The sequence below is a fragment of the Rutidosis leptorrhynchoides genome, chromosome 6, assembly GCF_046630445.1.
Source record: "Rutidosis leptorrhynchoides isolate AG116_Rl617_1_P2 chromosome 6, CSIRO_AGI_Rlap_v1, whole genome shotgun sequence".
Taxonomy (NCBI): domain Eukaryota; kingdom Viridiplantae; phylum Streptophyta; class Magnoliopsida; order Asterales; family Asteraceae; genus Rutidosis; species Rutidosis leptorrhynchoides.
In genome coordinates this window covers 166,772,007-166,916,185 of record NC_092338.1, presented here as the reverse complement: position 1 = coordinate 166,916,185, position 144,179 = coordinate 166,772,007, and positions in this window count along the sequence as shown.

Sequence of the window (144,179 nt, the reverse complement as noted above, 5' to 3'; positions counted from 1 at the left end):
GCTTAATAATAATCTTGATGAACTCAATGACTCGAATGCAACGTCTTTCAAAATATGCCATGAATGACTCCAAGTAATATCCTTAAAATGAGCTAATGCACAGCGGAAGATTTCTTTAATACCTGAGAATAAACATGCTTTAAAGTGTCAACCAAAAGGTTGGTGAGTTCATAGGTTTATCATAACAATCATTTCAATATATTAATAGACCACAAGATTTCCATTTATAAATATATGTACACTCGCAAGTGTATAAAAGTATTCTATAAGTTGTAGGCACCCGGTAACAAGCCTTAATGTTCATGTTTTACCCTCTGAAGTACAACAGATCAGGTGTGTTTAAAATAACCTCGAAGTACTAAAGCATCCCATAGTCAGGATGGGGTTTGTCAGGCCCAATAGATCTATCTTTAGGATTAGCGCCTACCGTACATAGACAAGTAGTTTAATGTTACCAAGCTAAGGGTATATTTCTGGTTTAAACCCACGTAGAATTAGTTTTAATACTTGTGTCTATTTCGTAAAACATTTATAAAACAGCGCATGTATTCTCAGCCCAAAAAAATATATTGCAAAAGCAATTAAAAAGGGAGCAAATGAAACTCACAATACTGTATTTCGTAGTAAAAATACATATAACATCATTTAACAAGTGCAAGGTTGGCCTCGGATTCACGAACGTATCAATATTGAGATTCAATATTGCAGGAAAGTACGTAGACGCAACAGAGATGATAAACACTAGATTGACCTCACGAGCATACCCATGAACCATACCCATCACCTCCATAGCTATAACCCATAATTTCCTTAGCTTCGACTCATTCAAAAAAACTATTTTGAAATCACTCGGACAGCACTCCGTCGTAATATTTTATGTATACTAATAATATCTTGAAATAATACAGAGCAAATATATATATATATATATATATATATATATATATATATATATATATATATATATATATATATATATATATATATATATATATATATATATATATATATATATATATCGATTGAGAGAGTTTAGAGAAATATATTTTCAAGTTTCTATGAAATAATGAAACCTATTGAATTCTATTTATAATAGATTTTTGAATTATTAAAGTGAATTATTAAAGTATGAATTATTAAAGTGAATTATTAAAGTATGAATTATTAAAGTGAATTATTAAAGTAAGAATTATTAAAGTGAATTATTAAAGTATGAATTATTAAAATGAATTATTAAAGTATGAATTATTAAAGTGAATTATTAAAGTTAAAGTAAAGTAAAAGTAAAGTAAAGGTAAAGTTAAAGTATAGTAAAAGTATAAAAACTATGTATGTATAATACGCGTATAAATATATATAATATTAATTTAAATCGTTATATATATTTAATGAAATAAAATATAAATATCGTTATATTTATTATACTGATTAAGTAATGAGTTGTCAAAAGTGATTCTAGATATTTATAAAAGTTATATACATTTTAATAATAAAGTTCTTTTTAAACTGAAAAAACGTCTTTGTACGTTTGAAAATAGATTAATAGAATATTATGGAAACCAATTCTCCACTAACTTTTGTCTAACTTTCGTAAATGACACTTTTTGTTTTTACTTATAAATAGCTTTACAAATTATTCTGAATATCGTTAAGAGGAATAGATTTTCTCAAATCATAGTGGACCTCTCAACAGAGACTTGTAATCATAATTCAATGTTTCTGATAATTCAATCATTTAATATTATTTTTTTTTAATTTCGTCGAAAATCATATTGAAACAAATACGTTCGTGTAAAGTATTATACGTTTAATACTTTATTAATATTCTCAAGTTATAATATATATATACATATACATATCTATTTATATATAACGGTTTGTGAATCGTTGGAATTTGGTCGAGGTTATAATGAAAGTATGAACACAGTTTAAAATTCTTGAGATTTAACTTAACAAACTTTGCTTATCGTGTCGGAATAATATAAAGATTAAAGTTTAAATTTGGTCGGAAATTTCCGGGTCGTCACAGTACCTACCCGTTAAAGAAATTTCGTCCCCGAAATTTGATAGAGGTCGTCATGACTAACAATGAGAATGTTATTATAACGATTATAGAGTTTTATCATGTTCAAGAAGAATGGATAAAATAATTCGATTACTCGAAGCGTGTGAGTGAAGTTATCGTAAATGAATGAAATAAGATAATAGTGATTCGTCGTATCTTTTGACGTCATCACGATTGATCTCCGAAAAGAAAATCTTTGTAATCTATATTGGATTTGATTATTCGGCGATTAAGGAAATTATGATCCTCTTCGAATTAATGCGATAATCCATTTTGATTTCTCTGTCGGATATTTCACTATAAATCCACCTCATTTGTTTTCTTACAACTCACACCTTCTCAACTTATATTTTAAAGTATTTGTCAATATGCTTCATCCAGTGCTGATTCTTGATATACTCCTCACTTTCATATCTGTCGCTCTTCTTTTTCATCTGCCTTCGGAAGAATCTATTTACTTCTACTATACTCTTGGTTTTATAGTGTTTTTAGTTCTCCCGTGTCTTTATATTGCTATATGCATTGATATATACGGTTTGTGATTTCTGGGTTGTTGTTGGGTTTTATATCTTCCCTTATATTTTAAAGTCCTTGCTTCTTCTATAATCATTGTCATCCACAGTTAATGCTCTCTTCTATTTGCTATGATTTATACTCCCATTTCTAGTTTGGAGCTTTGTCCTTTCGTTTCTTCTTCTTGCGATTAAGCACCGTTTGTAATGGTCCAGAATTCGCAGATATAAATTTTGGAATGAACATTGTTAATGTTCTAGGAAGGAAATTGTAATGGCACGATCTTGACTTGTCAAATTACCAGAATACCTCGAAAAAGGCCGAATCATCAAGAAATATTTTCTTGATATTTAGAGATTAAAGAGAATACAAGAGTCGTGTAACATAGCACATGATGACGTTATGATCTGTGAATTATCATGTTCCATTTAGAAACTCAGCATGAATTACTGTAATATAAACACGTTGATCAAGTGTCATTATATTATACTAACTCATGTTTCAGCTCCCAACACTTTTTCAAGAATATTCCTATTTTAAACTCGAATGTTTCAGAATTTAGAAACTAAAATAGTTTCTTTTATGATATAATATAGATAGCGCGAAGAGGTAAATGATTTCAGATAGGAATAATTATAAAAATATCTTCAGAAGTATGGATGATATTTATAATGAAAGATACGATGATATCTTAGAATGTCTAATATCAGAGGATGATGAAGGATATTGTCCGCAGGGGTTTAGAGTCAGGAGTAAGGTATTCGTTAATGACTTCAGTAAGTACTGAATCATTTGGATTCTTTGAAGGCAGGTTCAGCCTTTGTGATTTGTCCACAGCCTCCTTCATACTTTGCTCAATCCGTTTTCCAGTTCTAAAGCTTCTCTTTTTCTGAGCTTTGCCAATATACTATCCTTTTTTATCCAACTTTTTACTGTTAAGGTCGTTTACAATTTTTGCTGCTTCATCAGCATTTTTCAAAATTTTGAGAACTGGTTCCCAGTTTAGGGTGTTTTTCAGAAATTTCTCATTCAAAGAATGTAAGTCTTGGAGGTAGACGTTGTGTGTATATGTAATTGTTGATGTAGACATGCTGCGAGGTTTCAAAATACTGATTGCTGATTCTCAATAATTGGTATGGCAATTCTTGTTATAAGGTACGAATGAGTATATGATAGGGTTTCGATAATTATAATGATTTTTTTTTGGAAAGTCAAAGATCAGTGAAGTTGTTGGTAAGTTTATTGCTAATGTGGTGAATATAAATGATTCCCCGGTAATGTTGGCGAAAGGGCAACGTATCTATCGAGGTTATAATAAGACTGTTTTAATTGAGAATTCGAAGTTGACTTGCTGGAGCTGTGAAAAAACTGTCTATTTTGAAACGGAATTGAAAAGTTATTTTAGCTAGTAAATGCCAAAGGTCTAACACGGATACGTGTCGAACTATGACTTGGGTTTTGAGAGTTTTTCAGGTGTATAACTGTGGGTAACATGTGGTTGGATCATCATCTCGATTGTTCCTTAGTTGAAGTGTCTTCAGGAATTTTGAAAGGTTTGAGCACATATTGTAATCGTTAATACATATGATGTTCTAACACAGTTTTGAAGTCAAAGTATAGCTTTGAAAGATATAGGAATCTAAGAGTGATGATACTGGTTATATTTCGAATTGAATTATGCGATTTCAAAATCAGAATATGTAATTGAATTTGAATGAGTATGATTGTTTTGATTTATATGAAAGAATGGATATTGTTGTGAAAGTAGGGAGTATAGTTGATGATTGCTGAATCAGTTTCGAAAAATGTAATATATTAATTGTGAATTTATATATCTCTCGGGTATTACCTACCCGTTATAAAAAAAATTTCACAATTAATATTTTATACAAAAGAAGTTTATTACAGTCTTTATGAAGATATATGTGTATATTTTCTTTAGATGTAATATAGATTTAATGAGTTAATATTAAATTAAACTCATTTGTTTTATGGTTGGAACTAGAATTGAGTAATCCCTAAAACATTATAAATTGCATAAGTATTTCTTCAATAATATTGAAATTATGAATCATTACTTTGTTATTTGTTGGTTTTCGTGAAATTCTTGTGAACTTCGCAAGGTACGAATGATGTTATTTGAAATGTTTCGAGTACATCGATGATGAAAGTGTAAAATCAAACATATATTCGAATAATACACTTGATTTATTATGAATTGGATTTTTATTGAATTGAGACAGAGATTGTAATTAACGATGGTTAAGTTGCGGACGAAGGACGTACATCATTCCATATTTGTAATATGAATTAACTGAGTAGTTAAGATTCACACATAATAGCTTAGCACGGGAAGATTTATTATGGTTTAAAAATTTATACATATAAAATATACATATAAATCTTTCGATTGGAAATGAGTTAATACTTCATAACTCGTTGATACAATATATTTGTTGTTGATTCGTAATGATGTTCACAATGATTCTTGAACTGACAGAGTTTGTGATGTTACAGGTGCTATTGATTCTGACGATACTGACGGCACTGACTGTGTTGATGATGCTACGGTCCTGTTGATGCTGTTGGTAAAACAATTCTAGCTTGTAAATCGTACACCATTTTCTGTCAAAGTTTCTACTCTACCATCTCCGTTCACTCATCCAATTTACGGTCAGAATTAAATAATCTCTAAGATTTTGGAGATTACATAACTGCCGCAGAGATATCTCTTCAATGAAGTTTATGAATTAATACTTTGTCGTTTGTTGTTGTTGATATTCCTGGATATTTACAGGGCGTATGACGTTGATGTTTGAGATACAGATTGTGATGTTGCGGTGTGGGATGTGGATGTTGTTGTTGGTGGTGGTGATGGTACTGTTGGTGTTGCTGATGGTGGTACTGTTTATACTGCTGGTGCTGCTGCTGGTGTTTGTAACCTTTGCACCATATTCTCCAAAGCCACTACCCGAGCGCGAAGCTCGTTGACTTCTTCTATTACACCGGGGTGATTGTCGGTTCGGACGAGCGGATAAATAAAATCTAGAATTTGGTGTAGTATGTAATCGTGACGAGATACTCTAGAAATAAGAGAGAAAATGGTGTTTCGGATAGGTTCGCCGGTAAGTGCTTCAGGTTCTTCGCCAAGAGGGCAACGTGGTGGATGGAAGGGATCACTTTCTTCTTGTCTCCAATGATTAAAGAGGCTATGAACCCATCCCCAATTCATCCAGAATAGATGATGACTAATTGGTTGATCCATTCCAGTCACACTGCTTTCGGAACTTGAGTGGGATTCCATTTCGGAATCTGAGGGACTTGAACTAATGACGAATTCCATTTCGTAAGATTGAATAAAGAATTTTTCGATATGAAATGATTTTCCGGCCATCGGGTGGTATTCTAATTATATAGAACAAAATGTTTCGTAGATTACGGAGGAATTTACGGAATATGTCAGGCAAAGTTTACAGTAATAGATACGCTAAGATATGAATTAGCAGATACGCTAAGATATGAATTTTGTCTATACACTATTCATGCAATCAATGTAATAAGATGTGTCTAGACTAAGAATGATAAGCAGGTAATTTTCGACAAAAATGATGAGCAAAACTTTTGACATGCAGACACGGTCGAAGTCCAGACTCACTAATGCATCCTAACGACTATCAGTTAGACACACTAATGCAGACCTGGTTCGCTAAGACCACCGCTCTGATACCAACTGAAAGGACCCGTTTATATACATTATAAACGATTCACAATAGTTGATTACATCGCGAGGTATTTGAGCTCTATATGATACATTTTACAAACATTGCATTCGTTTTTAAAAGACAAACTTTCTTTACAACGAAAGTTAACGGCATGCACACCATTTCATAATACATCCAACTATAATTGGCTTAATAATAATCTTGATGAACTCAATGACTCGAATGCAACGTCTTTCAAAATATGCCATGAATGACTCCAAGTAATATCCTTAAAATGAGCTAATGCACAGCGGAAGATTTCTTTAATACCTGAGAATAAACATGCTTTAAAGTGTCAACCAAAAGGTTGGTGAGTTCATAGGTTTATCATAACAATCATTTCAATATATTAATAGACCACAAGATTTCCGTTTATAAATATATGTACACTCGCAAGTGTATAAAAGTATTCTATAAGTTGTAGGCACCCGGTAACAAGCCTTAACGTTCATGTTTTACCCTCTGAAGTACACCAGATCAGGTGTGTTTAAAATAACCTCGAAGTACTAAAGCATCCCATAGTCAGGATGGGGTTTGTCAGGCCCAATAGATCTATCTTTAGGATTAGCGCCTACCGTACATAGACAAGTAGTTTAATGTTACCAAGCTAAGGGTATATTTCTGGTTTAAACCCACGTAGAATTAGTTTTAATACTTGTGCCTATTTCGTTAAACATTTATAAAACAGCGCATGTATTCTCAGCCCAAAAATATATATTGCAAAAGCAATTAAAAAGGGAGCAAATGAAACTCACAATACTGTATTTCGTAGTAAAAATACATATAACGTCATTTAACAAGTGCAAGGTTGGCCTCGGATTCACGAACATATTAATATTGAGATTCAATATTGCAGGAAAGTACGTAGATGCAACGGAGATGATAAAAACTAGATTGACCTCACGAGCATACCCATGAACCAAACCCATCACCTCCATAGCTATAACCCATAATTTCCTTAGCTTCGACTCATTCAAAAAAAACTATTTTGAAATCACTCGGACAGCACTCCGTCGTAATATTTTATGTATACTAATAATATCTTGAAATAATACAGAGCAAATATATATATATAAATATATATATATAAATATATAAATATATATATATATATATATATAAATCGATTGAGAGAGTTTAGAGAAATATATTTTCAAGTTTCTATGAAATAATGAAACCTATTGAATTCTATTTATAATAGATTTTTGAATTATTAAAGTGAATTATTAAAGTATAAATTATTAAAGTGAATTATTAAAGTATGAATTATTAAAGTGAATTATTAAAGTATGAATTATTAAAGTGAATTATTAAAGTATGAATTATTAAAGTGAATTATTAAAGTATGAATTATTAAAGTGAATTATTAAAGTTAAAGTAAAGTAAAAGTAAAGTAAAGGTAAAGTTAAAGTATAGTAAAAGTATAAAAATTATGTATGTATAATACGCGTATAAATATATATAATATTAATTTAAATCATTATATATATTTAATGAAATAAAATATAAATATCGTTATATTTATTATACTGGTTAAGTAATGAGTTGTCAAAAGTGATTCTAGATATTTATAAAAGTTATATACATTTTAATAATAAAGTTCTTTTTAAACTGAAAACATCTTTGTACGTTTGCAAATAGATTAATAGAAGATTATGGAAACCAATTCTCCACTAACTTTTGTCTAACTTTCGTAAATGACACTTTTTGTTTTTACTTATAAATAGTTTTACAAATTATTCTGAATATCGTTAAGAGGAATAGATTTTCTCAAATCATAGTGGACCTCTCAACAGAGACTTGTAATCATAATTCAATGTTTCTGATAATTCAATCATTTAATATATTTTTTTTTAATTTCGTTGAAAATCATATTGAAACAAATACGTTCGTGTAAAGTATTATACGTTTAATACTTTATTAATATTCTCAAGTTATAATATATATATATATATATATATATATATATATATATATATATATATATATATATATACATACATACATATATATACATATACATATACATATCTATTTATATATAACGGTTCGTGAATCTTTGGAATTTGGTCGAGGTTATAATGAAAGTATGAATACAGTTTAAAATTCTTGAGATTTAACTTAAAAAACTTTGCTTATCGTGTCGGAATAATATAAAGATTAAAGTTTAAATTTGGTCGGAAATTTCCGGATCGTCACAGTTGGTTCATATCCATTAGCCATAGGTGTAGCTAACATTTCAGTTTCATTAGTTGGTTCAGTTCCTTCTCCTAAAGAACATTCTCCTATTCCTTGTAATTCTGGAAATTCTTCTAATAATTCTGCATGTGAATCTATAGTTTGAATATAATAACATGTATCATCTGCAGATTGCGGTTGTTGCATGGCTCTATCCACTGAAAAGGTAACACTCTCGTCCTCTATACTTAGGGTCAGTTTCTTACCGAACACGTCTATTATTGCTTTAGCCGTGTTTAAGAATGGTCTTCCTAATATGAGAGGAACTCGAGAATCTTCTTCCATGTCCAGAATAACAAAATCTACTGGAAATACTAAAGTACCAACTTTAACTAGCATGTTCTCCATTATCCCTCTAGGATATTTTCCTGATCGGTCGGCTAGTTGTATGCTTATTCGTGTTGGTTTCAATTCTCCAAGGTCTAGTTTAGCGTATAGTAAATACGGTATTAGATTTATACTAGCACCTAAGTCTGCCAATGCTTCTATTGAACTTAGACTACCCAGAAAACATGGAATTGTGAAACTTCCTGGATCTGATAAGTTTTCTGGTATCTTATTCAACAGCACTACAAAACAATTGGCATTCATAGTAACAGCCGAGAGTTCTTCCATTTTCTTTCTATTTGTGATTAGATCTTTCAAGAATTAAGCATATCTAGGCATTTCTGAAATTACATCAATGAAAGGAAGATTGACATTTATCTGTTTAAACATATCCAAAAATTCGGATTGCTCGTCTTCAAGTCTCTTTTTTCTCATTTTACTCGGGTAAGGAAGTGGTGGTTGGTATGGTTTAACATAAGGTTTAGCCTTAACTGTGTTATCTTCATTAACCTTTTCAACTACCGGTTCTTTTTTCTTATCTTGCTCAAATTGTGGTTCTTATGAAGTAGGAATAGTGTCTTCAGAAATTACAGGTATTTCAGGTGGTTTAAGTGTAATACCACTTCTTGTGGTAATGGCTTTAGCTGTTTCATTCCGGGGGTTAGCATTTGTATCACTAGGTAAACTTCCCGGTTTTCTTTCACCTATCAACCTTGCTAGGTTACTTACTTCTTATTCCAAATTTTGAATATAAGCTTGTTGATTTCTAAATGCTTGAGCATTTTGTTCATTGGTTTGTTTCTGAGATGTGAAAAATTGAGTTTGAGATTCAACTAGCTTTGACATCATATCTTCTAAATTTGGCTTTTTATCATCGGTTTGTGGTGGTTTATTTTGAAAAATATGTCTTTGCTAATTGTAAGTATTATTGGATACTTGTTGATTGCTGGGACCTTGTTGGTTGTTGTATGAAACATTTTGGTTATAATTCTGATTTTGATTGTAGATCGGTCTTAGCGGTTGATAATTATTCTGATAATTATTTCCAGGCCTTTGGTTTAGATATGAAACATTCTCTCTTTGTTCCATTGTTAGTTCAATACTGAGACAATCTTTTGTCAAATGTGGTCCTCCACACTGCTCACAACTAATTCGTATTGAGTGGATATCTTTAGTCATCTTTTCCATTCATCTCTCGACAGCATCTATCTTTGCGGAAATGGAATCAAAGTCATGGCTAGAATCGGCTCTAGCTTCTTTAGATGATCTAACGATATATTTTTCTTGATGCCACTCATGTGAGTGGGAAGCAGTGTTATCAATAATTTTATAAGCGTCAGTTGTGGTTTTCTTCATAATGGAACCACCAGCTGCTATATCGATGTCTTTCCTTGTAGTGATGTCGCATCCTTGGTAGAATATTTGTACTATTTGACAAGTGTCTAAACCATGTTGCGGACATCCCCTCAACAACTTTCCAAATGTTGTCCACGCCTCATACTGAGTTTCATTTGGCTTTTGCGTGAACGTAACAATTTCTCCTTGAAGTCTCACGGCTTTAGATGCCGGAAAGAATTGTTTAAGAAATTTTTCTACTAAAACGTCCCATGTATCAATCGCCCCTTCAGGTAACGATTCTAACCAATCTTTGGCTTCTCCCTTTAAAGTCCAGGGAAATAACATCAGATATATCTGTTCATCCTCCACTTCTCTTATTTTAAATAGAGTATAGATCCTATTAAAGGTACGAAGATATTCATTTGGATCTTCCTTCGGTGCACCACTAAATTGGCATTGATTAGTTACCATGTGTAGAATTTGTCCTTTGATTTCATAATCTGGCGCATTAATGTCAGGTTGAGTAATTGCATGACCTTGGCCAGTTCGTTTAGCTCTCATTCGGTCTTCCATACTTAGAGGTTCCAGATTTTCCATGATTGAATTTATTGAATCTCAATCACTATAGGATTATGATTTAACGGTTGGTTCCTCGACAATTTTTGTTTGAATGATTGGTGGTTCCGGAGGAAAGATTAGTGGTTCAGGATCTCTGAATTGTCCCTGAATATCCTCCGGATTCTCAATTGTGAGGTCAGGTTCAAAAAATGGATTATCGGAAATTTGAATTGGAGTACTTGGTCGACTGGATGATGATTCTAAAGAAAAATCAACGGCGACAATATTGGCTAGATGTCTTGATCTGATTACAGGTGGTGAACGTACAAAAGGTAGTGAACGTTTTGCTCGGTGCATTCACTGAATATCCTATTAGTTATAAAATATAAAAAATTATATAAGTTATCAAAATAATAGACTTTTCTGCTTTTGCCCACGTTTCGAATAGCCAATAAATGCAGCAGGGAGCCAGAACCCTTTAAATTGGAAGCTCACAACTCAGCCACTAACAAATCCAACTATTACTACGAAACAGAAAATTTGGATGTCTATCAATTTAACCACTTAAAATTATTTTTCGTTGAAGTTTAAAGAAATTTTAGATAAGAAATAGAAAATTCTATGTCCTAAAAACTAGAGTGGCGAAAAATAAGAAAGAAAAAGATCGCGTCGGAAAACGTCGAAAAATAAAAGGTCGAAAAATAATAAAAAGAACGTAGCGCGTCGAAACTTAAAAGTCTAAAAACTAAGAATTAAAAGTTGCTTCTAAAGGTATTAAAGCTTAAAAAGAAATACTATATCCAAAACGGTAATTACTTAAAAAGGTACTAAAATATTAAAACGGCGTCGCAAAATTCTAAAGCACCTAAATCTTAGTCTAAAGAAAAAGTACTTAAGGGATTTTACGGCAAAGCCTAAAAATCTAGAAATAAAAATAACTATGGCAAAAACTATGACTTAAAACTAAATACGAGCGTAAAATACAAAAATTACGCTAAAATTATTAAAAAGATATAAAATATAAAAATAAACTTAAAGTTGTAAAAAGTATAATTTTTATAAAAATAATATTTTTATATTATTTATTTTATAAAACTATTAATTTTATATATTAATTAAAACTAGATTAAAACTAAATAAAACAAACTAAATAATAAAACTAAACTAAATATTTAAATACACTAACCCTAATTAGGGTTTTAATAAAATAATAATAATAATTAAAAACTCCGTAATTATTGCTCGGATCAGGGCTGTCAGATCAGGCCATGCGATCGCATGGTCTACGCGTTAAAAATCCATGCGGTCGCATGGAGTAAGGTTTTGGGCCAGGTTCTGGGCTGCAACAGTACTGGACCGAGTGATTTTTTACATATATTTTTTTTCTGTTTTTTTAAAATTATATAAAGTATAATAAATAAAAACTTATATTTTTTTACAAGCTAAAAATAAAAATAAAGAAACTTTATAGTTATATATATATATATATATATATATTTAACAAACTCTTAAAAATATATATATATATTGTTATTTTTCTTTTTATATTTTTGTATTTTTAATATTTAAAACGTACATTTTTTTTATACAAAGAACTTAATAAAAAAAATCTTTTTTTTATATAGCGTTGCGCTTTCGGCGTTTTAGTTTCCCCGGCAGCGGCGCCAAAAATACTTGATGTGCGTAGAGGTGTATACAAAATAGTTATATTTTTACTACAAAATACTATTAAATACGATACAATTTTACACAAGATATTTATTTATTTATAGAATGGATATACCTAAACCTTGCTACAACACTTATAGGCAGTGTACCTAATCGTACAGTAGTGTAGTTTTTAGTAAGTTCGGTTCGTCCACAGGGAACTCGCCAAGTTTAACGCTATATTTTTTTTTAAATTATAATTGTAAAAATACAAAAATATATATAAGTAGTATTATTATTATAAAAGGGGGTTTTTACTGTTTAATGACCGGTTTGTCGATTTTAAAACTTGAGTCGCAGTTAAAACCTAATGTAAAATATTAAAAATAAATATAACTTAATTTAAAGCGTAAAGTAAATGACAATAATTAAAATACGATAAATAAAATAACGGTAAATAAAATTGCAATAATTAAAAGTGCGATAAAATAAAATTGCGATAATTAAAGAGTACGATAATTAAAAGTGCAATTAAATATGAAATAAAGGAAATTAAATATGAAATAAAGGAATTATGCTTATTTAAACTTACGTAATCATGATGTTCCACGTGTTGTTTTTAGTTTAGTACCATGGGTTAATTTTCCTTTGTCCTGGATTATTTGATATGTCCATACAGAGTTGTCCATAATAGTCCATCAGTCATAATCATAAAATGCGGAAGTCTTCGTCAAATTATTCTTATTCCCGAAGTCAAATATTCCAACTAATTGGGGATTCGAATTGTAACAAGGTCTTAATACTTTGTTTAATGAATACACCAAGTTATCGACTGCGTGTAAACCAAGGTTTTACTACTTTGTTAACAATTACACCAATTACCCTTGAATGTAATCCACCCCTGTTTCAACAAGTCTATTAACTATTAATCCAGTTCCGTGTCCGGTAAAATGAACAATTATTGGTATTTATAGATATCCCGCCCACCGTACCCAGTCAAGCGTATGTGGTTATATATAAATATGTCAAATTATAAGTCTATATATTAAATCAACGAGGTATCATTTAGTTAATATAAAGCCCATTAATAGCTCATAGTCTAATTTCTACAAGTGTCGTTCTTTTATCCAAACCTCAATTATGGTCCAAAGCCCAATTACCTAATTTTAATATTTAGCCCAACATCACGATTACTTCGGCATTAAATAAGCATAATAATAACTTAGATACGAGACATTAATTTAAAAAGGTTGAACATAACTTACAATGATTAAAAATAGCGTAGCGTTACACGGACAGAATTTCGACTTACACCCTTACAACATTCGCTAACATACCCTTATTATTAGAATTTAAAATTAAAATTAAAATTAAAATTATAATATATATATATATATATATATATATATATATATATATATATATATATATATATATATATATATATATTATACGAGTGAGATAGAGAGATAGATGGATGTAAGATCAACCAAAACTGCGAAATTTATAGGATGTCACCAGAAACTATTCACCATACGATCGCATGGGATTTAGGCCTTCAGACCATGCGATCGCATGGCCACTTTTTCCAGCTTATGTACTTTTGTTTGCTTCTTTGCCGACGGTTTAATAAATAAATATAATATATAAATAATTTTAAGAATTATTTAAATATTATTTTATATTTATGTGCATAGTTGACTTGTAATTTTTAGTCCGTTGCGTCGAGCATTGAGAGTTGACTCTGGTCCCAGTTTCGGATTTTCGAACGTCCTTGCGTACAATTTAATATCTTGTACTTTGCATTTTGCGTCTTGTACTCTTGTAATTTCGAGATGTTTCTTATCAATAATTTGAACCACTTTGATTGTACTTTGTACTTTTTAGCTTTTTGGTCGTTTGCGTCTTCAATTCGTCGAATCTGTCTTTTGTCTTCACCTTTTATTATTTAAACGAATATCACTTGTAAATAGAACAATTGCAACTAAAAGCTTGTCTTTCTTGAGGGATAATGCTATGAAATATATGTTCGTTTTTAGTATTATCAATCTTTCTAAGTATGAACAACCATGAACTTATTACTTGAAAATTCAACTCATTACTTCCTTTTATACATGTTTAAAGTTGTGATGTTGTTAATTTGGTCAAGTATTACTAGTTAATCTTGATCTCATATTTCATGAAACTAAAAGTTAACTTTATAAGTTCAAGAACATGGAAGTATAACTTTCTAGTTATAACTTCATATACTTGTGTTGGATCTAAGCTTCTATAGCTTATGGTCTTCTAATTTTGTTGTAAATAAGAGCTTACAAGCTTACATACATTTTACTAGTTGAAAATCTAAGTTTCACAACTTATGGTTTCATTAAAGTGAAGATCTAAGTTCTATAACTTAGGATCTAACTTAAGAACACTAGATCTAGACTTTCTAGTCTAGGATCTTTAAGATCTAGCTAAGATCTAAGTTCTACAACTTAAGATCTTGATTATTTAGTTTACTTTCAAGTTTGTAGCTTAATATTACTATTAGAACTCATGTAAGTGTCGGATCTAAGATCTTGATGTAACTTTAGTTCATCAACCTTCATACAACTCTTAAGTGAGTTGTGCTACATATCTTAGACTTACATTAGTGTTATGATGGTCAAAACTTGGTAAAGATGATGCACACACATCAACGAGTTGTACACTTGAAGCTATACGCATCAAGGATGAGAACCGTGATGAGCATCAAGCACCAAGAACCCACCGGAACACCTTTACTTACTGCTTATGGAACTGATCAGACTACCTGGGCTATTAGAAAATTGATTTTCAGTTAGTTCGGTTTGAGTATATAATTTTCCGTTTAGACCTCGTCTTAATCCGAGTTACGGTTTAGGATCTATGGCCTCCCAAAAGTCACTACACCCTATTAATGTTGTGCTAAAATTTCTGGCCTACTCGCACTTAAACCATCACCACGGTCAAAAGAAGACGAGTTTGGTTCTGGAAATTGGTCAACCTCTAAGGGACTCATATATGGAGCCATGGCCACTGGTCCCACCTCATTTCAGTTTGTATAGGGGTCGTGGCGACTGAACGAAGTCAGTCCTTGTTTCAAACCCTAGTCTTGACTTAAAACTTACTTTACACTTTTTGTTTAATGATGAATGATTATGGTACTTAAGACCTAATTTACATACTTTTAAACCTTTGGGAATGATTTACTGACTTAGTAACTTTTGACTTAGGTTGAGGACCTTTCGGACCAACCACTTGCTTACTATTCCTGTGTATCGACTTTTACTACTTTTCACTGTGAGTTATAGCATCCCTTTTTACTTTAACTATTTTGGGAACTAAGAATACATGCGCGTTTTACGTTTTACATACTAGGCACGAGTACTTAAACTTTATATATGTGTGGGTTATACAACGGCATAAACTTTCCCCTTAGCTCGGTAACGTTTAGTCATTGGTCTTTGAACCGGTGAACGCGAATCTTAGATATGGATCCATAGGGTTTGACATCCCCACTCGGGCTAGTCGCACTAGAATTTAACGGGTGTTTAATACTTCGTAAACATACGCACTCGCCAAGTGTATTTTTAGGGGGTGTTATTTACGTTAAGTTAGTTACCAAGTGCCCACGGTTAAACATATACTTTTCATACTGTTTGAAACATTGAAATCTCGTGGCCTACCTTACGTTACTGTTATACTTAAACTATAGCTCACCAACCTTTGTGTTGACGTTTTTAAGCATGTTTTTCTCAGGTGCTTAAGGTTTGATTGCTTCCGCTGTAGTTGCCATGCTTTGTAGACTCCCGCTGCGCTTATTAGAGATGTCTTCGCATGAAACGTTTATTTTGCATCAAAACTTTATTACTTTTGAACAATGTAATCATAACGACCTATGGGTCACATACTATTATTAATTGCTCCTATTCATAGAAGAATACTATCGGTTGTTAAACATTTGATGTTGGTTAAGACATCACCTTTTCTTATGAATGCAAACTTATTTTGAAACAGCATATAGTATTTGACCTTGTAATGATCCTGTTGTTGATGATTCGTACACGATGGTTTTGTACGGGGCATCACAACTAATCTTGCATTCATCATTACCGAAAATTTGGTCGGGTACGGTTACCGTGGTTAGTAGCTCTACCGGTACTACTAAGCTTGCGTATGAAGGAATTAGGGATTTAATTCTCGGTAAAGACACTCGTAGGAGAAGTTTGGGGGAATTGTTATTCGGTTCTTTGTTAAGTACCGACAACCTTGGTAGGAAAGTTGATCACGGTGTGAAGAAGAGTAAAGGGAAGTTAAAGAAGAGGTATCCATCAAAAGACCGAAGTGAAGTTATTTGTTGGGGTTGCAATCAAAAGGGGCATTATCAAAGATATTGTAAGAATGCTCCGGTTAAAGATGTTAAATTGACAACGGAAGATACGGAGGATGCACTACTATGTAGTATTGAAAGTTCGGTGGAGTCTTAGGTCTTGGATTCGGGAGCTTCGTTTCACACTACACCCACTAAGAGCGTGATGAGGAATTTTCGATCGTATCAAGGTAAAGTTAGATTGGCAAACAACAAAAGTCTCTAGATTAAAGGTATAGGGAATATTGTATTGAAAACTACTCTTGGTTCTAATTGGACTTTGAAGAACGTGAGGTTTATTCCTAAGTTAAAGAGGAAGTTAATCTCGGTTGGTCAATTAGATGAAGAAGGTAATGAGGTTACTTTCAAGAATTGCCAATGTTAGGTGATTAAGGGTAGTAGTGTCGTAGCTCATGGACATATAAGGGGAACTCTGTGACGACCCGACAAAATCGTCATTGACGGTGCCGTCAACTTAGGTCCCGTAACGTGGTCATAAGTCTTTAAAACAAAGTTTGACTAAAAGTATGTCGCATTCATTTCAAATGTAATGATGGTTCAAAGTTTACAAAAGTAGTTCGACAAGTTAAGTTACAATGTTTAAGTACAAATAAAACCTATGCGACAAAATTTAAGTAAAGTCAAAAGACGCTCCACGTATGCATGTATACTCGACATCCAAGCAAGTATCAAAAATAGTGTGCGGAAGCATGTAACACTTAGCATTCAAGGACCTGAGAAAAACATAGAAAATCTGTCAACGAAAACGTTGGTGAAATCATAGGTTTAGTAAGTATGTAATGTTGAACCACAAGATTTATAACGTTGAAATTATAGTGAACCATTCTAAAAGTTGTTTTTTGTATCACGAGCACCCAATTATCAAGACTTAACTGTATACAAACCCCGTTATCATAATGTTAAAACCTACACTATACCCGAAAATATATTTCATCCGCTAACGGTAGCGTACCATCCGAATGAGGGTTTGTCAAACCCGTATGGATCCACACAACATAAGTTCTCGCTTACACCCTGCAAGTGTAACTAATGATAATTGAATTGAGACTTTTTGTTCTAACTCGTACGTAGAATGTTTGTTTTCGTACTTGTGTTCACTTTGTAAAACGAAACGCTTATATTTTCTCATCCCAAGTATAAGTATAAAAAGTAAAAGTGGGACTATGATCTCACCTTAAGTGCACGAATATAATTGTACTTCGCAAAGTAAACGTGTGCAAGAACGAATGCTAGTCTTGACCTAAACAAGTAAGTTGTATCAATACCGGTAAAATACAAGGTCGGTCGAAGTTGTTCAATTAGTCCTATGGCTCGTTACGACTCAATTATATAGCATGTGAATCAAGTTGAGTTTCATGCAAGATATAAGTACAAGAGAGAGAGGTTATAACGATTAAACAAAGTTTTGGTCAAGTCAAAATAAAAGTCAACTTTGGTTAAGGTCAAAGTCAACGAAAAAGTCGACACGTTCGGGTCGGGTCTCGGACAATTTTTCTGAATTATATAATCATATATGAGTATCTTAGAACAAGTTACATGTTAATCGGAGGTGCGTAGCATTGTTGAATTTAGACGAAAAATGACAAATTTGGACAGCCTGCTGATCAGGCTTAAGCCGCACCGCGGCCCGAGGGGGCGCGCCGCGAGCTAAAAAGGTTTTGGAAGGTCGAGGGTTTTGATGGTCCCAGACCATCTGGGTCGGTGTTAAGCCGCGCCGCGGCTAGGAAGCCCGCGCCGCGGGTGTCACCTGGGCAAAAATCCTTGGACAGTTTTCAAGTGTTTAAGTCGAGCCAAGTTTCATCAAGTCACAATTTATGAACCGCAAACACTAAAAATGCATACCATACATCGTTGAAAAGGTATTTTAACAAGGAATACAACTAAATACATATCATCAATCTAAATCATCATTTACAACAACTAAAACCACATTGATTGACCATTAAATGTTCATCATTAATGTTTCAAGTTCGTAAATGCAACTTGATGATTCGGGAATTAAATGTGCACATATGACATGCCGTTTCGTAGGTAATTACGCATACAATACAACTAAACATTTACCAACAACATTGCAAAGCATTTAATGCATCAAAATTCATATTTAGTGAAGTTTTCTAAGTCAACCTACATACCAAAATGAAGCTAGTGATGCTAGTAACACATTTAATATATGCACTTTAACATTTAACAACATTTAATCAACCAAATCTCAAGATTAAACAAACCCTTTTTCAAGTTCATGTTAGTTACACCAAAATGACAAGAACAAGCAAACAAATCACATATTCATGTTAGACTTGAGCCATAGTCACTAATTAACACACTTTAAAGTTTAAAGACCAAGAACAAGAAATCTAGTGTTTTAGAAAATCTTACCCCAAGTTATGAAATTAGTACCAAATTAAAGCTCTTGATTAGAAGATCACAAATATGTAATTTATTTTGATGTTGGCTTGCTAGATTGGATTTAGATGATGAATCTTTGTTGTTGTGAGTTGAGAGAATAATGGAAGTAGCAAAAATGGTGGGAGGTGAGGATAAGGTGGAAGAGTGGGGAGGTGGGGTTGACTAGGTCAACATCTAGTTACTTGTTTGGCCAAATGACAAAGTTAGTCCCCCGAGTTTAAGAGCGGGTGCGTGAATTAACCATACGAATTATCTTACATACGTTAGAGTAAACGAGAGAAGTTATAACTAAATAACGGACTTTAAAATAAATAAACGGAAAGTAAACGGAAAAATTTGGGTTATTACAAACTCTTTATATGGTTGAGGTGTTTGAAGAAGACACGGTGATTACTACGGTTGACGTTGGGGCTAGTTCTACACTATGGCACCGAAGACTCGGGCATATAGGTGAGAAGGGTATGAAGGTTCTTTTCGAGTGGGAGAATTCCGGATTTGAAAAAGATAGAGCTTGGGTTTTGCGAACCATGTACTTATGGGAAGCAAAAGAAGGTAACTTTTGTTAAATTGGGGAATTCACCAAAGTTGAAGAAATTGGAGCTAGTTCATACGGACATTTTTGGGCCAATGAATGTAGAATTACATGGAGGTTCTAGTTATTATGTCACCTACATTCACGACGCCACTCGAAAGGTATGGGTTTATTTTCTTAAAGCTAAATCTGAAGTTTTTGGTACTTTGTGAAGTGGAAAGCTATGGTTGAGAATGAGACCAATTTAAAGGTCAAGTGCTTAAGGTCGGACAATGGAGGAGAATATGGTAGTCTTGAGTTTAAATATCATTGTGCAAAGTTCGGTATTAGAATGTTGAAAACGGTACCGGAAACACCGCAACACAATGGGGTCGCCGAACGTATGAATCGTACGTTGAATGAAAGGGATAGGAGTATGAGACTACATGATGGTTTGCCTAAGATGTTTTGGGTGGATGCGGTTAATACAGAGGCTTATTTGATTAATAGGGGACCCTCAACACCATTGGTTTCCGAAATCCCGAAGAAGAATGGCTAGGTAAGAAGGTTAGTTATGATCATCTTAAAATCTTTGGGTGTAATGTTTATGTGAAGACCAAGATATTGATAAAGATAAACTTGAAGCTAAGTCAAAGAAGTATATGTTCATTGGTTACGGTTCAGATGAGATGGGCTATCGTTATTGGGATAATGAAGCTAGAAAAGTTATTCGATCGCGTGATGTACCTTTGATTGTAGTGACCCGAACTTTTCCATGATTATCTCATGATTATATATTAATGAAATTGATATTTACATGATTAAATATTTCCAACATGTTAAGCAATCAAACTTATTAAGACTTGATTATTTTAAATGAGCTTTATATAGACAATTGACCACCCATGTTGACCGGCGATTCACGAATGTTAAAACTTGTAAAAACTATATGATGATATATATATATATGGATATGTATATAGCTAACATGATATTATGAAAAGTAAGTATCTCACTAGGTATATTAACAATGAGTTATATACATAAAATGAGGCTATTGAATTATGAAACTCGAAACGATATATATAATGAATATCATTATAGCAACGCCTTACTAAATACATATGTATCATATTAAGATATATTCATTGTTGGTGATTTGTGTCACCAATATGATTTAAGTGTAATGGGATTAATTTGTTAACCAAAATAACCTTGATAAATATCGAACAAGTTTGGGAAAGTGTGGATTGCACACTTGTTTGAACTTATCATAATTATGACGGGGGTTCGGGGGCAGCGCCCCAGATAGCGGGGTCCGAGGGGTGGCAACCCCTGGCGGGGTCTAAGGGGCAGAGCCCCTGGCTGGGGTCGAGCTGCCAGGACAGCTTGAAAATTTCTTTGTTTGGGTTAATATCTCTTTATTAAAAATGTGTTAAAATTTGAATTAAAGCTTTCAACAATATTAAATGAGATCGTTAACTTAAAGCTTTCAAAAACAACACTTACATGTAACAACTAACGATGACTTAACGACTCAGTTAAAATGATTATACATGTAATGTATTAAGATGTATTAGTACACTTTTGAAAGACTTCAAGACACATATCAAAGTACTTCTACTTAACAAAAATGCTTACAAATACGTTCTCATTCATTTTCATCAACAATTCTACTCGTAGTCATTCAGTATTCGTACCCATATTATACACAGCTTCTAGACGTACTTACTATGGGTATATACCAATAGGAACTAGCATGGGATTCCACTCTTGATTATGTCATGCATGACTAATCAAATTTAACTTCTTCCATGAACTAGTCAACTATCTAGACTCCTTTTAACCCCACTCACCACTCACCATTCACCACTTACCACTCAATCCATTTCACTTCCAATTCTCTTTCTAATTCTCTCTAAACACACACACACACACTCTTAGGAACGAAATTTACAGTAAACTAATCATCATCTTCATCAAAAATTACTTCAAGAATCAAGCTATAACCATCATAGGAAGAACACTTCAAGAACACTTCGAAAATCCTTTCAAGTTTACTAGTTTACTTTCAATCTTGCAAATCCATTCCAAGTAATCATCTAAGATCAAGAAACCTTTGTTATTTATAGTAGGTTATCTTTCTTATTCAAGGTAATATTCATATCCAAACTTTGATTCAATTTCTAGAAGTATAAACTATCTTAATTCGAGTGATAATCTTACTTGAACTTGTTTTCGTGTCATGATTCTACTTCAAGAACTTTCAAGCCATCCAAGATCCTGTAAAGCTAGATCATTTTTTATCACTTCCAGTAGGTTTACCTACTAAACTTGAGGTAGTAATGATGTTCATAACATCATTCGACTCATATATATAAAACTATCTTATTCGAAGATTATAACTTGTAATCACTAGAACATAGTTTAGTTAATTCTAAACTTGTTCGCAAACAAAGTTAATCCCTCTAACTTAACTTTTAAAATCAACTAAACACATGTTCTATATCTATATGATATGTAAACTTAATAATTTAAAACCTGGAAACACGAAGAACACTGTAAAACCGGACATACGCCGTCATAGTAAAACCGGGGGCTGTTTTGGGTTAGATAATTAAAAACTATGATAAACTTTGATTTAAAAATTGTTCTTCTGGGAAAATGATTTTTATTATGAATATGAAACTATATCCAAAAATCATGGTTAAACTCAAATTGGAAGTATGTTTTCCAAAACAGTCATCAAGACGTCGTTCTTTCGACTGAAATGACTACCTCTTAAAATATTGACTTGTAACCTGTATTTCCAACTATAAACTTATACTTTTTCTGTTTATTTTCATAAATTTTAGTTCATTATTAAACAAACTCAACTTGAATCACTCAAAACGGATATAAAACGAAGAAGTTATGGGTAAAACAAGATTGGATAATTTTGCTTGTTGTAGCTACGTGAAATTTGTAACAAATCTATACAAATCATAACTTAACTAATTTATATTGTATTATACATGTATTATAACATATATTATGTAATCTTTTGATACCATAGACACGTATACAATATTTTGACATATCATATCGACCCATCTATATATATTATTTGGGAACAACCATAGACACTCTATATGCAGTAATGCTTGAGTTAGCTATACAGGGTTGAGGTTGATTCCAAAATAATATATATACTTTGAGTTTTGATCTAGCCTGAGACTTGTATACACTGGGTCGTGGATTGATTCGAGATAATATATATCGATTTATTTCTGTACATCTAACTGTGGACAACTAGTTGTAGATTACTAACGTTGGACTGCTAACTTAACAAACTTAAATCGTTAAAAACATAATAAAACATATTGTAAATATATTTCAATCATACTTTAATATATATGTATATATTTGTTATAGGTTCATGAATCGACCTGTGGCCAAGTCTTATTTTCGACGAAGGAAAAATCTGTGAAAGTGAGTTATAGTCCCACTTTTAAAATCTAATATTTTTGGGATGAGAATACATGTAGTTTTATAAATGTTTTACAAAATAAACACAAGTACTTGAAACTATATTCTATGATTGAATCATTATACTGGATATCACCCTTTAAAAAGCTTGGTAGCCTAACAATTTGGGAACAGACCCCCAAATTGACGCGAATCCTGAAGATAGATCTATGGGCCTAACGAACTCTATCCATGTTATGGATGCTTTAGTACTTCGATTTTATATACAGATGAGTGTACCTGTATATTGGGGATATTCTAGATGCATTTGTTAATGTCGGTTACCAGGTGTTCATCATATGAATAGTTTTTATACAGATTGCATGTTATTTATGAGAAATGGAAATATGAAATCTTGTGGTCTATTATTACGAATTGATAAATATATAGGTTAAACCTATAACTCACCAACATTTTTGTTGACGTTTAAAGCATGTTTATTCTCAGGTGATTATTAAGAGCTTCCGCTGTTGCATGCTAATTTATGGATAAGAATTAGAGTCAGCATGCTTGTATAATATTGTTTAAAAACTGCATTCGAAGACATATATTGTTGTGTAATATTATTGTAAACCATTATGTAATTGTCATGTGAAAATGCTATATTTTAGATTATCGTTATTTGATAATCGTCGTAATATTTTAAAGTTTAAGGTTTATTTTAAAATGGAATGCAGTCTTTGAAAATCGTCTCATATAGAGGTCAAAACCTCGCAACGAAATCAATTAATATGGAACGTTTATAATCTATATGAACGGGACATTTCATTGATGAAGATTTGGTCTATGGCAAACCAGAAACGGGGAGTCAAAAATCGGATCATATTATTCTTGATGATGTTTCTCTTGATGATCTTGCGGGTTCTAGCGGGAGTTCGGGGAACAATGAATTGCCGATTAATGGTGATGGGTCAGATCTTGACAATGATGGGAATGGTTCGGATAGTGGTGATAATTCTGAACATAGTACGAGTTCTAGTAATGAGGAGGCTAATGAAACCGGTCCAACCATACCGGTTGCTCCTATACTTAGACGCTCGACTAGAGTACCCAAACCTAATCTAAGGTATTCTCCATCAACAAACTACTTGCTCTATACCGAGAATGGTGAACCCGAAAGTTACTTTAAAGCAAGAAAGTCCAAAGAATCCATACAATGGGAGCTTGCTATGAAAGAAGAGATGGGGTCACTTCAGAAGAACAAGACTTGGTCACTAGTGAAATTACCTCATGATAAAAAGGCATTGTAAAACAAATGGGTGTATAGAATAAAGAATGATGCGGATGGCAAGAAGAGGTACAAAGCACGGTTAGTGGTTAAAGAGTTTCAACAAAGGAAAGGGGTTGATTACCAAGAGATATTCTCACCGGTGGTGAAGATGACTACTATTCATTTGGTGCTTGCATTGGTAGCATCCGAGGACTTACATCTACAACAACTAGATGTGAAGACCGCATTCTTACATGGGGATCTTGATGAGGAGATCTACATGAGGCAACCCGAGGGCTTTGAGGTAAAGGGTAAAGAGAAGTAGGTTTGTATGTTAAAGAAAAGTTTGTATGGATTGAAATAAGCACCTCGGCGATGGTACTTGAGATTTGATGAGTTTATGAAGAAGGTTGGTTTTGTAAAATGTGAAGCGGACCATTGTTCTTACTTGAAGAAATTCAAGTCTTCTTACATAATCTTATTGCTATATGTTGATGACATGTTGCTTGTGGGTTCGGACATGTTCGAGATCAATAAGTTGAAAGGTATGTGATAGTGCTCCAAATGAACATATATTTAGTAGCAATATCCTCCCAATATGTAAATTATTTAGTTGTAATTGTCCTATTTTAAGTTGTAATCGTTTATATTAAATAAGTGCGAAGACAAAAGGCGAAAACGACGATTTGAAGACGCAAACGTCCAAAAAGCTCAAATGTACAAGATACCATCCAAGTGGTTCAATTTATTGATAAGAAACGCCTAAAAATGACAAGAGTACAAGTTACAAAACGCAAAGTACAAGATATTAAATTATACGAAAGGACGTTCGAAAATCCAGAACCAGGACCTGAGCCAACTATCAACGCCCGACGCAATGGACCAAAAATTATGAGTCTACTATGCACAAGAATATAATATAATATATATATAATTATATAAAATTATATATATTATATTATATAATTAAATATAACGTCGACGAGCTAGCAAACAAAGCAATTGGGAATGGCCAGGCTGGCCATGCGATCGCATGAGATTAACACTGAGAACCCATGCGATCGCATGAGCCTCAGGATCAGACCACATCTTTAAATAGCCAGCCTTTCTGCTCGACTCTTAACATAATAATAATAATACTCCTCTGTAATAATATATATATATATATATATATATATATATATATATATATATATATATATATATATATATATATATATATATAGTACAGTGTAGTTTTATATTAGATTAGTTTTGGGTTATGCAAAGGTTATTTTACGGGTTTTAAAGTCGGAGCTCTGTCCGTGTAATACTACGCGATAAATAATCAATGTAAGCTATGTTCTCCTTTTTAAATTAATGTCTCGTACTTAAGTTATTATTATGCTTATTTGAGCCGAAGTAATCGTGATGTTGGGCTAAATATTAAAAGACGGGGTTATTGGGCTTTGTACCATAATTGGGGTTTGGACAAAAGAATGACACTTGTGGAAATTAGACTATGGGCTATTAATGGGCTTTATATTAAATTAACGATACCTCATTAATTTAATATAAAGGTTATGATTTGACGTATCTATATATAACCACATACGCTTAATCGGACACGATGGGCGGGATATTTATAAGTACGAATTATTGTTCATTTGACCGGACACGGGGATGGATTAATAGTTAATGGACTCATTAAAACAGGGGTGGATTACATTCAAGGGTAATTGGTGTAATTGTTAACAAAGTATTAAAACCTTGGATTACACACAGTCGATAACCTGGTGTATTCATTAAACAAAGTATTAAGACCTTGTTACAGTTCGAATCCCCAATTAGTTGGAATATTTGACTTCGGGTATAAGGTTAAATTTGCCGAGCATTTTATAATTATGACCGATGAACTATTATGGGCAAAACCCAGATAGGTTTCAATTACATCCAGGACAAAGGACAATTAACCCAGGGTAATAAATAATAAAAACGTCAAACATCATGGTTACGGAAGTTTAAATAAGCATAATTATTATATTGTTATTTATTTTACGCACTTTAATTATTGTCATTTATATTTACGCTTAAGTTTTAAAATCGACAAACCGGTCATTAAACGGTAAACCCCCTTTTATATATTATTACTATATATAATATATTTTGTACAAATATAATTGTTTAAAAATATAGTGTAAAATAAGTCGTCTCCCTGTGGAACGAACCGGACTTACTAAAAACTATACTACTTTACGATTAGGTACACTGCCTATAGTGTTGTAGCAAGGTTTAGGTATATCCCATATCTATATAAATAATAAAAAATTTGTGTTATTTGTATCGTATTTCGTAGTAAAAATAATAACTATTTCGTATACACCGCTGCACACATCAAGTTTTTGGCGCCGCTGCCGGGGACTCGGCGAAACGCAATATTTTTAATTTATTTTTGTATAAATATATTTATATATAATTTTTAGAAAAATAATATAAAATTAAAAAAAACAGAAACCCAGGCCCATGCGGTCGCATGAGCCGGGTGCCTTAAAACCATGCGATCGCATGGCTTGATTTGACCCGTCTGATACCTCTGCCGACAGAAATTAGGGTTTTTAATTAATAATAATAATTATTATTAAACCCTAATTAGGGTTATATTTAATATTATTTAGTTTAGTTTTATTATTTATTTTGTATTATTAAGTTTAATTAAGTTTTATAAATTATAAAATTAATATTTTTATAAAATAAATAATATAAAAAATAAAAATAATATTTTTATAAAAATTGTACTTTTTACAACTTTAAGTTTATTTTTATATTTTATATCTTTTTATTTGTTTTTAGCGTAATATTTGTATTTTTCGCTCGTAATTAGTTTTAAGATATAGTTTTTGCCATAGTTATTTTAATTTCTAGATTTTTAAGACTTTGCCATAAAATCCCTTAAGTGCCTTTTCTTTAGACTAAGATTTAGGTGCTTTAGAATTTTGCGACACTATTTATAAATTTTAGTACCTTTTAAGATACGACGCGCTACTTTCTTATTTTTATTTTTTGACGTTTTTTGACGCGTAATCTTTTTCTTTCTTATTTCTCGACACGCTAGTTTTTAGGACATAGATTTTTATTTTCCAAACGAAAAATTATTTTAAGCGGTTAAATTGATAGACATCCAAATTTTCTGCTTTGTAGTAATAGTTGAATTTGTTAGTGGCTGAGTTGTGAGCTTCCGATTTAAAGGGTTCTGGCTCCCTGCTGCATCTATTGGCTATTCGAAACGTGGGCAAAAGCAGAAAAGTCTATTAATTTGATAACTTATATAATTTTTATTTTTATAACTAATAGGATAATTAAGTAAATGCACCACATTGTAGCTAAAATTTGGTAATAAGCGCATTATGGAAAATCTCGAGAATATTTTGGAAACTCTTTATGACATCCGAAATCAATTTAATCAATACTCTCAAACGGGTGTTGATGACAATTCGTTCGGTCAATCTTGGATCACGAATGACGAAACAATAACTGGTTGTGAAATCTGTGGAGATTATCACTCAACATGGGAATGTTATTATTACGTTCCTATAGAAAATTATGCACCCATGGAACCGGAATGGAATGATTATGAGGAATACAATTCTAATTGGGATTATTCCCAAGAATATATCCAAACTCAACAACCAGAAGACGAGGAAAATTATGTGCCTGAAAATTCTTTAGATTATATGAAAATCAAACTCGAAGAACTTGATGCTCAAAATGAACAAATGAGAGAGTTTGTAAATTGGCAAGCTGAAACTCTATCAGATTACACACCTATTGATCTGAGGAGTCGTGTGCAAGAAAATCTCATATCATCGAATTTTGATGAATTCGAGAGCTCCGAAATCACATACTATCCCGATGATACTTTTTATTCAGTCTTACCAATTTCACAACATATCGACACATTAGCCTCTACATACGAAATCATCGATCCATCAATGGATGAAGAAGAAGTAAGGGTGACAAATTGGTACTCTTGGGAAAACGATAACGTTGAAAATTTTACCCCCGAGACCAAAGTGGAGGAACCGATAAGGACCGTTAATGAAGAAGAATTTGCTTCAATCTAGCCACAACCTTCCAACCCAATATTCTCAATAGACGAGTCATCTAACGAAGATGAACTACGAGCTGTAATAGATAATGACACCTCGGATTTCACCCAATTGGGTAATAGAGGTGAAAATTTTGATCCCGAGAATAAAAGGAAGGAAATGTTAGGAATTGTCCACCCTATAATATGTATGTCGGTGTATATCGATCCATTTGACCAAGAAACAGAAAAGAGACAAATCCATTTACTAAAAGCTACACTTAAAAAAAGAATTAATTAGTGACGATCGGGTGAGTCTAAACTTTAAACCCATTGATATATTTTATAACACCCGAGATGTAAATAACTGGCTCACTATTTTAATTCGTGGAACTTATTCTACCGACTTCACATGTCGTCAGCTAAGTATGGGGAAGTCTAACCCCACTTAACGTTAAATTAGGGGTTCGGGTTAGTGCATAACTCGTCAATAAAAATACATGATGAGTAAGGGTAAAAGACGCATTTTCAAAAATTAGCAAACAGTTCAGAAAAGCAACCGTTTTTGAATAAAAACATGTGTGATAAAACAAGAAGGAATGAACGATGAGGCGCGCCATCTATCATTCGACGAGCTTTGTAATTACAAACTGGGTATTTTTAATCACTTTCTACACTAATCACCCGCATGAATTTATAATTAGAGTCTGATTTCATGCTAATGAGGGCATTGCATGATCTCAAGTGTGGGAAAGGGTTATAAATTCTCTCGGGTTTATACTTGGTTTATTTTCTAAATTTTATGAAAATTTTAAAAATTTTCAACTAAATGAATTCAAAATCATGTTTATACATATTTATGAATGATGAAAACTAGGTGTTAATACCGAAATTATCGTTACCTCGGAAAGGACATAAATTGAGAAACAACTAAAACGCTTGAATTTATTTATTAAGATATAAAAAGACGCATGAAAAAAACCAAGTGTGGGGAGAATGTACCAAGTTATTCAATTAAAAACTATCTATCACATGTTTCTGTAAAGTTATTGCAGGTGCTTTTGTTTTGGACTAATTTAATGAGTTTTATCCGAATTACTGTAATATATTTATAAGAAAGATGGATCTGCACGATGAATCAATTCCATCATTAAAAGGAAGTAAAGTCTTCTAAAAAAGACACGCGCTTCTTGATTTAGGTCAAGAAGTTGTCGTCCAGACCAGCTGTAGGTTGACGAAAAATCTAGAAAAGTCATCTCTAAAATCAGCAGGAAATCCACGGACCTCAAAATCAAACAGGGTCGTCAAGTGGTCAGACTTATCCTAACCATGAGAGGATCTGTCTCGTAAAATGGGGAGGGCACCGTGCAAATTAGCTTGATAAGACTAATGAATCAGATCCCCAGAAAGGATAATCTCCTTAAAGATTAAAAATCAGCTTTTAAGCCTGATATTACTCAATCCTTGAGATTGACCTTAAAGATTGAGAATTACAAACTCATGAAATTCGATAATATCTAAACTCGAGCTTGAACGAGAAAATACTTTGATCAAAATTACAAACCGATTTGTTTTCTGAAAACCCATTTTTAATGCGTTCATTACCATTGTACGTAAAATCCTAGAAATTCACCTAGAATTCATTAGGTCACCTGAACCAAATCAGGTGTCAACCGTAAGAACGGTGGTTGCATAGCATGGTCGGAGACAGGACCTTGTGCCAGACCGAAAAATTATAGGATGATCTTTACTATTGCTCCTACAAAGGATAGTAATAGCATCCGACACGTTTTTGGACCATAATCAAATGCATGTCAGGGGACATTGCCTTAACAGTTGCTTGTTCAATGCTTTCCTTTACAACCGGACGGTAGTTTTCCGAAAGGTAATATACGGGACAAGTAAACTGGACGTGTTGCTTTCCTAATACAAGGTTAGCAAGTGCGTAACACAAAACCGCAAGTGTTGAGCTAAAATTTTCAAATCTGAAACCCACAAAACCCACAAAAACAATTTGCAAACACCAGTGAAGGGTTATTCCAGAAAACCTGTCTAGGGTAAAATCTAGCTTGAATTTTTAAAAGATCAAATGTTTTCATAAAGATCCAATTTCCTTAAGGATCTAAATTTTTATAGTCATGTGGGACTGTAAACCACATCGTTACTATCATTGTTTATACCGACGTATTAAAATCACTGATGTATAAGTGTGAGAATAAAAAAAAAGTGATTCGAGTGAAGTGTGATTTAATTTCAAGTTCTGTATTGCTTGAGGACAAGCAACGTTCAAGTATGGGGATATTTGATAGTGCCCCAAATGAACATATATTTAGTAGCAATATCCTCCCAATATGTAAATTATTTAGTTGTAATTGTCCTATTTTAAGTTGTAATCGTTTATATTAAATAAGTGCGAAGACAAAAGGCGAAAACGATGATTTGAAGACGCAAACGTCCAAAAAGCTCAAATGTACAAGATACCAACCAAGTGGTTCAATTTATTGATAAGAAACGTCTAAAAATGACAAGAGTACAAGTTACAAAAACGCAAAGTACAAGATATTAAATTATACGAAAGGACGTTCGAAAATTCAAAACCGGGACCTGAGCCAACTATCAACGCCCGACGCAACGGACCAAAAATTATGAGTCTACTATACACAAGAATATAATATAATATATATAATTATATAAAATTATATATATTATATTATAAAATTAAATATAACGTCGACGAGCTAGCAAACAAAGCAATTGGGCATGGCCAGGCTGGCCATGAGATCGCATGAGATTAACACTGAGAACCCATGCGATCGCATGAGCCTCAGGATCAGACCACATCTTTAAATAGCCAGCCTTTCTACTCGACTCTTAACATAATAATAATAATACTCCTCTGTAATAATATATATATATATATATATATATATATATATATATATATATATATATATATATATATATATATATATATATATATATATATATATATATATATATATATATAGTACAGTGTAGTTTTATATTAGATTAGTTTTGGGTTATGCAAAGGTTATTTTACGGGTTTTAAAGTCGGAGCTCTGTCCGTGTAACACTACGCGATAAATAATCAATGTAAGCTATGTTCTCCTTTTTAAATTAATGTCTCGTACTTAAGTTATTATTATGCTTATTTGAGCCGAAGTAATCGTGATGTTGGGCTAAATATTAAAAGACGGGGTTATTGGGCTTTGTACCATAATTGGGGTTTGGACAAAAGAATGACACTTGTGGAAATTAGACTATGGGCTATTAATGGGCTTTATATTAAATTAACGATACCTCGTTAATTTAATATAAAGGTTATGATTTGACGTATCTATATATAACCACATACGCTTAATCGGACACGATGGGCGGGATATTTATAAGTACGAATTATTGTTCATTTGACCGGACACGGGGATGGATTAATAGTTAATGGACTCATTAAAACAGGGGTGGATTACATTCAAGGGTAATTGGTGTAATTGTTAACAAAGTATTAAAACCTTGGATTACACACAGTCGATAACCTGGTGTATTCATTAAACAAAGTATTAAGACCTTGTTACAGTTCGAATCCCCAATTAGTTGGAATATTTGACTTCGGGTATAAGGTTAAATTTGCCGAGCATTTTATAATTATGACCGATGAACTATTATGGGCAAAACCCAGATAGGTTTCAATTACATCCAGGACAAAGGACAATTAACCCAGGGTAATAAATAATCAAAACGTCAAACATCATGGTTACGGAAGTTTAAATAAGCATAATTATTATATTGTCATTTATTTTACGCACTTTAATTATTGTCATTTATATTTATGCTTAAGTTTTAAAATCGACAAACCGGTCGTTAAACGGTAAACCCCCTTTTATATATTATTACTATATATAATATATTTTGTACAAATATAATTGTTTAAAAATATAGTGTAAAATAAGTCGTTTCCCTGTGGAACGAACCGGACTTACTAAAAACTATACTACTCTACGATTAGGTACACTGCCTATAGTGTTGTAGCAAGGTTTAGGTATATCCCATATCTATATAAATAATAAAAAAATTGTGTTATTTGTATCGTATTTCGTAGTAAAAATAATAACTATTTCGTATACACCGCTGCACACATCAGTATGCTTTCAAAAGAGTTCGAGATGAAGATCTTGGTAGTGCTAAGCAAATACTTGGAATGAGTATTATGCGTGATCGTGCTAAAGGTGTTCTATACTTGTCTCAATCTAATTATATTGAGAAAGTAGTAGAAAAGTTTAATGTTGATAAAGCAAAGGCTCGTACTATGCCTTTAGGTAGCGCAATAAAGTTATCAAAGAATCAATCACCTAAAACGGAAGAAGACAAAGCGGAGATGAAAAAGGTTCCGTATAGATCGGCCGTGGGTAGTATTATGTATGCCATGGTTTGTACGAGACCAGATATAGCTCATGCATTGGGAGTTGTAAGCCGTTATATGTCTAATTCGGGGAAGGAGCATTGGGAAGCGGTCAAATGGTTGCTTCATTATTTAAAAGGTACTTCTAGTAGAGATTGTGTTTCACTAAGGGCAATGTTATACTTAGAGGTTATGCGGATGCAAATTTGGGTGGATTTGGTGATTCAGGTAAGAGTACTACGGGATATGTGTTCATGGTTGGTAAGAAGGCGTTTAGTTCGATGTCTAGACTACAAAGGAGTGTTGCTTTGTCGACCACCGAGGCCGAGTATATGGCTATTGCGGAAGCTTCTAAAGAGCTTGTTTGGTTGAAGAACTTCTTGTGTGAGTTTGGTAAAAGACAAGACAATTGCGTCGTATATTGTGATAATCAAAGTGCAATCAATCTCGCGAAGAATCCGGTGTTTCATAATCGTACGAAACATATTGATTTGAGGTATCATTTTATTCGAGAACATATTGAAGTTGGTACTTTGACATTGGAGAAAGTCCTTGGTATGAAGAATCCCGCGGATATGTTTACTAAGGTGGTGTCAATGGACAAGTTGAGGTTTTGCATAGCCTCAACGTGTCTTCTCATGAACTAATGAGAAAGTGGTGACCGACTAGGGAGATAGAGAGATGATGATTCAATTCTAACAAGAAGTGATGAAGACCTTGTATCGAAAGTCTACTTATCCGGCGTATGTGAAAGGAGTGTGTGTGTCCCAAATGGAGTTTAGCGGTAAAGGGTGCTTTGGAATTCTTGGTTAGTTTGGTATGATGGGTTTACAAAATGTGAGTCATAGTTTTGACTATCTTCAAGTGAGAGATTGTTGGATGTGAAGGATATCAAAACAAAAAGATTCGGATGAACAGGGGAGGCGCGTCGCGGCCTTGGAAGGCGCGACGCGGCCTAGTACATGAAAGAGAGCATCAGATTTGGAAAACGACTATCCGTAGAATTGTCTTGGAGGTGCGACGCGTCCTCAAATGGCGCGGTGCGGCTTCGTCTGGCGAGAAGTTTCCAAATTTATGTTTTTCTTGTTCTCCAAGGTGTTTTTGGCCTATATAAGCATCCTAATGTAACCCTCAGTTGTATCTACGAATTATATCAATAAAATCTCTCTAGTTGGTCCGTGGATTAAAGTAATCGACATTCGATTACATAAACCACGTTAAATCTCGCGTTTTTTGATTCTTTTAATTATTATTTTTTCATTTGTCGATTGTGGAAGGGTAATTCTCTGGAATTACTCTATTGTTTGGGTCCTTTAATCCTTACAGCTTTTGATCTTCAACATGAAGGTTTACAAACCGGGCATACAATTGTTGAAATGTCCAACCCTTTAGTGGAAAGATTCCAATGTAGAGGAAGAGTATCCAACTTAAAACGCCACCAAAAAACATTCAATTTTCTCGGAATATACTTGAACCATGTAGTTATAGTTTGAAGTGAAGGGAGGGTGTCTCGATCCAAATAAGTTCTCGTGTCTTTAACAGTAAAAATACCATCCGAATTCAAAGTGAATATCCATTTATCTTCTCGATCTGACACTTGAAATTGCTGGAGTTCGACTTGTAACGTGAGTAAACGAGAGTTATTACGGGCACCAATATCCTCCCTAGACCACGTCCAACGTCATACCCCATCGACCCATTTGTCAGCGACACTATCCAAGTTAGAGACATCAAGATGGTAAAGCCGATTGTAACGAGACGCGAGAGTTGAAGACCCGCACCAAAAGTCGCACCATAACGAGAAGCCGGGGCCTATTAATGATACGCAATTCAAATACTACTCTTGGGAAAGATATATAACCTTTGACACTCGTTCCTGCTACATGAGATATTTGGTTTAGGTATTTTATAGTCATATGACTCTTATGATGTTGATTTCTATAAGAAAAACACATGATTTGAGTGTTACTGGTGATCTACACATTTTGCTAAATGTGTAGCATAGTGAATAAAAGGCGAGTTAAATCGTCGTTAGTTTGTTACGTTGAATATGTAGCGAAATTAGACCTCTGCGCTATATTCTATATCGGTTGTGTGACCCTTCAAAATTGTGTCTGCTTATGTGACAGGTAAATCTTTTACATTATATTTTCAAATTTCATATAGAGATGTAAAATCGTCTTTTAACCATACATAAAATTGAGTGAATATCATATATCCCCTATTAACCTTTAAAATAACATATATAACTAAATGACATAAAATCATATATAACCAATTTAAGTGCTAAAACTCTCATATTTACCCAATTTCTTAAAAAAAAAATTAATAAAACCAATTCTACAATTAATTTTCCATTTTTTTTTGAAAAGCAACAATATATTAAAAGACACACACAATTACATAGTGTGTGAGTGGAAGCAATTAGCCTTTGCAACCCACATATAGAATATACAGACGATATGATATAGACTCGAACATACACAAATATACACAACAAAATAAGAGCATATGAGGCTAATCAACCCGGATCACGACTGTTTTGATGAGGGAAGCATAACGTGATCGGATGAAGGAGCCATTGAAGCCACTCAATTGGTTTTAGACCCGAACGATTGTTAATCCATTCAAACGCTTTAACTTGGATCTCGTTTACTATTTTAGGAGCCGCCCAACTATCGTTACGAAACACCTTTTGATTTCTATTTATCCATATTTGGTATCCCGTGACCCACTCGACCGCTTGTCAAATTGATTTTGAACATCCCGAAAGCCCATTTATGCCAATACCTAGGAAAGAGTTCCCGATTGTAGAGTTACTTGGAATGCTTTTACCCCACCATTTGAAGACACCTTCCCACACCTCTTTTGCATATCTACACGAAATAATAGCATGATCCACAGATTCGATTTCGTTATCACACATGGGACAAAGGTTAGAATCAAGATCAATGCCACGTTTTTCGAGTTAGCCTCTAACCGGGATTCTAGATCTCGATGCCCTCCACACGAAAATACCTATTTTTTGCGGTAATAGATTGTTCCTGAGAGTTTCGACATTATTTTGATTCCCGGATAGAATTTGCTCGTCAATTTTTTTGCAACCAAATTTGTACAGTAGACTTCTTTCCCATTTAAGCTACAAACCCACTTGCTGAGACCTTCACCAATGTTTGCATTGCTTGAAATTCTTGCTTCCAAGCTTTCTAATTCTCTATGAAGCCTGCCCGATAAACTCCTTGACCAGTTCCAAGAAAATGACCAAGCCCCATTCCCACACTTAACTCGATTACAAACCCGAACATCTCTGTTGATTTCTAAACTAAATAGCCTTGGAAAAACATCTCTAAGTCGAGCATCTCCAAGCATAGGTCATCCCAAAACGAAATATCCCGACCATCTCCTAACTTCCTTACAAAGAGAGCTTCTATGTTAATACCGATCTTGCATAAATCTGCACCAACTCTGACTATATTCCACCATGCTGAACGATGTTTAACATGAAAAGAGTTGTTAGAACCAACATGCCCCAACCCCCCGTCCCGCCCATAGATGCTTTTGATCACATTGACCCATAAGGAATTATGCTCAACCCTAAAACGCCACCACCATTTCCTCAAAAGAGACAAATTTTTTGATTTTAGAGACCCGATATGTAACCCACCCTCCCCATATGGACACAGAATAGTATCCCATTTGACCCATGAAAGTTTAGAATCATCACCCGACCCGCCCCAAAACAACTTACGACGCATACTCTCGAGAAGGTTGAGGACGTTGGAGGGATCACGAAACAACGAGAAGAAATATAGGGGTAAACTACTAAGCACCGCTTTAATAAGAGTTAACCGTCCACTGAATGACATCGATCTAGCTTTCCATACCGATAACCTTTTTCTAAATTTATCCACAACCAACTCCCAAGCTTCTTTCTTATTCATATTTTGACCAATAGGCATACCTAAATACAAGAAAGGTAGCCTGCCGGCACTACACCCGAAATTTCTTGCCATCCTTTCTACATCAGAATGTGGAACACCAATTCCAAATAAGGAGTTTTCGATATTCACTTTCAATCCAAACACTTTTTCAAAACAAGTTAGGGTTTTATGAATATTACTTATATATTTTCTACCCTAATCCCCGAAAAAATTGTGTCATCGGCAAATTGCAAATGAGAAACATTTACTTTATCTTTTTCAATTTCAACCCCTCTCATTAAACCATCTCTAATCGCGATATTAGTTAACAAATTCAAACCTTCACTAGCAATGATAAATAAGTAAGGAGAAAGAGGGTCACCTTGTCTAATGCGCCTTTGTAGTTTAAATTCCTTGGTAGGCGACCCGTTAACCAAAACCGAAATAGACGCTGATTGAAAGCACGATTTCATCCAATTCCTCCACTTCTCTCCAAAGCCCATGTTATACATAATATCTAACAAGAATTTCCGATTCACACTATCAAATGCTTTCTCAATGTCCGCTTTGAAAATACAACACTTCACTTTTCTTCTCTTTACATCTTCGACAAGTTCGTTCCCAATAAGAATACTATCGAGGATTGATCTACCCTTCACAAATGCACTTTGCTCTATACCCACAATTTTATTAATAACCCCCCTAAGCCTTATAGAAATTTTTTTCGCAATTATCTTATAATAACTACCAATAAAGCTTATTGGCCGATAATCCTTTAGACACATCGGGTCCGATATCTTAGGAATTAGAGTGATGAACGACGCATTGCACCCTTGCGATATTTCACAACTTTCCCAAAACCAATGAAAGGCATCATTAAATCACTTTTAATTAGCCACCAAAACTTTTAATTAATTTCCCATTTCACTAACTGGATTCTCATTTGTTTCATGTCAAAATAATCAGATTTGAAAGAGTAAAAATAATTACAACTCAAAGTTATGTCCAATGTAACATGATCAAGTGCAAAAGAAGAAAATCGTACTACTAATGCCGTAAAAAAAAAAAAAAAAAAAAAAAAAAAAAAATCGTAAGATATAATTATTAATTATAAATTATAAATATCAAATACCAATTAAATTAAATTATACTAAACGGCAAAACATATGAATACGCATGCTCTACACACGAAAAAAAACATAAAATAAAGAACAATAAAAAAGCAGGGAACTTAAAGACCAAAACCAACATATTTTGCTTGTGCCGATATATGCTTAAGATGACATCCCAGTCATAGAAAGATATTTAAAATCTGCGCGCAAAAATATGAAATAAAATAACATAATTTTTGAAATGTTCGAGAATGTGAAGTTTAAAAAAGAATAAAGGCAGGATTAATTGCAACGAGCATAATGATAAATACAATATCAGTTTTTGATTTTTAGAATTGAGGTTAAATTGAATATTTGAATCAAAAAATTAATTCAATGACTATATATGATGTGTTTAAGTGTTTAAATTGGACATATGTGATATTATGATCTTCTAGTAGGTAAATATGTGATTATTAAAGTTAATAAGGGGATATATGATAAAAACTCTATAAAATTCAATACAATACAATTGTAGACCGACTTAATATATGATAAAAACTCCATAAAATTCAATACAATACAATTGTAGACCGACTTAGTTTATTTTATTATAACCATGTAACAACAAGAAATAACTCTTAATGGTCACATCTGAATTTTATTAAGATATTTATTATGTGGTACGTCAAAACGTGGAACGAGACTGAAACAAGGTTAGATACCTCTCCCCTCACAATCAACATCACTGGTCATGGTGTCACTATTGTTTGCTTGTAATCTTGCATACATAATAACGTTTAGGAATCGGCATTAAAGTTAAATTGTAAACATTTTAAAGCAAAACTATAATGCCCAACCTATGAAATAAAAGTAAATGCCTTATTATCACAAGATAACATATTGATTGACGTAATCAAATATAATACGTTCAAATCTTACCAGTGGCAGTAACACATATCAAAGTTGACAATAAAATGTCAAAACTCAAAACAATAAACAATCAAAGAATAATTCGATTACGCTCCATATATATGAATAAAGTATCACTTTCAATATGTAGCCTAAACTGAAAAACCTCCTCCATTTTTTTCAAATGTTCCTACGTATTCATATGAGTACAACAAAAACTCTAGCCAAATGGAGCGGTGTATTAAGCGGACATGCCAAGAGTGCAAAAAGACGAAAATATCCTTTAATCAATAAAATATTCACGTGAACGGTAAAGACTTTTATTTAAAGGGGGATGATTCTCACACACTGTTTTTTGATCCTCACACACTAATTTACTTGAACTCCTCCCTAATAATAGGGTAAAAGGGTGTGTGAGGATCAAAAAACAGTGTGTGAGAAGCATCCCCTTATTTAAATGATATAATAATTATAATTATAATTATAATTTCTAACACATGAAGAACACCTAATGCGTTATAACATACAACTTTTAACACACCAAGTACAAGCAGCAGAAAATAGTTTCGTATACGATATGGTCTACTATAGTTATGTATCTTGTGAAAGTAAAGGTAGAAGGATATGTTACATGATTGTACCAAACTAAGGAGTATTATCTTTTCTTATATGATTTTTTTTTTCTCGAAAAACGAAATATTAATTGAGCGGCTTTCATCAAATTGATGAAAAACTGAGAAATTACAACCAGCAATTACAACATAGAACACTTACAAAACTACAAATTTTCTTGTACGATAATATTGAATTTAACATGATATTGACGGGCATTGTGCCTTTAAGTGGGTGCCATGAATCAACTATATTTTGGATTTTTGGACCACACATTTGATCGGTAGTAATGGTTTATGATGTAGATATGTTTGTTCGCATTATATATTGAGATTGCAATTAGCCACCACAAGGAGAATATGCTGTCAATCTAATGGGATTTTTTAGATTTTCTGATTTTACAATGTTTACTGAACTTGCACTTTCATGGGTTGTCCTCTAGCTAGTTTTTTTTTTTTTTTTTTGGCTAAAAAAAGAGCTTTTTAACGACGACTTTATCTCGAGAATAAACAAACAATAACAAGATACAAAAAGAGATCACGGGCGGGGTTCGATAACTATAAACTAAACCTAACCACATAACCGGAATAAAAGCTAACTACATCTGAGTTTCGTCCCGAAACTAACGAACAACACGACATACAAGCACAATAAATGATGAAAAACGAAGATACAAGTAAAGAATTATTAACGGACAACGAACAACCCGAGCCTCTAGCTAGTGTTGGACCGAAGATCTGTTATGAAATTATTTTTTTTATAGTACCGAATTACTAATAACGTATATAGTTATATATATTAGTACCGAATGACTTTGAAAAACTGTTGTGGCAAGCTACGGAATGGGTTACGGGATACATGATTTGGAAAAGTAGGAACGCTTTCACTTTCACTAAGATAAAACCGACATGCGCAATGGTATTCAAAGACATCCAACTTAAATGCTTCGAATGGTTCTTTAATAGGATCAAAGGTACCAATATTGAATGGGATGCCTGGCTTGCAAATCCACGAGGTTATGATTCGCTAGCTTTATCGTCTAGGAGATCCGGGATAGGTTAATTAATTGTTCTCCACGCAGGTTTTTTGCCCCACTCCTGGAGTAGTCGTTTTGGTCGAGAGAATTTGAGGTGGATCAGGGGGCTTTGTCGTTGAATTGCCAACACTGTGCTCTGTCCCCACTCCAGCTTGTTTAGTTAATTCTTCTCAAGTCCAATCTCGACCCTAATGATAATGAACGGACTACGGCGTTTTCCTGCACACTTGTGGAGTCTTACTATCTCGGTTATATATTTGTCATTTTGTTTTCCTAGATGTAGTTCCGTTTTTGTAAGCGTGACATTATTGTAATTATTTCGTGTTGATATATATAATACATACTTTCTTTGCCGTTAAAAAAAAAATATTAGCTTTGTCAACAAGTAAAGATATTGTATTGTAATTAGAATAGGATTCATTTTTAAAATAGAGGAAGTTTGATTAAGTAATCTCAAGTATATATATTGACCAGTGATTAATGAGAGAGACATGGTTGATAATTGTTCATGGTATCCTATGCACTCCAATAGGCTTGTTTGCCTATGCATGTGCTTCACGATATTAATATTGTTAGATGTGTGAAGAATATCAAAACAACAAGAAAAGTGCGTTTTAGTGTTAAGGCGTGCCTTGGCTCATTAAGGCGCGTCATGGCTCAACGCTTGGATTGAGGTTCGAAGGTTGCAATGCTGTCAGTTCGAAATCATGCTTTAAGCCACGGTGCGGCTCCTCCAGCCGCGGCGCTGCTTAAGCCTATCTGGGAGCCTAACGAGGAAAAACGCATTTTCTTGTTCTTTAAGTTGTTTCCTTGTTTAGATATGCCTATATAAACACCCTACTGTAACCCTAACTTATGTGCACGAAAGTAATAAAGAAAAATCTCTGGTTTACGCCCGTGGACTAAACCATTCTCCATGTTATGGAGTTGGGATATAACCACGTTAAATCCTCGTGTCGTTATGCTTTATATTTATCGTTTATGCTTTTGAATTATTCGTTTGTCGTTCGTGGGTTGTTTGTGATTGAAGATACCACAATCACATGTTCTTGTTTGGGTCCTAAATAAGCAAAACACTATATTAGCATTTCACCCTTTAGGCCGCGCCGCGGCTTAAAGCTACTGCGCACCTGAAGCTGTTTTGCACTATGTGGTTTGGTGCGTTTGGCATTTCAAGTCACGTTTCACATTTCTAATGTTCCAAACATTATTTCGGAGCTTATTTACATTACCTCAAACCATATTACCCTTTACGAACGTGTACTCCACACACTCCATATTCGTGTAGCGTTTCAACAGTTTGATCACTTTCAACTTAGCAATCCAATCAACTAAAACGACGTTGGATCATGCTAAAATCACCAGCACAACTTGTGTCGAGATCTAGAGACTTAGTTAATCGCGGTGAACTTAGGGTATGTCTATGTATCCATGAAAGTTGATCACTCCAGGGTTGGTCTGATCCTGGCTGGTTATAATGTAACGGTGCGCGCGGTTGCATTATGATGGTGATTTACTCGCGAAGGGTTACGGAGTCTAAGGGGTTGGTTTGATAAGGTTTTGTTGCAGAAGATACACGGAGAGATTTTCTAAAAGATCCGGGTGACGGGTCGGGTTCTTGTTCCTCGTTATTCCGTACGAAGGAACGATTGAGCAAAACTCGGATATTCATGCGCAGCTGCAGAAGAAAATTCATAGCGGGTTCGTTAACCGTTGGATCGCCTTGAAAATTTTATTGTACGTAAAAGACGTACAATCTAGTTGATGTAAAATTTTATGGCCGATCGGACCGTTGGATTTTGAGATACGAATTTTCGAATCTGGGCAGTGTTTAAGATGAATTTTTCGGGTTTGAAGACGCGAGTGCGTGACGGTTTTTTCTCGTGAAACTTCAAGTGATACAAGCTATGTTTTCAGAGATGTGGGTTTGTTATGGAAGCTCAGGAGGTTGATTTTTTCTCTTGGTTTAGAGCAGTTGTTCTAACGAACAAGATGTATCGGGTTGAAAGTCAATAGTGGGAGTTATCAAAGAAGTTTGGTGCTTGCGGGGTTTGGAAACGGGATGACCAATGGAGTTTGGTCAATATTCCAGGGTTTATGGAATATGCGGGCGGATTAGAGTTCCTAGTCATTAATGGTAATTGGTTGTCAAAGGGTGTCAGATAGAACGCGTTCGACAGTTGCTCGGGTTTGCTTGATATTTCAACAAAGGGATCGATTTTTCTTCGAGGGTGATCAATTAGGAGTCTTTAGGTGCCGGAACTTGAGCTTTCTTGGATCGTTGAGGGTGTCGGGAACTTGGTGTGAGTTTGGTAACTGACGAAAGTTATATAGCTAGTGGGAGTTAGTCGACTATTGGAGTTGTGGAGATGATTATTCGACGTTGTCTTCAATATTAGTGTGATGATTCCGGGTAACAATAGGGCTTCGAATACTTGTTTTACTCTCCGATGGCAAAGAAATTTGTGACTGACTGGTGGTACGAACCAAGTTTCTTCTCGAGTAGTAGCGGTTTTATTTTCTTACTCGTACAGTGGGAGCGTGCTTGGGATGAGAAGATGAGTTTATGAAATTCATAGCTATGAGGAGGTCAGTGAACCAACAAGAAAGCGGAAAGTTGAAAAGTTAGTAGATTTCAAGGTTGTGACTGCGTTCTCACTAGAGCCTTGATGAAGAGTCTACGAGGGCGTCTGTTGGATTTTCTGATTGCTAGGAAGGAAAATCATAGATAGATGGTGAAATCCTGTACGAGGGTGATCATTGACATGTGTGTTCAGGATTAGACATGTCTAGAGTGATTGGTGAGGCGTTGTAGTTTCATGAAGAATCCTATAATTGAAGAGTCGCATACTTCAATTGGTCTTCTGGTGTATGACGATGATCTTCGTGTTAGAAGATGATGGCGCAAAAATCGAGAGATGACCCAAGCTAGCAACGAAGATTAGATTATTACTCAGGTGTTTGTGTTGAAAGTCTTCCTTACCATTGCGTGGAAGTGCGATGTGTTCCGGGTGTTTATTCAGCGGTGTTCAAATGGAGTTCCATAATCGGGTAATCTAGAGTTGTTTTGGGTGTTTAACACAATTGACATGTGAAGTGATTACGTTTTGGCGAGTGTAGTTGAAGTGCTCTTTATCGAAAGCTGCCAGCTCGAGTAGTTGGAATGTACGTGTCCCAAGAAGCTTTCTTGGCGGTATAGATGGGTAGGTTCAATGAAGTCGAGACAGGTGATCTGGTATGGGTTGATAAAATGGGTTGTGTTTAGATCATCCTTCAAGTGGGAGATTGTTGTATGTGTGAAGGATATCAAAATAACAAGAAAAGTGCGTTTTAGTGTTAAGGCGCGCCATGACTCATTAAGGTGCGTTATGGCTCAACACTTGGATTGAGGTTCGATGGTTGCAATGCTGTCAATTCGAAATCATGCTTTAAGCCACGGCGCGGCTCCTCTAGCCGCAGCGCGGATGAAGCCTATCCGAGAGCTTGACTAGGAAAAACGGGTTTTCGTGCTCTTTAAGTTATTTCTTTGTTTAGATATGCCTATATAAACACCCTATTGTAACCCTAACATATGTGCGCGAAATTAATAAATAAAAATCTGCGGTTTGCGCCCGTGGGCTAAACCCTTCTCCGTGTTTTTGAGTTGGGATAAAACCACGTTAAATCCTCGTGTCGTTATGCTATATATTTATCATTTATGCTTTTAGATTATTCGTTTGTCGTTCATGGGTTGTTTGTGATTGACGATACCACAATCACATGTTCTTGTTTGGATCCTAAATCCTTACAAATATGGATGCCTTAAAACGCATTATTCGCTACCTACAAGGTACACTTCTGTAATGACCCGCACTTTTTCGATCGTTCTATACTTATAAGATTAATATTTACATAAATTAAACCTTACCAACATGATAAGCAATCCAAATTGTTGAGACTTATGTTTTCGAAAAGAGATTTACACAACGTTTGACCGTCTAGTTTGACCGATGATATCACGAACTATACAATATATGATAATTATACGTTTGTGTATATATATGTATATATACATATTTAACATGATCTAAGAATGTTTTAATATCTCATTTTGTATTAATAACAATAAGTTATAAGTATATTTTGAAACTACTAACTTAAGTTTTCAAAACGATAACCATACGTAACGTTATTTGACATTAATACTTATGACTTATAATGTTTATACATATATCGTATAAGTAATGTATTTAATCACTTTTAATAACTTAAATACATAAAACAATATAAGTGTATTTACAAAAGATAGCTATATTTGAATCCTCGTTCCGTTTTCTCAAAGATTTCTATACGTATACCTAGGGTATATGTACCCGTATCATACGCAGCTTCTAGATGTATTTACTATTGGTATATACCAATAAAAATCTGCTCCTTAGCAGCCTTAAATGATTAAGAAACATGTGGAACCAACCATTTGTCAAGTAGCATGAATTATTTAGCAAGAAAACAAAGTTAGGTATCTTTTTTTTCCTTTATAACCTAAAAACGTTTTTATGCATGCACACCATTTCTTCACCCCATTTTCTCATACTTACACTTCCATTTCTCTCTTAAAATACTCTTAACATCATACTTGATCATCTCCAAGCATTTTCCCCATGAATTAGCTTCAAAAACCTTACTTAAACACCATAAGAAAACCATACAAAAACACTTCAAGAAATCCTTCCAAGAACACAAACTTACTTCCAATCTTTCATCCAATTCCATCACCATTTTGGTTCTAGGTTTTTACTCCTCTTTTACAGCAACCTTGTCCAAGGAACTTGAGGTAGAATCTATGTTTATAACCTTATTCGATTCATATATATATAGCTATCATATTTTGTGGTATACAATTTTAACAACAAGAACATAGTTTGAAAGTTTTCAAACTTGTTTGCAAACTAAATAGATCCTTCTAACTTAACTTTTAAAATACTTCAAGACCTGTAATATAACTTAAATATATGCTAATTTAACAAGGTATAACTTGGTTTTTCAAAGAATATCTTAAAAACTGTTTTTACGACGTCGGAGTGTCACCGGGGACTGTTTTGGGTTGGATAATTAAAAACCATCTTAAACTTTGAATTGGAGGTTTATGTTCTGGAAAAATGATTTTTACTATGAATATGATAACACATAAAAATTTCATGATTTAATTCAAAGTATAAGTATTTTTAGAAAAATAACCATTTAAGGTTGTTTACATAAAGGAAAATGTTTAACTTCATAAGTTTCACTAAAGTTTCACCTATGCCGTGTGATTTTGAATACAAACTAAGGTATTTACAGTTCATAGTCTTAAAGAGGGACTCGATCCAAGGAGATGGCAAGTTGAATCAACGAAAACGGAGTTGTAACGAAGAAACTATGACCGAAACAAAATTGGTTATCCAAGACTAGTTTAACTTCGGGATTAATTGGGAAAAATTAAATAAAATCACATCTTTCTAAGATAACATGATATTTTATATATATGTACTTATAATTCAATTTTATATGGTTCAGGATCACCCGTAAACAACACGAGAAGATTAATCATAAGATCCCATGATTGTACGCAACACGTCATTTGACAACACCGGTACTTTATGTACGCAACACGTCATTTGACAACACCGGTACCGTGGGTCAAGATTAATCTCGACCAATACATATACGATGGGGTTTTATTTATTTCGTTGGGGGTTTTATTTATTTCATTGCGGGTATATTAAACATCTAAAAATGAACCATTAAAATTGAATTACTAACAACGAACTGCTAACTACGGACTAAGGAATTATTCAAAGTATTAAAAGTATAACAAGTATATATATGTGACGTTTGTTTAAAAAGAAAAGGTATTGATATATTATATATGGATAGGTTCGTGATATCAACCGGAGACCAAGTCAAATTATATATATCTTCAAGACAACAGTGAGTATATAGTCCCACTTTTAAACTCTAAATATTTCGGGATGAGAATACATGTATTTTATGTTTTACGTTATGGACACAAGTAACTGAAAAATATATTCTACGTTGAGTTGTACCACTGGCATACTTTCCTGTAGCTTGGTAACTGTTATTTACAGCGGTATTGTAAACGCGAATCCTGTTGATAGATCTATCGGGCCTGACAACCCCAACCGGACTGGACGACCAGTATTCAACGGTTGCACAGTACTTCGTTTCGTGACTACACTTGGTACGGTGTAGTAAGATTTCATAATAAAGGGAATATGCGACGTGATTAAATGTTAAGTATGGTTACCAAGTGCTCAACCACTTAGAATATTTTTATTAAAATGTTTATATATGAAATCTTGTGGTCTATATTTATATCGCTGCCGGCATTAAACCTATATCTCACCAACTTTATGTTGACCTTTTAAAACATGTCTATTCTCAGGTGATTACTAAAGCTTCCGCTGCATTATGTTGAATTTGAGCAGGATCTTGCGTACGCATATTTGTGTCAAAAATAAAACTGCATACCCAAGGATTTGTGTTGTAAAATATGCTCGAAATCGTGTTGTTATCATTATATGTAAAGTTTGTAAGTCGAAGATTATCGCTAAACGATAATCATCTTTTTATTGTCTAAAGCTTGTAACAAAAATAATGGTTATGGTTTGTAATGTATAATATATGCAGTTTCTCTTTTAAAAATGTCGCATATAGAGGTCAATACCTCGCAATGAAATCATACGTTATCTAACACGTTCTTATGGTTAAGGACGGGTTATGACATGTGGTATCAGAGCGGTGGTCTTAGCGAACCAGGTTTGCATTAGTGTGTCTAACCGAGAAGTCGTTAGGATACATTAGTAAGTCTGGACTTTGACTGGGTCTGATTTTAAAAACCATTGCTTATCATTGTTGGTTAAAATTTATATGTAAATATTATGTAGTACTAATGGGTTAGTTGTTGTAGATGTCGGGCTCAAAACTTATTATCACATTCAGCGACTCCGAATCAGAATCTTCAGATGGTGTTTCAGTCATTAACCTATCCGATGACGAAAATAATATCTTTGGGGAAGACTCACAAATTCCAGATGAACCAACTGTAAAGAACCCGGAAAGTGAACCCGAGGAGGAAAGTGAACCCGAGGAAGAAATACAGGAAATTACGAAAGACAAGTTCGAACTAGGAAAGAAACGAAAGGCTAATGAATTAGAAAATTCAAATCTTGAGTTTAATAAGGATGATGTGGCACCAACTCCACTAGACACTACCACCCCTATTCCCGCTATTCCTATTCGTTCTATCCCGGAATCCAGTTCTTCAGTCCCACAGCCAAAATATAGGCAGACAGCTAGGATGAGCGTTAGGCGATTCATTGAACCTAAACGTCTTAGAAAATAGACCAAACGATGCGCTGCCTTATTAAACCATGGGATCATATAATGTTTTGTATAATATTATTAGTGTGGTTTGCTTAATGTTTGATGTAAGATAAGCATATGTAAAATAGTGAAGTGTGAAATGCAATAATTTTCCATGGTTAAGTATTATTTAGATGGTAGTAATTGATTCTGTACTAAGCTATTAAGTATGGACATTAACGGGTAGGTACTACCCTAGATATAATTATAAAACGCTAATAAGAAGAAAAGGCTTTTATAATAATACCTGGTTCATATAATTAATAAGCTATAATGTACTGTAAATATACACTACATCTATAATATTCCATGTGAATAATTATTTTCTTTTCATTCTTATAGAAGAATATGGCGCGATTGAACCTAATGACGGAACAAGAAATCCAGGAACTCATCAATCAGCGAGTGAACGACAGAAAGTTATGGGTCGAGGCTGCAAGAGGTGCTGCAGTTAACCCAAATCCTCGTGTGGGGTGCACTTACAAAACTTTTCAAGCTTGCAAGCCCTCATCATTCAGTGGAACAGAAGGACCGATCGGTTTAACCCGGTGGATAGAAAAGATGGAGACTGTGTTTAAAATAAGTGGTTGTGTTGAAAAGGACATGACCAAGTATGCATCGTGCACTTTACAAGATAGTGCACTCACGTGGTGGAAAAATTATGTGAAGGCTGTAGGAGGAGATGTAGCTTATGATACTCCTTGGGAAGAATTCAAAACAATGTTAATCAACGAGTATTGTCCAAGGAACGAGGTTAGGAAGTTGGAAGATGAATTACGAAGCCTGAAGGTTGTTGGTACTGAAATCACCAACTACAATCAGCGATTCATGGAATTAGTTTTGCTATGTCCTGAATTGGTCCCAACCGAAGAACGGAAGATTGAAATGTACAAAGATGGTTTGCCCAAAAAGGTCAAGGCAAACGTTACAGCATCGAAACCTAAGACAATTCATGAAGCTATAACCATGGCAAACGAGCTAATGGATCAGGTCATCATGGATAAGAAAGCATCCAATACTGATGTGAAGGTATCAGGTAACAAAAGAAAGTGGAATGGAAATTATGATCGAGGTAACCAACAACAATCTTTTAAGAAACAAGAAACCATACAAGGTGCAGGTAGTGGTTCAAGCTTTGGTTACAAAGGACAAAATCCTTTATGCAACCGATGCCACAAACATCACTCTGGCTACTGTAATGTGGTATGCAACAAATGTAATCGAAAGGGTCATCTTGCTGAAGATTGTAGGGCTCTCGTTACAAATACAAATGGTACCAAGACTCCTGCCACCAATGCAAATAGAACTGCTTTGGCTACCATTACTTGTTATGGGTGTGGAAAACAAGGTCACTATAAGAGCCAGTGTCCGAATCCAGAGAAGAATAATGGATCTGCACGTGGAAGAGCATTTGTTATTAATGCTAGAGAGGCGTGTGAAGACCCGGAGCTTGTTACGGGTACGTTTACCATTAATAACTTATCCGCATCTATTATATTTGATACTGGTGCCGATAGAAGTTACGTGAGTAGAGGTTTTTACGCTAAATTGAATTGTTCATCATTACCTCTAGATGCTAAGTACATGATTGAGTTAGCTAATGGTAAACTAATTAAAGCCGATAAAATTTGCCGTGATTGTAAAATAAATTTAGCCGGAGAAACATTTAAAATTGACTTAATACCCGTAGAATTAGGAAGTTTTGATGTAATAGTCGGCATGGACTGGATGTCCAAAGTAGGAGCTGAAGTTGTGTGTGCCAAGAAGGCAATTCGCATTCCTTGTAAGGATAGAATGCCGGTGATGATTTATGGAGAGAAGGGTAACTCAAAGCTAAAACTCATTAGTTATTTGAAAGCTCAAAAGTGCTTGAAGAAAGGGTGCTATGCTATCTTAGCACATGTTAATAAAGTCGAAAAGAAAGAAAAAGAGAAGTGCATCAACGACGTGCCTGTGGCAAGAGATTTTCCTGAAGTTTTTCCGGAAGAGTTGCCGGGATTACCTCCATTTAGATCTGTAGAATTTCAAATAGATTTAGTACCAGGAGCCGCACCAGTGGCTCGTGCTCCATATAGACTTGCACCGTCCGAGTTAAAAGAACTTCAGAGTCAGTTAAAAGAATTACTGGATCTTGGATTCATACGACCAAGTACTTCACCGTGGGGAGCTCCGATTCTATTTGTTAAAAAGAAAGATGGATCTTTTAGGATGTGTATAGATTATCGTGAATTAAATAAGTTAACTATCAAAAATCGGTATCCACTACCGAGAATTGACGACTTATTTGATCAACTCCAGGGATCATGTGTTTATTCGAAAATCGACCTAAGATCGGGCTATCATCAACTACGTGTCAAAGAAGAGGACATTCCGAAAACTGCTTTTCGGACACGTTATGGTCATTACGAATTTTTGGTCATGCCGTTTGGATTGACGAATGCGCCAGCTGTATTCATGGACCTCATGAATCGAGTTTGTAGTCCGTATTTAGATAAGTTTGTTATCGTTTTCATTGATGACATTCTTATTTATTCCAAGAGTGAGCAAGAGCATGAGCAGCATTTAAGGTTGATATTAGAGTTGTTGAGAAAAGAACAGCTATACGCTAAATTTTCTAAGTGTGCTTTCTGGTTGAAAGAAGTGCAATTTCTTGGCCACGTTGTTAGTAGCAAAGGAATTCAGGTTGATCCAGCAAAAATTGAAGCCATTGAAAAATGGGAGACTCCTAAAACACCAATGCAGATACGCCAATTTTTGGGTTTAGCCGGTTATTATAGAAGGTTTATTCAAGATTTTTCCCGAATAGCTAAGCCGTTGACAGCATTAACGCAAAAAGGGAAGAAATATGAATGGACCTCGGAGCAGGAGAACGCATTTCAATTACTGAAGAAGAAGTTAACTACGGCGCCTATTTTATCGTTACCTGAAGGGAACGATGATTTTGAAATATATTGTGACGCTTCGCGATAAGGTTTTGGTTGTGTTCTTATGCAACGAAAGAAAGTTATTGCATACGCATCCCGACAATTAAAGATTCACGAGCGGAATTATACGACGCATGATCTAGAACTGGGAGCAGTCGTGTTTGCATTGAAGATATGGAGACACTACTTGTATGGGGTTAAATGCACTGTGTTTACTGATCATAAAAGCCTTCAACATATTTTCGATCAAAAACAGCTGAACATGAGGCAACGTAGGTGGGTTGAGTTAATAAATGACTATGATTGTGAAATTCGTTATCATCCCGGGAAAGCGAACGTGGTGGCCGACGCTCTAAGCAGAAAGGAACGAGAACCAATTCGAGTACGAGCGATGAACATAAAAATTCGCATGAATCTCAACTCACAAATCAAAGAAGTTCAACGAGAAGCACTTACTAAAGAAAATATAGGAAATGAAATAATGAAGAAGTATGAGAAGCAACTCGTTATGCGGGAAGATGGAATTCGATATTTTGCAAATCGTATTTGGGTACCGAAGTTGGGTGGATTAAGGAAGTTGATATTGAACGAGGCACATAAGACAAGATATTCGATACATCCTGGAGTTGGAAAGATGTACCAAGATCTTAAGACGCATTATTGGTGGCCTAATTTGAAGACAGACGTTGCAACATATGTTGGGGAATGTTTAACTTGTTCCAAAGTCAAAGCAGAACACCAGAAGCCGTCAGGGTTACTTCAACAACCAGAAATTCCAGAATGGAAATGGGACGGTATTACCATGGATTTCATCACGAAGTTACCAAAGACTGCCTGGGGATACGACACCATTTGGGTGATTGTTGATCGTCTCACCAAGTCTGCACATTTCTTGCCTATGAAGGAAACGGATAGAATGGAGAAACTATTACGATTGTATATAAAGGAAATTGTTTCAAGGCATGGAATACCTATTTCCATTATATCTGATCGTGATAGTAGATTTACCTCAAAGTTCTGGCAATCACTACAGGAGGCCCTAGGAACTCGTTTGGATATGAGCACCGCATATCATCCGCAAACCGACGGGCAGAGTGAAAGAACAATTCAGACTCTTGAAGACATGCTCAGGGCATGTGTGATCGATTTTGGAAACGGATGGGATAAGTATTTACCGTTAGCAGAATTCTCGTATAATAATAGTTATCATGCGAGCATTAAAGCTGCACCATTCGAAGCATTGTATGGAAGGAAGTGTAGATCTCCTATCTGTTGGAATGAAGTAGGAGATCGACATTTAACTGGTCCCGAGATCATACACGAAACGACTGAGAAGATAGTACAAATCAAGGAGAGATTGAAAACAGCCCGTAGTCGCCAAAAGAGCTACGCCGATGTCCGAAGGAAACCATTAGAGTTTCAGATCGGTGACATGGTTATGCTAAAGGTGTCACCTTGGAAAGGTGTGATACGTTTTGGAAAAAGGGGTAAACTGAACCCAAGATATGTAGGCCCGTTCAAGATCATCGAACGCATTGGACCGGTAGCTTATCGACTCGAGTTACCGCAACAACTCGCCGGAGTACATAATACTTTTCACGTCTCAAACCTTAAGAAGTGTCTTGCAAAGGAAGACCTCACCATTCCTCTTGAAGAAATCCATGTCGACGAGAAACTACAATTCATCGAAGAACCAATCGAAATCATGGATCGTGAAGTTAAACGGCTCAAGCAGAGCAACATACCGATCGTTAAGGTTCGTTGGAATGCTCGAAGAGGTCCTGAGTTTACTTGGGAACGAGAGGATCAAATGAAACAAAAGTATCCACACTTGTTTCCCGATGACGCAAAATAGGTACAATTTTAAAATTTCGGGACGAAATTTATTTAACGGGTAGGTACTGTAATGACCCGCACTTTTTCGATCGTTCTATACTTATAAGATTAATATTTACATAAATTAAACCTTACCAACATGATAAGCAATCCAAATTGTTGAGACTTATGTTTTCGAAAAGAGATTTACACAACGTTTGACCGTCTAGTTTGACCGATGATATCACGAACTATACAATATATGATAATTATACGTTTGTGTATATATATGTATATATACATATTTAACATGATCTAAGAATGTTTTAATATCTCATTTTGTATTAATAACAATAAGTTATAAGTATATTTTGAAACTACTAACTTAAGTTTTCAAAACGATAACCATACGTAACGTTATTTGACATTAATACTTATGACTTATAATGTTTATACATATATCGTATAAGTAATGTATTTAATCACTTTTAATAACTTAAATACATAAAACAATATAAGTGTATTTACAAAAGATAGCTATATTTGAATCCTCGTTCCGTTTTCTCAAAGATTTCTATACGTATACCTAGGGTATATGTACCCGTATCATACGCAGCTTCTAGATGTATTTACTATTGGTATATACCAATAAAAATCTGCTCCTTAGCAGCCTTAAATGATTAAGAAACATGTGGAACCAACCATTTGTCAAGTAGCATGAATTATTTAGCAAGAAAACAAAGTTAGGTATCTTTTTTTTCCTTTATAACCTAAAAACGTTTTTATGCATGCACACCATTTCTTCACCCCATTTTCTCATACTTACACTTCCATTTCTCTCTTAAAATACTCTTAACATCATACTTGATCATCTCCAAGCATTTTCCCCATGAATTAGCTTCAAAAACCTTACTTAAACACCATAAGAAAACCATACAAAAATACTTCAAGAAATCCTTCCAAGAACACAAACTTACTTCCAATCTTTCATCCAATTCCATCACCCTTTTGGTTCTAGGTTTTTACTCCTCTTTTACAGCAACCTTGTCCAAGGAACTTGAGGTAGAATCTATGTTTATAACCTTATTCGATTCATATATATATAGCTATCATATTTTGTGGTATACAATTTTAACAACAAGAACATAGTTTGAAAGTTTTCAAACTTGTTTGCAAACTAAATAGATCCTTCTAACTTAACTTTTAAAATACTTCAAGACCTGTAATATAACTTAAATATATGCTAATTTAACAAGGTATAACTTGGTTTTTCAAAGAATATCTTAAAAACTGTTTTTACGACGTCGGAGTGTCACCGGGGACTGTTTTGGGTTGGATAATTAAAAACCATCTTAAACTTTGAATTGGAGGTTTATGTTCTGGAAAAATGATTTTTACTATGAATATGATAACACATAAAAATTTCATGATTTAATTCAAAGTATAAGTATTTTTAGAAAAATAACCATTTAAGGTTGTTTACATAAAGGAAAATGTTTAACTTCATAAGTTTCACTAAAGTTTCACCTATGCCGTGTGATTTTGAATACAAACTAAGGTATTTACAGTTCATAGTCTTAAAGAGGGACTCGATCCAAGGAGATGGCAAGTTGAATCAACGAAAACGGAGTTGTAACGAAGAAACTATGACCGAAACAAAATTGGTTATCCAAGACTAGTTTAACTTCGGGATTAATTGGGAAAAATTAAATAAAATCACATCTTTCTAAGATAACATGATATTTTATATATATGTACTTATAATTCAATTTTATATGGTTCAGGATCACCCGTAAACAACACGAGAAGATTAATCATAAGATCCCATGATTGTACGCAACACGTCATTTGACAACACCGGTACTTTATGTACGCAACACGTCATTTGACAACACCGGTACCGTGGGTCAAGATTAATCTCGACCAATACATATACGATGGGGTTTTATTTATTTCGTTGGGGGTTTTATTTATTTCATTGCGGGTATATTAAACATCTAAAAATGAACCATTAAAATTGAATTACTAACAACGAACTGCTAACTACGGACTAAGGAATTATTCAAAGTATTAAAAGTATAACAAGTATATATATGTGACGTTTGTTTAAAAAGAAAAGGTATTGATATATTATATATGGATAGGTTCGTGATATCAACCGGAGACCAAGTCAAATTATATATATCTTCAAGACAACAGTGAGTATATAGTCCCACTTTTAAACTCTAAATATTTCGGGATGAGAATACATGTATTTTATGTTTTACGTTATGGACACAAGTAACTGAAAAATATATTCTACGTTGAGTTGTACCACTGGCATACTTTCCTGTAGCTTGGTAACTGTTATTTACAGCGGTATTGTAAACGCGAATCCTGTTGATAGATCTATCGGGCCTGACAACCCCAACCGGACTGGACGACCAGTATTCAACGGTTGCACAGTACTTCGTTTCGTGACTACACTTGGTACGGTGTAGTAAGATTTCATAATAAAGGGAATATGCGACGTGATTAAATGTTAAGTATGGTTACCAAGTGCTCAACCACTTAGAATATTTTTATTAAAATGTTTATATATGAAATCTTGTGGTCTATATTTATATCGCTGCCGGCATTAAACCTATATCTCACCAACTTTATGTTGACCTTTTAAAACATGTCTATTCTCAGGTGATTACTAAAGCTTCCGCTGCATTATGTTGAATTTGAGCAGGATCTTGCGTACGCATATTTGTGTCAAAAATAAAACTGCATACCCAAGGATTTGTGTTGTAAAATATGCTCGAAATCGTGTTGTTATCATTATATGTAAAGTTTGTAAGTCGAAGATTATCGCTAAACGATAATCATCTTTTTATTGTCTAAAGCTTGTAACAAAAATAATGGTTATGGTTTGTAATGTATAATATATGCAGTTTCTCTTTTAAAAATGTCGCATATAGAGGTCAATACCTCGCAATGAAATCATACGTTATCTAACACGTTCTTATGGTTAAGGACGGGTTATGACAACTTCAGCTTGGACTTCACATAACATGATCTCAAGGCCTATACGGATGCCGTTTGGGCAGGTTGCCGAAAAAAACGATCTATTTTCGATTATTGTGTGTATTTAGGAGGTAATCTTACCTCATGGTCCTCCAAACAACAGCCTACTCTGTCTCATTCAAGTGCTGAAACTAAATATTGAGGTGTGGCTAATGTGGTAGCTGAGTGTTGTTAACTTTGAAATCTTCTTCTTGACCTTCATTGGTCAGTTTTAAAAGCCACACTCGTCTTCTATGACAATACTAGTGCTATTTACTTATTAGGAAACTCGGTTCAACATCAACGTACTAAACATATCAAGTTGGATATTCATAATGCCCTTGAAGAAGTTGCTCGTGGCCGAGTTCGCAGTTTACATGTGCCAACTCGCTTTCAAATTGTTCAAATCTTCACCATAGTTCTTCTACGATTATTGTTCAATAATATTCGTTCTAGTCTATGCATTCGTCCACCTATCGCTACGACTATGGGGAGGTTATAACACACACACACACACACACACACACACACACACACACACACACACACACACATATATATATATATATATATATATATATATATATATATATATATATATATATATATATATATATATATATATATATATATATATATATATAGGGGTAGGATCAAGAGGGAAGTAACCAATCGAGGGGAAGCGGGGGGAAGCAAAAACTTTTTTTTTTTTGTTTTTTGAAAAAACTTTGTTCACGAACATTATATATGGGATGAAAATATGAACATTTAGTAGAGACACTTTGTGATAAATGTTTTTATTTTGGCGGGAAAACGCTCGAAGAAGCAATATATAACAATTATCGTGTTTTTCGAGCGTATGTTGAGGTTTTAGCTATTGGGGTTTAGATATCAGGGTTTAGATATTAGGGTTTATAGGGTTTAGATATTAGGGTTTAGAAATTTAGGGTTTAGGGTTTAGATTTAGGGTTTAGATTGAGTTTTTAACACGAACGGTTTAGAGTTTAGGGTTTAGGATTTAGGGTTTGGTGTTTTGGATTTATGGAATAAACCCAAAACACCAAACCCTAAACCCTAAACCCTAAACCCTAAACCCTAAATCGGGCTAAATTTTACTTCAAAAAACATGAAAAAAAAACGTTCATATTCTTCACGAACAATATTATCTTGAATGTTATTTTTGTCGATCGTTTTCCCGCCTAAATAATAACATTCATCACGAAGTGTCTCTTCTAAATGTTCATATTTTCGTGTGATCTTGATGCCGGAAAAAAAAATTCCAAAAAAAAACGAAAAAAAAATTAAATTTTGCTTCCCCCGCTTCCCCCCGATTGGTTACTTCCCCATTGATCATGCCCATATATATATATATATATATATATATATATATATATATATATATATATATATGTATGTATGTATGTATGTATGTATGTATGTATGTATGTATGTATGTATGTACTAGTAAATTCTTAAGCCGTGCATATGCACGGCCCAAAAAGCTTTCGTAAATGCAAAATTGACTTTGACCATTGACTTTCAAACATTGTATATACAGTATTGTGTATTATATTTGGATTGGATAAGATACATGGGTTTTAATAAGTCAAGATTAAAGACAATCGCCTTGCTCTCACTTTCATTCATCGTCCGATCCGTATCTTCTTAGTCGACTCAACTTTTGATTCCACGCTCAACGTTACCAGAAAAAACCTCCACACAGGGTCAACTACTATATTGTGTGAGTAGCTAGCTAACGATGGCAGCGGTGGCAGAATCACACTGGGACTAAGAACAAAACTTGCCATGATGTGTGTTGTATGTGCGTTTAAGTTTTAGTTGTTTTCTTTTTGCTTTTACTAATTGTGTCATCTTCCATGAGATTCTTACTAACTAAGAAGGAAAAAAATAAAAAGTCTAAAATATAGTCTTTGGTGACAAATCCAAATAACCTCTAGTAGCTTAACCTGCATTGGAACGAATATTAATTTGGTATCTATAACACTATACCTTGTGTTGCTTTTGATTGATCATGAAGTAACACACAGTAAACGCAGATGCACATAGATAATTCTGCAATTATATAAGGTCTTTCATTATGTAAAAAGTACAGCTGTGTTCTACACTTACATTCAATAGCTAACTTTACACATAACTTTTCAAACTTAAACAAATATACAGATTTGATACTCAGATACATAATAGTAAGTCAATACCTGTCGTTTAAGGTTGTGTTCTACTGCCTATTATGTTCACTCATGAAGAAAATTCCATGCCCTTGTAGTTTCTTGATCACCAAATATCCATGTGAGGAGCAGTTTGATTTTTTAAAGCACAAGAATTCGAATAAAAAAAGTAATAAAATTCCAAATGAAAACCAAATGAAACTTAACACATATAGATAAGAAATTATTGCACAATATGCGTAAATTCGTCATACAACAAACATAAATGACATAGAAATGGCATACCCAAATAAAATAGCTCAACTCTACGATGAAATCATATATGAAGCTGATTAAGATAAACCCAAAATCTAAACCCAAACCCTAAACCCTAAACCCTAAACTCTAAACCGTTTATGTTAAAAACTTAATCTAAATCCTAAATCTAAACCCTAAATCTAAACCCTAAACCCTAATTTCTAAACCCTAATATCTAAACCCTATAAACCCTAATATCTAAACCCCAATAGCTAAAACCTCAACATACGCTCGAAAAACACGATAATTGTTATATATTACTTCTTCGAGCATTTTCCCTCCAAAATAAAAACATTTATCACAAAGTGTCTCTACTAAATGTTCATATTTTCATCTTATCTATAATGTTTGTGAACAAAGTTTTTTCAAAAAATGAAAAAAAAAGTTTTTGCTTCCCCCGCTTTTCCCGATTGGTTACTTCCCTTTTGATTCTACCCAATATATATATATATATATATATATATATATATATATATATGTATGCGCTTCTGGGTTACACTTTATAATTAGAATATTGAGCCTTATCTCATTATTTTTATTAATTTATGTAAACAATTACTTTGAAACATCCGGAAAAAAATAATAGACAATAAATTAAGAACACGGAGAGTAGTTCCATATAAAGATAAGAATTTTTTTTGGTAAAAAGGATTACCTTAGCAACTACCACTATATACAAAGAGAGACAATACAATGAGTTCATAGCTGGACGATAACACCAACCAAACAAACAAACCAAAAGCAAGCCTAAAATAGACTTACTAACATACAACAAGAACTAAACATATTAAGGAATACACGATGTGATAAAAACCTTCATAATTTGAACTTGATCTGACTGTGACATAATCTTTAATCGAACAGTAGAGTAAATCGCTTGTCACCCGAACAGTTATCTTGTTTAAAACATCTTCAATTATTTTTCTCTTTAAATAAAGTAGACAGTAGCAGCGAGCAATAATTTTGCAATACTGATATGCACTAACCTGCCGATGAGCCAATGGAGCGATAGTTGCCACTGACTCCTTACAAGCTCCAAGATCATTGAGAAAATAACATACCATCAAAACCTCATGCCACAATTGCGCAGAGAATCTGTATTTAAAGAAAAAATGGCTATTCAAATTCTCGAGTTCTTCCAAAGAGCATAACATGTTAATGTTGTTCGTTTCTCTCAAGCTTTAACCTTGTCTTGCGTCTTCAATTGTTCACCCGTAAGTAACCACATGATAAATGCATGACAAGGAATACATTGAGAGAACCACTGAAATGTCCCGTTCTTGTTGATTAAAAACGTTCCATATTAATTGATTTCGTTGCGAGGTTTTGACCTCTATATGAGACATTTTTCAAAGACTGCATTCATTTTTAAAACAAACCATAACCTTTATTTCATAAATAAAGGTTTAAAAGCTTTACGTAGATTATCAAATAATGATAATCTAAAATATATTGTTTACACACGACCATTACATAATGGTTTACAATACAAATATGTTACATCGAAATCAGTTTCTTGAATGCAGTTTTTACACAATATCATACAAACATGGACTCCAAATCTTGTCCTTATTTTAGTATGCAACAGCGGAAGCTCTTAGTATTCACCTGAGAATAAACATGCTTTAAACGTCAACAAAAATGTTGGTGAGTTATAGGTTTAACCTATATGTATCAAATCGTAACAATAGACCACAAGATTTCATATTTCAATACACATCCCATACATAGAGATAAAAATCATTCATATGGTGAACACCTGGTAACCGACATTAACAAGATGCATAATATAAGAATATCCCTATCATTCCGGGACACCCTTTGGATATGATATAAATTTCGAAGTACTAAAGCATCCGGTACTTTGAATGGGGTTTGTTAGGCCCAATAGATCTATCTTTAGAATTCGCGTCAATTAGGGTGTCTGTTCCCTAATTCTTAGATTACCAGACTTAATAAAAATGGGCATATTCGATTTCGATAATTCAACCATAGAATGTAGTTTCACGTACTTGTGTCTATTTTGTAAATCATTTATAAAACCTGCATGTATTCTCATCCCAAAAATATTAGATTTTAAAAGTGGGACTATAACTCACTTTCACAGATTTTTACTTCGTCGGGAAGTAAGACTTGGCCACTGGTTGATTCACGAACCTATAACAATATATACATATATATCAAAGTATGTTTAAAATATATTTACAACACTTTTAATATATTTTGATGTTTTAAGTTTATTAAGTCAGTTGTCCTCGTTAGTAACCTACAACTAGTTGTCCACAGTTAGATGTACAGAAATAAATCGATAAATATTATCTTGAATCAATCCACGACCCAGTGTATACGTATCTCAGTATTGATCACAACTCAAACTATATATATTTTGGAATCAACCTCAACCCTGTATAGCTAACTCCAACATTTACATATAGAGTGTCTATGGTTGTTCCGAAATATATATAGATGTGTCGACATGATAGGTCGAAACATTGTATACGTGTCTATGGTATCTCAAGATTACATAATATACAATACAAGTTGATTAAGTTATGGTTGGAATAGATTTGTTACCAATTTTCACGTAGCTAAAATGAGAAAAATTATCCAATCTTGTTTTACCCATAACTTCTTCATTTTAAATCCGTTTTGAGTGAATCAAATTGCTATGGTTTCATATTGAACTCTATTTTATGAATCTAAACAGAAAAAGTATAGGTTTATAGTCGGAAAAATAAGTTACAAGTCGTTTTTGTAAAGATAGTCATTTCAGTCGAAAGAACGACGTCTAGATGACCATTTTAGAAAACATACTTCCACTTTGAGTTTAACCATAATTTTTGGATATAGTTTCATGTTCATAATAAAAATCATTTTCTCAGAATAACAACTTTTAAATCAAAGTTTATCATAGTTTTTAATTAACTAACCCAAAACAGCCCGCGGTGTTACTACGACGGCGTAAATCCGGTTTTACGGTGTTTTTTGTGTTTCCAGGTTTTAAATCATTAAGTTAGCATATCATATAGATATAGAACATGTGTTTAGTTGATTTTAAAAGTCAAGTTAGAAGGATTAACTTTTGTTTGCGAACAAGTTTAGAATTAACTAAACTATGTTCTAGTGATTACAAGTTTAAACCTTCGAATAAGATAGCTTTATATGTATGAATCGAATGATGTTATGAACATCATTACTACCTTAAGTTCCTTGGATAAACCTACTGGAAAAGAGAAAAATGGATCTAGCTTCAACGGATCCTTGGATGGCTCGAAGTTCTTGAAGCAGAATCATGACACGAAAACAAGTTCAAGTAAGATCATCACTTGAAATAAGATTGTTATAGTTATAGAAATTGAACCAAAGTTTGAATATGATTATTACCTTGTATTAGAATGATAACCTACTGTAAGAAACAAAGATTTCTTGAGGTTGGATGATCACCTTACAAGATTGGAAGTGAGCTAGCAAACTTGAAAGTATTCTTGATTTTATGTAACTAGAACTTGTAGAATATATGAAGAACACTTAGAACTTGAAGATAGACCTTGAGAGAGATCAATTAGATGAAGAAAATTGAAGAATGAAAGTGTTTGTAGGTGTTTTTGGTCGTTGGTGTATGGATTAGATATAAAGGATATGAAATTTTGTTTTCATGTAAATAAGTCATGAATGATTACTCATATTTTTGTAATTTTATGAGATATTTCATGCTAGTTGCCATATGATGGTTCCCACATGTGTTAGGTGACTCACATGGGCTGCTAAGAGCTGATCATTGGAGTGTATATACCAACAGTACATACATCTAAAAGCTGTGTATTGTACGAGTACGAATACGGGTGCATACGAGTAGAATTGTTGATGAAACTGAACGAGGATGTAATTGTAAGCATTTTTGTTAAGTAGAAGTATTTTGATAAGTGTATTGAAGTCTTTCAAAAGTGTATAAATACATATTAAAACACTACATGTATATACATTTTAACTGAGTCGTTAAGTCATCGTTAGTCGTTACATGTAAGTGTTGTTTTGAAACCTTTAGGTTAACGATCTTGTTAAATGTTGTTAACCCAATGTTTATAATATCAAATGAGATTTTAAATTATTATATTATCATGATATTATCATGTATGAATATCTCTTAATATGATATATATACATTAAATGTCTTTACAACGATAATCGTTACATATATGTCTCGTTTAAAAATCATTAAGTTAGTAGTCTTGTTTTTACATATGTAGTTCATTGTTAATATACTTAATGATATGTTTACTTATCATAGTATCATGATAACTATATATATATCCATATATATGTCATCATATAGTTTTTACAAGTTTTAACGTTCGTGAATCACCGGTCAACTTGGGTGGTCAATTATCTATATGAAACATATTTCAATTAATCAAGTCTTAACAAGTTTGATTGCTTAACATGTTGGAAACATTTAATCATGTAAATATCTATCTCAATTAATATATATAAACATGGAAAAGTTCGGGTCACTACAGTACCTACCCGTTAAATAAATTTCGTCCCGAAATTTTAAGCTGTTGAAGGTGTTGACGAATCTTCTGGAAATAGATGCGGGTATTTCTTCTTCATCTGATCTTCACGTTCCCAGGTGAACTCGGGTCCTCTATGAGCATTCCATCGAACCTTAACAATTGGTATCTTGTTTTGCTTAAGTCTTTTAACCTCACGATCCATTATTTCGACGGGTTCTTCGATGAATTGAAGTTTTTCGTTGATTTGGATTTCATCTAATAGAATAGTGAGATCTTCTTTAGCAAAACATTTCTTCAAATTCGAGACGTGGAAAGTGTTATGTACAGCCGCGAGTTGTTGAGGTAACTCAAGTCGGTAAGCTACTGGTCCGACACGATCAATAATCTTGAATGGTCCAATATACCTTGGATTTAATTTCCCTCGTTTACCAAATCGAACAACGCCTTTCCAAGGTGTAACTTTAAGCATGACCATCTCTCCAATTTCAAATTCTATATCTTTTCTTTTAATGTCAGCGTAGCTCTTTTGTCGACTTTGGGCGGTTTTCAACCCTTGTTGAATTTGGATGATCTTCTCGGTAGTTTCTTGTATTATCTCTGGACCCGTAATCTGTCTATCCCCCACTTCACTCCAACAAATCGGAGACCTGCACTTTCTACCATAAAGTGCTTCAAACGGCGCCATCTCAATGCTTGAATGGTAGCTGTTGTTGTAGGAAAATTCTGCTAACGGTAGATGTCGATCCCAACTGTTTTCGAAATCAATAACACATGCTCGTAGCATGTCTTCAAGCGTTTATATCGTCCTTTCGCTCTGCCCATCAGTTTGTGGATGATAGGCAGTACTCATGTCTAGACGAGTTCCTAATGCTTGCTGTAATGTCTGCCAGAATCTTGAAATAAATCTGCCATCCCTATCAGAGATAATAGAGATTGGTATTCCATGTCTGGAGATGACTTCCTTCAAATACAGTCGTGCTAACTTCTCCATCTTGTCATCTTCTCTTATTGGCAGGAAGTGTGCTGATTTGGTGAGACGATCAACTATTACCCAAATAGTATCAAAACCACTTGCAGTCCTTGGCAATTTAGTGATGAAATCCATGGTAATGTTTTCCCATTTCCATTCCGGGATTTCGGGTTGTTGAAGTAGACCTGATGGTTTCTGATGCTCCGCTTTGACCTTAGAACACGTCAAACTTTCTCCTACGTATTTAGCAACATCGGCTTTCATACCCGGCCACCAAAAATATTTCCTGAGATCCTTGTACATCTTCCCCGTTCCAGGATGTATTGAGTATCTGGTTTTATGAGCTTCTCTAAGTACCATTTCTCTCATATCTCCAAATTTTGGTACCCAAATCCTTTCAGTCCTATACCGGGTTCCGTCTTCCCGAATATTAAGATGTTTCTCCGATCCTTTGGGTATTTCATCCTTTAAATTTCCCTCTTTTAAAACTCCTTGTTGCGCCTCCTTTATTTGAGTAGTAAGGTTATTATGAATCATTATATTCATAGATTTTACTCGAATGGGTTCTCTGTCCTTCCTGCTCAAGGCATCGGCTACCACATTTGCCTTCCCCGGGTGGTAACGAATCTCAAAGTCGTAATCATTCAATAATTCAATCCACCTACGCTGCCTCATATTCAGTTGTTTCTGATTAAATATGTGTTGAAGACTTTTGTGGTCGGTATATATAATACTTTTGACCCCATATAAGTAGTGCCTCCAAGTCTTTAATGCAAAAACAATCGCGCCTAATTCCATATCATGCGTCGTATAATTTTGTTCGTGAATCTTCAATTGTCTAGACGCATAAGCAATCACCTTCGTTCGTTGCATTAATACACAACCGAGACCTTGCTTTGATGCGTCACAATAAATCACAAAATCATCATTCCCTTCAGGCAATGACAATATAGGTGCCGTAGTTAGCTTTTTCTTCAATAACTGAAACGCTTTCTCTTGTTCATCATTCCATTCAAATTTCTTCCCTTTATGCGTTAATGCAGTCAAGGGTTTTGCTATTCTGGAAAAGTCTTGGATGAACCTTCTGTAGTAACCAGCTAGTCCTAAAAACTGGCGTATGTGTTTCGGAGTTTTCGGTGTAGTGACCCGAAGTTTTCCATGTTTATATAAATTAATTAAGATTGATATTTACATGATTAAATGTTTCCAACATGTTAAGCAATCAAACTTGTTAAGACTTGATTAATTGAAATATGTTTCATATAGACAATTGACCACCCAAGTTGACCGGTGATTCACGAACGTTAAAACTTATAAAAACTATACGATGACATATATATGGTTATATATATAGTTAACATGTTTTTATTATAAGTATGTATCTCATTAGGTATTTTAACAATGAGTTATATACATAAAAATGAGACTATTAATTTAAGAAACTCGAAAACGATATATATAACGATTATCGTTATAACAACGTCTTACTAGGTACATATGAATCATATTAAGATATTGATACACTTGGTTAATTATGTTAAATGATAAGTAAATATATTATTAAGTGTATTAACAATGAAATACATATGTAAAAATAAGGCTACTAACTTAATGATTTCGAAACGAGACATATATGTAACGATTATCGTTGTAACGACATTTAACTGTATATACATCATACTAAGATATATTATATATCATAATATCATGATAATATAATAATTTAACATCTCATTTGTTATAATAAACAATGGGTTAACAACATTCAACAAGATCGTTAACCTAAAGGTTTCAAAACAACATTTACATGTAACGACTAACGATGACTTAACGACTCAGTTAAAATGTATATACATGTAGTGTTTTAATATGTATTCATACACTTTTGAAAGACTTCAAGACACTTATCAAAATACTTCTACTTAACAAAAATGCTTACAATTGCATCCTCGTTCAGTTTCATCAACAATTCTACTCGTATGCACCCGTATTCGTACTCGTACAATACACAGCTTTTAGATGTATGTACTATTGGTATATACACTCCAATGATCAGCTCTTAGCAGCCCATGTGAGTCACCTAACACATGTGGGAACCATCATTTGGCAACTAGCATGAAATATCTCATAAAATTACAAAAATATGAGTAATCATTCATGACTTATTTACATGAAAACAAAACTACATATCCTTTATATCTAATCCATACACCAACGACCAAAAACACCTACAAACACTTTCATTCTTCAATTTTCTTCATCTAATTGATCTCTCTCAAGTTCTATCTTCAAGTTCTAAGTGTTCTTCATAAATTCCAAAAGTTCTAGTTTCATAAAATCAAGAATACTTTCAAGTTTGCTAGCTCACTTCCAATCTTGTAAGGTGATCATCCAACCTCAAGAAATCTTTGTTTCTTACAGTAGGTTATCATTCTAATACAAGGTAATAATCATATTCAAACTTTGGTTCAATTTCTATAACTATAACAATCTTATTTCAAGTGATGATCTTACTTGAACTTGTTTTCGTGTCATGATTTTGCTTCAAGAACTTCGAGCCATCCAAGGATCCATTGAAGCTAGATCCATTTTTCTCTTTTCCAGTAGGTTTATCCAAGGAACTTAAGGTAGTAATGATGTTCATAACATCATTCGATTCATACATATAAAGCTATCTTATTCGAAGGTTTAAACTTGTAATCACTAGAACATAGTTTAGTTAATTCTAAACTTGTTCGCAAACAAAAGTTAATCCTTCTAACTTGACTTTTAAAATCAACTAAACACATGTTCTATATCTATATGATATGCTAACTTAATGATTTAAAACCTGGAAACACGAAAAACACCATAAAACCGGATTTACGCCGTCGTAGTAACACCGCGGGCTGTTTTGGGTTAGTTAATTAAAAACTATGATAAACTTTGATTTAAAAGTTGTTATTCTGAGAAAATGATTTTTATTATGAACGTGAAACTATATCCAAAAATTATGGTTAAACTCAAAGTGGAAGTATTTTTTCTAAAATGGTCATCTAGACGTCGTTCTTTCGACTGAAATGACTACCTTTACAAAAGCGACTTGTAACTTATTTTTCCGACTATAAACCTATACTTTTCTATTTAGATTCATAAAATAGAGTTCAATATGAAACCATAGCAATTTGATTCACTCAAAACGGATTTAAAATGAAGAAGTTATGGGTAAAACAAGATTGGATAATTTTTCTCATTTTAGCTACGTGAAAATTGGTAACAAATCTATTCCAACCATAACTTAATCAACTTGTATTGTATATTATGTAATCTTGAGATACCATAGACACGTATACAATGTTTCGACCTATCATGTCGACACATCTATATATATTTCGGAACAACCATAAACACTCTATATGTGAATGTTGGAGTTAGCTATACAGGGTTGAGGTTGATTCCAAAATATATATAGTTTGAGTTGTGATCAATACTGAGATACGTATACACTGGGTCGTGGATTGATTCAAGATAATATTTATCGATTTATTTCTGTACATCTAACTGTGGACAACTAGTTGTAGGTTACTAACGAGGACAGCTGACTTAATAAACTTAAAACATCAAAATATATTAAAAGTGTTGTAAATATATTTTTAAACATACTTTGATATATATGTATATATTGTTATAGGTTCGTGAATCAACCAGTGGCCAAGTCTTACTTCCCGACGAAGTAAAAATCTGTGAAAGTGAGTTATAGTCCCACTTTTAAAATCTAATATTTTTGGGATGAGAATACATGCAGGTTTTATAAATGATTTACAAAATAGACACAAGTACGTGAAACTACATTCTATGGTTGAATTATCGAAATCGAATATGCCCCTTTTTATTAAGTCTGGTAATCTAAGAATTAGGGATCAGACACCCTAATTGACGCGAATCCTAAAGATAGATCTATTGGGCCTAACAAACCCCATCCAAAGTACCGGATGCTTTAGTACTTCGAAATTTATATCATATCCGAAGGGTGTCCCGGAATGATGGGGATATTCTTATATATGCATCTTGTTAATGTCGGTTACCAGGTGTTCACCATATGAATGATTTTTATCTCTATGTATGGGATGTGTATTGAAATATGAAATCTTGTGGTCTATTATTATGATTTGATATATATAGGTTAAACCTATAACTCACCAACATTTTTGTTGACGTTTTAAGCATGTTTATTCTCAGGTGATTATTAAGAGCTTCCGCTGTCGCATAATTAAAAAAGGACGAGATTTGGAGTCCATGCTTGTATGATATTGTGTAAAAACTGCATTCAAGAAACTTATTTTGTTGTAACATATATGTATTGTAAACCATTATGTAATGGTCGTGTGTAAACAGGATATTTTAGATTATCATTATTTGATAATCTACGTAAAGCTTTTTAAACCTTTATTGATGAAATAAAGGTTATGGTTTGTTTTAAAATGAATGCAGTCTTTGAAAAACGTCTCATATAGAGGTCAAAACCTCGCAACGAAATCAATTAATATGGAACGTTTTTAATCAATAAGAACGGGACATTTTAGTTGGTATCAGAGCGTTGGTCTTAGAGAACCAGAATTTTGCATTAGTGTGTCTTATCGAGTTTGTTAGGATGCATTAGTGAGTCTGGACTTCGACCGTGTTTAATTGAAAAATGATTGCTTAACAAATTTTGTTGGAAACTATATATTTTTAACATGTGAATATTATGTGATATATTAATCTCTTAACGCGTTTGATATTATGTGATAGATGTCTACCTCTAGAACAAGTCCCATTGACTCACCTAATAATAATGAAGAGTCAAATGTAAATTGGAATGATTCGTGGACTGATTCACAAGTTCCCGAAGAGGAACCAGAAGAAGAGTCGGAACCGGAAGAAGAATCGGAACCGGAAGAAGAATCGGAACCGGATGAAGAAATAGAACCGGTGGGGGAAATAATAAAACGGTTAAGTAAAAGAAAATCCTCAACCAACCGACCAAGGTTAATTATGGTCAATGGTGTTTCCGCCAAGGAAGCAAAATATTGGGAGGATTACCAATTCTCCGATGAATCGGATTCCGACGAGAATTCCGATGATGTTATAGAAATTACCCCAACTGAATTTAAAAAGGCAAAAGAAAATAATAAGGGAAAGGGCAAAAAAATAGAGAAATCTAATTCCAACCCCGATGAACTTTATATGTATCGTCAACGCCCGAAGTCCTTAAGTTGTTACAATGACCCGGGAACCTCTAAACCACCAGGTTTTTCTAAACCAATGTGGACAACGACGGCTCGTATTAGGGGAACATCATATATCCCTAGAAACTTGGCAAAACGAACCAAAACCGAAGAAGAAGAAACGAGCGAGTCGGAATAAGATAGTTGTATTCATGTGGTGTAATATATGTAATATAGTGTTCTTATGCTTTATGATATATGTAAAAATTGCTTGTATTAATAAGTATTTTTTTATGAATCTAACTCTTGTCTATTTTACAGTTTAAAAACACAAAATGGATAGACAACCCAATATTTTAAGAGACCTACCCGGAGACATGATTGATGAAATCTTGTCTAGAGTCGGCCAGAATTCTTCGGCACAACTATTTAAGGCGAGATCAGTTTGTAAGACATTCGAAGAACGTTCCAAGAATGTCTTGGTTTATAAGAGACTTTCGTTTGAAAGATGGGGGATATCACATTGGGAAACCCATAAGTTACGATGTGTTTACTTTGACGCATATATTGCGGGGAACCCAAATGCTATTTTACGCAACGGGTTAAGAAATTATTTTGACTCAATATATCCGAATATTGGACTTCTTGATTTAGAAAAAGCGGCTAACATACAACATAAAGAAGCATGTTATGCTTACGGATTAGTAATGTTCGCTTCTCACCAAAGTGAGAACAAGAACATCGGGCTACAACTATTAAACAAAACATTTCCACAAGTGACGGAGTCGGTAATTGGGGTAAGAAATGAGGTTTTTAGATTATTACGGGACTGTTGGACATTACGTAACCCTCGTCCCTTTGACGACGTTACAACACGCTGTCTTATCAACGGCCATAACGGTTATGTTGCACAAGACCAAGGATGGGAAGTAGTCCTAGTAAAACCAGAATGCATGACTTGTTTCTGGACGTATGAATTACGTGTCTTTATTGCCTTTGCTGAACGACTTGTGTACTAGCTAGAATTATCTTCACAACTATCTTGTATCAAAGTTATTGTGTGCTATATTTCATGCTTTATATAAAATAAGCGGTATTGTAAGTTTGTAAAATATTGTATAAAAGTTTGAACGCGAAATATTATTATAATCAGTTTTTCATATAGAATTGTAGTAGTTGAATTGTATATTAGCTACTAAGTATGAACTTAACGGGTAGGTACTACCCGAATTTAAACTTATAAAACGCTAATATGAAAAAAAAGCTTTTATAAATGAGTTCATATTATGCTACGCAATACTATTAACTACTCTTAATATTCTGTATGATTAACTTGTTCCATTTAACTATTTTGAAGGAAATGGCACCGACTACTCGACACACCGTGAATATGAATGAAGAGGAATTCCGTACTTTTCTAGCTTCAAACATAGCCGCAGTACAGGCTGCGCTACATACCAACAATAACCTTGGATCTAGCAGTACAGGAAATCGTGTAGGATGCACCTACAAAGAATTCACTGCCTGCAAACCTTTGGAATTTGATGGAACCGAAGGACCGATCGGATTGAAACGGTGGACCGAGAAGGTTGAATCGGTGTTTGCCATAAGTAAGTGTACTGAAGAGGACAAAGTAAAGTACGCTACGCATACCTTCACAGGTTCTGCGTTAACATGGTGGAATACCTATCTAGAGCAAGTGGGACAAGACGATGCGTACGCACTACCGTGGTCAGCATTCAAGCACTTGATGAACGAGAAGTACCGTCCCAGAACCGAGGTCAATAAGCTCAAGACAGAACTTAGAGGGTTACGAACCCAAGGATTTGATATTACCACGTACGAAAGACGATTCACAGAATTGTGCCTATTGTGTCCGGGAGCATTCGAAGATGAGGAAGAGAAGATCGACGCGTTTGTGAAAGGATTACCGGAAAGAATCCAAGAAGATATAAGTTCACACGAGCCCGCCTCCATACAACAGGCATGTAGAATGGCTCACAAACTAGTGAACCAGATTGAAGAAAGAATTAAAGAACAGACTGCTGAAGAGGCCAATGTGAAGCAAGTCAAAAGAAAGTGGGAGGAAAACGGTGATAAGAATCACCAATACAACAACAACAGCAATTACAACAATAATCGCAACAATTATCCCAACAATCGCAACATCAATCGCAACTACAACAAACGGCCCAACAACAACAACAACAACAGCAACTACAACAATCATCCCAACAACAATAATAACCGCAACAACAACAACAACAACAATAATCAGAAGCAGCTATGCCAAAGGTGTGAAAAGAATCACTCGGGGTTCTGCACCAAATTTTGCAACAAGTGTAAAAGAAATGGTCATAGCGCGGCGAAGTGTGAGGTCTACGGACCAGGGGTTAATAGAACGAAAGGAACAAATGGTGTCGGAACGAGTAATGGCGGAGCAAGTAGTGTCGGAGCAAGTTATGCCAATGTAGTTTGTTATAAATGTGGAAAACCGGGCCACATTATTAGAAATTGCCCGAACCAGGAGAACACGAATGGACAAGGCCGCGGAAGAGTTTTCAATATTAATGCGGCAGAGGCACAAGAAGACCCGGAGCTTGTTACGGGTACGTTTCTTATTGACAATAAATCTGCTTACGTTTTATTTGATTCGGGTGCGGATAGAAGCTATATGAGTAGAGATTTTTGTGCTAAATTATGTTGTCCATTGACGCCTTTGGATAGTAAATTTTTACTCGAATTAGCAAATGGTAAATTAATTTCAGCAGATAATATATGTCGGAATCGAGAAATTAAACTGGTTAGCGAAACATTTAAGATTGATTTGATACCAGTAGAGTTAGGGAGTTTTGATGTGATAATCGGTATGGACTGGTTAAAAGAAGTGAAAGCAAAGATCGTTTGTTACAAAAATGCAATTCGCATTATACGAAAAAAAGGAAAACCCTTAATGGTGTACGGAGAAAAGGGCAACACGAAGCTACATCTTATTAGTAATTTGAAGGCACAAAAACTAATAAGAAAAGGTTGCTATGCTATTCTAGCACACGTCGAGAAAGTACAAACTGAAGAAAAGAGCATCAATGATGTTCCCGTCGCAAAAGAATTTCCCGATGTATTTCCGAAAGAATTACCGGGATTACCCCCACATCGATCCGTTGAATTTCAAATAGATCTTGTACCAGGAGCTGCACCAATAGCTCGTGCTCCTTACAGACTCGCACCCAGCGAGATGAAAGAACTACAAAGCCAATTACAAGAACTTTTAGAGCGTGGTTTCATTCGACCAAGCACATCACCGTGGGGAGCTCCTGTTTTGTTTGTCAAGAAGAAAGATGGTACATTCAGGTTGTGTATCGACTACCGAGAGTTGAACAAACTTACCATCAAGAACCGCTACCCACTACCGAGAATTGACGACTTATTTGATCAACTACAAGGCTCGTCTGTTTATTCAAAGATTGACTTACGTTCCGGGTATCATCAAATGCGGGTGAAAGAAGATGATATTCCAAAGACTGCTTTCAGAACACGTTACGGTCATTACGAGTTTATGGTCATGCCGTTTGGTTTAACTAATGCACCAGCTGTGTTCATGGACCTTATGAACCGAGTGTGTGGACCATACCTTGACAAGTTTGTCATTGTTTTCATTGATGACATACTTATTTACTCAAAGAATGACCAAGAACACGGTGAACATTTGAGAAAGGTGTTAGAAGTATTGAGGAAGGAAGAATTGTACGCTAAGTTTTCAAAGTGTGCATTTTGGTTGGAAGAAGTTCAATTCCTCGGTCACATAGTGAACAAAGAAGGTATTAAGGTGGATCCGGCAAAGATAGAAACTGTTGAAAAGTGGGAAACCCCGAAAACTCCGAAACACATACGCCAGTTTTTAGGACTAGCTGGTTACTACAGAAGGTTCATCCAAGACTTTTCTAGAATAGCAAAACCCTTGACTGCATTAACGCATAAAGGGAAGAAATTTGAATGGAAGGATGAACAAGAGAAAGCGTTTCAGTTATTGAAGAAAAAGCTAACTACGGCACCTATATTGTCATTGCCTGAAGGGAATGATGATTTTGTGATTTATTGTGACGCATCAAAGCAAGGTCTCGGTTGTGTATTAATGCAACGAACGAAGGTGATTGCTTATGCGTCTAGACAATTGAAGATTCACGAACAAAATTATACGACGCATGATTTGGAATTAGGCGCGGTTCTTTTTGCATTAAAGACTTGGAGGCACTACTTATATGGGGTCAAAAGTATTATATATACCGACCACAAAAGTCTTCAACACATATTTAATCAGAAACAACTGAATATGAGGCAGCGTAGGTGGATTGAATTATTGAATGATTACGACTTTGAGATTCGTTACCACCCGGGGAAGGCAAATGTGGTAGCCGATGCCTTGAGCAGGAAGGACAGAGAACCCATTCGAGTAAAATCTATGAATATAATGATTCATAATAACATTACTACTCAAATAAAGGAGGCGCAACAAGGAGTTTTAAAAGAGGGAAATTTAAAGGATGAAATACCCAAAGGATCGGAGAAGCATCTTAATATTCGGGAAGACGGAACCCGGTATAGGGCTGAAAGGATTTGGGTACCAAAATTTGGAGATATGAGAGAAATGGTACTTAGAGAAGCTCATAAAACCAGATACTCAATACATCCTGGAACGGGGAAGATGTACAAGGATCTCAAGAAACATTTTTGGTGGCCGGGTATGAAAGCCGATGTTGCTAAATACGTAGGAGAATGTTTGACGTGTTCTAAGGTCAAAGCTGAGCATCAGAAACCATCAGGTCTACTTCAACAACCCGAAATCCCGGAATGGAAATGGGAAAACATTACCATGGATTTCATCACTAAATTGCCAAGGACTGCAAGTGGTTTTGATACTATTTGGGTAATAGTTGACCGTCTCACCAAATCAGCACACTTCTTGCCAATAAGAGAAGATGACAAGATGGAGAAGTTAGCACGACTGTATTTGAAGGAAGTCATCTCCAGACATGGAATACCAATCTCTATTATCTCTGATAGGGATGGCAGATTTATTTCAAGATTCTGGCAGACATTACAGCAAGCATTAGGAACTCGTCTAGACATGAGTACTGCCTATCATCCACAAACTGATGGGCAGAGCGAAAGGACGATACAAACGCTTGAAGACATGCTACGAGCATGTGTTATTGATTTCGGAAACAGTTGGGATCGACATCTACCGTTAGCAGAATTTTCCTACAACAACAGCTACCATTCAAGCATTGAGATGGCGCCGTTTGAAGCACTTTATGGCAGAAAGTGCAGGTCTCCGATTTGTTGGAGTGAAGTGGGGGATAGACAGATTACGGGTCCGGAGATTATACAAGAAACTACCGAGAAGATCATCCAAATTCAACAACGGTTGAAAACCGCCCAAAGTCGACAAAAGAGCTACGCTGACATTAAAAGAAAAGATATAGAATTTGAAATTGGAGAGATGGTCATGCTTAAAGTTGCACCTTGGAAAGGCGTTGTTCGATTTGGTAAACGAGGGAAATTAAATCCAAGGTATATTGGTCCATTCAAGATTATTGATCGTGTCGGACCAGTAGCTTACCGACTTGAGTTACCTCAACAACTCGCGGCTGTACATAACACTTTCCACGTCTCGAATTTGAAGAAATGTTTTGCTAAAGAAGATCTCACTATTCCGTTAGATGAAATCCAAATCAACGAAAAACTCCAATTCATCGAAGAACCCGTCGAAATAATGGATCGTGAGGTTAAAAGACATAAGCAAAACAAGATACCAATTGTTAAGGTTCGATGGAATGCTCGTAGAGGACCCGAGTTCACCTGGGAGCGTGAAGATCAGATGAAGAAGAAATACCCGCATCTATTTCCAGAAGATTCGTCAACACCTTCAACAGCTTAAAATTTCGGGACGAAATTTATTTAACGGGTAGGTACTGTAGTGACCCGAACTTTTCCATGTTTATATAAATTAATTAAGATTGATATTTACATGATTAAATGTTTCCAACATGTTAAGCAATCAAACTTGTTAAGACTTGATTAATTGAAATATGTTTCATATAGACAATTGACCACCCAAGTTGACCGGTGATTCACGAACGTTAAAACTTATAAAAACTATACGATGACATATATATGGTTATATATATAGTTAACATGTTTTTATTATAAGTATGTATCTCATTAGGTATTTTAACAATGAGTTATATACATAAAAATGAGACTATTAATTTAAGAAACTCGAAAACGATATATATAACGATTATCGTTATAACAACGTCTTACTAGGTACATATGAATCATATTAAGATATTGATACACTTGGTTAATTATGTTAAATGATAAGTAAATATATTATTAAGTGTATTAACAATGAAATACATATGTAAAAATAAGGCTACTAACTTAATGATTTCGAAACGAGACATATATGTAACGATTATCGTTGTAACGACATTTAACTGTATATACATCATACTAAGATATATTATATATCATAATATCATGATAACATAATAATTTAACATCTCATTTGTTATAATAAACAATGGTTTAACAACATTCAACAAGATCGTTAACCTAAAGGTTTCAAAACAACATTTACATGTAACGACTAACGATGACTTAACGACTCAGTTAAAATGTATATACATGTAGTGTTTTAATATGTATTCATACACTTTTGAAAGACTTCAAGACACTTATCAAAATACTTCTACTTAACAAAAATTCTTACAATTGCATCCTCGTTCAGTTTCATCAACAATTCTACTCGTATGCACCCGTATTCGTACTCGTACAATACACAGCTTTTAGATGTATGTACTATTGGTATATACACTCCAATGATCAGCTCTTAGCAGCCCATGTGAGTCACCTAACACATGTGGGAACCATCATTTGGCAACTAGCATGAAATATCTCATAAAATTACAAAAATATGAGTAATCATTCATGACTTATTTACATGAAAACAAAATTACATATCCTTTATATCTAATCCATACACCAACGACCAAAAACACCTACAAACACTTTCATTCTTCAATTTTCTTCATCTAATTGATCTCTCTCAAGTTCTATCTTCAAGTTCTAAGTGTTCTTCATAAATTCCAAAAGTTCTAGTTTCATAAAATCAAGAATACTTTCAAGTTTGCTAGCTCACTTCCAATCTTGTAAGGTGATCATCCAACCTCAAGAAATCTTTGTTTCTTACAGTAGGTTATCATTCTAATACAAGGTAATAATCATATTCAAACTTTGGTTCAATTTCTATAACTATAACAATCTTATTTCAAGTGATGATCTTACTTGAACTTGTTTTCGTGTCATGATTTTGCTTCAAGAACTTCGAGCCATCCAAGGATCCATTGAAGCTAGATCCATTTTTCTCTTTTCCAGTAGGTTTATCCAAGGAACTTAAGGTAGTAATGATGTTCATAACATCATTCGATTCATACATATAAAGCTATCTTATTCGAAGGTTTAAACTTGTAATCACTAGAACATAGTTTAGTTAATTCTAAACTTGTTCGCAAACAAAAGTTAATCCTTCTAACTTGACTTTTAAAATCAACTAAACACATGTTCTATATCTATATGATATGCTAACTTAATGATTTAAAACCTGGAAACACGAAAAACACCATAAAACCGGATTTACGCCGTCGTAGTAACACCGCGGGCTGTTTTGGGTTAGTTAATTAAAAACTATGATAAACTTTGATTTAAAAGTTGTTATTCTGAGAAAATGATTTTTATTATGAACGTGAAACTATATCCAAAAATTATGGTTAAACTCAAAGTGGAAGTATGTTTTCTAAAATGGTCATCTAGACGTCGTTCTTTCGACTGAAATGACTACCTTTACAAAAGCGACTTGTAACTTATTTTTCAGACTATAAACCTATACTTTTCTGTTTAGATTCATAAAATAGAGTTCAATATGAAACCATAGCAATTTGATTCACTCAAAACGGATTTAAAATGAAGAAGTTATGGGTAAAACAAGATTGGATAATTTTTCTCATTTTAGCTACGTGAAAATTGGTAACAAATCTATTCCAACCATAACTTAATCAACTTGTATTGTATATTATGTAATCTTGAGATACCATAGACACGTATACAATGTTTCGACCTATCATGTCGACACATCTATATATATTTCGGAACAACCATAAACACTCTATATGTGAATGTTGGAGTTAGCTATACAGGGTTGAGGTTGATTCTAAAATATATATAGTTTGAGTTGTGATCAATACTGAGATACGTATACACTGGGTCGTGGATTGATTCAAGATAATATTTATCGATTTATTTCTGTACATCTAACTGTGGACAACTAGTTGTAGGTTACTAACGAGGACAGCTGACTTAATAAACTTAAAACATCAAAATATATTAAAAGTGTTGTAAATATATTTTTAAACATACTTTGATATATATGTATATATTGTTATAGGTTCGTGAATCAACCAGTGGCCAAGTCTTACTTTCCGACGAAGTAAAAATCTGTGAAAGTGAGTTATAGTCCCACTTTTAAAATCTAATATTTTTGGGATGAGAATACATGCAGGTTTTATAAATGATTTACAAAATAGACACAAGTACGTGAAACTACATTCTATGGTTGAATTATCGAAATCGAATATGCCCCTTTTTATTAAGTCTGGTAATCTAAGAATTAGGGATCAGACACCCTAATTGACGCGAATCCTAAAGATAGATCTATTGGGCCTAACAAACCCCATCCAAAGTACCGGATGCTTTAGTACTTCGAAATTTATATCATATCCGAAGGGTGTCCCGGAATGATGGGGATATTCTTATATATGCATCTTGTTAATGTCGGTTACCAGGTGTTCACCATATGAATGATTTTTATCTCTATGTATGGGATGTGTATTGAAATATGAAATCTTGTGGTCTATTATTATGATTTGATATATATAGGTTAAATCTATAACTCACCAACATTTTTGTTGACGTTTTAAGCATGTTTATTCTCAGGTGATTATTAAGAGCTCCCGCTGTCGCATACTTAAATAAGGACGAGATTTGGAGTCCATGCTTGTATGATATTGTGTAAAAACTGCATTCAAGAAACTTATTTTGTTGTAACATATTTGTATTGTAAACCATTATGTAATGGTCGTGTGTAAACAGGATATTTTAGATTATCATTATTTGATAATCTACGTAAAGCTTTTTAAACCTTTATTGATGAAATAAAGGTTATGGTTTGTTTTAAAATGAATGCAGTCTTTGAAAAACGTCTCATATAGAGGTCAAAACCTCGCAACGAAATCAATTAATATGGAACGTTTTTAATCAATAAGAACGGGACATTTCATTCGGGGTTTCCCACTTTTCAACAGTTTCTATCTTTGCCGGATCCACCTTAATACCTTCTTGGTTCACTATGTGACCGAGGAATTGAACTTCTTCCAACCAAAATGCACACTTTGAAAATTTAGCGTACAATTCTTCCTTCCTCAATACTTCTAACACCTTTCTCAAATGTTCACCGTGTTCTTGGTCATTCTTTGAATAAATAAGTATGTCATCAATGAAAACAATGACAAACTTGTCAAGGTATGGTCCACACACTCGGTTCATAAGGTCCATGAACACAGCTGGTGCATTAGTTAAACCAAACGGCATGACCATAAACTCGTAATGACCGTAACGTGTTCTGAAAGCAGTCTTTGGAATATCATCTTCTTTCACCCGCATTTGATGATACCCGGAACGTAAGTCAATCTTTGAATAAACAGACAAGCCTTGTAGTTGATCAAATAAGTCTTCGATTCTCGGTAGTGGGTAGCGGTTCTTGATGGTAAGTTTGTTCAACTCTCGGTAGTCGATACACAACCTGAATGTACCATCTTTCTTCTTGACAAACAAAACAGGAGCTCCCCACGGTGATGTGCTTGGTCGAATGAAACCACGCTCTAAAAGTTCTTGTAATTGGCTTTGCAGTTCTTTCATCTCGCTGGGTGCGAGTCTGTAAGGAGCACGAGCTATTGGTGCAGCTCCTGGTACAAGATCTATTTGAAATTCAACGGATCGATGTGGGGGTAATCCCGGTAATTCTTTCGGAAATACATCGGGAAATTCTTTTGCGACGGGAACATCATTGATGCTCTTTTCTTCAGTTTGTACTTTCTCGACGTGTGCTAGAACAACATAGCAACCTTTTCTTATTAGTTTTTGTGCCTTTAAATTACTAATAAGATGTAGCTTCGTGTTGCCCTTTTCTCCGTACACCATTAAGGGTTTTCCTTTTTCTCGTATAATGCGAATTGCGTTTTTGTAACAAACGATCTCTGCTTTCACTTCTTTCAACCAGTCCATACCGATTATCACATCAAAACTCCCTAACTCTACTGGTATCAAGTCAATCTTAAATGTTTCGCTAACCAGTTTAATTTCTCGATTCCGACATATATTATCTGCTGAAATTAATTTACCATTTGCTAATTCGAGTAAAAATTTACTATCCAAAGGCGTCAATGGACAACTTAATTTAGCACAAAAATCTCTACTCATATAGCTTCTATCCGCACCCGAATCAAATAAAACGTAAGCAGATTTATTGTCAATAAGAAACGTACCCGTAACAAGCTCCGGGTCTTCCTGTGCCTCTGCCGCATTAATATTGAAAACTCTTCCGCGGCCTTGTCCATTTGTGTTCTCCTGGTTCGGGCAATTTCTAATAATGTGGCCCGTTTTTCCACATTTATAACAAACTACATTGGCATAACTTGCTCTGACACTACTTGCTCCGCCATTACTCGTTCCGACACCATTTGTTCCTTTCGTTCTGTTAACCCCTGGTCCGTAGACCTCACACTTCGCCGCGCTATGACCATTTCTTTTACACTTGTTGCAAAATTTGGTGCAGAACCCCGAGTGATACTTTTCACACCTTTGGCATAGCTGCTTCTGATTGTTGTTGTTGTTGCGGTTATTATTGTTGTTGGGATGATTGTTGTAGTTGCTGTTGTTGTTGTTGTTGTTGTTGTTGTTGGGCCGTTTGTTGTAGTTGCGATTGATGTTGCGATTGTTGGGATAATTGTTGCGATTATTGTTGTAATTGCTGTTGTTGTTGTATTGGTGATTCTTATCACCGTTTTCCTCCCACTTTCTTTTCACTTGCTTCACATTGGCCTCTTCAGCAGTCTGTTCTTTAATTCTTTCTTCAATCTGGTTCACTAGTTTGTGAGCCATTCTACATGCCTGTTGTATGGAGGCGGGCTCGTGTGAACTTATATCTTCTTGGATTCTTTCGGGTAATCCTTTCACAAACGCGTCGATCTTCTCTTCCTCATCTTCGAATGCTCCAGAACACAATAGGCACAATTTTGTGAATCGTCTTTCGTACGTGGTAATATCAAATCCTTGGGTTCGTAACCCTCTAAGTTCTATCTTGAGCTTATTGACCTCGGTTCTGGGACGGTACTTCTCATTCATCAAGTGCTTGAATGCTGACCACGGTAGTGCGTACGCATCATCTTGTCCCACTTGCTCTAGATAGGTATTTCATCATGTTAACGCAGAACCTGTGAAGGTATGCGTAGCGTACTTCACTTTGTCCTCTTCAGTACACTTACTTATGGCAAACACCGATTCGACCTTCTCGGTCCACCGTTTCAATCCGATCGGTCCTTCGGTTCCATCAAATTCCAAAGGTTTGCAGGCAGTGAATTCTTTGTAGGTGCATCCTACACAATTTCCTGTACTGCCAGATCCAAGGTTATTGTTGGTATGTAGCGCAGCCTGTACTGCGGCTATGTTTGAAGCTAGAAAAGTACGGAATTCCTCTTCATTCATATTCACGGTGTGTCGAGTAGTCGGTGCCATTTCCTTCAAAATAGTCAAATGGAACAAGTTAATCATACAGAATATTAAGAGTTGTTAATAGTATTTAGTAGCATAATATGAACTCATTTATAAAAGCTTTTTCTTCATATTAGCGTTTTATAAGTTTAAATTCGGGTAGTAAGTTCATACTTAGTAGCTAATATACAATTCAACTACTACAATTCTATATGAAAAACTGATTATAATAATATTTCGCGTTCAAACTTTTAGACAATATTTTACAAACTTACAATATCGCTTATTTTACATAAAGCATGAAATATAGCACACAATAACTTTGATACAAGATAGTTGTGAAGATAATTCTAGCTAGTACACAAGTCGTTCAGCAAAGGCAATAAAGAAACGTAATTCATACGTCCAGAAACAAGTCATGCATTCTGGTTTTACTAGGACTACTTCCCATCCTTGGTCTTGTGGAACATAACCGTTTTGGCCATTGATAAGACAGCGTGTTGTAACGTCGTCAAAGGGATGAGGGTTACGTAATGTCCAACAGTCCCGTAACAATCTAAAAACCTCATTTCTTACCCCAATTACCGACTCCGTCACTTGTGGGAACGTTTTGTTTAATAGTTGTAGCCCGATGTTCTTGTTCTCACTTTGGTGAGAAGCGAACGTTACTAATCCGTAAGCATAACATGCTTCTTTATGTTGCATGTTAGCCGCTTTTTCTAAATCACGAAGTCCAATATTCGGATATATTGAGTCAAAATAATTTCTTAACCCATTGCGTAAAATAGCATTTGGGTTCCCCGCAATATATGCGTCAAAGTAAACACATCGTAACTTATGGATTTCCCAATGTGATATCCCCCATCTTTCGAACGAAAGCCTTTTATAAACCAAGGAATTCTTGGAATGTTCTTCAAATGTCTTACAAACTGATCTCGCCTTAAATAGTTGTGCCGAGGAATTCTGACCGACTCTAGACAAGATTTCATCAATCATGTCTCCGGGTAGGTCTCTTAAAATATTGGGTTGTCTATCCATTTTGTGTTTTTATACTGTAAAATAGACAAGAGTTTGATTCATAAAAAAAAATACTTATTAATACAAGCAATTTTTTTTTACATATATCATAAAGCATAAGCACAATATATTACATATATTACGCCACACGAATATAACTATCTTATTCTGACTCGCTCGTTTCTTCTTGTTCGGTTTTGGTTCGTTTTGCCAAGTTTCTAGGGATATATGATGTTCCCCTAATACGAGCCGTCGTTGTCCACATTGGTTTAGAAAAACCTGGTGGTTTAGAGGTTCCTGGGTCATTGTTACAACTTAAGGACTTCGGGGGTTGACGATACATATAAAGTTCATCGGGGTTGGAATTAGATTTCTCTATTTTTATGCCCTTTCCCTTATTATTTTCTTTTGCCTTTTTAAATTCAGTTGGGGTAATTTCTATAACATCATCGGAATTCTCGTCAGAATCCGATTCATCGGAGAATTGGTAATCCTCCCAATATTTTGCTTCCTTGGCGGAAACACCATTGACCATAATTAACCTTGGTCGGTTGGTTGAGGATTCTCTTTTACTTAACCGTTTTATTATTTCCCCTACCGGTTCTATTTCTTCTTCCGGTTCCGATTCTTCTTCCGGTTCCGACTCTTCTTTCGGTTCCTCTTCGGGAACTTGTGAATCAGTCCACGAATCATTCCAATTTACATTTGACTCTTCATTATTATTAGGTGAGTCAATGGGACTTGTTCTAGAGGTAGACATCTATCACATAATATCAAACGCGTTAAGAGATTAATATATCACATAATATTCACATGTTAAAAATATATAGTTTCCAACAAAATTTGTTAAGCAATCATTTTTCAAGTAAACACGGTCGAAGTCCAGACTCACTAATGCATCCTAACAAACTCGATAAGACACACTAATGTAAAATTCTGGTTCTCTAAGACCAACGCTCGGATACCAACTGAAATGTCCCGTTCTTGTTGATTAAAAACGTTCCATATTAATTGATTTCGTTGCGAGGTTTTGACCTCTATATGAGACATTTTTCAAAGACTGCATTCATTTTTAAAACCAAACCATAACCTTCATTTCATAAATAAAGTTTTAAAAGCTTTACGTAGATTATCAAATAATGATAATCTAAAATATCCTGTTTACACACGACCATTACATAATGGTTTACAATACAAATATGTTACATCGAAATCAGTTTCTTGAATGCAGTTTTTACACAATATCATATAAACATGGACTCCAAATCTTGTCCTTATTTTAGTATGCAACAGCGGAAGCTCTTAGTATTCACCTGAGAATAAACATGCTTTAAACGTCAACAAAAATGTTGGTGAGTTATAGGTTTAACCTATATGTATCAAATCGTAACAATAGACCACAAGATTTCATATTTCAATACACATCCCATACATAGAGATAAAAATCATTCATATGGTGAACACCTGGTAACTGACATTAACAAGATGCATAATATAAGAATATCCCCATCATTCCGGGACACCCTTCGGATACGATATAAATTTCGAAGTACTAAAGCATCCGGTACTTTGGATGGGGTTTGTTAGGCCCAATAGATCTATCTTTAGGATTCGCATCAATTAGGGTGTCTGTTCCCTAATTCTTAGATTACCAGACTTAATAAAAAGGGGCATATTCGATTTCGATAATTCAACCATAGAATGTAGTTTCACGTACTTGTGTCTATTTTGTAAATCATTTATAAAACCTGCATGTATTCTAATCCCAAAAATATTAGATTTTAAAAGTGGGGCTATAACTCACTTTCACAGATTTTTACTTCGTCGGGAAGTAAGACTTGGCCACTGGTTGATTCACGAACCTATAACAATATATACATATATATCAAAGTATGTTTAAAATATATTTACAACACTTTTAATATATTTTGATGTTTTAAGTTTATTAAGTCAGCTGTCCTCGTTAGTAACCTACAACTAGTTGTCCACAGTTAGATGTACAGAAATAAATCGATAAATATTATCTTGAATCAATCCACGACCCAGTGTATACGTATCTCAGTATTGATCACAACTCAAACTATATATATTTTGGAATCAACCTCAACCCTGTATAGCTAACTCCAACATTCACATATAGAGTGTCTATGGTTGTTCCGAAATATATATAGATGTGTCGACATGATAGGTCGAAACATTGTATACGTGTCTATGGTATCTCAAGATTACATAATATACAATACAAGTTGATTAAGTTATGGTTGGAATAGATTTGTTACCAATTTTCACGTAGCTAAAATGAGAAAAATTATCCAATCTTGTTTTACCCATAACTTCTTCATTTTAAATCCGTTTTGAGTGAATCAAATTGCTATGGTTTCATATTGAACTCTATTTTATGAATCTAAACAGAAAAAGTATAGGTTTATAGTCGGAAAAATAAGTTACAAGTCGTTTTTGTAAAGATTGTCATTTCAGTCGAAAGAACGACGTCTAGATGACCATTTTAGAAAAACATACTTCCACTTTGAGTTTAACCATAATTTTTGGATATAGTTTCATGTTCATAATAAAAATCATTTTCTCAGAATAACAACTTTTAAATCAAAGTTTATCATAGTTTTTAATTAACTAACCCAAAACAGCCCGCGGTGTTACTACGACGGCGTAAATCCGGTTTTACGGTGTTTTTCGTGTTTCCAGGTTTTAAATCATTAAGTTAGCATATCATATAGATATAGAACATGTGTTTAGTTGATTTTAAAAGTCAAGTTAGAAGGATTAACTTTCGTTTGCGAACAAGTTTAGAATTAACTAAACTATGTTCTAGTGATTACAAGTTTAAACCTTCGAATAAGATAGCTTTATATGTATGAATCGAATGATGTTATGAACATCATTACTACCTTAAGTTCCTTGGATAAACCTACTGGAAAAGAGAAAAATGGATCTAGCTTCAACGGATCCTTGGATGGCTCGAAGTTCTTGAAGCAGAATAATGACACGAAAACAAGTTCAAGTAAGATCATCACTTGAAATAAGATTGTTATAGTTATAGAAATTGAACCAAAGTTTGAATATGATTATTACCTTGTATTAGAATGATAACCTACTGTAAGAAACAAAGATTTCTTGAGGTTGGATGATCACCTTACAAGATTGGAAGTGAGCTAGCAAACTTGAAAGTATTCTTGATTTTATGTAACTAGAACTTGTAGAATATATGAAGAACACTTAGAACTTGAAGATAGAACTTGAGAGAGATCAATTAGATGAAGAAAATTGAAGAATGAAAGTGTTTGTAGGTGTTTTTGGTCGTTGGTGTATGGATTAGATATAAAGGATATGTAATTTTGTTTTCATGTAAATAAGTCATGAATGATTACTCATATTTTTGTAATTTTATGAGATATTTCATGCTAGTTGCCAAATGATGGTTCCCACATGTGTTAGGTGACTCACATGGGCTGCTAAGAGCTGATCATTGGAGTGTATATACCAATAGTACATACATCTAAAAGCTGTGTATTGTACGAGTACGAATACGGGTGCATACGAGTAGAATTGTTGATGAAACTGAACGAGGATGTAATTGTAAGCATTTTTGTTAAGTAGAAGTATTTTGATAAGTGTATTGAAGTCTTTCAAAAGTGTATAAATACATATTAAAACACTACATGTATATACATTTTAACTGAGTCGTTAAGTCATCGTTAGTCGTTACATGTAAGTGTTGTTTTGAAACCTTTAGGTTAACGATCTTGTTAAATGTTGTTAACCCAATGTTTATAATATCAAATGAGATTTTAAATTATTATATTATCATGATATTATCATGTATGAATATCTCTTAATATGATATATATACATTAAATGTCTTTACAACGATAATCGTTACATATATGTCTCGTTTAAAAATCATTAAGTTAGTAGTCTTGTTTTTACATATGTAGTTCATTGTTAATATACTTAATGATATGTTTACTTATCATAGTATCATGTTAACTATATATATATATCCATATATATGTCATCATATAGTTTTTACAAGTTTTAACGTTCGTGAATCACCGGTCAACTTGGGTGGTCAATTGTCTATATGAAACATATTTCAATTAATCAAGTCTTAATAAGTTTGATTGCTTAACATGTTGGAAACATTTAATCATGTAAATATCAATCTCAATTAATATATATAAACATGGAAAAGTTCGGGTCACTACAACCACCATGAAACAATGCAACCCACTTTAGAGTCTTTAGGATGGATTGAATGCCAAGCTTTACTCAAAAATAATTAAATGATCCCCATCGTGATTTCTCTAACGGATAAAATCACGATCCGCATTCAACCTATTTCCAAAGACTTCAAAAGAGGGTACTTCTGCAACCAATTCGCAGGCCATCATCATTGATCCTTGTGGATTAGAACATTAGGTTACGATGTATAATCAATGAATTGAAAAGAATAAGATATAAGATATTAATATTAAAATAGGTTATATAGATAAAAGGTTTTGAAATCATTATCCGTATGAAATTTGAATTTCGAATTTGACCAAATATTCAATTAAGATATTTCGGAGTTTAGTCATTTAAAATCTTTGTCTACAAATATTATTTAATCAGGCGATAAGAATTTAGATTCAATGGTGGTTGTTTTAAACGAGGATACAGAGCTCGCACTTCGCTGCGGGATATTTTGATCGATTAACGGTCAAGCTGAACATTAAAAAAGGTTCGTGGGTCGGTTAGCGTTCGGTTGATTGAACGGTAATAAAGATTAACGTTCAGGCTACTAATGTAAAGAAAGTAAATGAGTAAAAAGGATGAAAAAAGAAAGTAATAAAAATAGAGTTGGAAAAGGTTTAAGGAAAAAAAAAAAAAAAAAAAAGAAGTAGCAAAATACCCAAATATTTATCAATAGAGCCATCGTGAACAGTAAATCATGTTTATGTTTAGTGTATTTGTTAATAATTAATCAATAATAATTAATAATAATAATTAATAATTAATTAATTAATGTTAATGTTAAAAGAAAAGTTAGTCACTTTGATTACGCAATAAAAGTTTTCCTATTATATATTGTTCATGCATATTTTGTGTGTGGTTGTAACTTGGAGAATAAATTATTATTGTTTATCTATAGTGTTGTACACCTAGGTTGATGTAAACGCGTGAAACTCGTCATTCGGAGGGGCATATGCGGAGCTCATTTTTACCATTATTGGCATTATCCTCCAGTTAGTTTTGGGGTTCCACACATTTTAGCAGGATTCTAGATGAACGTGATGAAAGGATCACACTAAAAACTAAAGGATAATGCCAATAATGTAAACATATTTTGCAACCTTTTAATTGTTTCCATTAAAGGCGTTATCCTCCTGCTAGTTTTGGGGCCTCACATGATTTGCATCTATAATCCCGCTCAAATGTGAGGGCTCCAAAACTAACTGGAAGATAATGTCAATAAAGAATACAAAAAACGTCCACAATGTGTGAACTTTTCATCATGTGCATCTAGAATTCCGCAAAAAGGTATGAGGCCCAAAAACTAACCGGTGGATAATGCTAATAATCGAAACAATCCTGTCGGAAAAATGAGAATACCATTCTTGTCTTGACATCTTAGAAAAGGGCTTCTTGATATTTATGGTGTGGACATTTAAAACTTATCGAAGGATAATGCCAATAATGTAAATAATTTTTGCAACCCTTTCATTGTTTTCATTATACTTCAGTCAGTTTTGGGGCCCCACTCCATTGAGAAAGATTATAAATGCACATAATGAAAAGTTCACATCATCTGGACTTTTTATAATGTGCATCTAGAATCCCGCTTAATGGAGTGGGGCCATGATATATGTAAAATACACCTAATTTTGTAATATAATTACTAATTCGTTCACATAGAGCAGTGTTTAAGATTTAGAAACTAATAATTATTCTGAAAATTAAGTTGTAAAGATGGGGTTTTGATTAAAAACTAATTAAAACAAAGAAAGTAAATACGAATTCAAATAGATAAAGGGGTATTCACTTAAATTCAATTCGCTAGAATCCGGTTTGCTTTTTTATTAAGAACAATGTAATTAAATCTCCAAGTATAACTCTCGTTACCCTAGTTCATTAATCTATTATTATGATAAGCTGGTGTCCCTCACTTAGTTACTACTTATATCATGAAAGTGTCAGTTTTTCACACTGATTTCCCGCACGCTTCTGAAGAACACAATCAATCAATTAAAACTACTCAAGATGGTGATTCAGTTGAAGGGTAAATTGATGTCCCTCTTTAGGCTTCACAATTACCTACTCAATTGATGAGATTAATAACTAATCTAATTACACTGGTGTTCCGCATTCAATTCAATCAATCAAATTATCTCTCAATAACCTAGACAAGTTAATTAATCTAGTAACTCTCGTTACATCAATCAACATATAAGTAGTTAATGGGATCAATCAATGTGAGTAATTAAAAATCATGGATCAAGAGCAATTATTAATACATATAAAAGATTAAACAATCCATCACTTAGATTCAATCATCTAAGTGAATACAAAATATTTAGTTCATACTATGGATTGAACACAAACACAAATAATTAAAACACAAATAATTCATTACTTGCATAGACACAAATAATTAAATCAAAGTAACAATAATTATGTCTATTCATAAACAATCATAAAAATATATATGAATTAAATTAGTAATCATATGACTAGAATTAAAAATCACAAAACCTCCTTTTTAATCTTGTAATCCTCACGTTGGAAATCACTGACCAAAAGTGATCTTATGTTTTTGCCTCCTTATCTCATTCCAAGAGTTAATAAAAGAAATAATACTGTCGAAACTTAATCTACTAATTGTACAGAGTTGAAAAAGAAGATAAAAATAAAAAAAACTCTCCTCTTTTTTTTCATCTACTAGTACCGAGTATATTAAGATGGGAATGTCGGCTACCAAAATTTCGCGTGGGGCTCCAAAATTAAAACAACCTTCCTTGATTTAATTTAAAGTCCAGCCCATAACTTTTAGTCCATTCCATAATCGCCTCACTTGACCTTTTGAAAACGCCCGAAACAGTAGAATGCGAAAGCGAAAAGTGTGTAACTTAAATAAACCATTACATTGGATAATAAATCTAGCAGCCCGTTTTTGGTTGGTCTCGGGTCGGGATCCATGGGTCTAAGGCGTACGGTCACAATCAAACCAGGCATGAAAAATTAACACAGTCTTGGCAACGATCAACATCTTGGCTCGGGACCGCGTCCGCTCTGTAACATCCCGCATTTTTCCGTTAATTCATTTTAACGGCCGTCTTTTTTTAGATAATATCTTTCGTTATCTAAATTCGTATCTTTCGTTAACTACGTTATTAATAATTCCGTTATTCGATTATAACATCTCCCGTTTACTCTCGCGTATTTAAATTAATTCGATTGGTTAATTCACGCACCCGCTTTTAGACTTGAGGGATCGGAGTTGCCAAGGGGCCAAACTAGTTGACTAGGTTAACTAGTCAAACCCCACTACCACCACTCATTCACTTCACCTCTCATCTCTTCTTTTTCTCTCTAGTTCAAGAACACCATTTTCATCTTCTCCACTAATTCATCATCTATTTCAAATCTAGGAAGCTTGCTACAAAACAAATAACATATTTGTGATCCTTGCATCATCCTCTTCAATTTGGTACCAATTTCTTAGCTTGGGGTAAGCTTTTCAAAATCTCTAATTTTCATAAATTAGACCTTTAAACTTAAAAGTGTGTTAATTAGTGTCTATGGCTCAAGTCTAACATGAATATGTGATTCGTTTGCTCGATCTTGTTATTTTGGTGTAACTAACATGAACTTGAAAATGAGTGTGTTTAATCTTGAGTTTTAATTGATTAAATGTTGTTGTTATGTTAAAGTTCATGTATTAAATGTGTTACTAGCATCATTAGCTTCGTTTTGGTATGTTGGTTGACTTAGAAATACTTCATAAACATAATTGTTTTATTCATAATTTTTGGTTAGGGTTTAGTAACCTTGAATATGAATTTTGATGCATTGAATGCTATGAGATGTTGTTAGTAAGTTTTTAGTTGCAATGTATGTTTAATTACCTTCGAAACGGCATATCGTATGTGTAAATTGGATTCCCGAATCACCATTTGCATTTTTGAGCTTGAAACGTTAAATAATGATCATTCGACGAGGTTTTCGTTATTGTTAATGATGAATTTGATTGATGATATGTGTTTAGTTGTATTCCTCGATAAATTACCTTTTCAACGATATAAGATACGTGTTTTGAATGTTTACGGTTCATAAGTTACGTTTGTTTGAAGTTTGGTTCGAGCCTACACATGAAACAGCCCAGACTTCTCACCAAGTGTTAAGCCGCGGCGCGGCTCCCATAGCCACGGCGCGGCTTAAAGCATGAAAATGGGGATGTCCAAAATTGTCAATTTTCGTTTAATTCTAACTATGCTACGCAACTCCGATTGACATGAAACTTGTTCTAGCATGCTCATATATGATTATGAAACTTAGAAAAATAGTTCGAGACCCGACCCGAACGTGCTTACTTTTCGTTGACTTTGACTTGGACCAAAGTTGACTTTTATTCAAACTTAACCAATACTCTGTTTAATGGTTATAACCTTTCGTTTACACTTATATCTTGCATGAAACTTGACAACGTGATTCACATGCTACATAATCGAGTCGTAACGAGCCATAGGACTAATTGAACGCATTTCGACCGACCTTGTGTCTTACCCGGAATTGATACAACTTACTTGTTCAGGTCAAGGCTAAACAAATTTCATGCACACGTTTACTTTGTGAAGTACCTTTATACTCATGCACTCGAGGTGAGATCATAGTCCCACCTTTTCAACAACTTTTATTCTTTTAAATCGTGGGCTGAGAAACATATAACTTGTTTACATCTTGTACTACTTACTTTTATACTTTGAACACAAGTACGAAAATAAACATTCCACGTGCGATTTAGAACAAAAAGCCTCAATTCGATTATCATTAGTTACACTTGCAGGGTATAAGCGAGAACTTATGTTGTGTGGCCATACGGGTTTGACAAACCCTCATTCGGACGGTTCACTACCGTTTGCGGATGAAATATATTTTGGAGAAACAGTGTAGGTTCTAACACTATGTGTATGGGGTAAAAGAAACGTTAAGCCTTGGTAATTGGGTGCTCGCGAATAACAACTTTTGGAATGCAAATGATTTGGATAATCAACTTTATGGAAATACAAAATCTTGTGGCTCAAAAACAACGTTTACAAATACACCTATGATTTCACCAATGTTTTTCGTTGACAGTTTTCTATATGTTTCTCAGGTTCATACTTGGCTACTTGATACATGCTTCCGCACACTTTGATTACTTGCTTGGATTCAAGCATACATGCATACGCTAGTGATAGCACCTTTGGATTCAAACTTAAAGCATACATACTTACTCTATTTATAGCAACCGTGATTTTAAACTAATTATGTCATAAGTTATTTCAATTATACCTTATAACTATTTTAAACTTAAACTTGATGCCAAACCGTCGGTAAACTAAACTTTGTAAGTCTTGTACGTTTCAAATGAATGCGACATAATTTTGGTCAAACGCGTCTCATATAGGGACTATGACCACGTAACGGGACCTAAGTTAATGACGCCGTCAATGACGTTTTGGCCGAGTCATTACAGATGGTATCAGAGCGTTGGTTGTAGGGATCTAGGATGTGCACTAGTGTGTCCGACAGAGTCGTTAGGACGCATTAGTGAGTCTAGACTACAACCGGATAGTTAACCATGCATTCTGACTTACATTTGCTATAGATAGCACTTACTTGACTACTTGTGCATTATACTTAAACCTTTCTTAGGTGAACTTCTTAATGGTACCAAATTTTCATCATACGAACTCGTACTCTGCCACTTTCAGGTAACACACGTAAACTTAAGATTCATACACGTAAGGATGACGACGACTTCATTAGTTATACAAGTTCGGGAACTCTGTCTCCCAGGTTGTTATTCACCACTGTCCCAGCTTATTATCCACAAGTGTTGTAAAGTTTCCACCACTATGGCAATCACTAACCACTACCGATGTTACACCGGTGTTCTTCACTATCTACCACTTCTTGTTACTACCACCACTACTCTAGGTGAGTATCGTCATCACTACTTATCACTACGGTTGCGTACTGCTCGTTATCATAATTCGTTACTCTTTTCGTACCTAAAGACATTATTGTTTGACTTGAACTGCATTGACGTGGACAATCATTTATACACTTTCCTCGGGAAACGCTTCTTCAGAGTTGCACTAATTCTTTCGATTCAATACGAGTCACGTGAGAGACGCCGTTATACTTTGTTCATTTTAAAACTTCACGATCACACAAACTTGATTCTATGGAGTGATGTGGGAATGGAGGTATGAGTTAGCGTAATATAACGTTACTTGATCAACGTAGTTATATTACGGTAAGTCATACCAAAGTTCTAATGACACGTGATGGTGATTGGATTCGATCAACCTAGTCACCACCATGTGCCATGTTACATGACTTTATCTTCTTTATTAACATCCGAAAACTCCGAGAATACTGATAACAACCATACCAAGGATACACCTTCGATTATTTCTGAAACATATTTATGCTCCCGAATGAATGACAAATTCTTTCGACTTCAAAACATATGTTACACGTGTATACTATCTCGTTTTCGCACAGTTTAATCGACGAACTACAACATGCTTGATATGCTCACATCGAGGCGGAAACTTCTCTCGCATTACACTCGTACTTTCGTATAAGGAAATCTTTTATTCTAAATTCTTAATGGAGAGAGTGACTCTTCACATTATACTAGTATTCACCACGAGGGTGAATAATCCTAACAAACGTTTTTAGAAACCGATAAGAAACTTGTTCTAACAAACGTTTTCAATTCCTAGCAAACTTGTTCAAATATATCTTAAAGAAATGTACCTCATTTCGGATCGAGATACTTGATTCACTTCTAGATTTTGGGGTGCCTTACAAGAAACTTTGAGAACCATATTATTCATGAGTACCGCGTATCATCCACAACCCGACGGACCAAGCAAACGTACGATTCAAACCTTGGAAGACGTATTATGAACTTGTATTGTTGCCTTTAATTAATTCCTCTTACAACGATAGTTATCATTCGAGTATTAACGCCGCACCTTTTCAAAACTTTATATAGCCGCAAATGTCGTTCTCTTAATTTTTGGGCCGAAGTAGGTGACAAGCAAACCACCGGATCCAAACTCATTCATGAAATAACCGTTAAGATCGTTCAAATCCAAGAAAGGCTCAAGACGGCCCGTAGTCACCAAAAGAGCTATGCCGATGTTAGACGTAAACCTCTCGAATTCCACGTGGGTAACCGCGTAATTTTTAAAGTCGCACCTTGGAATGGTGTAATCCGTTTCGGGAAACGTAGAAAGCTAAATCCACGATATTTTGATCCTTTTGAAATATTGGAGCGTATTGGACCCGTTGCATACCATTTTGAACTCCCAACTCAATCGAATTCCGTTCATCCTACATTCCATGTATCAAACTTAAAGAGGTGTCTTGCCGAACAAGAACTTGTTATTCCTTTCGATGAGTTTACTATCGATGATAAACTCCACTTTATGGGAAAACCGATTGAAATTATGAATCATGGAACCAAACTCTAAAACAACGAAAAATCCAGACAGTCAAAGTTTGTTGAAATGCCCAATGAAGTACTTTCACCTAATCGTAGAATTGGCAACACAAGATCTTAAGGAAGAAACAACGACTACTACTTCCAACTAAATTTCGGGACAGAATTTTTTTTTAAGGTGTAGGTAATGTAACATCCCGAATTTTCCCGTTAATTCATTTTAACGCCCGTCTTTTTTTTAGATAATATCTTTCGTTATCTAAATTCGTACCTTTCGTTAACTACGTTCTTAATAATTCCGTTATTCGATTATAATATCTCCCGTTTACTCTCGCGTATTTAAATTAATTCGTTTGGTTAATTCACACACCCGCTTTTAGACTTGAGGGACCGAAGTTGCCAAGGGGCCAAACTAGTTGACTAGGTCAACTAGTCAAACCCCACCACCACCACTCATTCACTTCACCTCTCATCTCTTTTTTTTCTCTCTAGTTCAAGAACACCATTTTCAACTTCTCCACTAATTCATCATCTATTTCAAATCTAGGAAGCTTGCTACAAAACAAATAACATATTTGTGATCCTTGCATCACCCTCTTCAATTTGGTACCAATTTCATAGCTTGGGGTAAGATTTTCAAAATCTCTAATTTTCATAAATTAGACCTTTAAACTTAAAAGTGTGTTAATTAGTGTCTATGGCTCAAGTCTAACATGAATATGTGATTCGTTTGCTCGATCTTGTTATTTTGGTGTAACTAACATGAACTTGAAAATGAGTGTGTTTAATCTTGAGTTTTGATTGATTAAATGTTGTTGTTATGTTAAAGTTCATGTATTAAATGTGTTATTAGCATCATTAGCTTCGTTTTGGTATGTTGGTTGACTTAGAAATACTCCATAAACAAAATTGTTGAATTCATAATTTTTGGTTAGGGTTTAGTAACCTTGAATATGAATTTTGATACATTGAATGCTATGAGATATTGTTAGTAAGTGTTTAGTTGCAATGTATGTTTAATTACCTTCGAAACGACATATCGTATGTGTAAATTGGATTCCCGAATCACCATTTGCATTTTTGAGCTTGAAACGTTAAATAATGATCATTCGACGAGGTTTTCGTTATTATTAATGATGAATTTGATTGATGATATGTGTTTAGTTGTATTTCTCGATAAATTACCTTTCCAACGATATAAGATACATGTTTTGAATGTTTACGGTTCATAAGTTACGTTTGTTTGAAGTTTGGTTCGAGCCTACACATGAAATAGCCCAGACTTCTCACCAAGTGTTAAGCCGCGGCGCGGCTCCCCTAGCCACAGCGCGGCTTAAAGCATGAAAATGGGGCTATCCAAAATTGTCAATTTTTGTTTAATTCTAACTATGCTATGCAACTCCGACTGACATGAAACTTGTTCTAGCATGCTCATATATGATTATGAAACTTAAAAAAATAGTTCGAGACCCGACCCGAACGTGTTGACTTTTCGTTGAATTTGACTTGGGCCAAAGTTGACTTTTATTCAAACTTAACCAATACTTAATCGTTATAACCTTTCGTTTACACTTATATCTTGCATGAAACTTGACAACGTGATTCACATGCTACATAATCGAGTCGTAACGAGCCATAGGACTAATTGAACGCATTTCGACCGACCTTGTGTCTTACCCGGTATTGATACAACTTACTTGTTTAGGTCAAGGCTAAACAAATTTCATGCACACGTTTACTTTTTGAAGTATCTTTATACTCATGCACTCGAGGTGAGATCATAGTCCCACCTTTTCAACAACTTTTATTCTTTTAAATCGTGGGCTGAGAAACATACACCTTGTTTACATCTTGTACTACTTACTTTTATACTTTGGACACAAGTACGAAAACAAACATTCCACATGCGAGTTAGAACAAAAAGCCTCAATTCGATTATCATTAGTTACACTTGCAGGGTGTAAGCGAGAACTTATGTTGTGTGGCCATACGGGTTTGACAAACCCTCATTTTTGACGGTTCGCTACCGTTATGCGGATGAAATATATTTTTGAGAAACAGTGTAGGTTCTAACACTATGTGTATGGGGTAAAAGAAACGTTAAGCCTTGGTAATTGGGTGCCCGCGAATAACAACTTTTGGAATGCAAATGATTTGGATAATCAACTTTATGGAAATACAAAATCTTGTGGCTCAAAAACAATGTTTACAAATACACCTATGATTTCACCAACATTTTTCGTTGACAGTTTTCTATATGTTTCTCAGGTTCATACTTTGTTACTTGATACATGCTTCCGCACACTTTGATTACTTGCTTCGAGTCAAGTATACATACATACGCTAGTGATAGCACCTTTGGATTCAAACTTAAAGCATACGTACTTACGCTATTTATAGCAACCGTGATTTTAAACTAATTATGTCGCAAGTTATTTCAATTATACCTTATAACTTTTTTAAACGTAAACTTGATGCCAAACCGTCGGTAAACTAAACTTTGTAAGTCTTGTATGTTTCAAATGAATGCGACATAATTTTGGTCAAACGCGTCTCATATAGGGACTATGACCACGTAACGGGACCTAAGTTAACGACGCCGTCAATGACGTTTTGGCCGGGTCGTTGCAGATGGTATCAGAGCGTTGGTTGTAGGGATCTAGGATGTAGTGACCCGAACTTTTCCATGATTATTCCATGATTATATATTAAATGAAAACTATATTTGCATGATTAAATGTTTCCAACATGTTAAGCAATCAAACTTGTTAAGACTTGATTATTTGAAATTAGTTTCATGTAGACAATTGACCACCCAAGTTGACCGGCGATTCACGAACGTTAAAACTTGTAAAAACGACATGATGATATATATATGGACATATATATGGTTAATATGAGATTATGATAAGTAAGTATCTCACTAAGTATATTAACAATGTGTGATATACATAAAAAATGAGAATATTGAATTATGAAGCTCGAAAAGATATACATAACGATTATCGTTATAGCAACGTCTTACTAAATACATATGTATTGTATTAAGATATTGATATACTATATTTAACATGATAAAATGATAATTAAGTATATCATTGAGTGTATTAATAATGAACTATACAAGTAAGATGAGACTACTAACTTAAGGATTTTGAAACAATATATATATGTAACGATTATCGTTTTAATAGTATTTTAACATATATATATATATATATATATATATATATATATATATATATATATATATATATATATATATATATATATATATATATATATATATATATATATATATATATATATGATGTTAAGATATATTCATACACCATGTTATCATGTTAACATAACAATTTAACATCTCATTTAAGTATAATAACAATGAATTAATTACATTTAACAAGATCGTTAACTTAAAGGTTTCAAAATAACACTTACATGTAACGACTAAAGATGACTTAACGACTTAGTTAAAATGTATATACATGTAGTGTATTTAGATGTATTAGTACACTTTTGAAAGACTTCAAGACACATATCAAAGTACTTCTACTTAACAAAAATGCTTACAATTACATCCTCATTCATTTTCATCAACAATTCTACTCATATGCAACCGTATTCGTACTTGTACAATACCCAGCTCCTAGATGTACACACTATTGGTATATATACATAAAAATCTACTCCTTAGCAGCCTTAAATGATTAAGGAACATGTGAAATCAACCATTTGTCAACTAGCATGAATTATTTAGCAAGAAAACAAACTTAAGAATCTTTTCTTTCTTTATAATGAGTAAATTTTTTTTTATGATTTCACCTCATTTTTCCATCCCATTTTCTCATACTTACACTCCAAATTCTCTCTTAAAGTACTCCTAACATCATACTTGATCATCTCCAAGCATTTTCACCATCTTTTATATTCAATTACAAGCTTTAATCATCATAAAAACAACCATTCAAGAACACTTCAATAAATCTTTCAAACTTGCTAGATTACTTCCAAGCTTTCAAATCCATTCCAAGTAATCATCCAAGATCAAGAAACTTTTGTTAACCTCAGTAGGTTTTCATTCTAAATCAAAGGTAAGAATCATATTCAAGCTTTAGTTCAATCTCTATAAACATAACTATCTTAATTCAAGTAGTAATCTTACTTGAACTTGTTTTCGTGTCATGATTCTACTTCAAGAACTTCCAAGCCATCGAAGATCCTTTGAAGCTCAAGTTTATTTTTCATCATTTCCAGTAGGTTTACCTACTACGCTTGAGGTAGTAATGATGTTCATAACATCATTCGATTCATATATATATAACTATCATATTCGAAGATTTAAACTTGTAATCACTAGAACATAGTTTAGTTAATTCTAAAATTGTTCACAAATAAAGTTAATCCTTCTAACTTGACTTTTAAAATCAACTAAACACATATTCTATATCTATATGATATGCTAACTTAATGATTTAAAACCTGAAAACACGAAAAACACCGTAAAACCGGACATACGCCGTTGTAGTAACACCGCGGGCTGTTTTGGGTTTGATAATTAAAAACTATGATAAACTTTGATTTAAAAGTTGTTCTTATGGGAAAATGATTTTTCTTATGAACATGATACTATATCTAAAAATCATGGTTAAACTCAAAGTGGAAGTATGTTTTTCAAAATGGTCATCAAAATGTCGTTCTTTCGACGGAAATGACTACCTCTTTAAAAAATGACTTGTAACTTGTATTTCCAACTATAAACTTATACTTTTTTTGTTGAGTTTCATAAATTTTAGTTCATTATGAAACCATAGTAATTTGAATCACTCAAAACGAATTTGAAACGAAGAAATGACGGGTAAAACAAAATTGGATAATTTTCTAGTTTTAGCTACGAAAATTTTGTAACAAATCTAGACTAAATATATTCTAACTAATTTATATTGTATTATACATATTATGTAATCTTAGGATACCATAGACACGTATACAATGTTTTGACATATCATATCGACCCATCTATATATATATTTCGAAACAACCATAGACACTCTATATGCAGTAATGCTTGAGTTAGCTATACAGGGTTGAGGTTGATTCCAAAATAATATATATACTTTGAGTTGTGATCTAGCTTGAGACTTGTATACACTGGGTCGTGGATTGTTTCAAGATAATATATATTGATTTATTTCTGTACATCTAACCGTGGACAACTAGTTGTAGGTTACTAACGAGGACTGCTAACTTAACAAACATAAATCATAAAAACGTAATAAAAAAATGTTGTGAATATATTTCAATCATACTTTGATATATATGTACATATTTGTTATAGGTTCATGAATCGACTCGTGGCCAAGTCTTATTTTCCCGACGAAGGAAAAATCTGTGAAAGTGAGTTATAGTCCCATTTTTAATATCTAATATTTTTGGGATGAGAATACATGCAGATTTGAAAATGATTTACAAAATAGACATAAGTAATTGAAACTACATTCTATGTTGAATTGTTATACCGGATATCGCCCTTGTTGAACTTGGTAACCTAAGAATTGGTGTTTATTATAATTGTCACCAGTTGACGCAAATCCTAAAGATAGATCTATGGGCTTTGACACGCCCCAGTCAGAGAATTTGAACTGCTTTAGTACTTCGATATTATTTATGGGGATATTCTAGATGCATTTTGTTAATGTCGATTACCAGGTGTTCAAACATATGAATGATTTTTATGCAGATTGCATGTTATTGAAAGATGAAATCTTGTGGTCTATTATTACAATTTGATATATTGATTTAAACCTATAACTCACCAACAGTTTTTTGTTGACATTTAAAGCATGTTTATTCTCAAGTGATTATTAAGAGCTTCCGCTGTTGCATACTAAATTAAGGACAAGATTTGGAGTCCATGTTTGTATAATATTGTTTAAAAACTGCATTCGAAGACATATATTGTTGTGTATTATTATTGTAAACCATTATGTAATAATCGTGTGAAAACATTATATTTTAGATTATCATTATTGATAATCGTCGTAGTATTTTAAACCTTTATCGATAAAATAAAGGTTATGGTTTGTTTTAAAATCGAATGCAGTCATTGAAAAACGTCTCATATAGAGGTCAAACCTCGCAACGAAATCAATTAATATGGAACGTTTATAATCAATATGAACGGGACATTTCATAGGATGTGTATTAGTGTGTCTGACAGAGTCTTTAGGACGCATTAGTGAATCTAGACTACAACCGGATAGTTAACCATACATTCTGACTTACATTTGCTATAGATAGCACTTACTTGACTACTTGTGCATTATACTTAAACCCTTCTTAGGTGAACTTCTTAATGGTACCAAATTATCATCATACGAACTCGTACTCTGCCACTTTCGGGTAACACACGTAAACTTAAGATTCATACACGTAAGGATGAAAACGACTTCATTAGTTATACTAGTTCAGGAACTCTGTCTCCCAGGTTGTTATTCACCACCGTCCCAGCTTACTATCCACAAGTGCTGTAAAGTTTCCACCACTATGGCAATAACTAACCACTACCGATGTTACACCGGTGTTCTTCACTATCTACCACTTCTTGTTACTACCACCACTACTCTAGGTGAGAATTGTGATCACTACTTATCACTACGGTTGCATACTACTTGTTATCATAATTCGTTACTCTTTTCGTACCTAAAGACATTATTGTTTGACTTGAACTGCATTGACGTGGACAATCATGTAGTGACCCGAACTTTTCCATGTTTTTATATATTAAATGAAATTGATATTTACATGATTAAATGTTTCCAACATGTTAAGTAATCAAACTTGTTAAGACTTGATTAATTGAAATAGGTTTCATATAGACAATTGACCACCCAAGTTGACCGGCGATTCACGAACGTTAAAACTTGTAAAAACTATATGATGACATATATATGGATATATATATAGTTAACATGATATTATGATAAGTAAACATATCATTAAGTATATTAACAATGAACTACATATGTAAGATATCTTTCTAATACAAGGTAATACTCATATTCAAACTTTGATTCAATTTCTATAACTATAACAATCTTATTTCGAGTGGAAATCTTACTTGAACTTGTTTTCGTGTCATGATTCTGCTTCAAGAACTTTCAAGCCATTCAAGGATCCTTTGAAGTTAGATCCATTTTTCTTATTTCCAGTAGCTTTATCCAGAAAACTTGAGGTAGTAATGATGTTCATAACATCATTCGATTCATACATATAAAGCTATCTTATTCGAAGGTTTAAACTTGTAATCACTAGAACATAGTTTAGTTAATTCTAAACTTGTTCGCAAACAAAAGTTAATCCTTCTAACTTGACTTTTAAAATCAACTAAACACATGTTCTATATCTATATGATATGCTAACTTAATGATTTAAAACCTGGAAACACGAAGAACACTGTAAAACCGGACATACGCCGTCGTAGTAACACCGCGGGCTGTTTTGGGTTAGTTAATTAAAAACTATGATAACTTTGATTTAAAAGTTGTTCTTCTGGGAAAATGATTTTTCTTATGAACATGAAACTATATTCAAAAATCATGGTTAAACTCAAAGTGGAAGTATGTTTTCTAAAATGGTCATCTAGACGTCGTTCTTTCGACTGAAATGAATACCTTTACAAAAACGACTTGTAACTTATATTTCTGTCTATAAACCTATACTTTTCCTATTTAGATTCATAAAATAGAGTTCAATATGAAACCATATCAATTTGATTCACTCAAAATGGATTTAAAATGAAGAAGTTATGGGTAAAACAAGATTGGATAATTTTTCTTGTTGTAGCAACGTGAAAATTGGTAACAAATCTATATTAATCATATCCTAGCTAACTTATATTGTATTATACATGTATTCTAATATATTATGTAATCTTGGGATACCATAGACACGTATGCAAATGTTTTGACATATCATATCGACCCATGTGTATATATTATTTGGAACAACCATAGACACTCTATATACAGTAATGTGGGAGTTAGCTATACAGGGTTGAGGTTGATTCCAAAAATATATATACTTTGAGTTGTGATCTAGCCTGAGACGTGTATACACTGGGTCATGGATTGATTCAAGATAATATATATCAATTTTTTTCTGTACATCTAACGTTGGACAACTAGTTGTAGGTTACTAACGAGGACAACTGACTTAATAAACTTAAAACATCAAAATGTATCAAAAGTGTTGTAAATATATTTGGAATATACTTTGATATATATGTACATATTTGTTATAGGTTCATGAATTGACCAGTGGCCAAGTCTTACTTCCCGACGAAGTAAAAATCTGTGAAAGTGAGTTATAGTCCCACTTTTAAAATCTAATATTTTTGGGATGAGAATACATGCAGGTTTTATAAATGATTTACAAAATAGACACAAGTACGTGAAACTACATTCTATGGTTGAATTATCGAAATCGAATATGCCCCTTTTTATTAAGTCTGGTAATCTAAGAATTAGGGAACAGACAACCTAATTGACGCGAATCCTAGAGATAGATCTATTGGGCCTAACAAACCCCATCCAAAGTACCGGATGCTTTAGTACTTCGAAATTTATATCATATCTGAAGGGTGTCCCGGAATGATGGGGATATTCTTATATATGCATCTTGTTAATGTCGGTTACCAGGTGTTCACCATATGAATGATTTTTATCTCTATGTATGGGATGTATATTGAAATATGAAATCTTGTGGTCTATTGTTACGATTTGATATATATAGGTTAAACCTATAACTCACCAACATTTTGTTGACGTTTAAAGCATGTTTATTCTCAGGTGAATATTAAGAGCTTCCGCTGTTGCATACTAAAATAAGGACAAGATTTGGAGTCCATGTTTGTATGATATTATGTAAAAACTGCATTCAAGAAACATATGTCGATGTAATATATTTCTATTGTAAACCATTATGTAATGGTCGTGTGTAAATAGTATATTTTAGATTATCATTATTTGATAATCTACGTAATGCTTTTGAAACCTTTATTGATAAAATAAAGGTTATGGTTGTTTTAAAAATGAATGCAGTCTTTGAAAAACGTCTCATATAGAAGTCAAAATCTCGCAACGAAATCAATTAATATGGAACGTTTATAATCAATATGAACGGGACATTTCAGTTGGTATCTGAGCGTTGGTCTTAGAGAACCAGAATTTTGCATTAGTGTGTCTTATCGAGTTTGTTAGGATGCATTAGTGAGTCTGGACTTCGACCGTGTTTACTTGAAAAATGATTGCTTAACAAATTTTGTTGGAAACTATATATTTTTAACATGTGAATATTATGTGATATATTAATCTCTTAACGTGTTTGATATTATGTGATAGATGTCTACCTCTAGAACAAGTCCCATTAACTCACCTAATAATAATGAAGAGTCAAATGTAAATTGGAATTATTCGTGGACTGATTCACAAGTTCCCGAAGAGGAACCGTAAGAAGAGTCGGAACCGGAAGAAGAATCGGAACCGGAAGAAGAATCGGAACCAGAAGAAGAAATAGAACCAGTGGGGGAAATAATAAAACGGTTAAGTAGAAAAAAATCCTCAACCAACCGACCAAAGTTAATTATGGTCAATGGTGTTTCCGCCAAGGAAGCAAAGTATTGGGAGGATTACCAATTCTCCGATGAATCGGATCCCGACAAGGATTCCGATGATGTTATAGAAATTACCCCAACACAATTTAATAAGGCAAAAGAGAACAATAAGGGAAAGGGCATAAAAATAGAGAAATTTGATTCCAAACCCGATGAACTTTATATGTTTCGTCAACACCAGTATTTCTTAAGTTGTGACAATAACCCGGGAACCTCTAAACCACCAGGTTTTTCTAAACCAATGTGGAAAACGACGGCTCGTATTAGGGGAACATCATATATCCCTAGAAACCTGGCAAAACGAACCAAAACCGAAGAAGAAGAAATGAGCGAGTCGGAATAAGATAGTTGTATTAGTGTGGTGTAATATATGTAATATAGTGTGCTTATGCTTTATGATATATGTAAAAATTGCTTGTATTAATAATTATTTTTTTATGAATCTAACTCTTATCTATTTTACAGTATAAAAACACAAAATGGATAGACAACTCAATATTTTAAGAGACCTACCCGGAGACATGATTGATGAAATCTTGTCTAGAGTCGGTCAGAATTCCTCGGCACAACTATTTAAGGCGAGATCAGTTTGTAAGACATTTGAAGAACGTTCCAAGAATGCCTTGATTTATAAAAGTCTTTCGTTCGAAAGATGGGGGATATCACATTGGGAAATCCATAAGTTACGATGTGTTTACTTTGACGCATATATTGCGGGGAACCCAAATGCTATTTTATGCAACGGGTTAAGAAATTATTTTGACTCAATATATCCGAATATAGGACTTCGTGATTTAGAAAAAGCGGCTAACATGCAACATAAAGAAGCATGTTATGCTTACGGGTTAGTAATGTTCGCTTCTCACCAAAGTGAGAACAAGAACATCGGGCTACATCTATTAAACAAAACGTTCCCACAAGTGACGGAGTCGGTAATTGGGGTAAGAAATGAGGTTTTTAGGTTATTACGAGACTGTTGGTCATTACGTAACCTTCATCCTTTTGACGACATTACAACACATTGTCTTACTATCGGTCACAACGGTTATGTTCCACAAAATCAAGGATGGGAAGTGGTATTATTAAAACCAGAATGCATGACTTGTTTCTGGACGTATGAGTTACGTGTCTTTATTGCCTTTGCTGAACGCCTTATTTATTACCTAGAATTATCTTTGCAACTACATTGTATCAAAGTTTTATGTGATATATTTCATTCTATATGTAAAAAAAAGCGGTATTGTAAGTTTGCAAGTTATTGTATAAAGGTTTGAATATGATATTTTTTTTTTGTGATTAGTTTTTCATATAGAATTATAGTAGTTGAAATGGTATGTTAGCTACTAAGTATGAACTTAACGTGTAGGTACTACCCGAATTAAAGAGTATAAAACGCTAATATGAAGAAAGAGCTTTTATAAATAAGTTCATATTACGCTACGAAATACTATTGACTACTCTTGATATTCTATATGATTAACTCGTTTCATTTGACTATTTTGAAGGAAATGGCACCGACTACTCGACACACCTTGAATATGAGCGAAGAGGAATTTCGTACCTTTCTTGCTTCAAACATAGCCGCAGTACAGGCTGCGCTACATACCAACAATAACTCCGAATCTAGCAATGCAGCTAACAACACAAGAAATCGTGTAGGATGCACCCACAAAGAATTCACTGCCTGCAAACCTTTGGAATTTGATGGAACCGAAGGACCAATCAGATTGAAACGGTGGACCGAGAAGGTCGAATCGGTGTTTGCCATAAGTAAGTGTAATGAAGAGGACAAAGTGAAGTACGCTACGCATACCTTCACAGGTACTGCGTTAACATGGTGGAATACCTATCTAGAGCAAGTGGGACAAGATGATGCTTACGCACTACCGTTGTCAGCATTCAAGCACTTGATGAACGAGAAATACCGTCCCAGAACCGAGGTCAATAAGCTCAAGACAGAACTTAGAGGGTTACGAACCCAAGGATTTGATATTACCACATACAAAAGATGATTCACAGAATTGTGCCTATTGTGTACGAGAGCATTCGAAGATGAGGAAGAGAAGATTGACGCGTTTGTGAAAGGATTATCGGAAAGAATCCAAGAAGATATAAGTTCACACGAGCCCGCATCCATACAACAGGCATGTAGAATGGCTCACAAACTAGTGAACCAGATTGAGGAAAGAATTAAAGAAAATGCGGCTGAAGAGGCCAATGTGAAGCAAGTCAAATGAAAGTGGGAGAAAAACGGTGATAAGAATCACCAATACAACAACAACATCAATTACAACAATAATCGCAACAACTGTAGTGACCCGAAATTTTCCATGTTTATATATATTAATTGAGATTGATATTTACATGATTAAATGTTTCCAACATGTTAAGCAATCAAACTTGTTAAGACTTGATTAATTGAAATAGGTTTCATATAGACAATTGACCACCCAAGTTGACCGGTGATTCACGAACGTTAAAACTTGTAAAAACTATATGATGACATATATATGGTTATATATATAGTTAACATGATATTATGATAAGTAAACATATCATTAAGTATATTAACAATGAACTACATATGTAAAAACAAGACTACTAACTTAATGATTTTGAAACGAGACATATATGTAACGATTATCGTTGTAACGATATTTAATGTATATATATCATATTAAGAGATATTCGTACATCATAATATCATGATAATATAATAATTTAAAATCTCTTTTGATATTATAAACATTGGGTTAACAACATTTAACAAGATCGTTAACCTAAAGGTTTCAAAAACAACATTTACATGTAACGACTAACGATGACTTAACGACTCTGTTAAAATGTATATACATGTAGTGTTTTAATATGTATTCATACACTTTTGAAAGACTTCAAGACACTTATCAAAATACTTCTACTTAACAAAAATGCTTACAATTACATCCTCGTTCAGTTTCATCAACAATTCTACTCGTATGCACCCGTATTCGTACTCGTACAATACACAGCTTTTAGATGTATGTACTATTGGTATATACACTCCAATGATCAGCTCTTAGCAGCCCATGTGAGTCACCTAACACATATGGGAACCATCATTTGGCAACTAGCATGAAATATCTCATAAAATTACAAAAATATGAGTAATCATTCATGACTTATTTACATGAAAACAAAATTACATATCCTTTATATCTAATCCATACACCAACGACCAAAAATACCTACAAACACTTTCATTCTTCAATTTTCTTCATCTAATTGATCTCTCTCAAGTTCTATCTTCAAGTTCTAAGTGTTCTTCATAAATTCCAAAAGTTCTAGTTTCATAAAATCAAGAATACTTTCAAGTTTGCTAGCTCACTTCCAATCTTGTAAGGTGATCATCCAACCTCAAGAAATCTTTGTTTCTTACAGTAGGTTATCATTCTAATACAAGGTAATAATCATATTCAAACTTTGGTTCAATTTCTATAACTATAACAATCTTATTTCAAGTGATGATCTTACTTGAACTTGTTTTCGTGTCATGATTTTGCTTCAAGAACTTCGAGCCATCCAAGGATCCATTGAAGCTAGATCCATTTTTCTCTTTTCCAGTAGGTTTATCCAAGGAACTTAAGGTAGTAATGATGTTCATAACATCATTCGATTCATACATATAAAGCTATCTTATTCGAAGGTTTAAACTTGTAATCACTAGAACATAGTTTAGTTAATTCTAAACTTGTTCGCAAACAAAAGTTAATCCTTCTAACTTGACTTTTAAAATCAACTAAACACATGTTCTATATCTATATGATATGCTAACTTAATGATTTAAAACCTGGAAACACGAAAAACACCGTAATACCGAATTTACGCCGTCGTAGTAACACCGCGGGCTGTTTTGGGTTAGTTAATTAAAAACTATGATAAACTTTGATTTAAAAGTTGTTATTCTGAGAAAATGATTTTTATTATGAACATGAAACTATATCCAAAAATTATGGTTAAACTCAAAGTGGAAGTATGTTTTCTAAAATGGTCATCTAGACGTCGTTCTTTCGACTGAAATGACTACCTTTACAAAAACGACTTGTAACTTATTTTTCCGACTATAAACCTATAATTTTCTATTTAGATTCATAAAATAGAGTTCAATATGAAACCATAGCAATTTGATTCACTCAAAACGGATTTAAAATGAAAAAGTTATGGGTAAAACAAGATTGGATAATTTTTCTCATTTTAGCTACGTGAAAATTGATAACAAATCTATTCCAACCATAACTTAATCAACTTGTATTGTATATTATGTAATCTTGAGATACCATAGACACGTATACAATGTTTCGACCTATCATGTCGACACATCTATATATATTTCGGAACAACCATAGACACTCTATATGTGAATGTTGAAGTTAGCTATACAGGGTTGAGGTTGATTCCAAAATATATATAGTTTGAGTTGTGATCAATACTGAGATACGTATACACTGGGTCGTGGATTGATTCAAGATAATATTTATCGATTTATTTCTGTACATCTAACTGTGGACAACTAGTTGTAGGTTACTAACGAGGACAGCTGACTTAATAAACTTAAAACATCAAAATATATTAAAAGTGTTGTAAATATATTTTGAACATACTTTGATATATATGTATATATTGTTATAAGTTCATGAATCAACCAGTGGCCAGGTCTTACTTCTCGACGAAGTAAAAATCTGTGAAAGTGAGTTATAGTCCCACTTTTAAAATCTAATATTTTAGGGATGAGAATACATGCAGGTTTTATAAATGATTTACAAAATAGACACAAGTACGTGAAACTACATTCTATGGTTGAATTATCGAAATCGAATATGCCCCTTTTTATTAAGTCTGGTAATCTAAGAATTAGGGAACAGACACCCTAATTGACACGAATCCTAAAGATAGATCTATCGGGCCCAACAAGCCCCATCCAAAGTACCGGATGCTTTAGTACTTCAAAATTTATATCATATCCGAAGGGTGTCCCGGAATGATGGGGATATTCTTATATATGCATCTTGTTAATGTCGGTTACCAGGTGTTCACCATATGAATGATTTTTATCTCTATGTATGGGATGTGTATTGAAATATGAAATCTTGTGGTCTATTATTATGATTTGATATATATAGGTTAAACCTATAACTCACCAACATTTTTGTTGACGTTTTAAGCATGTTTATTCTCAGGTGATTATTAAGAGCTTCCGCTGTCGCATACTTAAATAAGGACGAGATTTGGAGTCCATGCTTGTATGATATTGTGTAAAAACTGCATTCAAAAAACTTATTTTGTTGTAACATATTTGTATTGTAAACCATTATGTAATGGTCGTGTGTAAACAGGATATTTTAGATTATCATTATTTGATAATCTACGTAAAGCTTTTTAAACCTTTATTGATGAAATAAAGGTTATGGTTTGTTTTAAAATGAATGCAGTCTTTGAAAAACGTCTCATATAGAGGTCAAAACCTCGCAACGAAATCAATTAATATGGAACGTTTTTAATCAATAAGAACGGGACATTTCAGTTGGTATCCGAGCGTTGGTCTTAGAGAACCAGAATTTTGCATTAGTGTGTCTTATTGAGTTTGTTAGGATGCATTAGTGAGTCTGGACTTCGACCGTGTTTACTTGAAAAACGATTGCTTAACAAATTTTGTTGGAAACTATATATTTTTAACATGTGAATATTATGTGATATTATGTGATAGATGTCTACCTCTAGAACAAGTCCCATTGACTCACCTAATAATAATGAAGAGTCAAATGTAAATTGGAATGATTCGTGGACTGATTCACAAGTTCCCGAAGAGGAACCGGAAGAAGAGTCGGAACCGGAAGAAGAATCGGAACCGGAAGAAGAATCGGAACCGGATGAAGAAATAGAACCGGTGGGGGAAATAATAAAACGGTTAAGTAAAAGAAAATCCTCAACCAACCGACCAAGGTTAATTATGGTCAATGGTGTTTCCGCCAAGGAAGCAAAATATTGGGAGGATTACCAATTCTCCGATGAATCGGATTCCGACGAGAATTCCGATGATGTTATAGAAATTACCCCAACTGAATTTAAAAAGGCAAAAGAAAATAATAAGGGAAAGGGCATAAAAATAGAGAAATCTAATTCCAACCCCGATGAACTTTATATGTATCGTCAACCCCCGAAGTCCTTAAGTTGTAACAATGACCCGGGAACCTCTAAACCACCAGGTTTTTCTAAACCAATGTGGACAACGACGGCTCGTATTAGGGGAACATCATATATCCCTAGAAACTTGGCAAAACGATCCAAAACCGAAGAAGAAGAAACAAGCGAGTCGGAATAAGATAGTTGTATTCGTGTGGTGTAATATATGTAATATAGTGTGCTTATGCTTTATGATATATGTAAAAATTGCTTGTATTAATAAGTATTTTTTTTATGAATCTAACTGTTGTCTATTTTACAGTATAAAAACACAAAATGGATAGACAACCCAATATTTTAAGAGACCTACCCGGAGACATGATTGATGAAATCTTGTCTAGAGTCGGTCAGAATTCTTCGGCACAACTATTTAAGGCGAGATCAGTTTGTAAGACATTCGAAGAACGTTCCAAGAATGCCTTGGTTTATAAAAGGCTTTCGTTCGAAAGATGGGGGATATCACATTGGGAAATCCATAAGTTACGATGTGTTTACTTTGACGCATATATTGCGGGGAACCCAAATGCTATTTTACGCAACGGGTTAAGAAAATTATTTTGACTCAGTATATCCGAATATAGGACTTCGTAATTTAGAAAAAGCGGCTATCATGCAACATAAAGAAGCATGTTATGCTTACGGATTAGTAATGTTCGCTTCTCACCAAAGTGAGAACAAGAACATCGGGCTACAACTATTAAACAAAACGTTCCCACAAGTGACGGAGTCGGTAATTGGGGTAAGAAATGAGGTTTTTAGATGGTTACGGGACTGTTGAACATTACGTAACCCTCATCCCTTTTACGACGTTACAACACGCTGTTTTATCAACGGCCATAACGGTTATGTTCCACAAGACCAAGGATGGGAAGTAATCCTAGTAAAACCAGAATGCATGACTTGTTTCTGGACGTATGAATTACGTGTCTTTATTGCCTTTGCTGAACGACTTGTGTACTAGCTAGAATTATCTTCACAACCATCTTGTATCAAATTTATTGTGTGCTATATTTCATGCTATATGTAAAATAAGCGGTATTGTAAGTTTGTAAAATATTGTGTAAAAGTTTGAACGCGAAATATTATTATAATCAGTTTTTCATATAGAATTGTAGTAGTTGAATTGTATATTATCTACTAAGTATGAACTTAACGGGTAGGTACTACCCGAATTTAAACTTATAAAACGCTAATATGAAGAAAAAGCTTTTATAAATGAGTTCCTATTATGCTACAAAATACTATTAACTACTCTTAATATTATGTATGATTAACTTGTTCCATTTGACTATTTTGAAGGAAATGGCACCGACTACTCGACACACCGTGAATATGAATGAAGAGGAATTTCGTACTTTTCTAGCTTCAAACATAGCCGCAGTACAGGCTGCGCTACATACCAACAATAACCTTGGATCTGGCAGTACAGGAAATCGTGTAGGATGCACCTACAAAGAATTCACTGCCTGCAAACCTTTGGAATTTGATGGAACCGAAGGACCGATCGGATTGAAACGGTGGACCGAGAAGGTCGAATCGGTGTTTGCCATAAGTAAGTGTACTGAAGAGGACAAAGTGAAGTACGCTACGCATACCTTCACAGGTTCTGCGTTAACATGGTGGAATACCTATCTAGAGCAAGTGGGACAAGATGATGCTTACGCACTACCATGGTCAGCATTCAAGCACTTGATGAACGAGAAGTACCGTCCCAGAACCGAGGTCAATAAGCTCAAGATAGAACTTAGAGGGTTACGAACCCAAGGATTTGATATTACCACGTACGAAAGACGATTCACAGAATTGTGCCTATTGTGTCCGGGAGCATTCGAAGATGAGGAAGAGAAGATCGACGCGTTTGTGAAAGGATTACCGGAAAGAATCCAAGAAGATATAAGTTCACACGAGCCCGCCTCCATACAACATGCATGTAGAATGGCTCACAAACTTGTGAACCAGATTGAAGAAAGAATTAAAGAACAGACTGCTGAAGAGGCCAATGTGAAGAAAGTCAAAAGAAAGTGGGAGGAAAACGGTGATAAGAATCACCAATACAACAACAGCAATTACAACAATAATCGCAACAATTATCCCAACAATCGCAACATCAATCGCAACTACAACAAACGGCCCAACAACAACAACAACAACAACAACAACAACAACAACAACAACAACAACAACAACAACAACAACAACAACAACAACAACAACAGCAACTACAACAATCATCCCAATAACAATAATAACCGCAACAACAACAACAATCAGAAGCAGCTATGCCAAAGGTGTGAAAAGTATCACTCGGGGTTCTGCACCAAATTTTGCAACAAGTGTAAAAGAAATGGTCATAGCGCGGCGAAGTGTGAGGTCTACGGACCAGGGGTTAATAGAACGAAAGGAACAAATGGTGTCGGAACGAGTAATGGCGGAGCAAGTAGTGTCGGAGCAAGTTATGCCAATGTAGTTTGTTATAAATGTGGAAAACCGGGCCACATTATTAGAAATTGCCCGAACCAGGAGAACACTAATGGACAAGGCCGTGGAAGAGTTTTCAATATTAATGCGGCAGAGGCACATGAAGACCCGGAGCTTGTTACGGGTACATTTCTTATTGACAATAAATCTGCTTACGTTTTATTTGATTCGGGTGCGGATAGAAGCTATATGAGTAGAGATTTTTGTGCTAAATTAAGTTGTCCATTGACGCCTTTGGATAGTAAATTTTTACTCGAATTAGCAAATGGTAAATTAATTTCAGCAGATAATATATGTCGGAATCGAGAAATTAAACTGGTTAGCGAAACATTTAAGATTGATTTGATACCAGTAGAGTTAGGGAGTTTTGATGTGATAATCGGTATGGACTGGTTGAAAGAAGTGAAAGCAGAGATCGTTTGTTACAAAAATACAATTTGCATTATACGAGAAAAAGGAAAACCCTTAATGGTGTACGGAGAAAAGGGCAACACGAAGCTACATCTTATTAGTAATTTGAAGGCACAAAAACTAATAAGAAAAGGTTGCTATGCTGTTCTAGCACACGTCGAGAAAGTACAAACTGAAGAAAAGAGCATCAATGATGTTCCCGTCGCAAAAGAATTTCCCGATGTATTTCCGAAAGAATTACCGGGATTACCCCCACATCGATCCGTTGAATTTCAAATAGATCTTGTACCAGGAGCTGCACCAATAGCTCGTGCTCCTTACAGACTCGCACCCAACGAGATGAAAGAACTGCAAAGCCAATTACAAGAACTTTTAGAGCGTGGTTTCATTCGACCAAGCACATCACCGTGGGGAGCTCCTGTTTTATTTGTCAAGAAGAAAGATGCTACATTCAGGTTGTGTATCGACTACCGAGAGTTGAACAAACTTACCATCAAGAACCGCTACCCACTACCGAGAATCGACGACTTATTTGATCAACTACAAGGCTCGTCTGTTTATTCAAAGATTGACTTACGTTCCGGGTATCATCAAATGCGGGTGAAAGAAGATGATATTCCAAAGACTGCTTTCAGAACACGTTACGGTCATTACGAGTTTATGGTCATGCCGTTTGGTTTAACTAATGCACCAGCTGTGTTCATGGACCTTATGAACCGAGTGTGTGGACCATACCTTGACAAGTTTGTCATTGTTTTCATTGATGACATACTTATTTACTCAAAGAATGACCAAGAACACGGTGAACATTTGAGAAAGGTGTTAGAAGTATTGAGGAAGGAAGAATTGTACGCTAAGTTTTCAAAGTGTGCATTTTGGTTGGAAGAAGTTCAATTCCTCGGTCACATAGTGAACAAAAAAGGTATTAAGGTGGATCCGGCAAAGATAGAAACTGTTGAAAAGTGGGAAACCCCGAAAACTCCGAAACACATACGCCAGTTTTTAGGACTAGCTGGTTACTACAGAAGGTTCATCCAAGACTTTTCCAGAATAGCAAAACCCTTGACTGCATTAACGCATAAAGGGAAGAAATTTAAATGGAATGATGAACAAGAGAAAGCGTTTCAGTTATTGAAGAAAAAGCTAACTACGGCACCTATATTGTCATTGCCTGAAGGGAATGATGATTTTGTGATTTATTGTGATGCATCAAAGCAAGGTCTCGGTTGTGTATTAATGCAACGAACGAAGGTGATTGCTTATGCGTCTAGACAATTGAAGATTGACGAACAAAATTATACGACGCATGATTTGGAATTAGGCGCGGTTGTTTTTGCATTAAAGACTTGGAGGCACTACTTATATGGGGTCAAAAGTATTATATATACCGACCACAAAAGTCTTCAACACATATTTAATCAGAAACAACTGAATATGAGGCAGCGTAGGTGGATTGAATTATTGAATGATTACGACTTTGAGATTCGTTACCACCCGGGGAAGGCAAATGTGGTAGCCGATGCCTTGAGCAGGAAGGACAGAGAACCCATTCGAGTAAAATCTATGAATATAATGATTCATAATAACCTTACTACTCAAATAAAGGAGGCGAAATAAGGAGTTTTAAAAGAGGGAAATTTAAAGGATGAAATACCCAAAGGATCGGAGAAACATCTTAATATTCGGGAAGACGGAACCCGGTATAGGACTGAAAAGATTTGGGTACCAAAATTTGGAGATATGAGAGAAATGGTACTTAGAGAAGCTCATAAAACCAGATACTCAATACATCCTGGAACGGGGAAGATGTACAAGGATCTCAAGAAACATTTTTGGTGGTCGGGTATGAAAGCCGATGTTGCTAAATACGTAGGAGAATGTTTGACGTGTTCTAAGGTCAAAGCTGAGCATCAGAAACCATCAGGTCTACTTCAACAACCCGAAATCCCGGAATGGAAATGGGAAAACATTACCATGGATTTCATCACTAAATTGCCAAGGACTGCAAGTGGTTTTGATACTATTTGGGTAATAGTTGATCGTCTCACCAAATCAGCACACTTCTTGCCAATAAGAGAAGATGACAAGATGGAGAAGTTAGCACGACTGTATTTGAAGGAAGTCATCTCCAGACATGGAATACCAATCTCTATTATCTCTGATAGGGATGGCAGATTTATTTCAAGATTCTGGCAGACATTACAGCAAGCATTAGGAACTCGTCTAGACATGAGTACTGCCTATCATCCACAAACTGATGGGCAGAGCAAAAGGACGATACAAACGCTTGAAGACATGCTACGAGCATGTGTTATTGATTTCGGAAACAGTTGGGATCGACATCTACCATTAGCAAAATTTTCCTACAACAACAGCTACCATTCAAGCATTGAGATGGCGCCATTTGAAGCACTTTATGGTAGAAAGTGCAGGTCTCCGATTTGTTGGAGTGAAGTGGGGGATAGACAGATTACGGGTCCGGAGATTATACAAGAAACTACCGAGAAGATCATCCAAATTCAACAACGGTTGAAAACCGCCCAAAGTCGACAAAAGAGCTACGCTGACATTAAAAGAAAAGATATAGAATTTGAAATTGGAGAGATGGTCATGCTTAAAGTTGCACCTTGGAAAGGCGTTGTTCGATTTGGTAAACGAGGGAAATTAAATCCAAGGTATATTGGACCATTCAAGATTATTGATCGTGTCGGACCAGTAGCTTACCGACTTGAGTTACCTCAACAACTCGCGGCTGTACATAACACTTTCCACGTCTCGAATTTGAAGAAATGTTTTGCTAAAGAAGATCTCACTATTCCGTTAGATAAAATCCAAATCAACGAAAAACTTCAATTCATCGAAGAACCCGTCGAAATAATGGATCGTGAGGTTAAAAGACTTAAGCAAAACAAGATACCAATTGTTAAGGTTCGATGGAATGCTCGTAGAGGACCCGAGTTCACCTGGGAGCGTGAAGATCAGATGAAGAAGAAATACCCGCATCTATTTCCAGAAGATTCGTCAACACCTTCAACAGCTTAAAATTTCGTGATGAAATTTATTTAACGGGTAGGTACTGTAGTGACCCGAACTTTTCCATGTTTATATATATTAATTGAGATTGATATTTACATGATTAAATGTTTCCAACATGTTAAGCAATCAAACTTGTTAAGACTTGATTAATTGAAATAGGTTTCATATAGACAATTGACCACCCAAGTTGACCGGTGATTCACGAACGTTAAAACTTGTAAAAACTATATGATGACATATATATGGTTATATATATAGTTAACATGATATTATGATAAGTAAACATATCATTAAGTATATTAACAATGAACTACATATGTAAAAACAAGACTACTAACTTAATGATTTTGAAACGAGACATATATGTAACGATTATCGTTGTAACGACATTTAATGTATATATATCATATTAAGAGATATTCTTACATCATAATATCATGATAATATAATAATTTAAAATCTATTTTGATATTAAAAACATTGGGTTAACAACATTTAACAAGATCGTTAACCTAAAGGTTTCAAAACAACATTTACATGTAACGACTAACGATGACTTAACGACTCAGTTAAAATGTATATACATGTAGTGTTTTAATATGTATTCATACACTTTTGAAAGACTTCAAGACACTTATCAAAATACTTCTACTTAACAAAAATGCTTACAATTACATCCTCGTTCAGTTTCATCAACAATTCTACTCGTATGCACCCGTATTCGTACTCGTACAATACACAGCTTTTAGATGTATGTACTATTGGTATATACACTCCAATGATCAGCTCTTAGCAGCCCATGTGAGTCACCTAACACATGTGGGAACCATCATTTGGCAACTAGCATGAAATATCTCATAAAATTACAAAAATATGAGTAATCATTCATGACTTATTTACATGAAAACAAAATTACATATCCTTTATATCTAATCCATACACCAACGACCAAAAACACCTACAAACACTTTCATTCTTCAATTTTCTTCATCTAATTGATCTCTCTCAAGTTCTATCTTCAAGTTCTAAGTGTTCTTCATAAATTCCAAAAGTTATAGTTTCATAAAATCAAGAATACTTTCAAGTTTGCTAGCTCACTTCCAATCTTGTAAGGTGATCATCCAACCTCAAGAAATCTTTATTTCTTATAGTAGGTTATCATTATAGTACAAGGTAATAATCATATTCAAACTTTGGTTCAATTTCTATAACTATAACAATCTTATTTCAAGTGATGATCTTACTTGAACTTGTTTTCGTGTCATGATTTTGCTTCAAGAACTTCGAGCCATCCAAGGATCCATTGAAGCTAGATCCATTTTTCTCTTTTCCAGTAGGTTTATCCAAGGAACTTAAGGTAGTAATGATGTTCATAACATCATTCGATTCATACATATAAAGCTATCTTATTCGAAGGTTTAAACTTGTAATCACTAGAACATAGTTTAGTTAATTCTAAACTTGTTCGCAAACAAAAGTTAATCCTTCTAACTTAACTTTTAAAATCAACTAAACACATGTTCTATATCTATATGATATGCTAACTTAATGATTTAAAACCTGGAAACACGAAAAACACCGTAAAACCGGATTTACGCCGTCGTAGTAACACCGCGGGCTGTTTTGGGTTAGTTAATTAAAAACTATGATAAACTTTGATTTAAAAGTTGTTATTTTGAGAAAATGATTTTTATTATGAACATGAAACTATATCCAAAAATTATGGTTAAACTCAAAGTGGAAGTATGTTTTCTAAAATGGTCATCTAGACGTCGTTCTTTCGACTGAAATGACTACCTTTACAAAAATGACTTGTAACTTATTTTTCCGACTATAAACCTATACTTTTCTGTTTAGATTCATAAAATAGAGTTCAATATTAAACCATAGCAATTTGATTATCTCAAAACGGATTTAAAATGAAAAAGTTATGGGTAAAACAAGATTGGATAATTTTTCTCATTTTAGCTACGTGAAAATTGGTAACAAATCTATTCCAACCATAACTTAATCAACTTGTATTGTATATTATGTAATCTTGAGATACCATAGACACGTATACAATGTTTCGACCTATCATGTCGACACATCTATGTATATTTCGGAACAACCATAGACACTCTATATGTGAATGTTGAAGTTAGCTATACAGGGTTGAGGTTGATTCCAAAATATATATAGTTTGAGTTGTGATCAATACTGAGATACGTATACACTGGGTCGTGGATTGATTCAAGATAATATTTATCGATTTATTTCTGTACATCTAACTGTGGACAACTAGTTGTAGGTTACTAACGAGGACAGCTGACTTAATAAACTTAAAACATCAAAATATATTAAAAGTGTTGTAAATATATTTTGAACATACTTTGATATATATATGTATATATTGTTATAGGTTCGTGAATCAACCAGTGGCCAAGTCTTACTTCCCGACGAAGTAAAAATCTGTGAAAGTGAGTTATAGTCCCACTTTTAAAATCTAATATTTTTGGGATGAGAATACATGCAGGTTTTATAAATGATTTACAAAATAGACACAAGTACGTGAAACTACATTCTATGGTTGAATTATCGAAATCGAATATGCCCCTTTTTATTAAGTCTGGTAATCTAAGAATTAGGGAACAGACACCCTAATTGACACGAATCTTAAAGATAGATCTATCGGGCCCAACAAGCCCCATCCAAAGTACTGGATGCTTTAGTACTTCGAAATTTATATCATATCCGAAGGGTGTCCCGGAATGATGGGGATATTCTTATATATGCATCTTGTTAATGTCGGTTACCAGGTGTTCACCATATGAATGATTTTTATCTCTATGTATGGGATGTGTATTGAAATATAAAATCTTGTGGTCTATTATTATGATTTGATATATATAGGTTAAACCTATAACTCACCAACATTTTTGTTGACGTTTTAAGCATGTTTATTCTCAGGTGATTATTAAGAGCTTCCGCTGTCGCATACTTAAATAAGGACGAGATTTGGAGTCCATGCTTGTATGATATTGTGTAAAAACTGCATTCAAGAAACTTATTTTGTTGTAACATATTTGTATTGTAAACCATTATGTAATGGTCGTGTGTAAACAGGATATTTTAGATTATCATTATTTGATAATCTACGTAAAGCTTTTTAAACCTTTATTGATGAAATAAAGGTTATGGTTTGTTTTAAAATGAATGCAGTCTTTGAAAAACGTCTCATATAGAGGTCAAAACCTCGCAACGAAATCAATTAATATGGAACGTTTTTAATCAATAAGAATGGGACATTTCAACAACTATCCCAACAATCGCAACATCAATCGCAACTACAACAAACGGCCCAACAACAACAACAACAACAACAACAACAGCAACTACAACAATCATCCCAACAACAATAACAACTGCAACAACAACAATAATCAGAAGCAGCTATGCCAAAGGTGTGAAAAGTATCACTCGGGGTTCTGCACCAAATTTTGCAACAAGTGTAAAAGAAATGGTCATAGCGCGACGAAGTGTGAGGTCTACGGACCAGGGGTTAACAGAACGAAAGGAACAAATGGTGTCGGAACGAGTAATGGCGGAGCAAGTAGTGTTGGAGCAAGTTATGCCAATGTAGTTTGTTATAAATGTGGAAAACCGGGCCACATTATTAGAAATTACCCGAACCAGGAGAACACGAATGGACAAGGCCGTGGAAGAGTTTTCAATATTAATGCGGCAGAGGCACAGGATGACCCGGAGCTTGTTACGGGTACGTTTCTTATTGACAATAAATCTGCTTATGTTTTATTTGATTCGGGTGCGGATAGAAGCTATATGAGTAGAGATTTTTGTGCTAAATTAAGTTGTCCATTGACGCCGTTGGATAGTAAATTTTTACTCGAATTAGCAAACGGTAAATTAATTTCAGCAGATTATATATGCCAGAATCGAGAAATTAAACTGGGTAGCGAAATATTTAAGATTGATTTGATACCCGTAGAGTTAGGGAGTTTTGATGTAATAGTTGGCATGGACTGGCTGAAGAAGTTGAAAACAGAGATCGTATGTTATAAAAATGCAATTCGCATTGTACGAGAAGAAGGAGAACCCTTAATGGTGTATGGAGAAAAGGGCAACACGAAGCTACATCTTATTAGTAATTTGAAGGCACAAAAACTAATAAGAAAAGGTTGCTATGCTGTTCTAGCACAAGTCGAGAAAGTACAAACTGAAGAAAAGAGCATCAATGATGTTCCCGTCGCAAAAGAATTTCCCGATGTATTTCCGAAAGAATTACCGGGACTACCTCCACATCGATCTGTTGAATTTCAAATAGATCTTGTACCAGGAGCTGCACCAATAGCTCGTACTCCTTATAGACTCGCACCCAGTGAGATGAAAGAACTGCAAAGCCAACTACAAGAACTAATAGAACGTGGTTTCATTCGACCAAGCACATCACCATGGGGAGCTCCTATTTTGTTTGTCAAGAAGAAGGATGGTACATTTAGGTTGTATATTGACTACAGAGAGTTGAACAAACTTACCATCAAAAACCGTTATCCACTGCCGAGAATTGATGACTTATTTGATTAACTACAAGGCTCGTCGATTTATTCGAAGATCGATTTACGTTCTGGATATCATCAAATGCGAGTAAAGGAGGATGATATTCCAAAAACTGCTTTTAGGACGCGTTATGGTCATTACGAGTTTATTGTTATACCGTTTGGATTAACTAACGCACCTGCTGTGTTCATGGACCTTATGAACCGAGTGTGTGGGCCATATCTTGACAAGTTTTCATTATTTTCATCGATGACATACTTATTTACTCAAAGAATGATCAAGAGCACGAAGAACATTTGAGAAAAGTGCTAGAAGTATTGAGGAAAGAAAAACTGTACGCTAAGTTTTCAAAGTGTGCATTTTGGTTGGAAGAAGTTCAATTCCTCGGTCACATAGTGAACAAAGAAGGTATCCAGGTGGACCCGGCAAAGATCAAAACCGATGAAAAGTGGGAAACCCCAAAAACTCCGAAGCATAGACGTCAATTTTTAGGATTGGCTGGTTACTACAGAAGATTCATCCAAGATTTCTCCAAAATAGCAAAACCCTTGACTGCATTAACGCATAAAGGGAAGAAATTTGAATGGAAGGATGAACAAGAGAAGGCGTTTCAATTATTGAAGAAAAAGCTAACTATGGCACCTATATTGTCATTGCCTGAAGGGAATGATGATTTTGTGATTTATTGTGACGCATCAAAGCAAGGTCTCGGTTGTGTATTAATGCAATGGACGAAGGTGATTGCTTATGCGTCTAGACAATTGAAGATTCACGAGCAAAATTATACGACGCATGATTTGGAATTAGGCGCGGTTGTTTTTGCATTAAAGACTTGGAGGCACTACTTATATGGGGTCAAAAGTATTATATATACCGACCACAAAAGTCTTCAACACATATTTAATCAGAAACAACTGAATATGAGGCAGCGTAGGTGGATTGAATTGTTGAATGATTATGACTTTGAGATTCGTTACCACCCAGGGAAGGCAAATGTGGTAGCCGACGCCTTGAGCAGAAAGGACAGAGAACCCATTCGAGTAAAATCTATGAATATAATGATTCACACTAACCTTACTACTCAAATAAAGGAGGCGCAACAAGGAGTTTTAAAAGAGGGAAATTTAAGGGATGAACTACCCAAAGGATCAGAGAAGCATCTTAATATTCGGGAAGACGGAACCCGGTATAGGGCTGAAAGAATTTGGGTACGAAAATTTGGAGATATAAGAGAAATGGTACTTAGAGAAGCTCATAAAACCAGATACTCAATACATCCTGAAATGGAGAAGATGTACAAGGATCTTAAGAAACATTTTTGGTGGCCAGGTATGAAAGCCGATATTGCTAAATATGTAAGAGAATGTTTGACGTATTCTAAGGTCAAAGCTGAACATCAGAAACCATCAGGTCTACTACAACAACCTGAAATCCCCGAATGGAAATGGAAAAACATTACCATGGATTTCATCACTAAATTGCCAAGGACTGCAAGTGGTTTTGATACTATTTGGGTAATAGATGATCGTCTCACCAAATCAGCACACTTCCTGCCAATAAGAGAAGATGACAAGATGGAGAAGTTAGCACGACTGTATTTGAAGGAAGTCGTCTCCAGACATGGAATACCAATCTCTATTATCTCTGATAGGGATGGCAGATTTATTTCAAGATTCTGGCAGACATTACAGCAAGCATTAGGAACTCGTCTAGACATGAGTATTGCCTATCATCCACAAACTGATGGGCAGAGCGAAAGGACGATACAAACGCTTGAAGACATGCTACGAGCATATGTTATTGATTTCAGAAACAGTTGGGATCGACATCTACCGTTAGCAGAATTTTCCTACAACAACAGCTATCATTCAAGCATTGAGATGGCGCCGTTTGAAGCACTTTATGGTAGAAAGTGCAGGTCTCCAATTTGTTGGAGTGAATTGGGGGATAGACAGATTACGGGTCCGGAGATAATACAAGAAACTACCGAGAAGATCATCCAAATTCAACAACGGTTGAAAACCGCCCAAAGTCGACAAAAGAGCTACGCTGACATTAAAAGAAAAGACATAGAATTTGAAATTGGAGAAATGGTCATGCTTAAGGTTGCACCTTGGAAATGTGTTGTTCGATTTGGTAAACGAGGGAAATTAAATCCAAGGTATATTGGACCATTCAAGATTATTGATCGTGTCGGACCAGTAGCTTACCGACTTGAGTTACATCAACAATTTGCGAATGTACATAACACTTTCCACGTCTCGAATTTGAAGAAATGTTTTGCTAAAGAAGATCTCACTATTCCGTTGGACGAAATCCAAATCAATGAAAAACTTCAATTCATTGAAGAACCCGTCGAAATAATGGATCGTGAGGTTAAGAGACTTAAACAAAACAAGATACCGATTGTTAAGGTTCAATGGAATGCTCGTAGAGGACCCGAGTTCACCTGGGAGTGTGAAGATCAGATGAAGAAGAAATACCCGCATCTATTTCCAGAAGATTCGTCAACACTTTCAACAGCTTAAAATTTCGGGACGAAATTTATTTAACGGGTAGGTACTGTAGTGACCCGAACTTTTCCAAGTTTTTATATATTAAATGAAATTGATATTTACTTGATTAAATTTTTCCAACATGTTAAGCAATCAAACTTGTTAAGACTTGATTAATTGAAATACGTTTCATATAGACAATTGACCACCCAAGTTGACCGGCGATTCACGAACGTTAAAACTTGTAAAAACTATATGATGACATATATATGGATATATATATAGTTAACATGATATTATGATAAGTAAACATATCATTAAGTATATTAACAATGAACTACATATGTAAAAACAAGACTACTAACTTAATGATTTTGAAACGAGACATATACGTAACGATTATCGTTGTAACGACATTTAATGTATATATATCATATTAAGATATATTAATACATCATGATATCATGATAATGTAATAATTTAACATATCATTTGATTTAATAAACAATGGGTTAACAACATTTAACAAGATCGTTAACCTAAAGGTTTCAAAACAACACTTACATGTAACGACTAACGATGACTTAACGACTCAGTTAAAATGTATATACATGTAGTGTTTTAATATGTATTCATACACTTTTGAAAGACTTCAAGACACTTATCAAAATACTTCTACTTAACAAAAATGCTTACAATTACATCCTCATTCAGTTTCATCAACAATTCTACTCGTATGCACCCGTATTCGTACTCGTACAATACACAGCTTTTAGATGTATGTACTATTTGTATATACACTCCAATTATTAGCTCTTAGCAGCCCATGTGAGTCACCTAATACATGTGGGAACCATCATTTGGCAACTAGCATGAAATATCTCATAAAATTACAAAAATATGAGTAATCATTCATGACTTATTTACATGTAAACAAAATTACACATCCTTTATATCTAATCCATATACCAACGACCAAAAACACCTAAAAATACTTTCATTCTTCAATTTTCTTCATCTAATTAATCTCTCTCAAGTTCTATCTTCATGTTCTAAGTGTTCTTCATAAATTCTACAAGTTCTAGTTACATAAAATCAAGAATACTTCCAAGTTTGCTAGCTTACTTCCAATCTTGTAGAGTGATCATCCAACCTCAAGAAATCTTTATTATTTATAGTAAGATATCTTTCTAATACAAGGTAATACTCATATTCAAACTTTGATTCAATTTCTATAACTATAACAATCTTATTTCGAGTGGAAATCTTACTTGAACTTGTTTTCGTGTCCAGATTCTGCTTCAAGAACTTTCAAGCCATTCAAGGATCCTTTGAAGCTAGATCCATTTTCTCATTTCCAGTAGCTTTATCCAGAAAACTTGAGGTAGTAATGATGTTCATAACATCATTCAATTCATACATATAAAGTTATCTTATTCGAAGGTTTAAACTTGTAATCACTAGAACATAGTTTAGTTAATTCTAAACTTGTTCGCAAACAAAAGTTAATCCTTCTAACTTGACTTTTAAAATCAACTAAACACATGTTCTATATCTATATGATATGCTAACTTAATGATTTAAAACCTGAAAACACGAAGAACACTGTAAAACCGGACATACGCCGTCGTAGTAACACCGCGGGCTGTTTTGGGTTAGTTAATTAAAAACTATGATAAACTTTGATTTAAAAGTTGTTCTTCTGGAATAATGATTTTTCTTATGAACATGAAACTATATCCAAAAATCATGGTTAAAATCAAAGTGGAAGTATGTTTTCTAAAATGGTCATCTAGACGTCGTTCTTTCGACTGAAATGACTACCTTTACAAAAACGACTTGTAACTTATATTTCTGACTATAAACCTATACTTTTTCTATTTAGATTCATAAATATAGTTCAATATGAAACCATAGCAATTTGATTCACTCAAAACGGATTTAAAATGAAGAAGTTATGGGTAAAACAAGATTGGATAATTTTTCTTGTTGTAGCAACATGAAAATTGGTAACAAATCTATATTAATCATATCCTAGCTAACTTATATTGTATTATACATGTATTCTAATATATTATGTAATCTTGGGATGCCATAGACACGTATGCAAATGTTTTGACATATCATATCGACCTATGTGTATATATTATTTGGAACAACCATAGACACTCTATATGCAGTAATGTGGGAGTTAGCTATACAGGGTTGAGGTTGATTCCAAAAATATATATACTTTGAGTTGTGATCTAGCCTGAGATGTGTATACACTGGGTCGTAGATTGATTCAAGATAATATATATCAATTTTTTTCTATACATCTAATGTTGGACAACTAGTTGTCGGTTACTAACGAGGACAGCTGACTTAATAAACTTAAAACATCAAAATGTATCAAAAGTGTTGTAAATATATTTTGAATATACTTTGATATATATGTACATATTTGTTATTGGTTCGTGAATCGACCAGTGACCAAGTCTTACTTCCCGACGAAGTAAAAATCTGTGAAAGTGAGTTATAGTCCCACTTTTAAAATCTAATATTTTTGAGATGAGAATACATGCAGGTTTTATAAATGATTTACAAAATAGACACAAGTACGTGAAACTAAATTCTATGGTTGAACCCTAAATTGATGCGAATCCTAAAGATAGATCTATTGGGCCTAACAAACCCCGTCCAAATTACCAGATGCTTTAGTACTTCAAAATTTATATCATATCCGAAGGGTGTCCTGGAATGATGGGGATATTCTTATATATGCATCTTGTTAATGTCGGTTACCAGGTGTTCACCATATGAATGATTTTTATCTCTATGTATGGGATGTATATTGAAATATGAAATCTTGTGGTCTATTGTTACGATTTGATATATATAGGTTAAACCTATAACTCACAAACATTTTGTTGACGTTTAAAGCATGCTTATTCTCAGGTGAATATTAAGAGCTTCCGCTGTTGCATACTAAAATAAGGACAAGATTTGGAGTCCATGTTCGTATGATATTATGTAAAAACTGGATTCAAGAAACATATGTCGATGTAATATATTTCTATTGTAAACCATTATGTAATGGTCATGTGTAAACAGTATATTTTAGATTATCATTATTTGATAATCTACGTAATGCTTTTGAAACCTTTATTGATAAAATAAAGGTTATGGTTGTTTTAAAAATGAATGCAGTCTTTAAAAAACGTCTCATATAGAGGTCAAAACCTCTCAACGAAATCAATTAATATGGAACGTTTATAATCAATATGAACGGGACATTTCAAATCATTTATACACTTCCCTCAGGAAATGCTTATTCAGAGTTGCACTAATTCTTTCGATTCAATATGAGTCACATGAGAGACGCCGTTATACTTTGTTCATTTTAAAACTTCGCGATCACACGAACTTGATTCTATGGAGTGATGTGGGAATGGAGGTATGAGTTAGTGTAATTTAACGTCACTTAATCAATGTAGTTATATTACGGTAAGTCATACCAAAGTTCTAATGACACGTGATGGTGATTGGACTCGATTAACCTAGTCACCACCATGTGCCATGTTACATGACTTTATCTATTTTATTAACATCCGAAAACTCCGAGAATATTGATAACAACCATACCAAGGACACACCTTCGATTATTGCTGAACCATATTTATGCTCCCGAATGAATGACAAATTCTTTAGACTTCAAAACATATGTTACACGTGTATACTATCTCGTTTTCGCACAGTTTTATCGACGAACATGCTTGATATGCTCACATCGAGGCGAAAACTTCTCTCGCATTACACTCGTACTTCCGTATAAGGAAATCTTTTATTTTAAATTCTCAATAGAGAGAGAGACTCTTCACATTATAGTAGTATTCGCCACGAGGTAGAATAATCCTAACAAATGTTTTCAGAAACCGACAAGAAACTTGTTCTAACAAACGTTTTCTATTCCTAGCAAACTTGTTCAAATATATCTGATAGGTCATATCATGTTTAGATTGAGAGAAATGATAAGATAAAGAGAGATTCGGTAGATAGGAATGAGACTCGGTATTAGAGAGAATCGATACAATTACATTCCACAGCTTCTAGAAGTCAGTTACAATGCAATGGCTATCTAATTAGGACTACTTAGGTTCCTTATATAGCCCTCTTCTAAGGAACCTTCATTTAAGCTTATTTTCACATTAACACTATACAACTTCGGGGTCCTAACAATCTCCCCCTTAGTGTTAAATGTGAACTTTACAACATAATCCTATTTAAAACATCTAAAGAAACTTTGTTCCTCTAAAGTGAACTTTAGATTTGAATCCCTTGAGATTCTCATATCTCCGTATATTCACTCTTGTTTTGAGACGACTTTTTAATCTTGTGAGAATGTATTTGACAATCTCAATGTCTTCAGTTGAATAGCAGTTATTGATCAATCTCCATCTCATGTACTTGAAAGCATACATCAACGTTCCGTCTGAGTATCTTCTGAAATCTGAGACTCCGATGAAGATCTTTGTATAGTGAGAATTAACAAATACAAACCCATATGGACAGTCGCTCACTTCAAGTAAGGACATGTATCTTATCTCTTCAATCATTTGATTTGGTGGTTTGATTCCGAGCTGTAAGACACGAATATTTATCTTGTATACTTGTGTACTTATGACATTCGAGAACGGGCTTCGTTGAATATTGTTATGTAATTGAAAAGGTAAAAGAATCTGAAACTGGCTACTTGCGCGCCGCGCGGGTCTGGGGCGCGCCGCGCCAAATTGCGCAGACAGCCCTCTTCTTCTTTTTAATTGTTTTAAATGAAGGGCAATTGGGTAATTTCACTTGGGGCCGGATTTGTGAGCCATATTAGCTGGTTTGGATCAGTTTTGGATGATATTCACATCCATCCATCACTCCCAACTATCTAGAGAGAGAGAGAGAGATTCTAGAGAGAGATTTGGGGTTTTGGAGAAGAAGGAGGCCGTTTGGATCAAAAGCTCGAGTTCTAAAGTTGTTCCTTTCGTTCCTAGCTACGTTGTGGTAGTATTGGTAAGCTCAAACTCCGAATTTCATTTATTGGATTTGTTATTCAAGTTAGGGTTTTGAGTTAGTTTGATGAAAAACCCTTTTAGATGATGAAATGGGTTTAGTGATGCTAGTAATTGGGTTTATTGTTAATTGTTGGTGGATTTTGGGTTGGTGAACTAATTGGCCATGTTTAGGACTTGAAATTGAGTTTAATCACTTAAGTTAGTGATTAAGGAAGTATTGAAACCCATTTAAGGTTAATTGGTTGACTAATTGTGACTTTGGGTCAAATTAGGGTTTGGTGGTGATTATGACCCATTTGGCGATTTAATGAGGTTTATAAACTTGAAATGGATTAAGTTGAAGTATAAAACCAAGTTAAATGTGTTTTGGTGTTAAAACTTGTAAATGGTGAGATTTTGACTTAATGGGTCAAAATTAGGGTTTAAGTGTCAAAATGGGTATGACACGTGTTTAACACTTGAGTTCGGGTTTAATTGGCGTATTAGGACCATTCTCACTTGTGTTAGTGATTATTGGTTAGTTTTAGGCACGGTTTGTGCTTGGAAGTGCATTTGGGTCGAAATTGCACTAAGTGACGAATTGGGTTGATTTGTAAATCCACTCTAAGTGTATTGTTGTAATTGTGATAATGGAATAGGTATTTTCCATTGGCGAGTTGCGGTTTACTTGGAAGCATTCTTCAAGACTTCAAGGTGAGTGATAATATCCTATGTGCATATGTATGTGTATGATGGGTGCGGGTCGGGTGAAGTGATTCTCGGCTATAGAGCTCACTTCACATATAGATGGATTTGATGGACTTTTGTATGAGTCCAATTAGCACGGTTGTGCGTTTTGGTTGACCATCTTTGGCGAAGTACGCGTTCGCGTGTACATTATCACACGTGGTTGTGATGTGGTTGATATAACCCCAATGGCGAAGGGTATAATATTGAGAAGTGAATCGCGTGTGTATTCGGATTCACGATGACGCGTGTGGTTTCGGTCATCTTATTGTATTGTGGAAATGAATCTCGTGTAGTTCGGATTCATGGTGACTCGTGTAGTTCGGTCATCTTATTGAGGTAGTAATCTCGTGTGGTTTCGGATTACTAAGGCTCGTGTAGTTCGGCCAACCTCGATGTTGTGAAGATAGTAATCTCGTGTGGTTTCGGATTACTAAGGCTCGTGTAGTTCGGCCAATCTTCATTGTGGTATTTAGTTCTCGGTATTGGGTTAAGGTGTTAACCTTGTTCGTTTATATTGTTATATATTAATGTATTGTTGTGTTGTAGCTAACCCTCCGGGTGTAGCTATTTAGCGTGGTTCACATCGTCGTTGGTGAACTTATATTTTGTTGTTGTATCTTAGCTCGTGCTTAGTGTTTGTACGGTACGCCTAGACTAGCTTGCCTTTATGCTTGGTTGTTCGGTTTGCGGTATTTGATATTTGTGTGGCGTATTCATTTTATACATATATATGTATGTAGTATATTATCATTCACTAAGCGTTAGCTTACCCTCTCGTTGTTGACTCTTTTTTTATAGATTGCATGCGGACGGTGGCTCGGGTAAGCGCGGGGACTAGAAGACTTGCATAGTTGCTTTAGAGACTTGCTTTTGGATTTATTAGGATTGGGTAGCGTATCCCCAATTGCCATGCTCGACTTTGTTTTGTATTAAAAGTCGTATGGTCGAAAATTGTATTTTGGTACTTAAGGGGTAATTTGGGTCAATGTGGGACCCGCTTCGTAAACTAAATTTTATTAATGGAACGCGCTAGTTTTCATATATTGAACATGCGGTTAAAAGCGTTTTGTCTAAATACGTCGGGAACTAGTCAAACATTTTCGCATTTAAGAACTTTTTGGACAGTCCACTTTGGCGCGCCGCGCGGCCTATATGGCGCGCCGCGCAACATGCTCTTCAGGAATTTTTATTTTTTTATTTTGCTGTTTTCACGTGGTTTGTTCGCAGGTTGGTTTGGGTTGTTACAAGTGGTATCAGAGCATGGTCTAAGGGATTTAGGTGACTTGAGATAGGTGCCTAGACTTAGGCTTGTGTGTGCTTAAATTGTTGCGGGACTTGTAGGATTACGGGTCGGAATGGGTTTGGTTAGTGCCTTGGCTATAGGTTGACTAACGTTTATATTAGTAATGCGGATATTATTAATATGTTGTTGTGTTGTGATAATAATTCTCGCGTGTGTTTGTACCGCGTAGAATTTTGGCTGTGTTTGTGTATATCATCGAGCGAGACGGTCGTTGTACTAACGAGTCGATGCTGCATGTGTGCGTAATAAGAACTTGCAAACCTTATTACGGGTACAAAGCGTGTCTAACAAGTGATGTACGATGAGTGTTTAGCAAGATGGGGCTGTGTCGTGCGTACGGTTTTACACGTTCGTGGACTAATCGTTTTGCATTCTTTAGAATGACGACGCGAAACGAGACCGAGGCGAATGACGTGGAGTTTAACGCTAGGGTTGCGGCCGCCGTTGCGGAGCAAATGGGTGCGTTAGAAGAAAGAATGGAAAGGAGGTATTCCGAACTTCAAAGTAGTGGTGAAATGGAGCGTTATCTTAAGAGCTTCATGAGGACTAAACCCCGATGTATGACGGAAAGCCGGATCCTTTGGTAAGCACAACTTGGATTTCGGACGTCGAAGGGTGTTTCCGTACTATTGATTGCCCTCCCGAGAGAAAGACGAGACTCGCTACGAGTTTGTTGCGGGGTAGGGCAAGGGATTGGTTGGATGGTAAGATTGATCTTGTCGGTGGCGAGACGTTTATGGCTTTATCGTGGGACGACTTTAAGGAGGAATTCTTCGAGGAGTTCCGGACTTCGGCCGATTTGTGGGAATTGCGTAGTGAGTTGCGAAATTTGCGACAAGGATCTATGGATTTGAGTACTCTCAAGACGACCTTTATGGCGAAGGCTCGTTTTTGTCCGGAGTATTTGGGGAATGATCGTTTGTTGATGGGAGATTTCTATCGGACCTTGAATGATGACTTGAAAAGTAAAATTAGCCGGGGTCAAGCGAAATCGTTTTCGGAATTATTCGACTTGGCTAGAGGTTTCGAGTCGTATTCACGATCGAAAAAGGGTGAACCTTCAAGTGAGCGAAGGGTTGTTTCTTATGGTGCTCCGAGTAAGAGGGCTAAGGGTCCGAGTGTTAGCACGGGTGGTACGCGAGCGGGTATGTCAGATTCTAGTGTGGCTAGATGTTACAATTGTGGCATGAGGGGTCACAAGTCTTGGGAATGTTCGGTACCAAAGGGTGATGGTATGGTGTGCTTCAATTGCCAAAAAGAAGGACATCGTAAGTCGGAATGTCCCAAGTTAGCGGGGACGGGTGCGGCCAGGAGACGTTAAGGTACGTTTAATTTTGATAAATATGTCTTTTGATTATTTATTAAATGCCGTTTGAGTTTGAGTTGCGTGTCTTTGTTGTGCATGTTATGCTATGGGTGACGTTCCTAATGGAAGTACCCTATGTTGATGATTGATTGACGGGCGAAGGGCGTAAGACTTGGTGCAACCAAGCATTCCTTAGTATTTGGGAAACGTTTCTACCAAGCCACGGAAATGGTTTTGGTGTTTGTTTGTTAAGCGCGTGTTCGCTTTTATGTTGAAGTGACGAATCATGAGGTTCGTCGGTTGGTTGGAACCCTTGAGATCGAGTGTTTTAAATCTCGATGTGTGTTGGTAATGGAGTCCTTATGACGCGACATTAGGTGCCTCTTTTATACCTACTAGCGTGGTGTTCGACTCCGATTGTGTTGCGGTACACTTTTCGTACAAAGTGTTTAAGGGTTGGTTAAAATCCTTCGTGTGCTCAAGGTTGGAGTAAGATGTGGTAATGGGTCGTGTGAGCCCAATTGTTGGTAAAGTCTACCTGTGGTAGCATTGTGCGGTTGTACGAGTTATGGATATGGAACGTGGTTCTAAGTGGGGGAGTTACACTCCCGCACAAGGAAGTTTTAGTGTGAGATTTCGGATGATGCTTTTGGTAGATCCGAAAAATGTTGTCGAGACCTGGTTTGGTCGATTTGTGGTAGAGTACAATTTCGGATAAATTGTACTTATGGTTTGGATTTGAATCATCACCGAGGTGGTAACGTGGTAAATCTCGTTGAGAGATAATGGACGTGTTTGGCGAGCAAGGTGAAATTCTCCGGTTAAGGGAGGTGTGTGTCGGGTTCTCTTGTGGAGAATTATTGTTTTGTACCAATGTTTGGTATAGGTGGTTCTTGCTCGATTATGGTATGGTTGTTTGATGAAGCATGATCTTTAGGGTCCGCTGACTTCATCATGGGAATACGTGATTGGTGGAGCATGACTTTCGGGGTCCGCTGACTTCATCATGAGCGTGGTGTTATATCGGTGAAGCATGATCTTCGGGTCCGCTGACTTCATCCGGTGTTGTGAATGGTGGAGCATGACCTTCGGGGTCCGCTGACTTCATCATGAGCGTGGTGTTATATCGGTGAAGCATGATCTTCGGGTCCGCTGACTTCATCCGGTGTTGTGATTGGTGGAGCATGACCTTTGGGGTCCGCTGACTTCATCAAGGGAGTAGTGTTATGTCGGTATGGTGTAACACTATCGGGAAATGCGAGTACCGGTGGGAAATGCGAGTACCATTCCTGTGTTGAGATTGTGGATCGCGTGTGTTTTCGGATTCACGATGACGCGTGTAGTTCGGTCATCTTATTGGAATGAATCTCGTGTAGTTCGGATTCATGGTGACTCGTGTAGTTCGGTCATCTTATTGAGGTAGTAATCTCGTGTGGTTTCGGATTACTAAGGCTCGTGTAGTTCGGCCAACCTCGATATTGTGGAAGTGAATCTCGTGTAGTTCGGATTCACAAATGACTCGTGTGGTTTCGGTCATTGTATTGAGGAGTGAGTCTCGTGTAGTTCGGATTCATAAATGACTCATGTAGTTCGGTCATTCCTCCGGGATAGTGACTCTCGTGTAGTTCGGATTCACTATGGCGCGTGTAGTTCGGCCATTCCCGATTGTTGTTGTGGTGAAGGTAGTGAGTCGCGTGTAGTTCGGATTCACTAGGGCGCGTGTGTTTTCGGCCAGCCTTCGTATCGTGTGATCTATTGGTTGTTTGATACACCAATGGTAGGGTCGTAAGGACCATGTTGCGGGAACTATCGGTCGTTTTATACGTTGATGGTGGGGTCGTGAGGACCATGTTGTGGGATTAGTGAGGCGATAGCCGTGTTTCGCTCACATGTTTGTTACGGGTGTGACGATGGTTGATTTCGTACACCTTGGGTTTTGCGTTTCCATAGTCGTTTTGGGCGCTATCGGTTCTAGCCGTTAGATTATGATGTTACGGTAGTTGTGTATTGGTCGTATGGCGCACTACAAGGGATGTTTAGTGATTGGTGTAATCCGTAAGGGTTCGTTTGGTTCGGTCTTCATCGTTTCGGGTTGTTGACCTTAGGTCGATATTTGGTTGTTTTTAGCATTGTACTTAGAAAGGGTACACTATAGGGTTGATATCTCGGTTCGAGATTGATTGAGTTTCCCGATGTGAGGGATTGAACATGGTTTTAGTGCTCGGATTGTGATTTGTTAAATCGCGTGTGACGATTTTGGTTGTTAGAGGTGATTCATTGGGAAGAGTTGCCTAGGAAAGTCGGATTGGGACGTATGTTTGAGGACCGTGGAGTGTGGTCCGTTTGGTTAAGTGACGAGGATCACGAGGACGTGATCGAGTTTAAGTGGGGGAGAGTTGTACGACCCGAATATTTATCTTGTATACTTGTGTACTTATGACATTCGAGAACGGGCTTCGTTGAATATTGTTATGTAATTGAAAAGGTAAAAGAATCTGAAACTGGCTACTTGCGCGCCGCGCGGGTCTGGGGCGCGCCGCGCCAAATCGCGCAGACAGCCCTCTTCTTCTTTTTAATTGTTTTAAATGAAGGGCAATTGGGTAATTTCACTTGGGGCCGGATTTGTGAGCCATATTAGCTGGTTTGGATCAGTTTTGGATGATATTCACATCCATCCATCACTCCCAACTATCTAGAGAGAGAGAGAGAGATTCTAGAGAGAGATTTGGGGTTTTGGAGAAGAAGGAGGCCGTTTGGATCAAAAGCTCGAGTTCTAAAGTTGTTCCTTTCATTCCTAGCTACGTTGTGGTAGTATTGGTAAGCTCAAACTCCGAATTTCATTTATTGGATTTGTTATTCAAGTTAGGGTTTTGAGTTAGTTTGATGAAAAACCCTTTTAGATGATGAAATGGGTTTAGTGATGCTAGTAATTGGGTTTATTGTTAATTGTTGGTGGATTTTGGGTTGGTGAACTAATTGGCCATGTTTAGGACTTGAAATTGAGTTTAATCACTTAAGTTAGTGATTAAGGAAGTATTGAAACCCATTTAAGGTTAATTGGTTGACTAATTGTGACTTTGGGTCAAATTAGGGTTTGGTGGTAATTATGACCCATTTGGCGATTTAATGAGGTTTATAAACTTGAAATGGATTAAGTTGAAGTATAAAACCAAGTTAAATGTGTTTTGGTGTTAAAACTTGTAAATGGTGAGATTTTGACTTAATGGGTCAAAATTAGGGTTTAAGTGTCAAAATGGGTATGACACGTGTTTAACACTTGAGTTCGGGTTTAATTGGCGTATTAGGACCATTCTCACTTGTGTTAGTGATTATTGGTTAGTTTTGGGCACGGTTTGTGCTTGGAAGTGCATTTGGGTCGAAATTGCACTAAGTGACGAATTGGGTTGATTTGTAAATCCACTCTAAGTGTATTGTTGTAATTGTGATAATGGAATAGGTATTTTCCATTGGCGAGTTGCGGTTTACTTGGAAGCATTATTCAAGACTTCAAGGTGAGTGATAATATCCTATGTGCATATGTATGTGTAGGATGGGTGCGGGTCGGGTGAAGTGATTCTCGGCTATAGAGCTCACTTCACATATAGATGGATTTGATGGACTTTTGTATGAGTCCAATTGGCACGGTTGTGCGTTTTGGTTGACCATCTTTGGCGAAGTACGCGTTCGCGTGTACTTTATCACACGTGGTTGTGATGTGGTTGATATAACCCCAATGGCGAAGGGTATAATATTGAGAAGTGAATCGCGTGTGTATTCGGATTCACGATGACGCGTGTGGTTTCGGTCATCTTATTGTATTGTGGAAATGAATCTCGTGTAGTTCGGATTCATGGTGACTCGTGTAGTTCGGTCATCTTATTGAGGTAGTAATCTCGTGTGGTTTCGGATTACTAAGGCTCGTGTAGTTCGGCCAACCTCGATGTTGTGAAGATAGTAATCTCGTGTGGTTTCGGATTACTAAGGCTCGTGTAGTTCGGCCAATCTTCATTGTGGTATTTGGTTCTCGGTATTGGGTTAAGGTGTTAACCTTGTTCGTTTATATTGTTATATATTAATGTATTGTTGTGTTGTAGCTAACCCTCCGGGTGTAGCTATTTGGCGTGGTTCACATCGTCGTTGGTGAACTTATATTTTGTTGTTGTATCTTAGCTCGTGCTTAGTGTTTGTACGGTACGCCTAGACTAGCTTGCCTTTATGCTTGGTTGTTCGGTATGCGGTATTTGATATTTGTGTGGCGTATTCATTTTATACATATATATATGTATGTAGTATATTATCATTCACTAAGCGTTAGCTTACCCTCTCGTTGTTGACTCTTTTTTTATAGATTGCATGCGGACGGTGGCTCGGGTAAGCGCGGGGACTAGAAGACTTGCATAGTTGCTTTAGAGACTTGCTTTTGGATTTATTAGGATTGGGTAGCGTATCCCCAATCGCCATGCTCGGCTTTGTTTTGTATTAAAAGTCGTATGGTCGAAAATTGTATTTTGGTACTTAAGGGGTAATTTGGGTCAATGTGGGCCCCGCTTCGTAAACTAAATTTTATTAATGGAACGCGCTAGTTTTCATATATTGAACATGCGGTTAAAAGCGTTTTGTCTAAATACGTCGGGAACTAGTCAAACATTTTCGCATTTAAGAACTTTTTGGACAGTCCACTTTGGCGCGCCGCGCAACACGCTGTTCAGGAATTTAATTTTTTTTTTTTATTTTGCTGTTTTCACGTGGTTTGTTCGCGGGTTGGTTTGGGTTGTTACACGAGCTTTTTGTGTCTAGATTCCAATCCCAACTGAAAATCATGAACTGACATCCATCTCATTGAATCAAGAATAAACCTGTAGACTGCCTTCATTGCAGTAGCATGATAAATCGTTGCAGATTCATTCAAGTTAATCAGATAGTTATAAATGAAAATAATGTCATCCATCTTCAGTTTATCAAAATCCGCTTCTGAGATTTGGTAATCCTCATCATCCATTCTTGTAACTTGAAACAATGGCATCTTCACTCCATCCTTATTAATCATCAAAATCTTATTTATGCTTTTAATCTCTGAACTCCGCTGAATTTGAAGTTTCTCTTCATTCTTCAATTTGAATTTGTCACGTACACTCAGATAAGCTTTGAGAAATTCTGGGTTCTTATGATATTTCCAAGCACCCAGAACACTCATTGATGCAGAAAGGACGAGATCAGAATCTCCATAAATTCTTTATGCTTGTTGTTTAATGAATGGAGAACGAAGAATACTTTTCTCTTCATCCTCACTCAGTTGGTAATTTGCATCATGTTCAAGAACAATCTCTACAATTTGAAAAGGAACATTTAAATCGGGAGGAGTCGTGGTATCTTCTTTGCCATTAGAGAAAATCTCCTTTTCGAAGTGTATTCCAAATTCGTCAGTTGGAGATATCAAATTAACAAATTGATGATCATTGAATTCATTGGCGACACTCGATGACCCCTTTAAAATATCTTCAATGTTGTCAAAGTTTTGATTGTCCTCTTGAGTTAACTCTTTCTCTGATTGATCAGCTGAATCCATAATCATTAACATTCCTGAGTCACCCTCTCTCTGACTTTCCAATTCATCTAGAAAACTTTCACACTGAATTTATTCAATTTCATCACTAGAATCAGATATATCAACAACATCTTTATCCTTCTGTTGACTAGATGTACCAGCTTCATAAGTTGATCTTTGAAAAACACTGGACCGATAACCACCTTGTCTATTCTCCCCCTCATGAAGATTGTCGGGATCGAAATCATCATGATCAGGCATGTGAATTGGTCCAGGTGACTTGCATGGAGATAAAGGATATACTATCCTTGCTTGCTCAAGATAAATCATCATAGTTTTGCGAACTTCATCAAGATCAATTCGTTTAGCAAACTCAGCAAGATAGAGCTCCTCCACCTCATTGTCAGAAAGATATTGTAATCCATATCTATTTGAACTTCGAGAAGGTGACCCTATTGGTGAAACAACAGTGTAACCATGAACAAAAGCAGCATCAGCAGCAACTGTTGAAGGCGATGTCGGTGGAAGTGTTTGAGTTGTCGTGAGGGCAGGTAAGGATGATTGTGCGGTGTTATTCTTATATGTAGGGATGTACGTACTACTAGTCAGATTCGTGTTATCCCCTTCTGATGGAGGTTGGGTAATAACCAGAGTTGTCACCGGCGAAGTTTCTTTCGAAGCATCCGCCTCCATGACTTTGGTCTCATGGGACTCTGACAAAGTAGTAGAACTACCCGTCTGTTTAGTTCTCGCAGAGATATTGCTATCCCCGACTCCTGAAATCATTGATATACCATGAGGTGGCACATCTCTTTCAGTTAAAGACTCTTCCTCCAGACCCTGAGATTCAGAATCCGGAAGAGAAGTGGTTTGAACTAATGGATCACTTTCATGAACTAAGGGAACAGTCTGCTGGAAGTCTGATAAATATCCCGAAGGATTGTCATGTTGAATCGTTTCCATGGGACGCGGCAGATCTTCCTCATCAAGATAAGCCGGACCTCGAGACCCTGTTGTACGTTGAGATACAGGAGGATTTCCAGCAGATACACAGGGTGCCTTTTCAAGATTTTTCAGCTCCCCTTCGGCCGTTATGGACTTCAATGATTGAGTTTCCTCAATCAATTGAGTCAACGCAGACTTTACTGCAGAGGAAGACTTTACTTCCTTAGATGCCGAAGCACCTTGCTTTGTAGGATTTATTATTAAGTCCTGTTTAGATTGGATGGGCTTAGTGGTCGTTTTACCATCCGTGCGTTTAGATCTCTTGCCTACCGAAGCTTGCGCTTCATTTAGCGTAGGGCTTACTGTTATTCTTGAATGTGATACGGAGATGGGTGAGGGTGACCTAATTGGTTCTAGGTCTTGGTCCGTATAACCACTGGTTGGAGTAACTGTTTGGTGGACGATGGGTGTCGAAGTCCTAGATCTAGTTACTCATTGGGTTGGTGGAGTTTGAATCATCTCATCAGGCATGTATCGAGTTCTCTTAGGAGAATGTTCATGAGATGATTCAGATGCTGTTGCTGAAGTGTCACTGCTTACTTCGGGTGTTGTGGAAAGGGTTGGTTCAATCCTAGTTGGACTAGGTTCCCTGATCCTCACGGGTTGAGCTTGGTGTGCTACCCTAGATCGTTTGAGGTTTACTCTAAGTGGAGGATTAGCTGGCCCGGGTGGTTGAACTACAGGTTCCCCTACAACCTCTGGGGCTGGAACCACGACAGGTTCAACTTGTTCTTGTTGTACCGGGTTCGGAAGAGGTATTCCTACAGCCTGAAAATAAGAACGCATACGAGCGTCTTGGGGTTCATCTAGCTTCACTAGCCAATTTGGAATTGGCGCAGTGAATTGATTATAAGACACCATAGGGGTGTTCATCTTCAGCTCTCCAAACCTTTTCATCTGTAATCCATGTGTACCTGGTACAAAGATATTTGCATTTCTGCAAGCATTGATAGTATCATGGATAAAGATACAGAAAAACCTTTCGCAAGGGATGTATGAACCCCTTGGATTTTCAACCTGTACCTGAACCAAATCCCATATAAGTTCCGCATAATCAGGATTCTCTGCTCTTGTGAATGAGTTGAAAAGTTTGAGCATCGGCACAGTTAAGCTATCAGATCCACTTCTTGTCATCAACAAGCATCTGTTGATGATTGAGAAGATCACATACCACCTTGAATGCAAATATTTCTTCTAAAACTTAGCTGGTGGAACATTGGTAGCTCCAACATAACCAAGATCAAAGACAGAAGTCATCATTTGCTGAGTAGCAGGAAAAGCAGGAGCATTCTGTACAAGAGGAAGTCTGAATATCCTCCTGAAGTCAGCTTTTGTGAAACTCCTGAATCCTTGTACTCCCCTCAGCCTAAATTCAAATCTGGCTGGTTCACCCTGTGGATTAGTAGCATTTGGTTGTGTGGCCTCCACAAATCTGATTGATCTGTTAAGAATATCCAAGTCTGTTTCTGGCACACTAACTGTGGAGCTCAGAGCAGGCCATAAAGTATGCCTCTCTAGAATTGCAGTCCAATATTTGCAGGGAATATTGGTTTCAGAGTTGATAAAGTGATTGTTCGCCATTTAGCTGTAAAGATAAGAAATAGAAGACCACAAGATATTTAACAAAAAGCATATATCTCTATTCTTATTTGCCTTTGAAATCCTTTTTGTATTTTTTAAATTTTAAGATTTTTATGATTTTTCAAAAATATAAAAGACTTTTATTCTCAAATATGAACAAATAATTAACAACCATGACATTCATATTATATTCATCTTAGTACAAAATCATCATGCAAAGTCAATTATATAACACTTAGTCAATTTCAGCACAATTCAAGCAGATTCGGTAGTTATGAAAACTTTAGATTCTGTAACCAAATAAGCTTGAGTTTTCATATCAGAAAAATATAGAATAAACATGTTAAGTGTTTGAAGATATAAATTAGAAACTTTCAAGGTACCAAGTTTCAGACTCGGTATCAAGAAGGAAAACCAGATTCGGTATCTTCAACAATTAACAGAAAGTCACTCAAACATGCATATTCTATCATATATCATGTAATTTCACAACCATGATCAATCAACCATTCAATTATAAGCATATTAACATGTTAATTGTATGAACAAATTCGGTATCAGGATAAGAACACATTCGGTAGATACAGAATCCATCAAATAAGCAATTAAACATGTAATCAGGCTCGGTCAAATGATAGATCAGTCAATTTAACTCAGATTACACAAGATTTCATGTTGATTTTCAAAATCAATTGAGTTTAATCAAAGATTAATTGAACTCGACTCAGACTCGGTATAGTCAACAAGATTTCAAAAATTAAAGGTCATAATCCAGTTATTTTGAACTTTTATGGTTGATAAAAACATAATTATCTCAGATCTACAATTATATATCTTAAACATTGATTAAAATGAACAATTACCAAGAATTTGAAGAAACAGAATGACGGACTCGGTAGAATTAGGCAGATTCGGTATAATCAACAGACTCGGTAGGTAATTAATAACAGTAAGAGTAATGTTTGACTTTGACTCTCCTTTTATAGATACCGAAGGTAAAATACCGAATGGGCTTTACAGAATGGGCCTAATATACCGAATTCAGTGCAATTTTTCAAAACATTAACAATTTAACTTCAAATCTTGACAAATTGATTTTTCCTCTTGAAATCCATTTTAATCTTTTCATGAAAAACAATTCTGAGACAATTTTTTTGAAAACTTTGAACTTACCGAATCTGTGCAGTTGGTTGTCAGACTCGGTAAAATGCTAAAAATAGCATTTATTCAGTAAAATTTAAATATTTTTGGATTATATCTTTTCCAATTTTTATGAATTTTTCAAAATAAGATTTGTACTCAAAAGAGCTTTGAATTTTATACAAAGTACAAATCTTCAGTGATACCAATTGTTAACACGGGTTGCATACTGAGATGTATACAAGCCATAGTGAATTATTTCAGATAAAAATAAAGAAATTTTTAATTCACTTTTTGAAAAAACAATATTTTTGAATAATTTTCTCATTTTCTCCCTTTTTCTCCCCCTCAAAATGTGATATACAAGAAAGTAAATCAGCATTTTGATTATATTCCCAAGAAAATGAATTAACTCCCCCTTGAAATAGGATATCAATGAGTTACCTCCCCCTTGCGTAACCATTGAACAAATGTACCTAGGAAGTTATCATTAATCTAAAGGCAGTCCCTTAAAGAAAAATTATCTAAAGCACTGAAACTTAGTTGCTCCCCCTAGAAAGTATCTACTCCCCCTAAACACAAGATCCCAAAAATAAGTCCCAACAGATCTATGGAATATCAAGCACTATACTCTACCATGCCAATCTCTTTGATCAAGAATTTTAGCCTAAGTTCATCTAAAGGTTTAGTGAACATGTCAGCTAATTGCACTTTTGTAGGCACAAAGTATAATTCTACATCCCCTTTCTCTACATGGTCCTTAATGAAATGATAACGAATATCTATGTGTTTAGTTTTAGAATGCTGAATTGGGTTGCTTGTTATTGCAATAGCACTTTGTGAATCACAATAGATCGGAGTCTGAGAAATCTTAAAGCCATAGTCCAAGAGTTGAGTTTGCATCCACAAAACTTGTGAACAATAGTGAGCTGCAGCAATGTACTCAGACTCAACTGTTGATAAAGACACATAGTTCTGCTTTTTGGATGACCAACCAACTAGCGTATTCCCCAACATCTGAATTGATCCAGATGTGCTTTTTCTATCAACATGGCAACCACCATGATCCGCATCAGTATAAGCAGTGAAATTGAAATTGGATCCATGAGGATACCAGATCCCAAGGTTAGGTGTACCTTTAAGGTATTAAAAAAATCCTAACAACCGCTTTGGAGTGAGATTTCTTTGGGTTGGACTAAAAGCGAGCACATACAGTTATGGCAAGTGTAATGTCTGGTCGACTTGCAGTCAGATACATTAAAGAACCAACCATGCTTCGATAAAGCGTAATATCAAAGGGTTCCCCATTAGTATCAGCATCCACTAAAGTTCTCATTAAGGTTGACATTGGTTTTAAAGCAGTCATTTTAAAACATTTTAGCATATCATTGATATACTTTGTTTGACTGATAAAAATCCCATTTGGTAATTGTTTTACTTGTAACCCCAAGAAGAAAGTTAATTGGTCAAGCATGCTCATTTCAAATTTGTTGGCCATAAGGTCACCAAATTCTTTGCATAAGGCCGGGGACGTGGAACCAAAAATAATATCATCAACGTAAATTTGAACCACGAGAATGTGACCGTGGTTTTTACGGATGAATAGCATTGTATCAATCGTTCCACGAGAGAAGCCATTATCCAGCAAATACTTTGTTAAGGTCTCGTACCATGCACGCGGTGCTTGCTTCAGACCGTATAAAGCTTTCTCCAAGTAGTAGATGTGGTTTGGATGAATGGGATCGACAAAGCCCTCTGGTTGATCAACATAGACTTCCTCTTGAAGATAACCATTCAGAAAAGCAGTTTTGACATCCATTTGAAACACCGTGAACTTCATATGAGAAGCAAATGCGAGGAAAAGATAAATTGCCTTAATCCTAGCAACCGGAGCAAACGTTTCATCATAATCAATGCCTTCTTGTTGTCGATATCCTTTGGCCACAAGACGTGCCTTATTTCGAACCACAATTCCATCAGAATCTTTCTTGTTCTTGAAAATTCACTTTACCCCTATTGGTCGTTGACCCGTTGGTCTTGGAACTAATCGCCATACTTTCAATCGTTCAAATTGATTGATCTCGTCTTGCATTGCAACTACCCAGTATGGATCTAGTAAAGCTTGAGCAACCGTTTTTGGTTCAATCTTACTAAGAAAGGCTGTGAATAGACACATATTCTGAATAGCCCTTCGAGTTGACACTGGAGCAGATGCGTCACCAATAATAAGATCTATTGGATGACTTTTAGTCCATCGGGTGTGTGGAAGAGGTTGTACATCAGTGGTATCCATTGAAACATCAACCGTTGTTGACGTTGAGCCTTGATCCGCTTGATCTGATGTAACACTATCGAATGGATTTAATAGAGTATCTGGAGAAACAGCTGGAGTTGTATCAACTGATGAATCTTGAATTGGGTCAAGATTATCAGTAACAGGAGGTTGGAGGGAGGATGAAGAAGCAACAGGTGAATCAGTTGGTGTTGAATCTTCATCAAAAAGACTTTGAAGAGTCTCCACAGTAGTTGACTGTGATGGTGTAACCGGTACGGCTTAAACATTTGAATCCCGTTGAGGAGTATAAAGACTATCGAACAAGATATCCAGTTCCTCTGAAGTAACCGTAGGAACACCCTTCTTCGAGAAAATTGAGTTTTGCGCGGAAGAAGTAGTAGTCAGGTTAGGATCGGGTTTTGAACTGAGTTGTTCAAAAGTCATTCCCGAAAATTCATCGAACTTGACGTTGATGCTCTCTTTAATCATCTTTGTCCGCTTATGATAAACACGATAAGCAACTTTGTTCGAGGAATAACCAAGAAATATGGCCTGATCGCCATGAGGATCAAACTTTCCGAGCCTGTCAAAGTCGTTAAGCACATAGCATATACAACCAAAAACACGGAAATATTTGACATTCGGGCGTCTACCATATAATAACTCATATGGAGTTTTATCAAAACGTTAGTTTACAATACAACGATTTTGGATATAGCATGCAGTTGAAATGGCCTCCCCCCACATTTTTGGAGGTAATTTGGAGTAGGCAAGCATCGTTCGTGCTGCTTCGCACAACGTATGATTACGTCGTTCGACGACTCCATTTTGTTGGGGGGTCCGAGCAGCAGAGAACTGATGTTAAATGCCTTGGTCTTTCAAATAACTATCAAGCGGGTCATTCTTAAATTCCGTCCCATTATCAGTTCTGATGCTCTTAACATGTTTGTTAAAAGAGCGTTGAATCTTTTTAATGAATTCAATGATAATGGCGGGGGTTTCTAACTTAGTTCGCAAAAGAAAAATCCATGTAAACTGGGTATAGTCATCAACAATGACAAGCACATGTTTCTTGCCACCGAGGCTAGAAATACGCATGGGCCCACATAAGTCCATATGCAATAATTGCAAAGACGGTGAAGTACTGGGGTTTTGCTTAAGCGGATGATTAGTCCGTTTCAGCTTACCCATCACACATGATGGACACACATGATGCTTATCATATTGAAAGGTTGGAATACCATCAACTAAATCTTTAGAGACTAGTCGATTGATACCCTTGTAATTCAGGTGTGACATCCGATGATGCCATAACCATGAATTTTCTTTGGTAGAACGAGTGGCCAAACACATAGTTGCATGTGATGGTGCATCATTGAGGTCAATAGTATATAGTAAAGCACAACGTTTACCAACAAGAAGATAATTCCCTTCGGTGGATTGCACCGAGCATTGTCGACGTTCAAACAGAACTTGGAGATCTCCATCGCAGAATTGGCTCACATTAAATAAACTGCACCCCAAACCCTCAACATATGAAACCCGTTTGATTTTTATGCCATTTTGCACAAAATCTCCGTAACCCGTTATTGTTGCAATCTCATCGTTTCCGAATGTAACCGTTCCTAGGAATTTGTCAATGAAGTTGACAAGCAAGGATTTATCGCCCGTCATGTGTCGAGAATAACCGGAATCGATATACCAAACACAGATGTCGAAACCCTGTAAATGTGAATTTCCTAGAGTTTAGGTACCCAAAGTTTTTTGGGTCCTTTGCGGTTAGTACCAACAATAAACTTTGGATTAACAACAAACTTTGGATCAATGATGAAATAATCACGTAAAGCATCATGCAGTTTAGACAATAAAACATCATTTAAAACCACATTACATGAAGCATCATACGCA